The 144,179-nt window shown below is 39.2% G+C and overlaps 4 protein-coding genes across 6 annotated transcripts; 2 read left to right on the forward strand and 2 right to left on the reverse strand.

Annotated features, from left to right (window-relative positions):
* Positions 1 to 7,258: 7,258 nt before the first annotated feature.
* snx29 (sorting nexin 29) lies at positions 7,259 to 118,334 on the reverse strand. Its single transcript, XM_041229152.1, has 21 exons — positions 117,860 to 118,334; positions 115,226 to 115,290; positions 114,609 to 114,661; positions 114,378 to 114,502; positions 110,597 to 110,777; positions 110,107 to 110,177; positions 109,752 to 109,988; positions 109,147 to 109,456; positions 108,644 to 108,762; positions 108,207 to 108,300; positions 107,717 to 107,799; positions 100,755 to 100,818; positions 100,182 to 100,310; positions 97,161 to 97,246; positions 77,812 to 77,918; positions 63,562 to 63,678; positions 60,464 to 60,519; positions 58,686 to 58,767; positions 38,279 to 38,419; positions 25,062 to 25,201; positions 7,259 to 13,564 (listed from the first exon to the last, which is right to left on the reverse strand). The coding sequence occupies exons 1-21, from the start codon at positions 117,867 to 117,869 to the stop codon at positions 13,435 to 13,437; spliced, it is 2,400 nt and encodes a 799-aa protein (XP_041085086.1). The 5' UTR covers positions 117,870 to 118,334; the 3' UTR covers positions 7,259 to 13,434.
* A 541-nt stretch (positions 118,335 to 118,875) lies between these two features.
* LOC121301026 (tumor necrosis factor receptor superfamily member 17) lies at positions 118,876 to 121,165 on the reverse strand. Its single transcript, XM_041230111.1, has 3 exons — positions 120,791 to 121,165; positions 119,847 to 120,014; positions 118,876 to 119,548 (listed from the first exon to the last, which is right to left on the reverse strand). Exons 1-3 carry the CDS (start codon positions 120,906 to 120,908, stop codon positions 119,229 to 119,231), a joined length of 606 nt encoding a protein of 201 aa, XP_041086045.1. The 5' UTR covers positions 120,909 to 121,165; the 3' UTR covers positions 118,876 to 119,228.
* Positions 121,166 to 122,257: 1,092 nt separating this feature from the next.
* Positions 122,258 to 134,860, forward strand: gspt1 (G1 to S phase transition 1). The gene is made up of 15 exons (XM_041229847.1): positions 122,258 to 122,650; positions 124,248 to 124,298; positions 124,665 to 124,706; positions 126,080 to 126,313; positions 126,658 to 126,691; positions 126,811 to 126,888; positions 127,140 to 127,320; positions 129,654 to 129,808; positions 129,915 to 130,055; positions 130,256 to 130,349; positions 132,885 to 132,965; positions 133,236 to 133,409; positions 133,691 to 133,780; positions 133,928 to 134,096; positions 134,304 to 134,860. The coding sequence occupies exons 1-15, from the start codon at positions 122,461 to 122,463 to the stop codon at positions 134,354 to 134,356; spliced, it is 1,767 nt and encodes a 588-aa protein (XP_041085781.1). The 5' UTR covers positions 122,258 to 122,460; the 3' UTR covers positions 134,357 to 134,860.
* A 357-nt stretch (positions 134,861 to 135,217) lies between these two features.
* rsl1d1 (ribosomal L1 domain containing 1) lies at positions 135,218 to 142,486 on the forward strand. 3 transcript variants are annotated; one of them, XM_041230171.1, is made up of 9 exons: positions 135,218 to 135,886; positions 137,417 to 137,556; positions 137,976 to 138,114; positions 138,529 to 138,677; positions 139,984 to 140,085; positions 140,355 to 140,448; positions 141,106 to 141,243; positions 141,595 to 141,774; positions 142,042 to 142,486. In XM_041230171.1, exons 3-9 carry the CDS (start codon positions 138,043 to 138,045, stop codon positions 142,387 to 142,389), a joined length of 1,083 nt encoding a protein of 360 aa, XP_041086105.1. In that variant the 5' UTR covers positions 135,218 to 135,886; positions 137,417 to 137,556; positions 137,976 to 138,042; the 3' UTR covers positions 142,390 to 142,486. The 3 variants fall into 3 exon arrangements, with proteins under 3 accessions (XP_041086105.1, XP_041086104.1, XP_041086103.1); XM_041230170.1 differs by lacking the exon at positions 135,218 to 135,886 and adding an exon at positions 136,397 to 136,558 and having other exon boundaries at positions 142,045 to 142,486; XM_041230169.1 differs by lacking the exon at positions 135,218 to 135,886 and adding an exon at positions 136,402 to 136,558.
* The last annotated feature ends 1,693 nt before the right edge of the window (positions 142,487 to 144,179 follow it).

Below are 144,179 nucleotides of genomic sequence, written 5' to 3' on the forward strand. Positions count from 1 at the left end.
AATGGAGCAGAAGACGCTCCCCCACCCCCAGCTAAAAGTGAATTTAATTGGGCATGTACGTCAGTAGGAAGAGCCTCCAACATCACTTTCAACAAAAGAGCAAATGGTAAATAGTAATTGGAAGTACAGGGTTTGACTGCTAACCAAATATAATACAGGACTATAATACAGGGTGACATCAAGGGGGAGGCTGATCAATACATATCTTTAAAGGAAGCGCAGTGGCTCATTGTCTTAATGAAGCATCAGGAGGATTCATTGGGATCTATAGGACTTGGGGATGCAACGCCAAAAAAGGCCCTTTACAAACGTTTGATTGATTGAATACCCAGAGGATATTTTTCATTGCTCAAGTCAAATCTCATCCTAAATGACAAGAGATACAAGTTGTTTTTGTTGTTGTTGTTTTATGGTCCTGTTATCCTCATCACGGATTTAAGGAAGTACCAAATACCAAATTGCAATTAAGTGATGCTAAAATTGCCCAAAACATTAATTATCTTCATCATGCTTTTTGTTTCTTTTTGTCTCAATAGCTGCTACTGTATAAAGATAGCGGCCCCCGTAATTAAAATGTAATCACAGCCTCTGAGCTACTGATTAATATTTTTTATAAACTTGTTCTTTTATTTTGGATAACAATGCCCCTTACACTGACTCTCTAGAGTGATTTGTTTGCCATCTGTATGCATTACAGTTTCACATGTGCTGGCTTTGTCAACAAGGTGGTGATGTCAGACCTCCCTTCCAGCCCACTCCCCTCTTACTGAACCACAACAGTCTCCATGGTGACCAAGATCTTACAAAGGGAAATTACAGTAAGAGATTTATTTATCAGGTCTGTTTACCTTCCTGTCTGAGAGAACACAGAAAAACTGGGAAAATGGCGCTAAAACCACCCACATAATGTTGTTAATCATTTAGTGCTTCTGGTAAGCAACTGTGTACCTTTTTATCATCACCCTAGTTTATTTGATACCATTTATGAACAGGTGTCAAGTTTTCCTCTCTTAGTTGTGACCATTAAAAATCACTGCTCCCTTAGTGGACTCAGTGTGCCAGGGAGTACACAAGACTCTGGTCCTAGTACCTGTCTAATAAGATCACAGACTGTACTACTTTTTATAGGATTATCACATTCAAAATCTTCAACAGCTGTGACTAATACCCCGGACTCCTCTGCATATTACATCCATCATGTTTCACACGAAAGGCTTTGATCATTTTTTACTGTCACTTGCCAAGCTGCTCCCACCAGAAGAGAATTCTCCTAACATGCCACACGTTATAGTATCTCCCAATGTCTAAAATATAAATACTTCTGTACATAAATACATACATACTGTACAGTCACTGGTACTCCTGGGAGAGAAACAGCTTCCATTGCATTGCAGTTTGATCTATTCCTGATTTTACCCTGAGTTTAAGAAGACATACATGAGCTTGTTCCTGGGGCTAATCAAACTCACAGTAAAACCTTGAAAGGTTGAAACTGCTATGCAATAGGGGTCTTATTTCCATCCCTGTACTCATAAGCATAATAATAATAATAATAATAATAATAATAATAATAATAATGTGTTTTAAATGTCCATTCTTGACCTAAAGGAACACTCTAATGAATCAGTGACTGATTGCTATGCAGTCAATGTATGTTATATCAGGGAACTTAAGCATCACTTAAGCCCATGTCTCTCTGACTGCAAACAGCTACTGCAGCCCCTTCCTTCAACACACAATCACAACTAATCTGTCTGCACGCACCACTATTTTCTCCTGGTTTACAGCAGTGAACTTGTGTGTGTGTGCATGGTGAATAAACCCACTGAAACAAAAAGCCAAAGCTAGTCTGATGAAACCTTTAAAATATTAGTTACAGGTTAGTTTGTCTGTTTAACCCTTTAGATAGTAGGATTAACACCGCTTCAATCAAATCTCATTGCTTTGATTGGAAGGCCTGTTTATCTGTTTTAAATACTTTGGATTTTAGTTTCTAATGTAGCACTCATATTGATGCACAAGTTGTTAAATACTGCTTTGCTTGTTTGTAGTTTCCCTATATGCTTGCCACAGTAGACAACAGGATTACATACATCGTAAATGCTATTCAGTTGCAATTATGAGATCCTGCAATTGCTCAAAACAAGATGAAATGTGTATAATCACAATGTTTAATCCTTACTGAAAATAGAACACCGCGGATGGAAGTCACAATTACTGCTGAACTGAAAACTGTTTTCTTAAGGTGACCAAAAAAAAAAAAAAAAAAAAGACACAGATGTAAGCATTTACTTTTCTATGTGCTCTCATGATGTTTTGTATATAGTAGAAACTACATATCAATTACTGTTTGACTAGTAGTAGTGGTGCGATTACAATTGATAATTAAAAGGTGTTTAAATGCAAAAAGAAAACTTTAAAAAGCCTAACAGCATTGCACAATACCTATTCCTTTGGGGAGGGGAAATACAACTGTCTTTTTCCAGGCCACTTTCTCACTGGCATGCACAGAAATGGCAGAGTATCACGTCTGCACTTGTTAGACATCATAAAGAAAACAGGGCAGGAACGAGACAACTCCTTAACCCCAAAGTGTTGAAACAGTGTAACAGAAACTAACATCAAACACGTGTTAGCAGTTTACAGGCAAGCTAGCCTAGTGCTTACAGCTGACAGACTAGGAGGCTGAGTGGACTAGTGGCTACTAAGCAAGTAACTGCAAGAGAAATGAAGCAGTGCTATGTTCGCTGCAAGTGGGATAACAAATTCCACAAAGCCAAAGAATGTGTCAGCCCCTCACAATCCTGTGATTCTTAATCACACTTAAATGAGCTAATCCGCTCTTTTGGGTTGTGAAGAACACATTTGTAACTCGCTGCGCGCCTGCTCTCCCATGGAAAGGCAACGTGTCACTGTTTTTCTAGAAACAGGTGTCAATGTGTGAGTTAAACACATCTTACCCAATAGCTGGTTGGCACAGCCCAGCAGCCTCCTTACCATCTGCACCTTGAGATCACCATCTGCGGAGGCCTGAGTGTTCCACAGAGCGCCCGGATAAGCAAGCTTCTTAACCCCTTCACAGTGCAGTGCATTTTCAAGTGTCTGTTCCTTTAGTAACAATGAATTCAAGCTCCAAAAGCACAAGGTATGGGAACAGCATCCACACGCACCTAAAGTATATTAAATGCACATATTTATCAGGAGCAGAAAATAAAAGCAACTCATCATGACTTGCATTCCTAAATTTACAAATAACAAATTCCTCATACACAGTTTAATCAAAATCAGACAAGCGGATCCTTTAATCAATTAATACAGTGCCTGTGTCCTCCAAGCCCTAAGACAGAGTGATGGCTAACTAAAAAATTCATTTTTTGAACAGGCCTGTTTGAATTCTCTAGTTATTTATTGTTTCTATCTGCCCTCATGTCTCAGAGCAGCCCTACCTATTAAGGGAAACCTAAATCTCTTCTGCATTACTATCCTCCACAAGTTCTCATTTCTGCATAGATTAAAAACAAATTTAAAAAATAATCTAATCTATATTAGAAACGATCATACAAGTCTTTCAATAAGTAGCTTAAACGCATAGAATGGAAGTTTTTTATGCCAAGGTGGCAAACACATAAAACAAAATTCCTTTTAGTATAATAACAGAATGTAAGGCGTTTCAAACCTTTTTTTTCCCTGGTCATAAAAAGTTGGACTTATCACATACTTGCACAGAGGTCTTTGGATAATACCAGGGACTGGGGTCTTGTAAAACAGATTAAAGAGAGGTGCATAGACTGAAAATTTCAACTTCTGTGAGACAAGGGGCATGCTTGCTACTGTAGAAAGTTGGAGGATTTCACCGTAAGTTCTTAGTTAAGGAAAAGGATTGAAGGAATTAGTGGTAAAACTATGTGTCTATTCACAGGGCAGTTGAGCCCGAGAAAGAACTGACAGCAATGGGGAACTATGGCTTATTTCTGTGTTACAGAACAATCGGTCTTAATGTTTTCCAGTCTTTTGTTTAACAAATGCTATGGATTGATTTCAGTGAAGCGAAGATAATGTGCTTCACTCAAAAAAAAAAAAAATGTTTTGTTACATATACTAAATATAGTACATATGGTAAAGAACATTTCTGTTAATTTCCTTTTTCTTACTTAGATGAAGGAAAGATTTGAACAGCCGTGTCTAAGAGTTCATCAAAAGAAAATCATTATCAAATCGCCTACATGTCTTGTACTAGTGAGAAATCACTAAAGCTAAGCAATTTGATTACATGCAGATTAAACATATTATTAATTAATGCTACTTTGAATTAGTGAAAAATGCTTTTCTACATTAGCATAATGGTTTCTACATACCCCGAGAGACTTGACTACAAATATAATGGTTGTTTCTAAATATGTTTAAAAAAAAAACCCCACAAGGGATAGATAGTTCAAAAGACTGCAGCGTTTATGTACGTGCTGAAGCAGGGCAGGTAAAGCACGTGTGAAAGTCAGGGATTGATAGGAAGAACAAAATCTATTTAATGAACTGGTACAGCTTTTACCTAATGATGAATGCTGCTCCTCCAGTCAAGTCGAGTTCAGGACAGATCCGCCAGTGGCAAGTGTAGCAATGATTAATTCATTACTTGCTCACAGCCAGACAGTACTGAAGAAGGGTCTGTCTCCTCAATGGGCAGAGCACAGGAAAACACAAAGAATCTCTAGCAGTTAAAACCAAAGTCCTCTGTTAAATGTACTTTTGAAAGGTGAAATGACAAACTTCATAAACAAGACCATTTAGGAATCAAATTAAAAGCAAATCAATGCGTAGGGCTGGACTGCTCCTTCACACCTTTAGAGAAAGTATGACTCCTCTCCAGTGCAGGCTTGAGGCAAAGAGTCTGATTCTGATGAAAGTTTATCCCTGGGTTTAAAACAGTCATTAATGTTATCCTGTGGTACTTAAAACTATTCAGTCCAATAACTAAACAACACATTGAAATTTGTATAATTATAAAAAGTGTAAGATCCTCACGGTATGATACCTAAATTATTTATTAAAAAACAACCTGCAGGGGACGGCATATTCTGGAATGCCCCACTGAGGGTAAAGAGGAGGACCATCAGGACAAGTAGGTGCAACAAGTTTAATAAAGAAGAATCAGAGCTGTAATGTGCAGCAATTCCCCTGTGGCGAAAGTCTAATTATCACCAGAGATGGGGGGGTGCCTGGGATACTGCAGACGTCCCTGTGGTCAGTCCAATAAGAGGGTGATAATGAGCAGCCTCAAAGCGGGCTTTACCGGCTGTCCTGATTGCCATTTCAATATCAACACTCAGCAGCAGGGGCCCCTGCCACCCTCCCGAGCTGTGTTGACACTCCCCCGTCAGAGATGTTGTAAGATAGTGGAATGTTCTCCTGGGTTTTACTGTTACTAAACCAAACTCCTACTATCAAAATATTGCACTACAATGTGTAACCAATACATCTTTAGACATACTAAAATATTTGTTTTAGCAAAGCAAGAAGGCACAGCATTTCTGAAGTTCTAGCTGTATTTAGTAAAATATGGGGGGCTCTTTATAAGTTTGCTCCAAAATGTATTTTGAAATAACATGTGTCAGCTGCACAAAGGTATATAATATGGGTGTATAAAGGGTTTGAAAAGGGACTGCACCTTGAAAGAGAACTTTTCTTTTTTTTTGGTTTGTGTTTATAAACTTATAAAAATAAGAATCCAACTGTGTTTAATATGCCAAAAAATACAACAAACAAAAAACCCCCCAGCAAATCAAGATATGAGACATTCTTGTACATCAAAACAGATGAAAGAAAAACTTCAAACAGGAGCCCCAACTCCCACACTGACACTGCAGCACACAACTAAACAGCAAAGTCATCTAGCATTCAGAAGCATTTTACAATACAGGATCCTCTGCTGTAAGCAATCCCCTCGAGACCTGGCCCATCTAATCTGGGTACGGCTGCACTCAAATGAACAGTCAATACATTAACAAGACGCCTGTTAAGATTTGCCAGGTCTCTTTATTGAGATCCTCATTAACAGAGCATAATAGTTCTCTTTTTTTTCCTTTTGGTACAATGATTTCAATGTAACTTCAGTCTGTAACAATCCACCTGTCCATCAGCAGGGATTCCTTCTCTTTTTTTTAATAAAAAGGAATGTAGATCCATCAAACTGTGTTGTTTTCCCACACGTTTCCCCTTGGTGAATTCTGTGCTGCATTCCAGCCATCAAAACAGGCAAGGAGGTAACACTAGGTATTTGATTTTAATTTACATTTCAACTAATAAAGCAGGCCAATGTTTAGAATGTGTTGGCATTCAGGATCCAGCTTCGCTCACACCCGTCTATATTTCTGTATCAATGTTTTTTGTTTTATTTTTTCAAGTTCAGGAATTATTAATTCGATTGGTGTTTCAACGAATGTTACTAATTGTAGTTTTCACCTTAAGGTTTTAACTTGTGTCTGTTTAGAGACCTGGCAGGGCTTCTAAATCAAACTTAAATGTATTTGCTTCAATGTAGCTTCTTGAGATACACAAACTGCCCCTCAATCACCACTACAACTTTACAAATAACCCTGATTTCATGGCAGTATATTTGCATAGACTTCTCGTTAAATAGCAACAGAGCCACTAAAGGAAAAACATTTTGTTGAAAACTATCACTGAATACAAATAACACCTGTTGGGAACCATTTGAATCTGCAGATTAGTACCGATTGGGTTCAGACTGCATTATGTTCTTGCACAGCTGAAGCACTATTGGTGAAATAAAAGCCTGTTTTATGTTTCTGCATTATCCTAAAACAAAGGGTCACAAGATGTTCAAAACTCAGCTGGAATAACTATTCTGCAATCCAGTTTGTAAAAGTTCCCATAATGTAGCCTTGCAACCATACCTCTTTGGGTTGTGACCTTATTGGATATCAGAAGTTAAGCTGGATCAAGCCTGAATTATTCTAGGAAGTGGCTTGGTTAGTGTTGTAGGGAATCAATAATACAGAAATGTATCCTGTAATAATTATGATAACACTGTCTTCAGCCAGAAGAGGATTTAAAAAAAACAAACAAACAAAAAAAAACACAGTACCTTTATACCAAACTTCTGCTCAGCATCATGTTAATGTTTGGATGATTTTCAAAGCAAGATAGAATCAATTTGAGACACAGTTAGATTGTTTTTTTGTACAGAAGACGTTTGTTTGTCTGCCTATTTTTGATTTGTCAGTCGCTGTCATGATTTCTGGAAGTGGTGTGCCCGTGTGTTTGAGTGTGTGTCATTAAAGCACAGTTTCTGTCTTGTCTCTCATCTGTAATAACAAAAACGTTCATAAAGCACATGCATTCTGATCAGCAATAAAGAAGGGTTTTAATGTAAAATAAGGGCCGCAAGCAAATTGGATATCTAATGAAATTATTTTTTTACTTAACAGTATGCATCTTCCTTTGTCTGGGACTGACAGCTTCATTTAAACAAGAAGTTGTTTCAATCATAGAAACAGAAAGAGAATGAACTGTTAGAAGCAAGGTCGAGGGTGAACTAATTGTAGCTAACATAGTACTTCCAAAAAACATCTCTGCTATGCACATCAATTTATTACATTGGTCTCAAATGTGCAGTTTTGAAAGAAACACATCTTACAGCAAGTATGTATTTTCAGTATCTGGCATTACACTCTGTTAAAAACAACTCTGCTTGCAAGCCATGCTTTTAGACTGGCTTGTACTTCCTGGGGCATTTCACCTGGAGAGCAAAACTGTCCCCACCTCTTCACTTTTCCGTCGATAACCAGTCAGCTGCTTCCCCATACTGATGGGCATGCTTTCGGCCAGTAACATGCGTTGACCCACTGCTGAGGTGAAATGACCCAGGAAGTGCGAGTGCAACAGATAACCCATGAAGAATAAAGCGTCGAAATCCTGCCGTGTGCCCCGCCTCTGCCCAGTAGCATGCCAATTCTCTAAAGGTAATTTTAACTGCAAGGGTCTTCCCTCCATGAAACATTCTTGGCTAGATTCTCAATGCTTTTTACTCCATATCATAAGTGCAACTATTTAAGCCAGGAAAAAAATACAGGCACAAATATAAAGGCTTGTTAATTTATCTGCTCTTACCTGGTTATGAATATCTGCAAGTTCCATTTCTTCTGGTTTCAGAATAACAGCAGAGTAAAACGTATGCAATATGCAATACTGATAAGCGGAAACAATGCACATTTTCAGAAGCAAGTTCAATAATTGGCATAATTGCAAATACATTTTTTGGATGCATTTTCAACAGTGAGCTCAAAAATAGATCAGTTGGTTCTGGTGAGTTATATTCATAAATGGTTTAAACTCCTCTATTAAAATTGAAGCAGGAAATTAAAAAAAAAACAAAAAAAACACACTAAGTCTGTAACTATGGATACAATTTTATGGTGATTTTTGTTTTATGGTTAAATATATTTTTTTTCCCATAAATCAACCATTTGCATCAGTTAAACAGAAACAGATAAAGCATGGCAAAGAAGAGGAAAGTATTATAAATAAAAAAAAAAATAAGCATAGGTAAACATTGTAAAAACATGGTACACGGTATGGTAAATGTGTAGTCTGGAAAACTGAAATTATTGTGGCACATGTTTCAGGAACAAAAACATGGTAAATGACTATGGGAACATAACAGAAGTATAAAACATCCTTGCGTATGTCAAAAACTTGACAAAAAATAAATATTGACATACAGCACTATGGAGAGAAACACATTTCTATACCAGAGAGCGAGAGAAAGCTTGACAGATACACAAAGTAAATATCTTGACAGAAGCAGCTGTGTAAAAGCAGGTTAATGGAGCCTCCCGGGCAAAACCAAATTGCTTAATTCTCCATCTTACTTCAGGCAGGTATTTAATATAAAAGACCTTGACAAATGAAAGCAGAGTAGCACAACTCCCACAGCAGTCCGGGCACTTCACTCTGGACGAATGTAACTTATTTGTAAATTTCCTGTTAACAAAACGGAGCTACAGCACACAGGAGAATAAGAGAGGCGGGAAACAGAATGAAGAGCTGAGCCTGTCATCATTCTTCAGCTCACAAAAGAGAACCACGAAAGGAGGTGTCATGGTAAGGCAGGCTGGGGAAATTTAGAGCAACAAACAGGCATCCTGAAAGAGGAAAGCCAAGACATATCAATGGCAAGTCCGGGACTTCCATCCACTGCTATGATGCTTTAGTGTCTGTTTACAACATCCTTCCATATATTAGCCATATTGAGCTTTATCAAAAAGGAAGGATACCTCATTGACAGTCCAGTGTAGCTGTAGGGACACAAGCTTCCTTCCCCCTTAAATTCTGATTGCCATTACATACACATGGTATGTTACTTGGGCAAGTATGTAACCACTTTAGATAAAAATGACAGAACCTGTAACCCAGCTATTAGTGACAACATGGTTAGAAAAGTGACAGTGTCTTGTTGGAATGACTGAGGTGCTGTTAAAGAGAGATCCACTCATATTAAAGTGCAAGCTCTCGCCACGCTACAGGTTAACTAACCTAAAGCACGCATCTTTTTTTTTTTTTTTGTTGTATCTCATCCAAGACAGATTCCAAACACAACAGCCAAGCAAAACACAACCTCTTTAGCGAATTATCCAGTCTGAATTAAGCTCTGAATAACTGATCTACAGGCAACAGGTGATACGTCCCCATCTGCTTCATTAGTGCAGTGGAGCTTGGAGTGATCCACGGATACCGCAGGGATCCCCAATCACTCAGCAAGGTCAGATTCAAGCTGGCTTTTAATTACTGTTTAGTTTCCAGTATGGTATGGTGGCCGCACAATACTGTAAGAAACTAATTTCAGACAGAGGTGAGATCGCTTGGGTAGCACTTTCTGTCCCACACATGTCAATCCAAATCTGATCCCCTCTGCCATTCAGACTGTGAGAGCTAGACTGAGACCATAGATATAAACAAATGCACGACCATGCAAATTAGCAACATTACTACCAATATTAATTACAGAGACCACTTGGTGTGTTTATATTTTAATCTTGAAATAATTGTTCATGTTTAAATACAAAGCAAAAACATGCATACGCTTGTAACAAAATAATAAAAAACATCATTTTGTTCAGCCTTCATAGTTTCTTGTGTACAAAAGAAGTACAGTGACAGCTTCAACAAGTTTTTCGATTTTATGAGGGGCTAGTGAATCGCTTGATTAGTGGTATTCTACAACAGTCTTACCAAAAACTGTGGGACAGGGTTTTACTCATCTTCCGATGACAATTTTCCTGCCTCTTATTAGCTTTCTGATTCCAACTAACCATTGGATAGATGCGGTTCTTATTGCAAGTGTGTTTCTAGCTGGCGAAACTGAAAAACATTTCTGGCAATTTGTTCTAGCAATTTTTCAAGCGACAGGTTTTAGCAAACATTTTCCAGCTACAATTTTGACTTGAGACTTGTTGAAGCTAAAGATCTAAGCTCTGACCACTAATCATTAAAAATATTGCTTTTAAACATTTAAATACAGGTTTTACATGATGTGCACTTGCTTCTTAATTTAGATAAGCAGAGTGAATCCCCATGAATTTCGCTATCAATGTTTACATTAAATTTTTTTGCAAATACTATCTGGGGAATACAATCCTTGTTGTGTTACTTGTAGCAGTTTATATAATTGTTCTTACCGGGTTAACTTAAAACTACCTTTAAACATGGCCACTAGTAGGTTATAAATAGAAGATTAAGTCTGAAATGAGAAAAACGAATGAGAAATGAACTACAAAATAAAAAGACCTTTTCCAAATTCGTATCTGTTGAAATTAAATACCACAGTTAATTGTAATAACATAAAAGTATTGCATGCTTTGTATTTTAGACGTATTCTTTAGTCTGACTAACACTAAGCTTGACATTGCAGATATAGAACTTGTTCCACTATGTGCATGCTGTCGAGAAATACAATCTGCCTGGCAGCAGTAGAGGGGAGTGCGGTGGCAGTGTGAGTCATAAGGGGGCGCCGTCATCAGCATTTTTACAGGTGCTCAATTTGCCCACCTTTGTTTCCACAGTAGCTAGCAGCCGATGGGTCACATTACCCAATTGCAAGCACCCACTTTCCCCTGACATAGCCACAGAACGAAGTGACTTTTGAACATTCCAAATTTCCCTTTGTGCACATACTGTACTACACACCATGGCACTGGTCATTGTGTGTATTGTTACATTGCATTTCCAAAACAAATCCATAAGTAATGCAAAAAAAAAAAAAAAAAATCCTATGGAACCATAAAAACGTTAAGGCAGTCAGAAGGAAAGGTGCGGTCTGCTACCACTGAAACATCACTGTGGCATTTCTACAGGTCCATCACCCCCAGGCTCCAGGCTCAAACAATGGTTTTTACAAGAACATTTGGGATTTACATCATATAATACATCCAGTACAGAGTACTGTCAAACAGAGCCAAGGGATTGTTTCCTTTATTCCTGAAAATCATTTTCTGAAGCTAAACAATAAACTCAAAATAATCCACTTTTCTAATCCACTTTTGCAGTTCTTACATGGTACATTAAAGTTTTAAACATTGTTTAGTACCTGATATTGAGATAAATACGATAATTACCAGGCAAAACAATTTAGTTTTACATACCGTAGCACTGTGTTTTTCAAACCCAGTTCTGCTGTACAGTGACAAAGCATCACCTCTGATTTACACCCTGTAAATACACTTGTCTTGTAGAACAGGGGTATCAAACAGCAGACCCCAGGGCAAGCGTTGTCTGGTCTTCCCATAGCATACATACACAATGCGCCTCTCGTTTATTAAAAAGTCACTGAAATTAGGCTGGGTTTTCCAATAGATAAAATATAGTTAGTGACCAAATCTTTTAATATGTTACTCTTTTAGATTCTAGAATACACATGTGCACCTGTCATAGATTCCTAGAGCGTTATCCTTTTCTGTGTACTGCAGTGATTATTGAACTGACTGCAGTAGCTGAATACTCAAGAGTTTTAATTACTGTGCAATATAATTAAGTGTGTAGTTTCAGCAGTAGATTTGCTAAACAACTATTAAAGGGTAGAGAACTTGGGTTCTCTTGGCACTCTGACAGACAGCTCTCCAACTCACACAGGCATGATAAATTCACCCACATTGGCAGGAACATAATTTCCTCAGCTGTTTCAAGTGCTTTCCTTTCTGTGTGGGTTTCCACTTTCATCTGCAGAACTGTGAAGTGAACTAATGTCCATTTAGTGCTGGTCTCGGCCACGTTCATTGTCAAGTTAGCAGAGTATCTCTTGTCAAGCAATGTGCACGACTGTTCATGAAGAACAGAAATCAGGCACAGTTAACTTAATACTTCTGCTAAAAGAAATTCACCGACCATTCTTTTTACTGTAGCCTGTGTCAAATGTATACTCACAGAAAGGAGTATATGCCAAGGTGGTATGAAAACGTATTTGATCAGTAACCAGTCCCAGATAGAGATCAGGGTATTTAAACCACTGCACTGAAACATGCAGTACAGTGGCCCGTTAATGTGGAATACCTCTTTCGAAGAACAAGGCAATTTCTGGTTTAAAACTGGTTGAAATAAAAAAGTGCCATGGAAGCACAACTTGGGAGCAGCATTCAGGGCTGGATCTCTTTTGACAGTGGCAATAGTTGTAAGTCAACTCCCATTTTACCTTTGGAGCCAAGTCTTGGAGTCAATCCATCCTGAGCAAACTCTCACCAGTCCTTAAATATTATCTGCATTTCTATTTGTAAATACTCAAGGCTAGCTGCTTTAAGAGACTCTGTATGCCTGTATTTCTAGAATCATTTCTCCAAAACTACTGGATGATTGTGACTGATGTGATATTTGCCCCTGTCACATGGGACGGACACAAGAACCTGCATCTTACAGCCACATTTTCATGTTGTTGTTTTGTTCCTGTCCAAGTACCAGGTTAATGGACTAAATAAATGTCAGCCTTAAATATTACTCCCTAAATCCGTTTTCTGGCTTTGTTAAATTAATTCATGAGTCAACTGAAGTGGCACATTCTGCACAATTTAGGCAAAATCCATGCCAATCTTTGTGTGAATCAATATCTATCATTCACAACTATAAATACCAAAAGAATCTGACTAATACTTAAAAGAAAAGCTTTGGTCCAGCAGACTAATATTTCTATATCTGCATGTAATATTACTCGTGTGAATCAATATTTGATTTACAAAAAACTAAAAAATGGCATAGTTTGACATCAGTCAACTACGCCATTGCCAAAAAGCTTATCCCCAGCTTTACTCTGAAGCCCATGTGGTGCAGTGCAGATCTGTAAGTGGAAAGGAATGCGGACTCCCCAGTGGTTGAAGCTGGTTGGCTGTCGAGCGGTTTCAGGGATTCTGGAGGTCACCTGGTGGGGTTCGGAGGTCAGAGGTCTCCACTCTGTGGTTCCAGGTTGCGAGTCTCTTTTTGTTGACTGCGAGACAGTTTAGGGAATCTGGAGGCCACACGTGATCGGCTGGGCTTGTTGCCACTGTCCGTCAAAGGTGGGGTGTCCCTAAATAAACAAGATGACAAGTTAGAGGTGGAAAGAACTCTTTCTGTATGGAAATAGTTTGAAGACTGACAGGCTGTGATTGTAATTAGGTACCATAAGTATAGCTTGCAAGGGTTTAAACTTTGATGCATCAAACATCACTTCTGTGCTTTTATAACTTAAAATGACATGCAATTGCATAGAAGGCTCTAAATGTTGACTGAATGGGGGTTCCCTGGAAATAGTTATCCTCATACAAACACAATCCCTTTTTCAATTTAGATTTTGCTGCCTATAACAGTAAAACTGATGGACACTAACCACTGTGGCACTGTGAGATGGACTGCTGTCCACGGAATACAAAATTGAGGCCATCTATTCATTTCACTTAATTCAGTTTCAAACCTAGTTCTTCAGAGCTGAACAGCTCATGCATTCACCCACTGCCACAAAAGCCCATTATTCACGCAGAGAATAGTAAATGTGCCCAATAATTTGCTGGCCGATATTCTATCAGATAAAAAAAAAAGCTGGGGTCATTCAGACGCTGACCTGAGGCTAATGCTGTGCTGGCAAGACTCAATGTGCCCAACAGTCTCGCCTCATCCCCTGCACTTTCTAAAAAAAAAAAAAAAAAATCAAAAAAATCACCTAGCCTATTGTATATTGATGTTACAAGCTTGTTCGCAAGGTCTAATTGATTTAATGACCAAGACATGTGGAAATTGCATTTGAAGTGCTTTTTGTCAAAGCCCTTGCTGTTTTGTAGTATTTACAAATCGAGTGTTTTTGTTTTAGGCTGTTTTCTTGTTATTTTCCTTTGCTCTTTCTCAGCAAATCTTACTTGCTCTCTAGATCTGCCATCTCTCCATTCTAAAGGCACTGTGTGACTTGCTCCTCTGTGGACCCTGGCAGTATGGAATCGGTTAATCGTACCAATCAAGGGAACTTTCATGTAGTTCAAGTTAACAGGAATACAGTTAGATTGTGAACACTTTGGATCATGGGTGTTAATGCGGTCTTTGTGATTTCATTTTTTTTCCTGTTGTATTATCTTCTTATTAACAGGCACCCCATAGATCCTGGCATTAGTGAACACATAAGGCTGTTTGATATTCAAAACCTGTGAGTCTACTGTACCTAAACATCTCAATACAGCAAGCTATTCTGCTGATGAAGGCAGCAGCCTGATCTTGAAGGACTGTGAAGCTTTTAAACCCCCCCCCTACACCCCTCATCAGTGTCAGCAACCTACTGGCAAAAAACAAATTTAATGAAACATGCGCCTCCGTAACACAGCCTCCCGTCTTCAGCTCTATCTGCTTTACACCTCCCACCCATACGAACGAGAGGGGGCAGCTGTGCTGCCTTGTGACTTCAGAAACTTGAATCACTCTTAATTATTAACAAGTACCTTTCATTTATATCAGGCACAAAAAGAAAAGAAAAAAAACTTTCACATGACAGGATTGACAAACTTTTTACATATATTATTCTTTTCTCCCATGTCAGGTCTCGGAGATCTTGTCCTGTCCCTCTCCGTAAAGTTTCAACCAAAACTTCTATAAAGGTTGTCACTCTGCCTGCATGTAAGCAAATGCAAATGTCTTCATGATAGATAAATAAACTGCACTCATCACGTGTTGGGAAATGTAACTTTTAATGATGGGACTGGCATTTATGTTGATCAGTAGTGTGAACAGGGTATTAGTATGTTTCATTAGGCTATTTAGAGTAACGTCACCCAGTTTGGGGTTAGCAATAAGTGCTAGTCAAGCTGAGGCTCTGTTAGTGAAGGTGGTTTAAGGATTAGAGCAGATTTAAGGGGAAGCAGTTCAATGAGAACAAGTTTTGTATAAAGAAAGGTATTTCTCCACACCGCAGCAATTACCCGAACATTCACGACCAAGCCAGCTTCCTTTTTCACCCAGGAACTCGAGAGCGGATGGAGGACAAAAGGCCAGCCCTGCAGGTGTCAGCTCTCTGCTTACTGGCCGTCTGGCCAGTAGGGTTTGCTGTAGAATGATAAGGAGAAACAGCCCCCGATGGTTTTACCTCCCTAACACACGGGAGTGCCTGAGCCAATGCGACGCTCCCTTCAGAGTCCCCAGCGAAGACCGGCCTACCTCGTGCAGCCAGGACGCAAACCAGCGCTGTGTGACTCACCCTGCGCACCACGCGGCTGCACTTCTACCAGGTCACCCACTCAGACTGAACTTCCTTTTAACAAAAACATTGAGATATACTTCAAGGTCATTGTGCAATTGCAATATTCTGCGTTATAGAGTTAAAGCACACCACACTGATTCTGACATTTTTATAGCTTTCCCTTTTCCCTTATTGCTTTACTATACAGTATGGCTTTCTTTAGCTAAGGCATCTTACTTTTATTTCTTTTGGTGATCAGTATTGGTTTCACAGCCTAAATTATTAATTTCAAACTCAATAAAGACAATCATAAAAAGTTCACACTGCACAGAAAGGGCTGTAGCATGCGTTCTCGTAGTGTACAGCTGGATGTTGTGGATCGCTCACAGCGCAGTGCAATTAAACGCTCTCAACAGGCAGCCAAGGCACTTCTATTACTTTGTATTTTTCTACCATTTTGGGATGGATGCATCTCACCCCTGATGTTTCCACTTCCTTCTTTGATGTGCTTGAAGCTTGAAAGCTCATCCACAACCCAGAAGGCAAAGCTCTGATCCTGCCAGCAGGCTGAACAAATCATCAGGTGCAGTGAACAGGCAGCTCCCACAGGGAGAACTCATCGAGATCTGCATCTCATTTCCAAAGGGTTCCTGGAAGGCAGCAGCAGCACACAATCCCTTTTGGTTTATAGATTGGCAGCTGCATTGCAGAACACTAAAAAATATGATCTCAGCCCAGCACAAATAGTATACACCTGTTTGTACACCAATACAGAGATACACCTTATCTTCAGTATGCAAGCTTCAGGTTGTCCATGTTAATCACCTTTTCTTTCTTAAAGGTTAAGCAACAGTAATCAAACTAAATCGAAAGTGATCGCTGGCTACACCTCAGCTCTGCTCGAGGCCTTAAATAAACAATAACCCATGGGATGCTTCCCATCTAATTGTTTAATATTGCATGGATAAATTATTTAAAAGACTGGACTGCATCCACAGAGTCACATTAGCTTGGCGCTGACCCAACAGTGCATTATCTTTAACCCAGAGGAGAGAAGGAAGCTTCCTGGAAGAACAAGATAGTGAGGGGGCCCATAGCAGAAACAGTCCAGGATATAGGGTGTCCTAAGAGACAAGGCCCGAGAGAGAGAGCGAGAAACAGCGAGAGCGAGAGATTTTTTCTTAATTTTTCAGAAATAAAAGATGAATCATCTCATTTATAAAATGTCTCGAAAGCGAAAGGGCACATTTGTACATTACTAACAGACAAATTATATTTTTATAAGAGATGGACCGTCTATTGAAATACCCGCCAGGGTTTAAAACTGAATGTTTCTTCAGTGCGAGAGGAGGTCATTCCAGGATAAGGCTGCTCTTAAAAGAAAAAAAAAGGACTCAATCTTGTTTTTACTCCAGGACACAGAAATATTCCTTTGATTTGGATACCTAAGTGGACAACTACTTAAGTAGGGCAGCAGCTGTCAGACTAATAGGAGAGGCCATTACAGTTAAAGCAGTTAAAACCCAAGCCATTACTTCTTCACTGCGCAACATGTGCCTATCCAGATTATACTCAATACATTTTACAGGTGACCAGATCTTTCTCTCCTGTGCAATTCATTTGGCTTGGATGCCACTATGGAGGGGTATTTTTCATTAATTTCAGTTAGCCACAGTGTATTAAGGAATCAGTCACTTCAAACGTAATTTTAATTGTTTGTTAAAATGCTAGTTGCAATCCTTCCGAGTGGTTCTGAATCCTGTTGCTTGAGTCACTCAATGTATAATTGTTCTCGAAATGCTTAGCTTTGAGCTTGTCTGAGCAGCTGATCTCATTCTAATCTAATCATGTGACAATATTACCTTTCAACTCAGCCAAGCCTATTCCCCACACTCAAACAAACCAAAAAAACCCAGGGCAGTTCCACCACCATCGAGTGATAACTCTCGTCAGCACAGCATTAGCTTCAGAGCAGCATCTGAATTAATGACCTCAGCTTTTTATATCTGCTAAACTATCACATAGTGAATTATTGGACACAAATTTAAAAAAAATCAGGAAGTCTTAGGATCCAAAATTTAGTTACTGTATGTAATTACCAGTAACAAAGACTTGTGTGAAAAAAAAAGTTAGAAGCATCTCAATTTTAGATCGAGAGAAGGCTTGTGTGACAAATAATACAGTATAATTATAAGCTGCTGAAGCTCATTAAAAAAATGTCCTTTATCTAATATAAGCCCTATTAAAAAGGCACTTATTTTAAATGAGTTTTAGCACTTAAGAAATAAGTTGCTAATTTGTTTTGCAGGAGTGTGGGCATGATCCTCTCTCACACACAATCTGAAGCACCTCCTGTAAGCGATACTCCCGCTTGCCTTTCTGCAGCAGTACACTTTTCTTCACCACTGCTAATATTGGCACACCTTAAAATAGCCACACTGATAGTGAATATGACCCTGATTAGTTTACTAGTGCAACAGTCTGGGAATGTCCAATCTGTCCCAATATGAGTTAGAATTGTATTTAATTTCTCCAATACGTATGTAAGTTGCATGTATTAATTATCTTGTTTAATAATAATGTTTTTTATTTTTAGGAATTAACGTAGTCTTGGATCACCCCTGCTGGCTACTACGCCTAGTCATTTTGCACTGGTAGTAAATAGATAACATTTACACCCCCCCCCCCATTGAATCATGCACTGTTCCACTAGGGATTTAATTTGAATGTGGACTAGATTGCAAATACACAGCCTAAATAATATAAATACTACTCATACCATTGCATGAGGGGGACATAGACGCACCATCAAATTATGTAGCATATAAAAACAGCAAAAGAAAAACAAAGCTTACATTAGGTCATGCACATCACTGTGAAACAGGAACGTTTAAAGGCCATAGGTCTGAAGGTCTATAATCTATAGGTATTATTACGTACCATGGGACTTTGCAGAGTGCAAGGGGTCAAATACTAAAGCAGGGTGATTTAAGTGAAGCGCCAACCTTTATTCTTTCCCTAAATTCCAGGCCAGAGTGCAGGAATCATTATTTAGTTTTGTTATAAGACCCAACTGGGGCAGTTCTAATAGCTAGCAAAGCCTTGCTACAAAGGAAAAAAACAATCCATTATTTAGCAGGCAGGGGAACAGGAGAGGGGAGATGTAAATTAATCGCCAATGTAATTACACTTCAGAGCGTTCAATATTTGTCATAGTTTTATGAAAAAGAGAGAGGCTTTGTTTTTGTTATTATCCCCAGTCCTTAGAGACAGCACTGTTGACTTGGTAGCTAATATTAAAACCAAGGGGCTTGGCGGTATAGTGGCCTAGTGGTTAGAGCTGAGGGACTGGGAAGTAGCGTGTTCTAGTGGTTAGAGCTGAGGGACTGGGAAGTAGCGTGTTCTAGTAGTTAGAGCTCAGGGACAGAGGAAGTGTGGCTTAGTGGTTGGAGTTGGAGGACTGAGAAGTAGCGTGGACTTGTGGTCTGAGCTCGGGGTGCGAGTTAATAAAAGATCCTATATTTTAGCATACCACAAGAGAAAAGACACGGGCACACTGGCAGCAGCGATGATTTAATAATAATAATAATTATAATCTATTTTTTATATAGCTCCTTTCACAGTGGACCACCATCACAAAGCGCTTTACAAGATACAAGACTAGGGTGTGTGAACTATGCAGAGTCACTTAAAACAATGTCACTTGAAAGACGAAGCACAAGGCGATTAAGTGACTTGCTCAGGGTCACACAGTGAGTCAGTAGCAGAGCTGGGATTTGAACCAGGGAACCTCCTGTTTATAAGTCTGTTTCTTTAACCACTGGACCACACAGACTCCTAAAGAAGGAATTAGCAGGATTTGAACACAGTCCTCCAAGGGAGACAGCACACATGCTAGAGAACTAGCCCACTGCACCACCTGGCATAAATGAAGAGCGATCCTCCTGGGCATTGCAGGGCAAGCAGAGTATATGCGGAGCCTGCTGGTGACATATCAAACCCACCTTCTACAAACATCACAGGAGCCATTTTTCAGTTTCATTCAGTCGAACCAGTGCTGATTTTCAATTCAGGCTGAACACAGAGTTATTATGGAAGAGACAGAAAGAGATTGCATTATTTATTTCTCTTTACCCAAGCGTTTCATTTTGATTTGATTCAGGAAACTCTCGATGGGATTGCCTAGGTCGCTGGGAAGCAGATTCATTTATTTATAAATGTATTTCTTTATGTCTTTATTCATATTAAACATGTATTTATCTATCCGGTTTGAAGAGCATAACTTCAAATTAATTATGAGGTGGTTAGGGACACCTCCTCACAGAAGTCCTTTTACATAAGTGTGTGGTAGACACACAGCATTAGAATTGTTTAGTCCAACCCCTATATGAAAGGATCCCAAGAAATAAATGATAAAATGTATTTTGCTCTGTCTATGCACCCTATATAAAAAAACAATGGACCCTTGAGGTCAGTTTTGAAAGCTTGCTCAGTGTTATACTATACTGCTATGATAATTGCATTGAGATGCCCCCCCTGTTACTGACTTCAGGAACTGAAATAGTGCCAATGACAGCCTGTCCATTGCCATGGCAACAGCCCAGTGAGTGCTGTGACCCTGGTTTTTAACAGCTGCCAACAAAACCTTAACTTTAACACACAGTGAGCTTTCATATTGCAGCTATCAGTTTTTAACAAACAAGTTAGGCCTGTCATGTCGTTTAAGGTTTGTAGCTTCAGGACAAAAGTATTCGGTCACCTGATGTGTCCCCAACCTACATCTCAGCTCTCCACTGAACGTCCCCCAAGGCTGGCCAAGTGTGCCCAATTTAAAAACTGAGTCTGTAGAGAAGATGACAGTGTGCTCCTATTAGGGAAACAGAAATATGAAATCCTGGAGAAAGATCACCTTGATAAATCTCACTTAGCAAACTCAGTCTTCCAAATATGTTTAACAGTGAAATAAGGAAGTCAGTGTCGCTCTTGCAACAGAGATCAAATCCTGCTTGGAGAAAACCAGGAGTGGCACTATGGTGTTTAAGTGGGGGGCTTCACTGCTGAAACCTATCGCACAACGACCCTTTCCACATGCATGGTTACACAACTAAAACCATATTTTTTAATGGATATATGATCTCAACAATACCTCTATTGCCCCTTCCTGTACAAGCGCAAAGAATGAAGGACATGGGGGAGCCCTCAAAGGAAATCATTTCAGAACTCTTACACCCCTTTGCCAGGGTCCCGAAGACCTGTAAAACAAGCTGTGAGCGTTCTAACAGAAACCTCTGGAGTACCGAATGGGTACAACTAACCAAATACACTGATGACCTGTACAATAACACTGACCCTTCACACTCATGTTTCATTCTTGGAAGTCATTGATCCCTTAATGCAGAAGCTTCTGTTTTGAATTAGGCCAGCTTTCAAATGCTAAATATTAAACTGAATGTTACTAAGTTCTCTGTATTTACTATACTGGCTCTCGAGGTTCAATTGAATTTAGTTCTGTATTGCTGAACCTAGACCCAATAAAATCTACATTAGATTTGCAAGGCGGTTTTGGAAGGCTGCATCAGCAGAAAAAATCACATTCGGAATTATTGAATTTGCTGTCTGAGATCCCCAGTGATAAATGCTTTTCAATTTCAATCAATTTGCAATAGTTTTTTTTTTTTTTTTCCCCCTAGTACTCTGGGAGTGAAAATGAAAACAAAAGCATGCATACATGAGCCTTTGATTTTCAATTTAGTGGCATCCATCTGTCTCAACATATATTCAAGGGAACACAAGATTCCCTCACTGTGTTTGCTTTTACACAAGTCATTAGTTTGTGTGCAAACATTTGCTTTTTCTTGGAGAGGCTGTCAGTACAGATTACTAGCACAACACCAGAGTAAGTGATTTAAACTATTTTACCACTGCCTTCAGCTGTGATATCTCCAGTCCATGCTCATGCATCTGCTCCTTTGGATACAGCAAAGGTACAGTAATGTGTTTCTCTTAAACACTTATGTAAACCCTACCTAACAAAATCAAATAGAGGGACTAGAAATGATTTTGCACACAATAGCTTTTATTTTACAAAGGAACAGAGCTCGTTCTGTTTACAAATGGTCATTTCCGTGCTTTGTTTGCTGTGTGCCTGATTAGCATAGGGCTGGATATTTTCTTTAAATACTAAATACTGCATTTATACTTCAGTGGAAATATTCCCTGCACTCTGACTTGCTGAGCTAGAAGGAAATAATCCCCAGTATATGCCCTTAATGTTTGCAAACGCATCACAAAAACAAAGCAAACAATATCACTCCGCCTCGACATTGTCTTGGGCCCCATTACCCAAACGGTCCATTCGCCCTAGCAATGCCCTCTGTGTCAGGTCTTATTGCTTCTGTAGAGCACCGAGCAGAATACCAAATTCTTAATGAGCAACCAGTATGCAGAAGATGCATAGCCTCTCACTGATTCAGACATATTCAATCTTTCATTATTTTTCTGCCTGTGTTTCCAGCAGTTATTTGAACTTCACCTTAAAAAAAAAAAAAAAAAAAAACATTCCCCATGAATATTAATACCAGGAGTTTTTAAAAGCTGTATTATTATTATTATTATTATTATTATTATTATTATTAGCATGCACTATGACCACCAGGTGGCACAGTGTGCAGTGCTAGTTGAAAAGCATATTAATTTGATAAAAACGATCCTTCCCTCTCTCACCTCAGCCTGCTCAGTCAGGTGGCTTGCCAGCTCCATAGATTCTACATATTACCAATCTGAATTCCATGCATGGCAGCGAGCTGCGTTCTCACTACCAGATACCATAGGGCCTTGGCGTAGTACCAGAGCCAGACAGGACAGAGGAGCTGCCTGGGGAGGGGGTAGCAGTCCAAGCCAGTCATTGCTAACTAGAGCTGGGGTCACTGAGCAGATGGGGAAAAGGGGAGAGGTGCTGACCTCAAGTCAACAATAAAGACCAGAGGTCCATGTTTTCTTTCCCCTTTACATCTCAATTCAACCTTGTCTCTGAGCCAATGAGTGATATTACATATACCCCCTGTGGCAAGCCTTTAGTCAGCATCATTTAATCCAGTGTTAAACCAACACAAAAACAAACCCCAGTTAACTAATTTCAAGGTCATTTTCTTTCACTATGTGGTAGCTGAAATTATATGTCCAAAAGTTTAGACAATAAATGTGATGTGATATTTAAAAAAAGTATATAATATACTAAAATTTAAAAAAGAATAATGATGATTATATAAAGCCTGTCTAAATACAAAGTGTAGTTTATTGGTTGTCACTGGAATACACAAACCCACAAAAAGAACAAAATGCTGCATTTTTATCATAAACCTGTTGCACTATTTCTATTTCACGTTTGAAGCATCGTCTCGGTCTGAGCTGGGATGCATTGCAGAGTCGCTGTCTTTGATCGGGGTTAACGGGGGCTCAGTGAGGAGACCGATCCCTAAACACCCCCCCCCCCCCCAGGAAAAGGACCTGCACTCTCACAGCCTCACTAGACACAGTCAATATCCTGCCAACACCACTCCTAGATTGAGGAAACAAGCTGCCAGACCCCTGCTGAGCTTTACAGCTATGTTATCAGCATACGAATAACACAGGCCATTTCATATCACCGTTCTCTCTATACAGGGCAATAGCAATAGTGGAATGTCTCAGCTATTTTAGAAGTTGTTTTGTTTTAGGAACTAATACAGACAGTACACCAACACTGCATCTGCAATACAAATATTCAACTCACCTCAATGTCAACAGAGCATATAAAAACAGATATATTCATGACACTAGGGTGCTATACCTTTGTTGTATAGTAATATGTACAGCTATAAAGTAACTCATTCGCTTATGTGTTGTTGTTTGATTGATTGTGTGTATATATAAGAAAGAGTCATTTACTGATAAATAAGGTTTTGGAAGACTGGCATTGGTATATACATCCATTCGCATACAGTACAATGAAAAACAGGTTCAGTCGGTGTATGATTGAATAAAAGAAAATAATACTTTGAGATGAATGTCAGAGTGGATACTGGATTTGCAGTGTCTTCAAGACTGTTAAATGACCCACAGGTTAACCTGACAATACTTAAAGTGATGCTCAATTTAGCAGATTAATCAAAACAGCAGTCCTATACAGCCCAGCCTGTCTCCAGCAATATTCCCGTTCTAACACCGAGAAGCCGAGTCAAGCACAAGACCAGGACTGCTGTTCGTTATTTTGACTTCAGTTAGGACGCTGTGTTTCTAAAGCACTCCTCACACAAACTTACTTATTTTTGCAATGAGGTGCATGAAACAGGCTTTCCAATTTACTGACAGACTGGACCTGGTCATCCGGATTGTCAGTTTTCCTTGTGATACTTGAGTCACTCAAATGCATACTTGCCAACGTTAGGAAACTGTTCAGCGGGACGCTTGTATTCATACGTATGGGAGGAGTCATACGCAAAAAACACCCATCATCATATAATAGACTTATCCCCCCCCCAACTCAACACAACACGACCATCATGACAGTAAAAATAGACATAATGAAGCCTTCTTCCCTTTGTATAAGAACGTGAGCAGCAGATGTGTCAGCCGCATGAAGAGCACAGCGTGGGGTTTTCACTAACTCTACTGTGCAGAATAAATGATTTGTTTTCTATGGTTAAATATTGGGACTTACTTTCTATGCATCGGGATGCGGGACATTTGCTAGGAAATGGGGACTGTCCCAACCATATAGGGAATGCTGGCATGTATGCAAATATATTTTAAGAAGAAACCGTTTGTACAGTGCCTTGTGTACCTTAAGGGGTTAAGTGAGCACTTGCTGAACACAGTCCAATCTTTCATAAACTTCAGCAGCATTTGCGCTCCTTCAGCACAATTACTGTATAAATCACAATACTGTCTGATAACAATCAAACTTGTATGTATTAAATCAGTGCTTTACAAAATAATCCAGCAATAATTAAAAATCAGTCTATTAAGTCAATGTCAGAGTCTTTTGTCTTTTTAGCACTTCAGCATTTTTAAATTATACAGTTTCACAAAGAAACATCACTACATCATCCAATTACAATTTACTGATGTCAACTCAGTTCTCTTTCAACTGTTTTCTAGCACACTGGAAAGACAAGTAAACAAATTATATAATTGAAATGGGGCATATAGAAAAGGATGGTAATTACAACAACTCTTTACAAATTCCCAAAACTGATTTGTAACCTTGACTCAATCACGTAACCCACTGCAGATTGGTCCCCAGTGTTCAGCATCTAGTTGTTATTGTCCTGCATTTGGTATGCTGGAGGATTGTGCGTCAGCGTGATGGAGGTGTTGCACAGAGACTCACATGCAGAAGGGCAGGAGCTGAAGCAGGTTCTCCTTGGTGGGGCTGGCTGTGAACTCGGGCAGGGTCTGGACCACCTTGTTCATCACACTTCGCAGATAGCTCTGCAGCTGCTTCCGCCGACCCTCCACAAACTTTGCATCCTGTGGGACAAAAAAAAAAAATAAATATATTATATATATATATATATATATATATATATATATATATATATATATATATATATATATATATATTTTTTTTTTTTAAAACTCTGAAATGCTACAGTTCAGCTAAGTGAAGCGCTTTTCAGTTTGCAGAAATACACTGTATGCCCAGTTACTTGGTTCAAGTCAAGACAGGTACAGGACATTTTAATATTCCAGGACCAGGTAAAATACACCCATCAGAATATGAGTGAAATGCATGCTAGCAGCAGGATATCTATCAGGGTACTGACTTTGAAATCTCCTTCAGCTAATTTGTTCACAATGTTATTTTTCTCACAGTGCACTGTATTGAGCTATATATCTATCAGGATGTTTGATTTACAATATGTCTTCATAATTGACTATCAGCAGTATTTCAATAACCAACATCAATCTCCCATCATCCTGTTTACGCCACCAGACGTGGTACAGCAAGAATATAACCACAGATTAGAACCACGGGTTTAGAACCTGGCTAATCCACAACAAAACTTCAATTTGGAAGAATTTACAGAGGAAGGCAATTGAAGGAAACGGTATGAATGTTCAAAAGATTAGAGATATCAAACCTACCAGAGAGAGGAAACCATTAGCTGTATCAAAATAGTCAACTATTCCAATTATATTTGTTAAGACTCCTGAAGGCTGGTAGTGGGGAAAGATTTCAGTGTTGCATGGGTTTCACAATGTTTTACTAGGGGTTCTAGTGTAGAGTACAACATTAATATGCTTCCCCAGCTCATTTTCCCCGCAATCAGCCATGATAACTCTTTTTAGAAAGGATTGTTGGATTATTAGTAAGTATGGCAAATCAAGACATAAATAACTAAGGATAATGCAACATTAGGAAAACAGAGACATTATCCCTTTAATATACAAAGACATTTAATGATTTAGTGTTTAAAAGATGGCTTAAAACCATGGTAAAATGTAATGTAGCATGTTCCCACAGTCCTGCATATGGGCATGTGTATGTGTTTGCATGCAGATCAATAAGGATACCCTGGCAGACACCCAGCACCATGCCATGCTCGGACGGGGGTTGGGTTTGCAATATGGCTCTTTTCAAGAGATCTGGGTGCGATCAAACACAGCCCTTTCAAACGAAGGGATGAAACAAGCTGTCAATGATGTACTGTGTCTAAGCTGCCTTGTTTGAAGTGTGATCATTCCAATACCTGACAGAGCTTGAAAGATCACAGGGAAAAGAAGAAAGGTTTGTGAATACAGGGTGCCTGGGTTTGAAACGTTACCGCTTTTATTGCTTTTGTTTTTCAATTTGAATTTTTACTACAGAATCCTGTAAAAAAAAAAAAAAAAAAAGAGAAAATCATACAATCCGGTATTAGGATGCTAGGTTTTATGCTCCAAGTGAGAAAAAAAAACAAAACAAATCAACAACCATCAACAACTTTTTACATGGGGTTTTAAATTTGTATTCATGAACACAAGGCTACTATACAAATATAGAATTAAAGAAAGTTACTGAATGCAAAGCGTGTCAGTCAATAGGGAAAGCAGCTGGTTGGTTAAAGTCGAAGGGGTGGGTATAATTTCACTCTCCAGCAAGTGCAAGACCACCTAAAAGCATGTTTTAAAATTACAACTATTTTGAAGTAGCTTCTGAATGATTGTCATAGCTAGTTTTGGAACAAAGTTTCTTTATTTTGAAAAATACCTTATATACGTTACCCTATTAGTGTGCCAATATCGTCCATATTAGCGCACTGCACTAATTCAGTGTAATACAGTACCAATAAGTAGCTCCTTGACAAGTGCTTCTCAAGAAAGGTATAGCAGAACTCAAAGAACTAACAATTCCTTGCCAGTTCTGAAATACTTGTTAATGTCTCCCGTTGTGTAAATTAATGTAATCCAAAATAGATGTACTTATTTTTTCCATTTCATGTGTAGCTTTTCTTCAATATATCACCTTTAGCCCTTACAATATGGTGATTAATTATCTTGGTGTTTACACTAAATAAAATAAATTACTAACTATACATAACCTGGATTTTTCATTTACAAAATTACACTTAATTTACTTTAAATCATTTAGAAATCGCTTGACTAAATTATGTGTGTTGAAATTACTCAACACAAGTAATTTGATTAGTCATATATACACAGTATCCATTCATTAAATTACTAAGAATATCCCATCAAACAGACATTTGTTTATTGGTTTTTAGGTAATTCCACTTATTCTTTTTATTAGTTTTTTAATCAAGTATACAAAGCAATTTAGAAACAAAAAGTGAAATATTATTTAAATTCATTTCTCAGGCAGAATAAAAAAAAAAACTATTCAAACACCTACAAGGATCTAGAGTTAGACAGTGATCCACGACGCAGCTCACGTATGCCTGTTTGGTTATGAAGTTCTGTTTATGGTTGTTTTCAACTTCACTTCATTTTTTTGATCAACACCTCCACAAGAGAGGCAGTCGGCTAGTTCCCAAGAATAACTTCTCACATCCCTTTGCGCTTTTCTCCTCGTGAGCTTTCTTTCCTTTCTTGAAGCGTTCCTGACAGTCCGCCCGCCCGCCTTCAGCATTGATGAATGATGGGCGATAGTTTGTACAAGGCAGAGCAACTCAAGGGAAGAGGATCAACTGCTGAACTGTCTGACCTTCATTTCTCTCTCATTAAGACATATAGCTCATTGTTTCTAACCCTCCTCCCCAGAACCTAGGTACTGACACAGCCCGCTGACCTGAATTCATCAAGGAAGTAATTCCATTTCATTTCCAAAAGACACAAGGGGGCACTTTGTGGAGTGGCTTCTCAGAATGAAGAAGAGCAGATAATGGTAGGTCTGTGACATTGCCTAAAGTGAGGTTAAAATCCTGCAGCACCATCCTAAAAAAACCATATCTAAATAATGACCATATCTAAATAATGACACTCCAAACTCAACTCTCCAGCATTAGCACCCTGGCCTTCACCTGAACAATGACTACTACTCTACACACACCACTGTCAGATCTCCGGCACTGCCACCCTACACCAAAGGATGGAAATAAGACTCCTACTGCACAGCAGTTTCCCCCTATCCAGGTTTTAATATGGGCTTGATAAACCCCAGTGTATAGGTAACAAGCTCCAGTGTATCTTATTAAACTCAGTTAGACCAGGTATGGACAAAACTGCTATCCAGTCTTATTTCCATCCCTGCACCTGTATAGTGACCATAACCCTATGCATACCATTCTCACATCTCTTGCACTGTCATTGTTACACCTTAAGGAGCAGAGAAAAACAACATTTGCATTAAGAGTTACTGAAGTGTTAGAAATATATTCAGTTCTGATGCAGACCTACCATATCCCTCCTCTAGATGACCTCTCTGAGCACAGTCCCACGGATCAGACCAGCCTTATCTAGTCCCAAGTGAATTAAAAGCTATGAGAACAGCTATTAAGTACAGCTGAGTGCTTGTCTGACAGGACAGGTTGGAATTGCAACAGATAACAGCCTGAAACATCGGCACTGCAGGATTGTTCAATCTACACTCACGATGGCTTATAAGGCTGTGTGACAGAGGAAGCTGGATCAGTGATGAAAACGGGTTGTGGTTAATTAATAAAAGTGGCTATCACGATTTAAGTAAATAAATACTTCCCTTTGTAATCAAACTTAGTCAACCGTTGAACAGAAAATTAATACATAGCTTAATTTGGTGATGTATTTTGATTGAATCCTTCAGTACTAGGCAAATACGTTATTATATATAGGGCTTCTTTTTTTGGTTTTTATTTTCCATCTCTCTCCCTCCTTTTACAACTTAATTAATAGTTGTTAAGCCTTAACTGAATGCCATATTGTTTAAATTAGTGACGCACTACTAGAAACTAATGCAGTGGACATTAATAAGCTGAATTTGGCAATTAGAGCAAGATTGAAATGCAGGTTCAAATAGAATCAGGTGAGATCAATGCACAACGTTTGTGATCTCAATCAAGACATGAGGGTAAAAAGAAACAACTTCCTTTGGTAATTAGTGTTTAATTAAAGCAAATTGGTTCAAAATATGTTTAAAGGGACATCACAAGATAAAAATTAAAACCTGAAAACTAGAAACCCTAATTATATATTATACACTCTGTTTATAAGAATCAGTGTTATAAGAATCAACTGCATATAGGTATGACTTAATAAAAGGACATCTCTTTCTTAATGCAATTCTATCTTGGTTTAAAGTACAGCAGTTAAATCAATTATACCCTATTATTTATCTGAAGAAAAACATAGGCGAGCATTGCTTTACACAGACATAAACAGTAGGACAGCATCTGAACCTGGCAAGAAAAAAAAACATTATTCTGGATGAGAAAAAAAAAAACTCATCTAACTCTTCTAATGAGCCCTGCTTCAATCAATCTTCGGTTGAATGTGGTCTTATTGACCTTCTCTGACCTCTTGTGTGATCTGATCTGCAGGGCGTATGAAGCGTGATGGATTGGTGGTTGCTGCTAGTCGTTTTCCTCCTTGAGATTGCTGGTGTTGATACCTGGAGTTCCACAGCACTCTGTCTTTGTCAGCAGCTGTCTTGGAAATAAAGCCTTTACTGCCAGGTTTTTTGTTGTTTTTTTTTTTTTTTTTTCAGGTATCTATACTAACTTTCTCTCGCCTTGCTTCTATTTCCTTGACTAGGCATATTCGTCAAAATATCAGCTTTTGGTTTTTTTTTCGTTCAGCTGGCATTTCATTATCCTTTAGTTTCTTTAACTGTCTGCTGATGCTCACACAGCATTTTTGTTTCTCTACAGCTAAGTGGAAACCACTGACAAACACAAGAGTCACTCCCAAAGGGATATGTAACATTACTGTCTCAATTAGGAATATAGTTCATGTCAGGTACATGCGGCTGCTTTGAGATCTAATCAGTTTGTTATCACAGTGAAAGCACACTCCATCCTCATCTCACGAGCCCTATCAATCTACTAAACACACCCCATCCCCTGCTCTCCAGCCCTGTCACTTTGTCAGTGAGCCAAGGAGACTTGTTTGAATTGGCCACTGAGATGATGTTATGACAAGGTTACTCACAGAAGACTCTTGCTACCCAGGCACAGTGGTGCACTTGTGTTTCAAATTAAACTCCCTGGCCAAAATGCAGGCAGCCATAATCTGAAAGGAAACTATGTTTAACCTTTGTAAATGTTATTGCTTCTGCTGCAGAGGTCATGTGTTATTCTAATTGCTACAGCTTTGGCGGTAAAACAAACCTTTTAAAAAGGAAATTGTCCAGTACAGCTAGCACAAATGCAAGGGCACATTTTCAGAGAGAAATTAAAGAACTGTTATGGTGTACAACTTGCAAAATAACAACTTCGCTGAAGAAAGAGCAGTTAAAGTAGTTTCAAGCTTTAAATAATTTTCTTCAGAATAGGGCCCAGTGACTGTTACTGGAAATACCTACAGCTCTCGCTCTGTATTCACACTAGCGATCACAAGGTTAAAGTATAGCTTTAACACCAGACATGAACCCATGTTCAAGCTGGTCGGACAGACAGACACAGAGCTGTCGACACCCTGCAAGGGTATATGATGCTTTCTCTCTCTTAGTATACCAGCCTCGGGCTTCCTTTCACACTTAATCTAGCAGAGATTGCTCAGCACTTCTTAATAATGTGAAGAGAACGAATATGTGTCGCCAACAGAGCTGAAAATGACTCTGTGTTAGGAAAACCATATGGAGATGTAAACTTGCACTGACAAACAATTTTTTTTTTCTGTCCTGTAGGCTTTCCTTAAGGAATTCCTGCAGACAATGTGGACACTGACTTAAGACTTAAAAAAAAAAAAAAAAAAACACATTAGCTCATCGCACTTGAAGTAATCATTAATAGCCTTCTACTGCGCAAGTAATACAACAGCACACCTATTTGTAAACTAGATTTCGCGTGGTACTCTATACTGGAGGAGTTGCTAGGATTTTTGCTCTTTACTCTTCCTTATGCTTAATTTCCCCTTTTACGTCAATATCATTATGAATTCTTAATCAGTTCAGTTCTTCTATGCACATCTTTGATGTGTCTGTGATATGCTTGTTAGGTGTATGTGTATCTTATCACATCTATTTAAAGTTTTAATATGCCACTTATTCTTCTCCAGCAGCCTTGGCAAATGCGTATTAAGTCCCATCACAAAGATCCTTATCAGAGTGCTTATTAGAGGCATGGCTTTGCATGGTTTGAATTCTGATCAAACTTTAAATACACTTAGAATATTCAGCGTGTCACAGGATTCTAAATCAGACAGCAATTTACATTCCAAATATGCAGAACTAAATCCTCCGAGAGCAGATGAAATAGGAAAGACACAAACCACTACAAGAACATTTTACAGGGGAGCAATAACAAAGAGTGATGTATCTGATTGATGCCTGATGCACTGGTTGCCACTGCCTGTGTGGGACTGTTCTGTTGACTTGAGCAAATCGCTGAGATGAAGGTGTCAGACTTTATCAGGATCAGAACTATTCCTTTCCCACCCAGCAGAACTTTCCATACTTTCCATGCCTGTCTGTGTGTAACATATTTCAAAGTGCCAGCGGCCTGTACTGGAGTAATAAGGTTTCTTTTCAACTCAGCGTGAGATTGAATTACCTTCATCTCCCCACCTTATTGTCTCTAACAAGTCTACTTCACAGGCCCAGCTCCTTGCACTGCTCTTGACGTGCTTACTGACCTCCTCTTCACTGACGCACACATGATGAAGCCCAGAATTTAGAACCTGCTGCTGCACATGCAAGTATTGTACTGTACAGAGGGGGGAAGGAAGAAAGACAGGATGTGAGGAAGGCAGAAAAAAGTGAGTGGTACAGAACGTCAATGCAATATTTTTTTTTATTTCAGGAGTATGAGAGAGAGTGATATTATAAAGCGAGAATTTTTTCCCTGTGGTTCAGCCCTGCCTTGTGTTTGGGGCAATGTTAGCCCTATTAATTAAAAGACAAACTTGATTCGATAGCACTTGCTTGTGCACTCTGGAGACTCAAGTGCGTATTAAGATTCTGAAGATCAGCGCTTGAGTACGGACAGCAAGCTTTTACTGCTACATAGTATAGTTGTACTCTCATTTTCTAATTAACACTGAATGGCAAAGCGGTAAAGTACATTCTCTCGTACTTCCGAAACTGCAGCGTCTGTGTGACAAACAAAGGTTATCAAACATGCTCAAAATGTATTTTACATACAAATAGAGACAGAAACCAAACCAATGCTGCATGCCCTCAAAATTGCAAACATGGCAAGTCTATGTCATTAAATTCACATTTGCCATTGGAGATTGAGCCCGCCCAAGCTTGCAAGCGTATATGCGTAACAAACTAGTGCAAATGGAAAGGCAGCACATCAATAAAATATTCCTTGCAGTATCTATTTACAGGGGCTAATAGCTGCCTTAGTTACAAAACCTCACTGTCTAAAAAATGCCAACAAAAAACATGTCACTAACATAAGACACAATATAGGATTCCACATACTCCCACAATATACATTTGATACGAAGGCATACCGGATTCCAGTGTGAAAAAGCCAAATGTGTTTTTAGCCATGAATCCCATTTACGTTGCCAACACATAGATACCAGTTAAACAATAACAACACAACAATGCAGGGCAGCTTTAAAACTATAAAAGCTTAATGAGGTAGGCCCTTGTATCCTGAATATGTGTAGTCAGTCAAACTGTTCCATCAAACAATCAAAATGACTGCCCATGAAAAAAAGCATTTTAGTGTATTTAATTAATTTGTGTCTTTCCAAGCCATTGAATATATTGATTATCAATATATTGCATAATCCCAGATTCTATTGATTTTGTCAAAACTGTTATTTTATTGGAATTCTCTATTTTTCCAATAGTCAACCATAAGTTCAAATTCTGTGTAACCTGATCATTTCAATGGCAATTGTTTTTATTTGGGGGGGGGGGGGGGTTGATCAATGTTTAACACACCGTATTAGCATAGGTGCCTATTTGTAGTAAGGGTTTTACAGTACAGTTCAAACACTCAACAGAATTGACCAAACATTAGGTAATACATTATTAAGCAAGTCATTTTCCATCACAGAAATAACAGCATTGTGAAATGGAAAACTAAACTATCATGGCAAGTGTCTGCAGGAATAATTCACCGTTTCAGTGACGAGACCTCAGCTGTCAGTTTTGTAAGCCGGGCAAGTCACCAGTTACACAGATTGCAACCGACAGGATATTATGTCCATGGTGAAAGCCCTTGCCTGCTTGCAAACTGCAGGTGGTATGAAATCTCATAGTAGGTACCTGCATCAGTGGATTAGTGCAGCATGATATAGCACCAGATCGATGAACACAAACACTAACATGATAAAATCTTCCTCATACAAGTTAATCATTGTGTTCTGGATGTCTCATTGTTAGAGACCTGGAATTCTTTTCAAAACGTCGATTGGTTGATTTCTCCTGCATGACTTATACTATCACAATCGAGATCGTGAATGTGTGAACACTACAATGGTGCTCTGCTGTATTGCATCATTAGACAGCCAGTTAGTCATGGAATTGTGACTTTGATCTTTTTAATTGTGTGCTTTTAAATCAGTCCGGTGCAACACCAAACTCTAACCACTGCGCTAGTCAAACCCCACCACCTTCCACACTGCCATCTAGCACCCTGCCCAGCTCTGCTCCTTGTCCTGTGTCAGCGCAGCAGAACCTACTAAGCCTCTCCAGGGAGTTACAAGATGCCTACTGATACTGACTGACTCCCAGATTAGCAGGGCTAAGACTGGTCTCTTTCTATGTTAGTACTCTAAAGAGGGTCGATCTGTAGGAAATCCAGATCAGCTCTAATATTAACTCTGTCCTCCAAGAGCTCTGTTGGGAAACTGCCGAGCAGTGAACAGCAAGTACTGTTCAGAAGGAGCCAAGCAGGGGTCAGCTTGCCGGTGACAACAGCTTCACACACGACATTAACAGTATTGAACCTCTGTGGTCGGACACGCTTCCCTACAGAGCAATTTAAACGGTTTGCAGTCACAGCCAATCAATGATGTCCTGGATGCCCATGGTGGCCCATTTTAATACAAGCTTGATTAGCCATAGTGTATTGGTAACAAGCTCAGGGGTGTCTTAAAGTCATAGCAAAACCATGCTATGCAAAGGAAGCCTTATTTCCATTACTGAAACGGTGGTGTTTTTAATACAGCTGCCTGATTTTTCACTGTATACTTAATTGTCTTCATGTGAATAAGTGAGTCAATAAATCACCCCTGAGGGAAAGCCCAGCTGGGCTAACACCTAGTTAAAATGTAGCGACTATTAAATCGGATACTGTTTAGAGCATTAAAATAGACCTTGTGGTCCAATAGATAAGAATGCGAATGTAATTCTATTAGTTACACAATAACAGCACTCATCAAGGCACAAATACATGTTTGTTGCTCCCAGTAAAATACCTAGTGAAAAAGATGCAGCTGCAAGGAGGATGCATAATGCACCCCCATGTAAATAGTGTGTCACTCTTGTCAAAGCCCCCGTTCTTGACATAGCCTGCCACACCCAATGGAGGTGACAAGTATGGATCTGGTATTTTCTACAGCGCTGACTGCCACATCGTTCATTCGGTTAGTCAGTTCATTTCACACAATCAATCACGCACATGTCCAAAAAATTTATATATATATATTTTTTAGTTTTTTTCCCATAAATCTATCAGAATAAGTCTATTCAATTGATCTACATGGCTGTTGATCTAAGAAAAGCTGTCATTTATATCATTAAAATAGCAGACACTTCACATATTTTTACAAACAGGTTCGCCGTAAAGAGACTCCCATGGACTGTTCAATGACTGATTTCCATTACAATGGTATTTTAATTATCTGTATGGCGGTATCATTTAGATCAGCCACTGCTTAGATCAACTGAAAACACCCTAGAGACAAACGATTTAAAAATATTTTTCCTTCTATGGGCTGAGGCAGTGAGGAAGCCTATAAATCTCCCAGCCCAGCCAAGTGGCAGTCAGCACTACAAAGTGGTGCAGTGTGGAGAATGGAGATTACAAATAATAACAATCAACGAGCAAGCAGGAATAATCATTTATTGAAACGTGGGAAAAGCTTTTACGTAGTGTGTCACACATACCCAGGGGGAGAATAAAATAAACTCTGGACCTTCAAAAAGTAATTCTGATAGAACGGATTACAGAAAAAAACAATAACTGGATTAAAAATGCCATGACAGCTAATCTCGACGGACCGAACGATTATTAACAAAATCCTACTCCTATCAAGTCTGGTGCTGTTTATTTCAGCTTTGAAGAAAAGCTTGCTTTTTTCTTCTTTATTTTGTATTATTGCCTTTCTGGCATTACAAAAAAGAATTTTAATATTAAATTACTGCCAGCACTGTTACAGTATTATGCCTTTTTACCGTTTAAGGAACTGTAGAAAAAAGCAGTATCAAAAATACAAGCATTTTTTTTTTTCTGGACAATATCACACTGCCTCTTCCCAGTTCCTTGACCCTAACCACTAGACCACACTGCCTCCGAGACCTGCCTCCTTGTAGACAGGGCTGCAATCAGTCTACTTCCCAGTTCCCCCTCTCAGGTAAATCTCCTGGTCCGCTGTATCACTTACTTATAAACCCTCCTAGCAGTAAAGTTCATTCTGCCTTCAACAAACACAGCATCAAAACGTCAAGTCTATCTCCTCTGGTGAAGGAGAGTAAAATTGTGACTAGACACTTTTTCCTTTTAAATGCAAAACAGAGGGATTTGGAAAATGGCACCTTTTCATGAGAGAAGTTCTAGCGTTGCTCTTGCAAAAGCTTCACGCAACATCCATCTCCTGCCCTTCGTTCTTTGCCTGCAGCCCTTCCAAACACTCTGCTTTTAGTGACTGACAGCACTGAGGGGCTGTATGAGTTTTGTCAATGATTTACATTTGCAAAAACTTTCCCTTCTCTTGCAATGGTCAATGACAAAAAAAAAGACTTTAGCTACTTTGTTAAAGAAGTCGAAATTTGAATTATATACGGTTATTTTAATGGTCTCTTGTACAGAAGTTTCTTAAAAAAAAAAAATGTTGTTTTAGGAGCCAGTAAAGCTGCCCATTTATACAGTTACACCCATTTGAAACATTTGGTCAAACTATCAATACATTTTGCTATGTGCCTGTCAGTCAAAGGGGCAGAAATAAACAGTGTGTGAAAAATGTGAGACTACCACATCTAAACAGTGAAAGATTTACTGACTTTGAAAGGTGGGATTGAAAAATTCTGCAAATCACCCCATCCCCCTGTATATCTGTCCACAGGGTAGGCACAGCACTGACAGATTTAGTCCCTGTGTTCTTGTGAAGAGGGACAGACTGCCAGCTCTGTGCACCACAGCCCTTGGCCTGTCACGCACAGGGCAGCAGGGTGATTAATTTCTTGTTGATTTGTTGCATTTTATTTGTCGCTGTCTAAGCAGAGAAGACAGAGAACCTGGGTGGTAGAGTTTCACAGATAAACAGCTCACTTGCAATCCTGTTATCACTTTTCATTCTGTCAGCACTACATTTCTTACAAGAAAAAAAAAAAGGAAAGACAATGTCGCTAACTATCCGGAAAAAAAAAAAAAAAAAAAAGTTTCCAACTGAAAACTTTTTTGGATCCTCCTCCCTTGCCAGAACCAGTGTTGGCACACTGTCACGAATCCATTAATGGACTATGATTAAACTGCTGTGATTATGCCAGCAGCCTAAAAGCTTTGTTCTTTGTCATGAGGAAACCTGTTAAGTAGAAGGTCCATTATAGGGGAATCTAACATCTGCCACACTGCGCAGATCTTCACTATCAGACTGTGGGTACCATATTAGTCCCAAAAAAAATAAAAATAAAATGTACCTATGTCAGAGTATAAGCAGTGAATGGCTGAAGACAACATAATAAATTGTGATTGTTGATTAACATTTTAAAAAGTAAACCATACTGAAGTCTTGCAGGTGAATTCTAAGTGATTTGCATTTTTTTACTCTGTCTTCATCTCTACTGAAACATGGGCTTATCCCACCTATAGAAGAATGCCACAGACGTAGACAGTTTGAAGTCATGTATGAGTTTATAGCTGAACGCTTGGAATAAAAAGGTGCAAATTCAAATACTCAACCTGTTCTGTTTATTTACTCTACCTAAAAAATGTAAGCGTGACACACAAGCTTCTCCACTGTATCCCAATGGCCATGGGGTTACAAATCCCACCATAGGGAATTACAAAGAAATGGCTCTTTTTCCATTAAATAGTTAACTTTTTGACTACACTTTCACTAGTTTATCTGTCTTCAGTCAGCTTGATGCGCCTGGTTCCCTGGAGTTTACGATGGAGGATATCTCAATTTAACATTCCTTCAGACTGCTGCACCTCCTCACTCGGAAACCCATTGCCGGTATCTCCTTGAAATTGGGCAGAGTTGTTATCGCCATGGCAATAAAACAGCAGAACTGATAAAAGGAACAGTAAGTGACCCTGTGAGGTGCTGCGAACATTCCAGTGAATTACACACTCCATTATACACCGGCATAGTGCACTGCCAGCATACACTACATTGCAAGAACATGCCACTCTTAGCAGTATGCAGCACACTCCATCTGCCTCTATTAAAAATAGAGCCCACAGGAGAGCATATCAGATTTGAAGAAATTGTTGTTTCAGTTTTCTGATGGAAGCCAAACTCAACCTATTTCAATATAATGACGATGCGGCAAGTGCAATTTTTATATGTAATTTGTAACTGCTTTATAATAGAATGCATTATAATGCAAACATTGTAATTATATCAGGTAACAAGGCCATTGCTATACAATTACATTGTAATTACATGGCTACCCATGATCTGCAACCAATTAGAGTCGAATGTTTTTTTTTTTTTCACTTTTTGTTTTAGTAATTCTTCCCCAGCATGCTCAGTGAGAACAGTTTCCGATTGAGTCTCAGACAGCCAAAGATCCATACTGTGATCAGGAACTCGCGCCAGTCCCCCCTGGTACTTTACCTTGTTTCCAATGGCCTTCTTGGGTGGGAAGTTGAAGGTGTTGACCTGTGGGAATCGGGATCGCAGCCTGTGATGCAGTGTCCGGAAATCCGTGTAGCGCCGATACACGTTCCACTCATTATCCAGGATCCGGATATACACCTAGAGACCAAGGACAAGAAGATGAGAAAGTTACTGATCGCTCCAGAACAGTGTCGTGAATGTCGCACTTTTTTATGCAGAAGACTGACTTAACAAAAAATAAATAAAAAGGTAAAGCTTTGTGAGTAGGCCTGGATAAGACTATATTGTTTGAGAGCCCATCCCTCCTGACCGGAGGTCTCTGGATGCGGAGAGTCGAGGGATCCATCAACACTGACAGCGAGACTCTTATCAAGAATGCCAGAGAACAATCTGTCACATGGCTTTCTGAAACATCCTGGTGACAAACCGGCGAAGACAAGTGCACTCTGCCTACCTGGACACTGGTGACAGTGTCTGTCCATCTACAGAAATTCACTGAGGTGACAAAATTAAACCTGTATTGCACAGGGCTGCTCTACTCTGTAATCAAAATGTAAATTGGAGTAAAGCATTTTTATAAATGCTGCAATTTTTCGCCACACACAAAAATAGGGTTGAAAAACAAAGAGTGAAAGGAGGAAGACGATAGAGTGTGAAAAAAGAGGAAAGGAAGAATGGGGGGAAAGCCTGAGAGGAATGGGGGAAAGAGTAGAGATGGGGAAACAGAACAAGTGCAGGGAGTGAGGGTTCAAAAAAAAAAAAAAGAACAAAACAAGGATGGATACTGGTAAGTAAAAAAAAAAAAAAAGAAAACAGGTTGAAAAAGGAAGAGAAAACGAGAGGTGCAGAGAGAAAGCGGTTCGATTGTCATGGCTAAGTTCTTGCTGTCACCGTGATCAGGGCTATCCGTCGAGCAGCAGTTTGATTAAACGTATTTTTCGAAATTTCGTCATCACATTAACACTAGAGTACGCCCACTGAGATAAGAAAAGGCATTTTCACACAAAGCTCCACTGGCACAGCTCAAATGTTTTGGTCAATTTAATCAGTATGTCACCTGACAAACAGCCTTAATTGAGAGACAAAGCAAGACCACACTGAGGAAAGAACACAAAATGAGACAGACAGTGATTTTTGTGGTGATATGGAAAAACCTATTTCCATGGTCATAAAGTACTGTCATTAGTAGCAGATTCCATGTTTGAATAGCTCAGATACAGAAAACAAAGAAACGCCTGCCATAATACTATCAATAGGATGCAACAGGACCATAATGAGCAGTCAGGATAGTACAGACGTGTGACCATTTATTTAGGATTGCTCAGTCTAATCCTTCAGGGAAGCTGGGGTGTCTGAAGCAAAGTCTGCTTTTGTTGGATAGGAAAGCACCTGCCCAAAGCTTCAACTGTCCAACTAATCATCTGTCAAAGCCTCTATGAAATACATAGCTTGTATTTATTACAGAATATATGCCACAACATAACAAGCCCATCAGTTATGTGAAGGGCAACCCATTTACAGAAGAATACATAACATATACTGCAGTGATTCTGATGTCTGTCCATCCGCTGTAAAACACGGTGCTCTCCAGGCAGCAGGGGGCGCTCTATGGTAAACAGAGGAGTGCCTGGGGGGCAGCAGGGGATAAAAACAGATGAAAGATTTAAACGGCACAATAAAAACAAGAAAAAATACCGTAACCGTGTGATAAGAGTTTGACCCACAGTCCCTGGTGAGGGAGAATGTGATTTCAGCGCAGGCTTGCTGAATTGTTTTGACAGCTGTACAGCTTTAGTGTGATTGGCATTTCACACATGAATATGAGACTTTCATTCTTAATTAGCATTGCTTTCTGGGACATTAATTTCACTGTAATTTCAAACATTGACAGCTGCTTCCGAAGTGCAGGCAGCGATGCAGTCAAAGTAACCCTTTCCCTGTAGAAGAAATCATTCTTAGATCCTCAATACTGAGCTTTGCATAATTAATTCAATGGCTCTCTGATCCCCATTACCACAGTATTGGATTTCCTGCCTCAAGTCTCATCGTAATGTGTTCTCTACACTGTACTGAATTTGCTGGCTCTAAGATTCCCAGCACTGAGTTCTCAAATGCTCTATTGAGTTTGCTGACTTTAGATCCCAAGCACTGAGGTTTCATACACCGTACTGAATTTTCTGGATCTCAGTGTGTTTACACTTGATTATTAACACATCTAAATTCAATCAGCTTTAAAGATTTGTCAGCCCTTAACACAAGACTAAGTCTTTTGCATTTAATTTAATAAACCAACAAACAAAATTAAACAGCCCAATTCCTGCTGCGTTATATTGTTTTCCGGTTTTAAACAAAACTATTCCAAGCTTTCAGCTAGAAATACACACAAGTAATAAGAAACAACAGGGAGAAGGCATGGCGAGTGTGATGTCAAACAAGGAGATAATGGAGCATTAGTGAAAGGGCTAGATTTCATAAGGAGATGGAGAGCAGGCTGACGAATGAATCCCCCGCTTTCAGAGAAGTACAGTCGCCACCGCTTAGAATGGGAGTGTTTGCGTTAACGTGATTCACCCACAGTAAGCGATGGACAGTATAAACTCCCACACAATAACGGGACATTCAAAATGTCCCCCAATCACCACTACAGTAAACAAAAGAAACAAGCATGTATGCGGTTAAATCTTTATTAAGACACTCATTACACTAATAAAAAAAGATAAAACCTATGAATGTAATAAAAAGGGCAAAAAAGTAATGCAAGTGCAGAAATGTACAGTACAGGTCGGCTACATTACTGCAGATTGTTTCCAGCGAAGAACTCTGATACGCAACCGGGCGAACTTTTTTGGATGGCAAACTTTCAGCGTTTTCTAAAAAATCCCAATTCAGCTCTATATCCAGATGCTGCTCCATAGCACGCCGAAGTCTTACAAGCGCAGCGCGCACGCTTACATCATCATGTCTGTTTCAAAACACAGCGTCGTGGTTGCTAAGGTGACGCAGTTGAGAATTCTTACTCCGACATCCCCTCTGGTGTTGTCAGAGTTTCCGTTGTGGTTGTATTTGTCAGCACTCTCCTCCACCACTACAGAAACCCCAGCTTTTTTGCAGCAACGTTGCATTGTTTGCTGACTGACAGCGTTCGAAGCATGCTTTAGCGAACGCACAGCATCTAACAGAGACATCTGATTTACACTGATTTTTCGTGCTGACGCTGATCACTTTCCTCTTGACAGCCACGCTTGCCGACACTGTGTACAGAGATTAAATAACCAAGGTACAGTACAGGGGCAATCGCTCAGTAACAAGGTGCAAACAGCAAGGTGCAAATGAGCGATCCATCAAGCTTTTACTACAGTAAAGTGCTGCCTTTTGTACTGAAATATATGTGAATGGCAAGGTAATGTGAAAGCGGCAGATTGGTGGATTAGTAAGAGCAATTACTAGAGTAAAGCAGTGCCGCATAAACAGAGTAAAAATACAGCATGCTTAACACGGTATAAATGATGCCTTTGCTGAAATCAATGGGAATGGCAAACAGCAAACGCTATCTGTCCTATATAAATGGCTGCCCGAAACAACCCTGTACGGTGTAAGTAGTGAATACTGTAGCAGATTAAAAGGATCAAAGATGTATCTAACTGCATACAATTGGCTTCATTATATCAGACCAAAATTAAGTAAAAGTTGATAAGAAAACCTACATCTTTACATTGTTGAGGCTTTGATGTTCACTTTCTAAAAGTAAGCCAAAAACAAATCCCATTGATTGACAACATGTACCACTCTTTTCCACTGCACAACCTCTTATTACAGGAATTTCAGGGATGGGAATAAATGACAGTTGTTTAATCCACTCCTGGTTCTACTGTGAGTTTAATAAGACACACCGGAGCTTGTTCCTTAATCACCATAGCTACAAGCTCATAATAAAACCTGGAATTGGTGAAACTGTTGTGCAACAGCAGTCTTCCTGCCATCCCTGAATTACACAATTCAGAAACCTTTACAGGTTCCACAGTGGAAATTTTCCATGGTGAAAATAAATAGGTTGTACTTCCAGGGGTGAATTACTAATTTATTAGTATGAAAAATGAGTAGCCAACTTTTCAGCAAAGCGGTAAACAACAATTCCACAGGTTCAATTCATGATTAGCATGAACACAGGATATATTACATTGTCTTCGCCCCTGTACCAAGACAACTTTTTATAGAGATTCATATCTGCACTTGAAATACTGCTCTTGGATGTGTACTGTATTTAATGGAACATCACCACAGGTCATGTTCCTGCTGGACAGTTACACATGACAAACTGAAAAGAGTCCCCGTCCCCCGTCCCCCCCCAATTAAAATATTAAAATAAGCACAGCAGTATATCAGCTCACGAGATGGATAATTAAGGCAAATAACAGCACATCAGTCACACTTCAATAATAGACAAGCAGCAGGGGGGTTAAGTGATGGGAGCTGTGTGCCTGCTGTGTGCATGTTTGGGCGACTGCCTGCATCACATGCACCTTGGTACGCTATGTGTGGACTTTGTCTTTGGGCAGACATCAAGGCTAAAAATATGAATATTTTGTTTATTTTTATTTTCATTATTTCAAAGTATTTTCCATTTACACATAAATGACGTGCACATTAATACATGTCATACAGAAGCGGCAGCACGCCAATAAAGAGCTTCTCATGATGGCTTTTCTGATTGATTACAGAGATTCCCTGGATTTTACGGTTTAAATGAGCCAAGTAATGTCAGATTTCAAAGTATCTTTACCACACAGCATAGCTTGTTTCATTGGATTTTTCCCTGTTGTATTGAGGTCTACCAGCTTACCAGCTGTTTCAATTATTATTTTTTTCAGGGCAATGAAATATGTTCAGGGTCACAGAAAGCTTTTCTCTGCCGAGAGCATTGGTCTTGCTTTGAAACGTGGACGCTTTGCATGAGATTGGCACCTAGGCATACAATTCCAGAGCTCCTTCAAGAAATTTCAACTCAGAATGATGAGGAGATGGGCCTTTGGCTGATTTAAGACAGTAAAAACCTTTTCTCTTTGAATGTCTTTTATACAGAGTGATGTTCTCCTTCAGAAACTGGTAATCTGCATCTTACAAGTGCTGGAAACTTTTCAGAGTTTCTCAGATCTCAAAGGATTTTTTTTTATTTTTTACTGAGGAGCTTTCAAATAGTTAAGTGGAATATATTCGGATTCAATACACACATCTCTGCGGAGTAAAAAATAAACCGATGTGTCCAGAGTCAAACTGCTCCAGGATTCACAATTCCAGCATTAAAGCACATACATTATGTCTTTTTTAATTTTTTTTACCAAGCCTGTAAGATTGCCTTACTACTGAAAAGAAATTGACGTGGATCACAGGGGTATCCATATTCTTTCACGTTCACTGTGCTGGCTGCATGATATATACCACCATGCTTCCAACCCCCCCCACCCCCTTTTGTAAAAACATTAATTAAACTGGGCCCTAACTGTTGCTTGCAGGCAACCATGTTGCTCCATATTGACAGGTCTTACAAAAAGCATAGTACAGGGATAAAATAATTAGAAAGACTGTTCTTCCTGCAAGCTATTAACCTTCTCTGTCTCCCAGGTCTGTACATGAATGGAAATAATGCACCAGATCATCTGCATTCACTGGAAGTAGAGTACACAGATTGCTCAAGAATAAACAAATATAGGCATGACGGCATTGTTGCAAACAAGAAAAGATTACAGCAGTCATTCCATCTGCAAAAACAAAGTTATCAACATGAGACTGACAGCAGGCTCTGCGGGACCATGGGGTTTCTGAAGAATGGAAATCTGGACAAAGGATGCAAGGCTGCTCTAAAGCAAGGCAAGGGTAGAGCCTCGTGTGAACAATGTTTATGCAATTATGAGAAGTCTGGGTACATACTGAAGCTGGTGGTACGTATTAAATTCTAAAGCAGTATGTACCATTAATGAAAGAAACTTCAGAAGACAAAGGACTTCTAGTAAGTTAATATAAGAAGAGGTTTATGTGGGCAAGAGGACGTTAAAATTCATAATAATAATATGTACAAGGTTAACAATTCTGGCATGCTGATCACTGGCAAGGGGTACATACATTTATTATATTCTCAGCACCAGCAAACTATTTTCATTCAGATGTTTAGTGGAAAAAAAAAAAAAAACTACAAGATTAAAAATGTAAATACAAAAATAGAATAATTCTTCAATGATAATTAATATAATTACAACTGAACGCCTGAACATATGCTTGGGTTATTTAAATGGAAATACACAGATTTATCAACGTGCCAGTGGAAGGGGTCAAAGAACAAAAAATGAGTTCCCAAGCGGTTTCCCTTCACAAAGGAATGCAAAACTCAAATGTTAACTCACTGAAACAAGTCATTAGTCACGATGGATGCTATGTTCAACAACAGGCCCAAAAGCTACCTGATCTTTTCCCTTCCTGGGTGAAGGACAGGTCAGACCTTTACAAGGAGACGGAAGATTTCACTGTTTCGCTGTTAACACATAATACATCATGAAAGAAAAAAAAATCTAATTAAAAATGTCTGCAGAAGCAGAGCATAATATACAGCTACTAGATAACCTGTCAAGTACCCAGTTACTAAAATACTATTTTTTCATTCAGAGCCCCATGGCAAAGGGATTGAAACCAATTTGCCATCTGTGCTTTTAACCCTGTGGCTCGCAGCTCAGCCTAAAGCAGAGGAAACCTATACAACAACAAAGATGGCCCCTGCCAACCAACTCTGTTCATCTGTGCTGTTACAGCATGCCGGCTGTGACTTTAACCAGCGCTGCCGTGCTAAAACACTAACAATCAGGAACAGGAACCTGTGCTGGATTACCAATACTTCACAAATCACTAATCCTTATTTACACAGATAGATTGCTTTGGCCTTTTTCCAAATTCCACGGGACACACAGAGAAGGCAATCAGGCTAGCCCGAGGTAGACCTGTGGCAAGGGAGCCATGACGTGGTCACAAAGGCCTTGAAACATCTGCTTTAATTAATGGCAATTCATTTCATCACCTTGTTTTTTTTTTTTTTTTCAGCAAGGACAAAAACTGGCCTAAGAAAAACAAATCTATCTATCCATCTATCCATCCATCCATCTATATATGCCTATATATTGTGCCTATAGAAAGTCTACACTTTCAAAATGTTCATCTTTTGCTGCCTATAGCCTGGAATTATCTACACATCTGACCCCACAACAAAGTGAAAAAAATATTCTGGAAATTTGTAGAAAATGAATTAAAAATAAAACTGAAATAGCTTGGTTAGATAAGTGTCCACCCCCTTGTAATAGCAATCCTAAATTAACTGAGGTGTAATCAATCGCCTTCAAAATCGCACACCAAGTTAAGTGGCCTCCACCAGTATTAAATTGTAGTGATTCACATGATTTCAAGATAAATTCAGCAGTTCCTGTAGATTCTCTCTGCTTGGTAGTGCATTTCAAAGCAAAGACTCAACCATGAGCACCAAGAAGCTTTCAAAAGAACTCTGGGACAAAGTTGTTGAAAGGCACAGATCAGGGGATGGGTATAAAAAAATATCAAAGGCCTTGAATATCCCTTGGAGCACGGTCAAGACGATTATTAAGAAGGCACTACCAAGACCCTGCTTAGATCAGGCTGTCCCTCCAAACTGGATGAACGAGCAAGAAGGAGACCTAGCAGAGAAGCTACCAAAAGGCCAAAGGCAACTTTGCAAAAGCTACAAACTTTTACGGCCAAGACTGGTCAAAGTGTGCATGTGACAACAATATCCCAAGCACTCCACAAATCTGACCTGTATTTTACTCAAGAAAGCCCATCTTGAATCCCTTTTGAAGTAATCAAAAAAACACTCAGGCGATTCTGTAGCCATGTGGCAAAAAGTTTTGTGGTCTAACGAAACTAAATGCAACTTTTTGGCCTAAATGCAAAGTGTTATGTTTGGCGCAAACCCAACACAGCGCACCCCCCCAAAGAACACCATCTCTACTGTAAAGCACGGTGGTGGCAGCATCATGTTATTGGGATGTTTCTCATCAGCAGGGACTGGGGCACTTGTTAGGATAGAAGAGAAAATGAATGAAGAAAAAAGTACAGAAAAGTCCTTGAGGAAAACCTGCTGCCTTCTGCAAGAAAGATGAAACTGGGACAGAAGTTCACCTTTCAGCATGATAATGACCCAAAGCACACAGCCAAAGCTACACTGCAGTGGCTAAGGAACAAAAAGGTAAAATGTCCTTGAGTGGCCCAGTCAGAGCCCCGACCTAAATCCAATCAAAAAGATTTCTGTCCATCAACACTCCAAGGAACTTGACAGAGCTTGGACAGTTCTGAAAAGAAGAATGGTCAAATATTGCAAAATCTAGATGTGCAAAGTGGACCTATCCCAACAGACTCACAGCTGTAATTGCTGCCAAAGGTGCTTTCACCAAGTATTAACTCAGGGGGGTGGAGACTTATCCAATTATGATCTTTCAGTTTTGTATTTAATATATAATCTTTTTCTCAATAAAACCTTTTTCCCCCTTAAGTGTGGGGTATGGTGTGTAGATAAGTGGAAAAAAAATCCTCATTTAAATGCATGAAACTCTGAGGCACTGACACAACAAAATGTGAAAAAAGTTCAACGGGGACTTTCTATAGGCACTGTGTGTGTGTGTGTGTGTGTGTATATTTACCCACCCCCGTGGCGCCCATTGCACAACTGGCAGCTAATCCCAGCTGCCTCTTCCTGGACTCAGACAGCTGGTACAGAACAAGAGCAAGTCAACTGTGTGTATAAAGGGGGATCCAGAGGGTCCAGCACTGCCAGTCCCACGACTCCAAATGCCAATACCACTTCCAATTGGGGGTTTAATGGGCACCCCTGAACAGAAGCCCAGGGGTTAGCTTGGGGGTTCCATAACAAGGTTTTGAAGGGGTATGTTTATTATTTGACCATTCTCAATAGAAGTGTGCAAACCTGTGCTTAAATGTATTTTTCTTGTTGTGTTATTCCTGCTGCTGGCCTTGACCCTCCAGCTACCTTTCTACAGACCAGCTAACCAAGCAAACATTATTGTTACTGCAGAATTGTAAACAAGGATAGGATCAAAACCAATTTAAGTAAACAAATAAACATGCTCTGACTCACTTTGTCTGAAGTGCAAAAAGGGATCCTCAAAACATCCAAAATATACAGCAGGTGTTGTATGCTGCAGTCAAATGTAATTACAGTGAGGTGAATAATAAGTTGAGCCCCGCTCAGCTACCGTTAATTAACAGCCCTGTCACTGAAGTTTTGAATATTTTGTGATACATCCTGGCCAGTGTGCAATCTGTTTGCCTGCAGACTTTAAATTAAATGCTGCATTGCCAAGTGAGATGCGAACACACATCTATTGTCTCAATTCCAGCCCTTCCCTAATTGAGCATGGCAGGTAGACATTTTCAAGATTTCAAAAGTCACAATATAATAATGTTTAATCAATGCCCAAAATCAATTGTAATAAACGATACGAGCTGTGAATAAATGCAATAAAAAAATGCACCTTGATTAAAGTGCTTGAAGGATTTAATGGATATATGAATGAATAATACCCCTAATTGAACTGTGTAAATGTTTTCACAAGGAGAGTAATGGCATTGCATGCTCCTAAAAAGACTTGCTCCACAATAAAAAAAGTGACATATGTATACAGCATTGTACAGTATAAACCCTAATAAAAGTTTACCATAGTAAATTTACAGTGATTTTATTACTATTTGTTTATTTATCCAAGGCAACTTACACAGACTAGGGTGTGTGAATTATGCATCAGCTGCAGAGTCACTTACAACAACGTCTCGCTCGAAAGACGAAGCACAAGAAGGTTAAGTGATTTGCCGGGATCTGAACCAGGGACCTCCTAGTTACAAGCCCTTTTCTTTAACCACTGGACCACACAAATTTTGCTCTTTACAAGGTTTTTCCTATGAATCATATCTGTTTTGCTTTACCATGCTTCACTACGCTTCGTTATGCTTTTACCATGTTATACTGCATTACACTTTGTTAAGGAGAGCCACAGAAATGCACCAACTCCTTTTCAAGGTTGTTTACAAGGATGGAGGATTGAAGACTACAGATCTGTAGTTATATTCTTGCTGTACCATGTCTGGTGGCGTCTACAGGATAATGGGAGATTGATGTTGGTTATTGAAATACTGCTGATAGTCAATTATGAAGACATATTGTAAATCAAATATCCTGATAGATATATAGCTCAATACAGTGCACTGTGGAAAAATAACATGATGAACAAATTAGCTGAAGGAGATTTCGAAGTCAATACCTGGATAAAGATCCTGCAGCTATGAACACTAATTTCACTCAGTCTGGGCGGGGTACAGTGTCTAGTCTTATTATAACAATATGTGGTCTTTCGTTCTTAATAACCATTACTAAAGTCTCCCAATGATGGTATTATTGAAGCAAACAAATATTACATTTGTTGGAACATAAATGTCACTGCCATCATCATACCCAAAAGGATTAAACATCATGACCAAAAGATGGTACACTGCAACCCCTCTACTAACATCACACTGGGAGTTGAGCTGACCTCAGACCTGCTAGTTTTCCTATCAAGCATTTACCAGGACTAACCTCGTCACGAAACCGTTAAAAACTTAGATTTCAGGCCCAGTCATCATAAGGTGATCCTACAAGCCTAGTTATATTGCTCTGCAGCAACACCACTACATTCCCCACAGCTGCAGAGGATACTGTCTTTAGAATTACCCTTTTTACCACAAATTAACCACAGTAAACACTGCAAGATAAAATGACCCTGGAAATTTATTAGAAGGAAGAGCAGTGACTGTTCTGAAGTCTGTATTATTTACTGCAAAAACATTCAAATCACTGAAATTACACCAGACCAGATGTGGGTCAATCATACAAAACCATTTCGCACAGAGTGTGAACAATCAATTTGTATGAATGTGTCAACGTGTTGAAATACAGTGGCTGGCGACCTTTGGTGACAAGCATTAATACTGTAAAGAAGCGGCAAAGTAGGTGGACGAGAGCAGGCATTGAGCAACAAAAGGACACATTTTGAGAAATGTTGCTGGAGATTTGCACCATCACTGTCCTGATTTCTATGCAACACTGATGGTTGCTACTGAAGATCATAGAACAAAGTCTGAAAACAGAAGGCAGGGGGATACCCTGTTATTGGGAGTCTCTCCAGCGCTGCAATCCCCTGTGTGTTTAAATCTCCCTGCAGACCTTTTCATCCTCAGGACTGAACCCCCTGTTCCCTTCTCTCTCTCGGCTTTACAGACTCAGCGTTCTCCCAGGGGCCTGCCAGCATCCGCTGGGTCTTTCTGCTCTGGCAAATATATACGTCTGCTACAACCCAGCTTCCCTCGCGCTGTGTCTGCAGCCTGATAAGACTTTATCAAACTGACCGCACATAATGGCCTCTCACCTGGTGCTGTTGGCGCTTTCGTTCAGTTAGGAATGGAGTAAAATGCTCTACATACAGAATTACCCTCTTGGTAAGATGAATGGGAGTAGGATTAAGCAATATACATCAAAGAAATTGCCCTGGCAAAGTTATGCTGTAACTGAGTCAACAATCAAGCTGCAGTGATATAGGCCTGGTCCTCAAGGGGCATTATACATTTTCAACCAGCCAAGACCTTCATTTTCAACTGAAATCTTTCCTTTCCATTACCCATAAATGGAAGTGCTTTATAAATGGAAGGTTGCCTGTGTTATAACGTTTATAAAACAGCCTGCTTTTATCTTATCTGGAGTTACATGGAGGTATCTGTCACAAGGTAAAATGCTAATTGTAAAACATATTCACTGACTGTGGTTTGTCCATTGGGTTATTAACCAGGTGCTTATTTTTTTTTTTTTTTCTTTTTGTGCATACTGACCCATTTTGCCTTGCGCTCATAAACGTACACAGTGAAAAATGCTTTAAAGCTCTTCTTTCAAACAGCCAGTCGAGTTTAAACACAGAAAATAGGGAATCTATTATTTAAACAGGCACTTTTAACACACTTGCACCCCCTGCTGAGGGGTTAAAGGAGAGCCGAAAGTACTTAAACGCTCGTGAAAGCTTTTTAAATGAGAGGCCAGTTCCCGGGGGAGGGAAGTCCAAGAGGATGAGATTGATTTACGGTGCGCCGAGCAAATGCAAAAAACACGCCAGGGTGGTTCCTGTAAGAGTGATAGCCTGCTGGGGATACCAGTGAAGCAAGCAATGATGGCAGCAGCCCCCTTTAACTGCACTAGGAGGCAGTGTTTTGAATCAGTGCGCTCCAGAGCACTGTAAACTAATACTGTAGTGTGGAAGTCAGGTTACAGTTAATTTTTGTTTGTTGCGATGTCATTTTCAACAAAGCTGCCACTACTGTCAGTGTATTCTCAATGGGAAAAAAAAAATCATAATGCAAATAATCATAACGTTTTTTTATTTGATATTTGGTTGCCATAGCTGTTCAGAACATAGTCCCCAGTGGATCTTTAAAGAATATATTGCTTGGAGTGCTTTTCTTCCCACTAAGTAGTTTAATAATGCTCCAATATTGAGTTTAATAATCTTTTCCCTATATATTTCTCATTCGTTTTCAGCTGCATTCATTGTATCATTGTGAGCATGTAAGAAAATTATTTGCCCAGGCACTATATTGCCTCATTCCGATCACTCCCCATGCTGGGTCATGCTGTAATATAATATACAGCAGGAGGAGCAAAGGGATCTGAAAGGTCAAATGTCTGTCTATTTTATATTAGGGTATATCAGGGAACATTATGTTACACAAGAGCTGTTACTGCACCTCCTTCAGCTTTTTAACAATATCAGTAAGTAATGACAGTCAGACATGCAAGATCTGACTAATTATCCTAAATTAAATACTTGAAATGAGTAAATGCACTTCTATAATAGCAGTTTACATTAGTGTTTCTAATTAGACAGCAAAATCACTGGGCTGCTGAAATAGTATGCTGTCCTTTAAATCGGCAAAAACTATTTTTAATTAAACTACTTAAAACCAGTACAAAGGCTGGCATGCCATTTACTCAATATAAATGAAGGCAGGACAATACCTAACCTTGAGTGACACCTACCGCACTTGTTGCTCTATTCTCTGCTCCCCAGCACTTTCACCTTGCACCTCACTAAGCAGTAACCATTCCCAGCTCTGCTAACCCTAATCATAAGCACTGAAACAACCCATTCTCACCCATCCAGCAGTGTCACCCTTCACATGCTTAATATCATTACACATGACCCCAGATACTTCACTCTCAATTCTCCAGCACAGACACTGATCTGTCCCCAAGAAGAACTGGAACACTTCTATAAATACTTTCTTAGCTCTCCAGCACAGTCACCCTGCATGTCAACAATTAATGAGACATCCATTCCAAACTCTCCAGCACCATCGCCACCAACACTAACACAGTCAGCTCTCCAATGAGCTGTAAAACACTCCCTTCGCAGATTATTAAAATTGAAAAATAGCAGGGAGAACTGAATTGAGTAGTTTAAAAGACAAAGGCTCCAGGCTTCACTGATTACCAAACAGTATTAAATTGACATAAACTGAATTCCTGATGAGGTATTTTTTACCAACAGCAGGCATATTTGACAAAAAACATCAAGTAACTTTTTTCTTCCAGAGAATTATACCTAACTTGCGGAAGAAGAAGCCAGGAGGGAATAGAAGTGACAGGATGCATGATCTGTGCATGTCATTTGGTGCTCTGCCCAGCTAAGCTACTCTTGCCAAAACCAAGAGAGACTGTGATCCATCGCACGACCCTGCCAGGGAACAGGATTACAGGGCAGATTATTATTCATATATTTCTATTTGTCTCGGTAAACACTGGAGAATGAATAAATAAAGCAGTCAAATCATTTGGCTTTGTCAATTTGGATTCAAAATAAGTAAATACAGAAGTATGAACTTGAGGAATCTCAAAAATCAATGTCATTAAATTGCAATTTAAGTGACTGTACGTGTACAGTCAAGGGATTTCATATCTGTGTCTGAGAGCTAAACCAGAGAACTCAACCTTTCAAACATTTGCTGAATGGTAGTGTTAAAGCTGTAGTTCTGTTATAAATAATTTTTCAGTTTCAAAATCTGGCAGACTGGCATCCAAAAGACACAGGTAGCTTCGCATTAACCAACCTGAGCTCTAGCCTTCCAAAATACTTACAACAATTACAGCCACTGAGTGATACCATACAATATGCAAAATCCCATTTCAAGAAACTGTGGTTACAATCTATTTCCAACAGTTGATTAGCAGCAGTACCAAAAAACAAAAAGGTAAATGTTAAAAGGGGCAATGATCATGCACGTTTGCTAGTTCACAGAAATGAGGTTTGCAGATTCAGAGCATCGCTTCTTCACTCCAGTGTAACCCCTAGGTCCAAATACAGCACGTCACTCATGCATGGTGCAGTCTTCCAGTAATGTGTAGCACAACACCAGTAGACATCTGCAGCTGTCCCATGCCAGCCTGAATACAGAGAGATCCTCGTCAATTGCCACATAGCGTTTTCTTAAAAAAGTCAAGGATATCCATAACACTGGTGGCAGCCAGCTAGGCAGTCATGTTTCCTGTGATCAGGAAAAGCTAGAGTTTAACAGAGGCCTCCTGCTTCACTCTTTCCTCAAGCAACAGTACAGCGAACCTGGCAGCTCTCTATCCTCATTCTCTTAAATTGCAGCAAAATAAATTACACAGCCTTTAACCCTCTTATTATAGTCAAAATATCAGGATGTCTCTCATGTTTCGGGTTCTGTTGGTGTAATTTCAAACAAATGTACAGCTCTCTACAGCTTTATCATCAGGTATCAGGCACTGCCAGATTCTCTCAAACTTATTACACAACAAATATGACCATCTGCAAATTAGCAAAAAGATCAAAATTTATTTTTTTATTATTATTATTATTTTAACAAAGAGTTTGTAACTTTCGGTTCTGTGTTGCCTCTGGGGTCTCGGAATCAATAAACCAAGGCAGGTGGGAACAGCACACTGAGTGAAGTCCACCTTCTGAACAGTGGCAATGCCAGCTAAAAACACCACCTATTGGGAGAGGGCATCTGGCGCTGTTAATATCCCCTCCAAGAACTCTCAATAATTTCCTGTTGCTTATTTTCTATTTATAAGTTCGTAACCTCAACCAAGGAAATTTTATAAAATATTATTGGGGAAGAAAAAAAATTACATTTAAAAGGTCAACAGAAACCAGTGTCGGGTTAAAAAGACCCAAAACATAATAGGAGAGTTATGTGACCTGCATTATTTTGAAATCCAATTTTCTAGAGCTAACATAAGGTTGGATTTTTGCTTTTACAGAGGGTTGTTCTGTCTGGGGGTTTATAATAGAAAAATAATAGAAACCAAGTTGGCCTTTTTTTTTTTTTTTTTTTTTTATTCAAATTTAAATAAATAATAAAAAAAATTCTGTATTGAGATTCATTTGAATCATCTCAGTTACTATGGTAACCATTTGCCTATTGTGAAATTGGTGGCATTGCAATAGAACTTCTTACTTGCATGAATGAAGCATTTTTCCAAGCTTCTACTACTTCCAATCTAGCAAAAAGCTACAGAAAACAGGGAACACAAACTGAAGATTTTTTTCTTTTCATTTAAAAAAAATAAATAGATTTAGGATTACAAAAGAATGCCACGGATAGACTTGGGCCCCTGCAACTTGCAAACAATGGCCATCTTGGAATCCGGGTTAGTGCAGGCTGATCAATGTGTTAATTATAAGACTTTCAGATAATTTAATTCCTTTGATATAGAAAAGTCAGTGACGATGTGACCTTTCAACTACAGTGTAGTACAAAGTTGAAAGGTCACTGCATCACTGGAACGAGAGAGTGGCCAGCCACAGGGCATGCTATAAAGCAGAGTATAGAGATGAAGGGCATAACCTCACATGGGAGCGAGGCTTGAATATGCATCCCTAACTGTTCTTTAAAAAGCGAAAAGCATTGGGAGCAGGGCAATTATAGTAGAATAAAAGATTTGCTCCCTGAGGAGGAACCCAATGGTTGGTACTAGACAAGCAAAGCAGATAATATAGCGTTCATTATTATTGGTAATTAAACTTTAGAACGGAATGATGCAGATTGTATATTGTACTCTGATTGATCAATGTTAAGTTCTTTTTCCTAAAAATTGAAGTTAGCTTATCTAAACTCTGCAAAAACGGTATTGATCTAGGTTACCTAAAGGGAGGCTGAAGCAGAAATAAACCGTGGTAAACTATTAGAGAGGGCTTGCTGTTTACACAGATTCTCATCTACTGCATTTACTATCTTAAGACTGGTCTGTATCCTCTTGGATCTCAATATTCTACATGTGTGTGGAATACACTGCGCAAAGGCTAATCGCTAATGGAACAAAATCAGACATTCACAAAAATTTATGTATTTTAAAAGCTTTCAGCTTTCCATCATAGTATATGAGGAACAGAGAAACATTCTGCAATTTCGCACAGATGCATATTTAATATACATCTTATCGCAGACCGGCATTGCTGAAATTGGATGCATTATTATAATTTTTTTTTTTTTTTTTTTTATCATTTCACATTATAAAATGTACTTTGGTCAACTGTGATGTGAAAAGATGCTTATAAAAAAATATAAGTTATTTTGTCGCATCGCTGATAATAATACTGGTTGAGTATTAATAGATTGTCCACAGGCATTGAACAGAATACAACTTATTTCATTAGCTTCTGCCTTTTTATCAAATCAATCTATTTTATATAGTGCCTTTCATAGTGGACCACCATCACAAAGCGCTTTACAAGATGCAGTAACAACAAGATCCATGTGTACAATAATGTCAGGCAAACAAATACAAAAACAGTGATGAGTTTGCTGGTCTTGAGTGCCTAGAAGCAAAACAAACTTACCCATCCAACAATGCCCTTCAAATTCACTTTTAACAGTGCTTCAAGTCTTAATTGCTGAGCAGTAGCTGACAGATCAATCTGCAACTAGGGCCCCCATGAGCCCAGGCAAGGGAAACTAAATTATTTTATAAACATTGAAAGATATATTAACGCAAAAAGGTGATATGTTTATTTGCCATTTACAGAGAGAAAATGTGCCTTGTCTAGCTCCAAATCTCCTGGACGCTGAAGACTGAGTAAATCAGGCTCGCACGCATACATAGAGACACAAAACAAAATTAGGAGGCAGCACAGCCTAGTGGTCATAGTGAAATTATAGAAGCCTGGGCATCTTGGTTTCAAATCCTTGTTCAGGAAGAGACTCACTCGTTCACTACAGACACCAAATGATCTACGTCTGTATAGCTTTCCAGGGTAAAAACAGCTTACAGTACACTTCAAAATACAGGTGCAGAAACAACTGAGACAGTGATAAAAACCTATAGTCAAAACCTTTGTCAAAGAATTTTACTAATCTCATTTAATTCCTGTTTTCTAATATTTACTACTTATCAAGTACTTAGTATGCTGTTCTGTGACAGGAATAATGATCATGCTATGTAATAGATACATTAAAAAAAAAAAAAAAAAAAAAAAGACTATGTTCTGTCAAATCCATGCAATAAATAGCGTGGCTATAGCGTAGCTAAGAAATGTGATTCTGGTGAAGATACCAGATAAATGCTTCTGTTCTCAGAGGACTCTAACTGTTCTTTAATACATATGTTATTGCGGTGCTTTTAGTGTTCTTATAATGAAATTGAATAGTACTCTTATCAGTTTTGCAATGATTATGAGTTGGAAGTTCACAGAAACGTGTACTGCTGTTCACAACTTTAAGTGCTCAAGGCAATTTGTAAATTAATCAACAAAGTCCTGCACTTTCAAACCATCCATTCTCAAAACTGTCACCCTGCACCTTTAATAAGCCCACCAAAACGTGAATACAATAATACATGGATTGTGAAATTGTGAGCTTCTGTATGCTATGCAATTGTAACTTGCTCCTGCCTCCCTCCTGGGATGCCTTTGTAAACGAGCTGTTTGCAGCTCATATAGATGAATACAATTTTAAATGAATAAATTCAATAATAATCCTTTGTAAGAAACTAGTTTCAGTTTTGTGTGTCTTGACAGAGTGCACAACTGCCGGTCAACACAGAGGATAAGCTGAAGCTCCATGATTTATAAGGCTATTCATGCAGTCATGAGAGAATTTATGATAGCACTTATGAAATAGAATCAGAAAGGGATCGTGCTACTGGAGACCTGACGGTAAGCAGTTGAGATTTTCAAACAGTACAGTAATGTGTCAGTTTGGATAATTCTGGAACAAACTGCGTCACCTTACGAGTCTGGACATCGATAAGATTGTGCTGCTGCATGGTAAATCACAGAAGATAATAACAGCAGGGGAGAATCACAACCACAATACACCTGCTACTCATTTTTACGACCCGTTTTAAAACTACATTCCATAGAATCAGATTTTGGATTTATCTGACTGAGACTAAGGTTGGTTGTTGAAATATGTTTCGTTTTATCCTTGACAGCTTTTCTCTCTAAAGTTATAATCTCCAGATATGTGATAACATCCAGTACAAAACCAACACTTGGAAGGTAAATGAATAACCATTAACAAATAAAGCCATCAGTGTGAGCACACATTTTATCAAGCCATCTTCTCTTTCAAGTGGCTAGCGCTAGCAAAAACCATTCGATTCCAATCACAATCACAGAACGACACAACCATTGCAAGAGTTAAAGGACAACTTCTCAGGTTCTTGCTGAAATTGCTTCAAGGTGTAAAGGTTGAAAATAAAACAAATCTCTGAAAACAGGACTGGAATCAAACTACAGAATGTGCCTGAGTGGTCTCATGCAGAAGATCCTACCACTACTAATCTGCAGGTTTGTTAAATTCCTTCTCAAAACTTATTGTAATTCTCCCAATATAAAAACGCATGACTGTTTCTCTTGTATCCCTTGTATAATGAGCATTACAAACCTGCTTGGAAAAATCCTGCTCTCTGATTGGTTAGCTGCTTTCTGTCAGCCATATATTAAATCCCACACACCTTTCAACAGACACATCACCTTTGATTGAAATTCCTCCGCCACTTACATGTCCCAATTCTATAACATTTAATAGCTACTAACTTAAAAGAAATGTTAGACCCAGAACCAAAATTGGTAATCTTTTTAATGGAAAAACTGCTAAGAATGACATGAAGATTCATTTCCTGTGCCAGTATTTCAACATTTTTTAAAAGAAAAACGGCACAGTGAAATAAAGGAACTAGAACTGAATCAACTCGAGCATGAAAAAAATATATAACACACAATAAAGGCTTCTAAATAAGCCAATACATCTCCAAGAAAAGGGTAGGCTTGCATTTAATGTACTTTCTAAGGACGAGTTGAACAGTCTCCTCGGGGAATTTTATGTCCCTTCCGTGAGGAATAAAGAAGGAGAGCAATACAGCATATCAAGCTGTGTAAATCTGCGAGCCAGTGGATTCAATCACTTTTTGAATTTAGAGAAAGACGCAGAATGTAACAATGCTAACATATTCTTAACAATAATTAAAAAACTAAGACAAAGTGGAAAAGAGAAAAAAAGCCACAATACCCTCCAGTAACACCAGGAAAGCTGGGGAAGCTAATGAAAAAAAAAAAAGATTGATACCACTGGCTCAAGGCACAAAGCGAGCATTATGACAGACACTGTTGCTTTCACTTGCTGCTCCCCCTCTGGCAGTTTTTCAAACTGCACATTATCTGGCAATTTTCAAGTGAACATTTATTCCAAAAAAATCACTGCTCTATTATTAAAGTTATATCAGATTTATTTATGTAAATTTACCAATTTTACATATGCATGTCCATTAATGAAACAGTAAATTAGCAAGTAATATGTTCATATAATTCATATACATGAATGCCTTACTTGATAAACGTTTGAATCAGTATTTATTATATTTATGAATAAACTGATTGATTAAAATAAAACACTTTTAAACAAATATTTACTTTTCACTGGAACTATTTTCTTGTGCGTAGTAATATTTGCTGTTATGGGAAAGCTTTTTTAAAAAATTTGCTGTGTTAATTTAAAAGTAAATACATCTAATAATTTTCTAATTTATCACAGCATTATGGCACTCCATGGGGGTAGGGTGACATGCTATAACTACTGCACACTTATGGATTACAGGCACTTCGTTTGCATGGTATAACGCCTCAAGTGTGCGGTTATCCTGATAATTACGGTATTTGCTTTATTACACTTTGCTATGCTTTTACTATGTGAAACTTGTATAAGGGCAGATACGGCTGGTAAGTTTGAACTTGGCTGAGTTTTTGTTGAGCACTCCTCCCTGGCCGGCTCTTACCTGGTACACGTGATATGCGTTGGAAGCTCGTCCACGCATGAACACTGAGGGGATCCACACATTGATGAGGGCTCTGTGAGCACTGTGAGGAAACACAAGGAGAAGACACGTGTATATACTGACACTGCAGGAGCAACATCATCACTCAACCACTGAGACACTGTCAGAGGTCCAACTGGTGGGGATTTAGTAGCGATATCTGACATGAATGGGTGGGGGGCTCCTGGGGCAATAATTACATGGTAACTCTGATTATAATCACTAAATATGATAATTAAATTACTTTAATTATTTGTATTATTCATTTAGAAAGTTAAATATAAAATTGATAAAAGCAGCCTTTCATTAACATTACATTTACCCAGGATAAAACCCCACTTGAGCTGTATAAATCCGACTTCCTTGTAACAATGAATCCAATAACAGGCAACCTGCTCACCGACATAATGTAATAACACATTTAATTATTGAAGCATATCAATAGAAAACGTTTGACGGGGTATCTGAGCTATTCATTTAGTGGGGCTTTGATTACTCCAGGGAGAGGAGACCATTCGACAGACGTTAAATAGGTCACTGTCTACACCTTGCCATTAAAAAAATACTGAAGTCAGATAGATAACAAAAAAAGAATAAAAAAAACAGCTGCAGTATTAAAATGAACCACGACACGTTTAATTAGTACATGCCAGAACAATGTGCATTGCATTCACGCTGCCGATCCTACATGACTGCTCATTTGACAGTGCATGAGTGCATGCCTGCCTGTGTGTTTATAAGTGCTTACAGAATGACAGAGCAGCGATTTAAACAGAGACCTTCAATAACTGCGTATACATCAGCAAGGGACTGACTTTATTGATATTTATATATATATATATAGTAAACAAGCCTTGCGACTCTGGTTCGTTTTGCTCTTTTAGTGTACCGACCCAGACACATATGGAGGTTTTTGAAAGCACTTGCATGCTAAGATTTTTAATAATACAAAATAAACAAAACAGAACACCTACTCTTTTTTCGAGCACTACACACACACACACACACACACACACACACAAAACAGGAACCTAAACTATAAAACAGGAAGCTAAACTGTTTACCTGTTAAAAAAAAAAAAAAAAACACACAAAAAGGCTTTACACAGTACCTTTCTTTCTGTACGCTTGAGCACACTATCAAGCGGGCTTCTTCACACACAGCAGCCCTGAACAGACTGGCTGCACTCCTTTTAAACCATGCACCTGGCTCTAACTTACAATAACGGCCAGGTGCAGGTGATACTGAACTAATAAAACAATTAACAAAACAATTAAATTACACCAAATTTTTTTTTTCTAAAGCAGGGAGGAATTAACCCTCTCCCTGCTCACTATATATATATATATATATATATATATATATATATATATATATATATATATATATATATATATATATATATATATATATATATATATATATATATACATATATATATATATATATATATATATATATATATATATATATTATATATATATATATATATACTATATATATATAATATTATATATATATATATATATATGTATAGATATATAATATATATATAATATATAGATATGCATTATCTATGTGGGTGATGATTGGGGGGGGGGGCCATATATATATATATATATATATATATATATATATATATATATATATATATATATATATATATATATATATATATATATATATATATACACACACACCTAAGCCTACTGCATGAATAACGCATTAAAGCAGCTTACGTTTCAAAATCAGACAAACTGGGATCGTCGGAGGTCTGGCTAAGATCTCCTGGGACCTGGAAAAAACAGGAAGAGCTATTCATAGTAAGAACATAAGAAAGTTTACAAACGAGAGGAGGCCATTCAGCCCACCTTGCTCATTTGGTTGTTAGTAGCTTATTGATCCCAGAATTTCATCAAGCAGCTTCTTGAAGGATCCCAGGGTGTCAGCTTCAACAACATTACTGGGGAGTTGATTCCAGACCCTCACGATTCTCTGTGTAAAAAAGTGCATCCTATTTTCTGTTCTGAATGCCCCTTTGTCTAACCTCCATTTGTGACCCCTGGTCCTTGTTTCTTTTTTTCTGGTCGAAAAAGTCCCTTGGGTCGACATTGTCAATACCTTTTAGAATTTTGAATGCTTGAATTAGGTCGCCGTGTAGTCTTCTTTGTTCAAGATGGAATAGAGTCAATTCTTTTAGCCTGTCTGCATAAGACATGCCTTTTAAACCTGGAATAATTCTGGTCGCTCTTCTTGCACCCTTTCTAGAGCAGCAATCTTCTTTTTGTAGGGAGGTGACCAGAACTGAACACAAAATTCAAGATGAGGTCTTACTAATGCATTGTACAGTTTTAACATTACTTCCCTTGATTTAAATTCAACACTTTTCACAATGTATCCGAGCATCTTGTTGGCCTTTTTTATAGCTTCCCCACATTGTCTAGATGAAGATATTTCTGAGTCAACAAAAACTCCCAGGTCTTTTTCACAGAGTCCTTCTTTAATTTCAGTTTCTCCCATATGATATTTATAATGCACAGTTTTTATTTCCTGCGTGCAGTACCTTACACTTTTCTCTAATAAATGTCATTTGCCATGTGTCTACCCAGTTCAGAATGTTGTCTAGATCATTTTGAATGACCTTTGCTGCTGCAACAGTGTTTGCCACTCCTCCTATTTTTGTGTCGTCTGCGAATTTAACAAGTTTGCTTACTATACCAGAATCTAAATCATTAATGTAGATTAGGAATAGCAGAGGACCTAATACTGATCCCTGTGGTACACTGCTGGTTACCACACTCCATTCTGAGGTTTCTCCTCTAATCAGTATTTTCTGTTTTCTACATGTTAACCACTCCCTAATCCATGTACATGTGTTTCCTTGAATCCCTACTGCGTTCAGTTTGAGAATTAATCTTTTGTGCGGGACTTTGTCAAAAGCTTTCTGGAAATCTAAATAAACCATGTCATATGCTTTGCAATTATCCATTATCAATGTTGCTTTCTCAAAAAAATCAAGCAGGTTAGTTAGACACGATCTCCCTTTCCTAAAACCATGTTGACTGTCTCCCAGGATACTGTTATCATATAGGTAATTTTCCATTTTGGATCTTATTATAGTTTCCATAAGTTTGCATATAATAGAAGTCAGTCTTATTGGTCTGTAGTTACCTGGTTCAGTTTTGTTTCCCTTTTTGTGGATCGGTATTACGTTTGCAATTTTCCAGTCTGTCGGTACAACCCCTGTGTCAAGAGGCTGTTGCATGATCTTGGTTAGCGATTTGTAAATAACTTCTTTCATTTCTTTGAGTACTATTGGGAGGCTCTCACCCATCCCAAGGGATTTGTTTATTTTAAGAGCTCCTAGTCCCTTTAACACTTTTGCCTTTTTTCGCTGAATATTTTTTTTAATTGATTTATTAAACCATTTTGGCAATTTAGTTTTACATTTAGATTTGCCTACTTTATATTAGAATTCCCCTTTAAACCGTTTCTTTTCAGCAGGTACAGGGAGAGTTGGCAAGATGGGATCTGTTTGTTGTGTTGACCTGACCCTCAACGCGTTTACAAACCTGGTTAAAAAACACTCCAGATGGGTCCTAGAAAGCTTTTGCTTTATAGAACAAAATTAACTACTTTGAGCAGCTGTAAATCAAATGATTTTCAGTGATTTATAGTGGTGGAGATGTTAGGGGTAGTAAGCAGGCTTTGAATGTTAAGAAGCTCTTTGAAGATCTGTTGGGGCTTGGGAAGATTATGACATCTATACTTTTAATTTGTATTGTTTTATTCATGGATGCTACAAGAAAAATAAATCATATTACATTTCTAAATGATTGTGTACTGTAATTTAAATATTTCACCTTTCTTTGATACTGTAACGCAGCCTTGCAGGTTTTTTCACTTAGATTGACTGAATTTTTAAATGCTTCTTTTTACTCCCCTCTCAAAAGACCAATAAATATTAAATTACTTTTACATGACCTACAAGGACGTTTTAATATTTGATTCATTATTTACCTTTTTCCATAGTGCAGCTTTAGTGACAGGCCTCAAACACCATGGCAACAGTACATGCAGACCAGTGTTGTTAACACATAAGCAGGCTACTCCAGAACTGCATGTAGTGTTCCAGAAGAACAAAGGGACTATATGGCATGTGAGCTTTTCTTTCAGAGCAGACACCTCCAACATGCTTCACAGGGCCAACAGACACCTAAACCTGGAGTTGTAGCATGCAAAGGAGCATTCTGTATTAGATTTAAGAGAGGAGAGCTATGCTGTCTGAGGTAAATTATGTTTTAAAGCAACTGTCTGTGAGAACTATTAAAAAAATATTAAATATAAGTGTGCTATAAATTTGCCATCACGCCTACAGCTACAATACAAATTTTCAAAATGTTCTTAATACTGACTGGAATGAATGCTGCAGTATGCAGTGCTGTTGCCTATGAGGATCTGTGTGTACAGACTTTTGTATACTACCTTCAAAGCTGGTGATTCAGAGCCTAAAGAGACTCAACCATCCACTCTGTCAGGACCTCCCAAGGTGAGAACATGGTTTAGTTACAGTACAAATGTTATTTGGAATTCTGTCACAACCATCGTTCCGCACAGAGCACACTGCAGAGCTAGTGTTGTTGTAGGGTTAAATGGGAACAGCAGAGAGAAGAATGAGTGGCAAGAAACTGTATTTTAAATCCTAATGGTTTAGTTTGTACAGTACAGTAAACTAGCCGTGGAATTAGTGCCTCTGCACTGGATGGGTTATCAGAGACTGGTTCAGGCACTCCGGTGCCCCCAGCAGAGTCAGCAATGTCTGGGCAGGAGTACTCACTGGGCCCCGCAGGTCAATCAGCTCCTGCCTCATCTGGGCCACCAGATGATCCTTGGCCATGAGGGAGCGGTACAGTCGCTCGTTGAACTCAATCAGCTCGCCATGCATCTCAGCAACCTGCCGGGGGGAAAAGAAAAAAGAGCCATCATGAGAGAGAATGCTATATGGCACAACACAATGTGTCTAAAAAAAAGATCTCTCATGAGGTGTGCATATTGAAATGTTTAAGTGTTGACATTGTAAGATTTGTCATATGAGGCAATCTGCATCCTCTGTGTTACTGGTGCAGGCCACTGATGACAGCTGCTACTTTAGAAGCAATGGACAGATCTCCTGAGTTTTCTATTTTGCTTAGCTGGTAGGATTTCTCAGACAAAATCATACCACTTCTTTTTAATATTGCACGTATAAAAAAAAAAAAAGCAAGCAAACTTTTATTTTGTATATACAATGCAATATAACCCCAGATGAATTTTACTTTGCTAAATCTCTGACTGATCTCAAACCTGCACACTTTAACGCTAATTGAATTATTCTGCATTATTCTTGTCTCTGATGTAATCACTGAAACCCGAATTTCATTTGTAATGAGAGTTCATGCTTCTTTTAAACTAGTTTTCTGTATTTCTGTTTCATACAGTAGTTGCATTACTCTATGCTACAACATACTGCCTCTTGGATTAGTCTTCTCTGAATAACAGTAACCCAGTAAAGAAATGCAATATTCTGCAGCATTAATGAACTTGGACTAAGGGGCTTTTTCCATGTCTAAATTTAATTAAGGTGGTTGAGTAAACAGACAGTCCTACAATGTTATGTAGATGTGCAAAGACGCACAAACAAATTCATTTAGAGTGATTTGCACTTAACAAGTTGGCTGCCGACAAATATTCATATTTATAAAATTAAATTGAGACCAATTACAGTGTGGATTTTGAACTGACAGATGCCAAGTACTTTTGCAGAAACATCTTCCTTTCTCTCAAAGACTGTTCAATGCCAAAAAGCTGCAAGACATGCGACTCTCTTCTCTTGCTTGCTTGCTTTTCTTTAACAGAACTGGCTGTTTCAGCTGATTCACACGCACATCTTCAACTTTGCAACAGTGTTTGTTTGTTTATTTCCGTTGTGCAATATGATGAATTTTGTAAAAGGCAAAGTAAGACTGGAAGACAGAAGGCATTTTAAAAGACTGGCACGTCCACCTAAGCTGTTTCTTGTTACATTGTTGTGTGTTTGCAAAAGGACTAAAATGATAAATGGGTCATATTGGGACCACAGACCATCATGGTACGTTACTATGAAATAGGATTTTTTACATGAGTAATACATACAGTACTGTATACAGTTACTATAGTCACTGTTACAATCTGCTAGTTTTCAGAAATAAATGCGTTTTAAAAACGGTACACAACATACATCAGCTGATACAGTTTCCAATAGTTTTTGTTTAAGGAACTCTAACTATAAAACTACCCTTTCTCTTACTGAACTGTTGAGTTTCTCTCAACCACTCATACCATTTCCAAGTCACTGCAGTCAAAGCAGATCTCTGTCCTTGTAAGGTGCATGCTTCAATTCAGCAGTGTGGATTTTTTTTGTACAGCTGTACCACAGCACCACCTACTGACAGATATTTACTGCGTTGTTGCAGCGGCACAAAAAATAAATAAAAATATTACATTCCGTTAACAGATTCTTGGTGAGTGTATCTCATGGTTAGCCAGTCTTCATTGAGAGTTAAGCGAAGCGCTCTCCTTGTAATAGGATTAAAAAAGAGAGGCTAAATGCAGCAAACGAAGACCCCTGAAAGAGTCTCATCTATAGGTGGAGTTAAGCACCTCTCTTTAAATAAACAAAGAGGGAGAGGGGTGCTGGGTTTGATTGCTATCTGAGTCTTAACGAAATCTGTTGCAGTCAGTACGCCTCAATGGAGTTCTGTGAAGGAGTACCAGTTGCATTTCCTCTCTGCAGACCACTTTATTGTCTTGCCCATTTTAAACCTCTCTCCCCATCTCTAGCCGTTTTCTCTTCCTATTTGGTGCTCCCTTCCTCCCATCAATTCTTTTCTTTGCCTAATCTACCTCATCTCTCCTTCCTTTGGTTTCCTCCTTTCATAACTTGGTACTTTCTTCCCCACTCCCTTTCTTCAGTACACCACAGAAATGAATTGTATTTTAAATCTGCTAAGCCGTTACATAACTAGAGCTGTTACTGATATTCATTAAAGAGCATCGATACAGACGCGTTAAAAAATCTCAAAGAGTTCGCCTACTGCGCTTGTTTAAGGAAGTCTCTCCTTACTCATATTTTGCAATATAGTGTCTAATTTATGGTACACATATTGGCAAAAGATCACCTCATTATTGCATAGTAAGACAAGGCTCAGCCAAAGCCAACAGCGGTTTCGGAGCAGGTGATACAGACTATGCTTTCCTATTGCACTACAAGCCATATTTTGGATTATAATTTTCTTTTTTTAGACACTCCAACAGCTTGTAACTCAAGCACCATTTTTTTGTATTGAACATTTTAATGCTATAGTGTGACTGGATGTTAATTTATTATTTTGTGTTGTTTTCACACTGGACAGTGCGATTTATTACTTGCAGAGATTATGTAAAGCACTTTATTTTAGTGGACCGAAAATGTCACCTGTTTACATATTTCTTAAATGTGATTTTTCATTATGTGTTTTTTCATGATATGGTTTTGCACTAGACACTGCAGCTTTCAAGTTGAATGTTTGTTTTGTGAAAATATTTGAAATGACAAAACAGTGAACATACTGCAGCAGCTCTGAATTGTATCTCACCAGCCACCACCCCCCCCCCCCCCCCCCCCACACACACACTTTTGCCTTAACGACAACTTGATTTGAATCCAGTATATATAATATAATACATAATAAATCTAATATGATGGTGCTGTGTGTGGGTGTTTGTGCAGAATGGATTAGATTCTGTATGTGTTTCAGTCAAGTGTTCAGTTTATAATCAATCCCATCGCGATTGTAATGTGTGGCATTCTGCTCCTAGAATTCTGCCAGTGCTTGTGAACAGAGTCTACTTTAAAAAAGGACACAGTCTTCAAATGTGCAAATACCTCATGGCTCATTTTTATTTCATAGTGTTTCATTTAAAAGGTGTGGGAACTATTGTTTTAAAATCAATTTCTTACCCTTAGCTTCAACATAACCTCTTTATCACTGTTTAGTTCAACAGTTACATTTAGCTACAGTCTCTTAAAGACTAAGTAGTGGGGTTCCAAAAAAATCTATTTCATAGTGTTTCATTTAAAAGGTGTGGGAACTATTGTTTTAAAATCAATTTCTTACCCTTAGCTTCAACATAACCTCTTTATCACTGTTTAGTTCAACAGTTACATTTAGCTACAGTCTCTTAAAGACTAAGTAGTGGGGTTCCAAAAAAGACAGCGTTCCACGTCCCCACGTGTGGCTACAACTGTTTAAATAACGTACCTGTAATTTCTTTTTGTTGGTGACATACTGACAACTTTTTACACATAACTTTAAAATCTGTTTAAAAATGGCCACTATAGATAATAGATTATCTCATAGATAATGGTTTAATACCTGAAGAGATGCTTTTATGACAGTGAGGTTTCAAATCCAAATCCGATTGTTTACAAAAAAATAAAAAATAAAAACATGCAACTATCCCTGGTTACAGAGGGGATGGCTCCCGTCTGAAGTCAATTATTGTTTGTCTGACAAAAAAAAACATGGCTTTCCTTTTTACCATAGCAAAGGATGCGAGCCTCAGGTTCTTCAAATTATCCAAATCAACACCACCGAACTATCACGCCGCGCTGAGCATGCTTTCAATCACAGCACTGTGAGAAAGCGCGACTGTGGATAGATTCCTTTGAACAGATAAAACACCATGCAGTATGAAAAACAAACCATGATAAGACAATTGCCACTGAAGGTAGAGAAACTCCCCTTTGTCATTTACCAAAGCAGGTTAAATGTTACAGATGTTGAGGAAAACATTAGACGACAATAGATTGCTTAACTGAAAACCGTTATGTTGAGACTAAAGCAGGCACATCATGAGGCAATGCGATGCAAAGAGACATCAAGGACTCAGATCAGCATCACAACCAGGATATCAAGGACACAGATCAGCATCTCAACCAGGACATCAAGGACTCAAATCAGCATCACAACCAGGACATCAAGGACTCCGATCAGCATCACAAGCAGGATATCAAGGACACAGATCAGAATCACAACCAGGATATCAAGGACTCAGATCAGCATCACAACCAGGATATCAAGGACTCAGATCAGCATCACAACCAGGATATCAATGACACAGATCAGCATCACAACCAGGATATCAAGGACACAGATCAGCATCTCAACCAGGACATCAAGGACTCAAATCAGCATCACAACCAGGATATCAAGGACTCAGATCAGCATCTCAACCAGGATATCAAGGACACAGATCAGCATCTCAACCAGGACATCAAGGACTCAAATCAGCATCACAACCAGGATATCAAGGACTCAGATCAGCATCACAACCAGGATATCAAGGACACAGATCAGCATCACAACCAGGATATCAAGGACTCAGATCAGCATCACAACCAGGATATCAAGGACTCAGATCAGCATCTCAACCAGGACATCAAGGACACAGATCAGCATCACAACCAGGACATCAAGGACACAGATCAGCATCTCAACCAGGACATCAAGGACTCAGATCAGCATCACAACCAGGATATCAAGGACACAGATCAGCATCACAACCAGGATATCAAGGACTCAGATCAGCATCACAACCAGGATATCAAGGACTCAGATTAGCATCACAACCAGGATATCAAGGACACAGATCAGCATCTCAACCAGGACATCAAGGACTCAAATCAGCATCACAAGCAGGACATCAAGGACTCAGATCAGCATCACAAGCAGGATATCAAGGACACAGATCAGCATCACAACCAGGATATCAAGGACTCAGATCAGCATCACAACCAGGATATCAAGGACACAGATCAGCATCACAACCAGGATATCAAGGACTCAGATCAGCATCACAACCAGGATATCAAGGACTCAAATCAGCATCACAACCAGGATATCAAGGACTCAGATCAGCATCACAACCAGGATATCAATGACATCGAGGAGACAGAGGGTTGGCTGTAGAGGGTTATGAAACCTCATAAAGCAGGAGATTTGTTGATGTGTTTAAAATATACTCAAATCTGCTTTACCCCTCGTCTCTAGTACCTTGTTTCGAATTGGCCTGAATCCTCCCAGAACTCGAGTTGATGGATGGCGTTGCCATGCTTTTCCGAGTTCCCCGAGTTATCACTTGAGCTGGGCAGGATATATTTCCGAGTTAAAGATCAAGATGTGCATTCGCTGCAGACGGTATTACAGTCAAATTGTTAATCACTTAAAAGATAAATCCATCATACTTTTGCATTTGTTTCATGCAGCAAATATACCTCTGGCAGACTGGTATGCAGAACAGGGAAAGAAGCGCTGGACAAGGAAAATAATGTGTCAGATGTCAAAGTTGATATAAGAATGGCAGTGATGAAGCCAATTTGCTTAAAAATATTAAAAGTAGACCAGACATTTCCAACAAGGAGTTAATATATCTAGAATTGATCTGATGCGATCAGAAACCCAGAGGCACTGTAAACTGCGTCCTTTTATACCGTAGTAACAGGTTTTTTATGTTAAGCATTTTTTGTGTTTTTTTTTTTTTTTTTTTTTTTGTGTTTTTTTTTTTTTTTTAATTAAGTAACAGCCAAAATTGTTTATGCCAGAAAGTTTGCAACAAAATGGCTGATTGTTATTGTCGATACATTGTAGATATTACTAAAGACACTAACCGTGCAGGCATCGCAAAGTCCATGAACAAAAAATAGATTAGTTCTGCATCATATAAAACTGAGCTGATTTTCCTAGTGCTTGCTAGTCAACTGATTAGAAGGCCTTTTATTATCTATAAGTTGCTGCAGTGACATTGTAGATGCTAGTATAACAAGTTACTGTAAATGAGAAACTACGCTAATGAAAACCAGCAATTCAAAAACCGTCAAAATCCCCTAAGGTAGCAACTAAGCTGAATTTAATAACAGCCAAAATATCCCTTTATACAGTACGTTCCTGCCCCCTACAACATTTTTGATTGACATTTAGTGATGTAATTTCCCCCAGCCCGAATTCAGGAGAGCCCGAGGAGTGAAATCGGACCAGAGAATCGGGGCTCCCACCCGAATTGGGAGCCAACTGGAGTAATTTAAAAACATGGAAACGGAGGTGTGGGGGGGAGGCAACTCGAGCACGTACCCGGGTTATGTGGTTCATGGAAACGTGGTACAAAGTGACCTCTCTGTTGAATCACTCTGTATATTCTTCATGTTAACTCATCTGTACATAAAGACCACTTTCAGTTGGTCCGATTTAGAGGCTGTTAAAACCAAGTTTGACAGTTTATGTAAAAAAAAACAGATTTTACTGCTAGACGACGTAGTAGAACTAGTGACAAAAAAACAACTTTAATCATATTCTGCTCTAAAGCACTGTTCAAAAGCGCTGCATTTACTGGACAAAGACAATCTCTAAAGCACAGCAAAGAGGACAATGGGGCCCACAGTGTTATGATTCAAATAATAATAATAACAACAACAACAACAACAATGAAAATGCGCAGGGAACGCCCACACTCTCATTAGGAAAGCTCTCCCCAAGTTGCATGCCTCGCTCAAATGCCTTTTCTGTCCCTAATTACAGCAGAACAAAGGCTCCCTCTCCACCCACTGTGTTTCAGGAGTCCTGAAGAGCTGCTAAAAAGTTTCCTTTCTACTGCCCAGAACACAACTCAAAACGCCTCCTTACCCTTTTCAGTCAAGCTAAGCAAATTGGACCAGAAATAACAGCATACAATGCCCTGTCATTATCTGACCGCAATAAAAAAAAAAAACACACAACATTCTGCACCTGAAAAAACATCATTTTAACCTCACACACTACAAGCACAGCTGAGTTTTTTACCAAATACCTTTTGATTTGCTGTTACCAAGACAGTGATTGGGTGGGGATGCTACTTTTGTAGAAAAACTAACACAAAACAACATTTAACGTAAACTGCAATGACAAACTTGTTTCCAGACAAGTACTTTTTTTGTTGTGGGCATTGTTTTGACTCTTTTGCTTCCTGGAGGTGACTAGACAGTATATAACCAAGCAGTCAACAGAAAAAAAAAAAACTGTGAGGAAAATAAGCTTAAAAGAAGAAGATGAAGGATTATTAGCGTGAGATTATTTCCCTGATATTTGCAGAACAAACAACCCGGGCCGTGGAATTAGAATCTGCAGCTGGGCTGTAAGCAGTGCCCTTGAGGCAGCGAGAAAATCAAAATCACCTTTACAAAGTGAAGTGCTTAAGCTAAACCCTAGAGCTTGCACTGGCTTGGAAGAATATTTAACAGTGCTTTTATTGGTCTAAAGGCACAGAGAAAAAAATGAAAGAAAATAAACCCCATCAATTCTGAAAACAATGCTTTCTTTCCACAGCTGCGCTGTCTAAGCACATCAGATTCTCGGCCTTCTTCAAAAGGCTGGTTTTCCTCTTTTTATTTCCCTAAATATTACTGTTTAACTCTTGAAATTCCAGCAAATTTTGAAGATTTATTTTCTACAAATGATGTGTTGGAAGAGACGTTGATCAGAGGTTGCTTTTCTGCTCCTCTTTCAAATTCCTTATATTAGAACTAAGGATGAGCAAATCTTAAAATCTTTCGATTCACTCTGTTGCAATCCTGGGACTTTCTGCTTTTAAATTAAACTAAGATAATATATTCAGACAACATCAATAGACCACCTAAAATGTCCTGATTATTTTTACAAAGCAGTCCCAAATCATACCTGCCCGAGCTCTCAATGGTGTTGAATGACACAAGAGAAAGTAAAATACACGCTCTAAAACTGTTTATCATACTTTAAGTTTTGTGTCATGGATTTGTCGTCTTTATCAAACCAACAACTCAGAACAAAGGATTTTATGCATGTCATGTCCTAAATTTTTTATAGAACAGTGTAGACAAAACGAGATTGCCGCTAATGAATCCTGTTGTGTATTTAATGTTTTATATCAAAATCGTCTCTTCTTCAAATACATTTGAGAGTGACTCAAGTATCATGAATAGGAAACTCCTACCCAGACCAAATCCAACCTGTCCGTACATTTTAAACCCTGTTTCGTGCACCTCAAAGCAAACGATAAGAATATTATTTTATTTGAGGGACACATATGTTCCTTGTACCTTAAAGGGTTAAAAGACAAACTTGAAACCATAGATGAAAACTGATAAAGATGTCACAGTTAACTGAATTTAAAAAAAAAAAAAAAAGTTGCCACATCATACAGGCAAATGGAAATGAGTTCAGATTAATCACAAGTGAATGCTGTAGCAGTGGATGGATGGGTGACTGAGTCACACTCAGTACCAGGATAATTCACAAGCAAACCCCTTCAGATATAAGGTTCTTAAAACAATAAAGTAAATAAAAAAAACATCATTCATGATCAACACAGACCGACTCCTGAAACAATCCCCTCGGATGCAAGGTAAGATTCATCCGTGTCAGTGGAAAAGGGAAAATATATGATTACTAGTTTTGAAATATTACTTTGCTCTGGGAAAAAATGGATTACACTTACATAAGTAGTTACATCTAATAATATACTTTATAACATTTCAGTGAAAACTGATTTCAAAACGCGCATGTAAGTGTTATTCTTAGGTTTTAAAAGCAAACAATATACTGTTAATGCAATTAAAAGAAAAGAAGATAGAGTGAAAGTCTCAGAAAGCCATGGTGGTAGCAAGACGAAAGCGAGAAGCAGAGGCAAGAGGCAGGGGAAGTAAAGGAGAGTATATGAGATACTGTATGAGAAAAAGAGAACTATACTGGCCAGGACCCTCCTGCCAGCTGTTTGTTTGGGAGCAGATATGAGGAAGGGTTAAGAATATGGTTTGCAAGGACTCCTTTAATACTACCAAAAGCTTGTGCAGGGGAACGCTGATGGCATTTTCAGTACATCTAAAATGTTTTATTGCAACACGAAAAGCCTCTGCATGACCCTGTGCACGCCAGGACAGCACATACACCCCACTGCCACTGATTTCAGCACTCCCAGACATCTTTCATCCTGTCCAACCTTTCTAAGAAAAGCAGAAATGCATTTCAGTGTAACAGCTTTGGAAGCAAGTCAAACTTAACTCTGAGCTTAATTGGTTTTCATCTGACATTAACTAGGTACACTCCCAAAGCCACAGATTCAGGTATAACTAACTAAGCTCACAGTAAAGCCTGGTAAGCAATGGGAGTTATCTGTTACAGTGTGGGTGATTTAGGAGTACCCTGTAATGCATGCTGTGAACCTACTTTACAGAAAGACAGAAAAAGACAAGCAGGTTTTGCTCTGTAGAACATTCATAGGATCACTCCCAATAAAAATAAATTATCTTCCATCTCCAGCTACACGAGAAACTCACTTCCATGAGGATAGATTGGCTCAGGCTGCATTCATTTGTTTACAAAAGTGAAAGGATGGAGGCTAGTGACGCGCGGGTCAGACCGTGGGTCAGGCGGGTTTGGGTTAGATACATTTAAAAAAAAAAGTTTGGATCAGGTTGGGTGCGGGTCAACATTAAATTTGCATCTATTTATAATGTCGACTACAAAAAGTGTTGACAATTTTGAAATAACAAACTACACTATATATTTCTAAATATTGTAATAATAATAACAATAGTATTTCAGTCTACTGTCTTAAATTGCTATCCATAGTTCTAGGACTAATGGTGTGTGTACTGGGCATGTGCGGTAACAAGGAAAAGCAATGAGCTAACTTCATGCAGTGTAGTCAGCACAGTTTAACCTTGTTAAGTAAAAAAATAAACAAATAAATATAATAATAATAATAATAATAATAATAATAATAATCTAGCAAATTCCATACTAAAACAATGGCTTCTGAAAAATCTCAAATTGTGGAGCAAATTTGCAGAGGTCATCAATGCGGAAAACGACGAGTACAAAGTCTTGTGTACAAATGTGCTTGCAGCGTGATGCCCTTTACAAGTATAACAGTCGTAAAACTGGGACTTCTAATACGTTTGTGGACATCAAATTAGCCAGTTCACCACAAACAGCAATGGCAGGGCAATCAAAATAGTGCACTTTCACGAACACGAATTCAAGACTAAATGTTGAACCGCATTTTGAGATTCGTTACCTTCATTATGCATCAAAAGACAAGCCTGTGTATTTTTTAAATATATTTGACAAATGTAAATGCATGATTGGCCATAGCTAAATGCAGTGGTTATATATGAGTCCTATAGTTATAAAACGATAGTAATTAAAAAGATAATGACCACAACATAACTTCAACTGGGTCGGGTTCGGTGCGGGTCAAGGCTTAACGGGTTCGGGTCAGAATATGACTGACCCACACATCACTAATGGATGCTACTGCTTTGTTTTTTTTGTTTTTTTGTTACTAAAAAAAAAACATGATACGAGAATATTAAAGCACGGAGAAACCTGGTCATCTCGGATGTGAATTATATGTTCACATCCACAATTTTGTGACATACTTCCACCTTATCCCAATTTGGAATTTGGCCCGTTTTGGGAAAGGGTCAGAAAAAACCTTTAGATTAATCAAAGGAAAAGGTTCCTCCTAGGTTCCAAAATCAAAGAATTGCAATGCTTATGCAGACAAAAGCCTTAAAAAAAAAAAAAAAAGAATTATATAAGTAATTACAAACATAGAAGATAACCTAAGTAACTTGGAAGAAGTTGAACTAGACAACAAAGAAAAAGATTTAAAGAAAGAGGACTAGATACGTAAGACTGAAGCAGAAGAGGATGACTTGCTACCAAGAAGACTTTGTTAGGTATAATTCACAGCTCCAGACTTTATTTGAATATAACAGCAATACAGCATGAATCAATACTGCTAGCATAATACAACAATGAAAATAAAAACAAACTCAACTGAAACATCAGCAAAGGTTAGAACTATGAGCTGCAGCAATGAAAAAAAAGACATTTCAATTAAACAAGAACAAAGAAAAGAGAAAACAGACAGGTTACTGGGGAAGTGGGATTATGATATAAAATCACAGGTATTACTGTGCTGTAAATTTACAAGAAAACAAGAGTGAGGGAAAGCGAGTGAGGAGATGGAGAATGTTTCTCAGTTAATTAGACAGAGCCCTGTGGGGAGCAGACAGTAGGGTTCATTATAATTAGAGGATTATTACCATCTCAACGGTTCCCAGATTCACCGCTTTCATTTGTACTGCCTAAGCAAGGCTCAATAGCATTACATTAATGAGAATGACAAAAATAAAGGTGTATCAGGTAAATGCAAGGTTAAAAATAGAAATGTCTCCCAAGACGTAGGCCTACTGCTCAGAAGCTTAGCTAAAATTGATGTCATTACAATGCAAATACATTCTAAAGCTTTAACCTTCAATATACAGTACTAAAGAATAATTGATTTAAAAAGTTTCCAGCGTTGACAAGAAAATGTTGGTTATGAGCTGGGATGGTCCTTGTGAGACTAAGCAGTCTAATATCCATCAAATGAATGAGGACGTGGTTGGAAGTCTTGGTCTACAATGGTCAGACGCTTGAGATGGAACTGCTTATTAAGTGAATATTTATTACTTGTTATAATACAGATTATTATATTAGAATACAAGAAAACAAGAATAAATGGAACTGATTAAGTGCCTGCTGAATTGCAAGGCCAACATACTTAGGCCTCTTGTATTTCCCACATGCATTAATGAAAATCATTTCATTCCAGCAGGCAGCTCTTTTTAACCAACCTGAGCCATAAAGTAGTGTTAGTTTATTTACTTCTAATTTAACACTTTCTTCCAGCAGTTCTTACTGAGCTGTGCTAATGCGATTACAAGGACAGGTCTCTGTGTGTGGGCAGGTGGGCAGGCAACACCGCGATCTCACGCTAATTACAAACCCACATAACTGCTGAGTTAAGTTTGCTTGCCAACTCACAGTACAGTAGTAGTGGAAACTTGGAGAATGATTTTGAAATTCTGCTGCACTAGCTTCAATCATTCACAGAGAAAGTTAACAGTGATGGGCTCTCTAGCCACCTGGCTACTTCAGATCAAATGAGTATGGGGCGTTGGGGGCGTGGGCTTTACTGGGAAGAGGTTCTCTTGATATATGTTAAGTGTGAGATACAAACAGGCAAAGATGAGATTTGATGACATTACTCAGGGCAGCATGCCACCAAATCTTGTACATTTCCCAGCAGTAAATGAAGCAAACAACTGTAGCGCACCTTAATATGAAACGGATTACAATAATTAAAAGGTCAGGAAAGAACATTATAAATATAGGTGACATGAGATGTGCGTGGGTCATGGTAACATCTCTAATCAACCTAATCTTATTTGGAAACACACAAGGTGTGTTTATTGATAAATGTTAAATATGAGGGAAAAAAAAAAAAGCCACCCAAGTAGGTTTACTTTTCTTAACATTCCTTAAATATTTTAGCACCTATCCGAAGGAGAGCTGAATTCTAGCATAGCACCAGTGGTTAAAGAAACAGGCTTGTAACCAGCAGGTTTCCAGTTCAAATCCCAGCTCAGCCACTACTCATTGTGTGACCCTGAGCAAGTCACTTAACCTCCTTGTGCTCCGTCTTTGGGGTGAGACGTTGTTGTAAGTGACTCTGCAGCTGATGCATAGTTCACACACCCTAGTCTCGTATCTTGCAAAGCGCTTTGTGACGGTGGTCCACTATGAAAGGCACTATGAAAGGCACTATATAAAAAGAAAAATTACATAAAAGGTGTGTGTCTGCATACGTGTGGACGCAATTGCGCTCAGTGGGTGGTATGTAGGTTGCAGATCTGTAAAAAGGAGACAGCACACACTCAGAAGATACTGTATAGCTCTTGTCTGCAAAGGGACACAGACAATGCTTAAGGTTGTACTTTTTATGCTGGCGATGTTAAGTCTCCAACATATTTAATAGGATGCAACTGTTAAAATGGAAGATCTCCACTAGCTGGTATTATGTGCTATGATAAAATCACATTACAATCATGGATAAAAAAAATATATATATTTTTGGGGTGCAGGGTGTAGGCAGTGCACTTTCTTGCACAATACTTATACCAGGCAACTAATGCCGGCTCAACCCACGAGATGATATTGTTCCACCTCCATCCCGAAATCTCAGTGCTGTAGAGACAGGTATGGAAATGCAACTCCAAGGTTCATTTGTCCTCCACTCTGGCCTCAAGCCTCCTGTCTGCAATCCTTTTTGTTGTGACTAATTGCCTCACATCCCGCTGTATGCCAAGCAATTCTGAGCAGAAAAAAAACAAAACTATTTTTTTTTTTTTAATTGGTAGTGTATGTCTCTTTAGTGATCCATCTCGTCTCTATTTACAGAATTTAGAGAAATGAAACCTGTCGCTGGGAGCTACATAGGTAGCTCTATCAATATGAAACAGTACCGTATAAAAAGCAATGGAATATGCCTTGAGACAATATGAACAGTCAGAAGCCACAATATGGAGCACTTGAAGGAGGCATCAGGGTTGTGAGGAATACTGAAGTCAGCTGCTTGATAAATTGCTGTGCATCGTTTTAGGTCTCACCTGGGATGTAGTTGACAGGAAAAAATCTAATAAACTAAAAAGCACCTGCAGCAGCTATTCCGTGACACTGTCAGTAACTGCTGACTAATTCAATACAAAGTATACTACCCATTGTCTATAAGGTCATCTCTACACTTTTCTAAGCTTGTCCATAATCGTGGCAGTGAAACTAGATAAATTCTGTGCTGCCCTTATAAAACCCTTCATCCGAAGGATTTTCCACTTTCTTCCTGTTGTTTTCTGTAAGGCCTTTCTCAGTATCTGATTGCATCTCTAGGACAATCTTACTAACACTGTGCTCTCAGATGAAATGCTGGTGTTATTTGAGGGTAAAGTTAGACTCTCTTCCGGTTTGTATCATGGGAGTGTTTAATAATCTGTTCGATGCACATTTGTGTTCTGGGAGCTGCTCTGGTTCTATGTAGCGATTTGTGGTTCTTGAGTCTATATTAAACTGTTATACACAGAAGCTGGGGGAGGGAGCTGGCAGAGGAGTTGCAGGGCGGTCCAGGGGGCTCTTACCTCAATGAGCTTGCGCTCATAGCTGGCGGCCAACTCCTCCGAGTCCCCGGCCGGTTTAGGCTCAGGGATGGGCGGCTCTCCATCGCAGTTCCTCAGCGTCGGGAGCACTGGGAGGGGGGAAGAGAGGAGAGGTTACAATCAGCTGGCCGTACAGAGAGCAGAGAGGCGGTGGAGGGTGTATGTGTGTATTTACATGGTAAGAGATATGAGAGAGTTCTAATTAACATTATTCCAATGATGAATAATTTTGTTGGTTTAACATCATTCCTGCAGAAAAAAGGGTAACGTCGCCCAACCGTCTGCTGGGTTAAAATTCCCTGTTGGCATTCTAACTGGTATCTAACTGTGATGTAATCATCTGTGAGTTGTTTTTGAATACAGTGTAAAGAAGGCAGAGCCTCAACACTTTAATATGATGAATTGAACAGGGCCCAGCATGTTTTGGGAAGGGACAAAAATGATTAACGCCTTCTCTATCTTGTCAGTAGTATACACAGCTGTGCACCTGATAATCCAGTTCCTACTAGTCAGCCCTCAATCAAAGTCAGCCAGTCCTGGCCATTGTGATTGAAACTGACTTGCAATAGGAAGATGCAGTTTTTTCTATATTACAAAATCGAATTTGCAGTAAAAAATAAATAAACTGATGTGTGTGAGTAGCAGTTGCCTGACTGCGGAGTGCGTACGTGTCTGTGTGTCTTTGTGAGTGTATCCTCGCTCTCCCATTACAGAGCCAGTGGGCCTCCAACACCAATTAGTGCTTTATTAGGTTCCATTCTACATGACTCCAAAGAAAAATCTCCACTGAGAACTTGTGGGTAGACTGCAATAGCATTGCCAAGCTGTTAGGGCAAGAACACAAGCACAAGTTAACCCCAGAACTGACTGGGAAATTGATTCATCTCCCCCTCCTAAAAATCACCATCTAATACCTAACTCTTATTAACAAATGCAAGAGTTGTCTCCCAGCCAGCCTCTATGTTTATTGATGTGGATTCCTGTTCGAAAAAATTCAGCTCCAATAATAAAATAAATGTAAAAGTGGGTTTTATGGGTTTGGTAGGAGAAGAACAGCACACAGTCATTTGCTTAATATATACTTAAGCTTTATTTGTACACGTATTCTTTTTTTTTTTCCTGCTTCGATGCTTCCTTCTCATCAGTCTTGATTCGGATAACGCCAGTACAGCAGACTGATCTCTGGAAACAACACTTGTGTGGGCGAATGGATGCTACAGTCGTTTTCTTTCTAATTTTCTATCAGGTTAGGAATGACAGCTTTCTGATAAACTACTCTGCAACAGTGCTTCTCCTTTTAGTGCCCTCAATTAGGTCAGGTGATAACACTCACACACACACACACACACACACACACACACAGTTTGCTAACACTGAAGTGCGACTTGGATTTGAAAAAATATGCTACAGCTACAAAATTAAAACTAAGAGAATAAAACCACAATTTCAAACTGAGTAAAACGAACAACCCACTAGCACAAAATGCTGACAGATCAATGATTCCTGTTTGTATTTCCCTTCTGCATAATTACAGGCAGACAATACCCGGTGTTTGCCAAATATCAACACACTTGTCCTTAGAAGAGACGCCCCACATACAAAAGTGCATTGCATTCAGTCCACTTGTACAAAAATTCTTAATTCCAAAAATAATATTTAGATGGTGGAAGTAGGATCCTGGCAAAAACACTTGACAGGGTAGACATCAGTGGCCACAATTCTAGACCTCTTGACCTCTTGCACAAAGTTCACAAAAACAGTGTCTTGTTAAATTGAGCAAACAGCAAAACCAAGGTATCAGGGTTAGAGGTTAAGCAACCTTGCCCCTCCTGCTGTCTCAAAGATTAAAGAAGGTCATGGGCCATGGACTTCCTGTGATAACTTGACTCACCCCTGCTTACCAAGGGGCGTGGAACAGCTTTTATAAACAGAAAATCCACAACTGTGTGAGAAAATACTAAGGATTTCTTCCAAACACATAAAGACTCAAGGATGCTGGGAATAGCCAAGTGTTTTTCACAAACACAATCTCTTTCAGTTATTAGAGAGAGAGAGAGAGAGAGAGAGAGAGAGAGAGAGAGAGAGAGCCTACAGACCCCTGGCTATTCTGTATCTCTGAGAATATCTGCCTTCAGGTTATACTGCATAAGGCCAAACCAGAAGCAAACAACAACAAAGACTGATACCTTGACATTTCTCAAAGTAGTAAAATAAAGTTAAAAAAAAAAAATGAAAACAGTAGATCTTGACTCTCTATAAACACAGAACCCTTCAATGCACTTCTGATTGACTGGATTGTAGGTTTGCTATGACATGTAGCATCGGTTCTGAAGACAAGGGCCTGTACTGCCTTATACAGATCCTGATGTCTTGCAACAAGAGGACTGAAAGAACTGAGCAAGAGCCTGAGCAACAGTACACGTTTCAAGTACTTTTGGGTCGCTAGTTGATAAAAAAATAAAAAGCACTCATTTTATAACAATCCAAGCAGCACGCCTTTCACAAACGAACTGGCCAATTGCTTTCCTGCGAGAGAGATAAATCCAGAGAGCCATGTTAAACTGACTGTGGCAAGGCTGTGGCTGTCAGGACCCTGGCTTACCTCCAGGTGCAGCATCGACTAGCGGATGTGACTAAGCTATCATCAACTCCCATCTGCCCTTATTCGAAGTGACCGCCATACCTTTAAATGCCTCATCTTGACTGTAATGAGCCTGGGGCTCCAGTGACAGAAAGGACGCTGCACAGACCTACCTAGGGAGCTCATTACTGTTATGAGTCTGACTATGTCAACGTTCTTCAATTGGCAGCCCTTCCGTCTGGCACGTTGGATTTCAGCTGCAGTGCTGCCAACTGGGCAGTTTATCCGCAAAATTGGGCTGTTTTTAATTATGTTTTGTGGGAGAAAATGATGTTAGGCAGGTTGTCTATTTTTTGGGTATTTTTTTTTCTTTTGACATGAAATCTCTAAGATCCAATCAGAATCAGAGTAAGAGCAGCACACACAGTTTCCATTGTATCTGAAAATAAATAATTTAATAGAGTGCATCTTTAAACAATGAAAGTAAATAACAAAGTCTTGCTTTTTTGGGGGGGGGGGGCTGGCATATTGCTGATCCAGGAGACACAGCCAACGGCTTCTGCAAATACTCCAGCGTCTCAATAACACATGCAAAAACAATGAAACATATTAACAATGCTACCCCACGTTCTACCTTGAATAAAATAACAAACTGCTTCCAAGTAGCACCCGTGTTGCAGGTTAGCGTCAAAAAGAGAAGGGCAGAATTTAAACGCACGTTTCTAGTGGTAAAGCACACCGCTATTTCCAGCTGTGGAGTGCTTGTGTGAGATCTTCAAAGACATTGTGAATGACACAAACTGCACCAAATCTCAAAGACACCCAGCTGTACAGAATAAAGTGCACAGCAGTGATACATTCAGTCCTGGGGCCATGCTTTTAAAAATAAATTTTAAAACATTTTATTACGGTTTCTTTCAGAAGTAGGCAGGTTTTTGTAAAAGTAGCTGTCCTTCATTACATATGCTAGTTGCAGATACGCACAGTTGAAAGGTCACCGCTATCTACAGGGCATTTGTGTCCCCTAACAGGCGATATTTATTCAGATTCCTCTCCTGTCTTTCCTTAAGATTGCTGTTTAAATGCTTGCTGTTCACCCTGGTACACTTCTGACACCGAATTATTGAATGTATTTTATGCATGCCCACACAAAGTGGGGTGTACCCCCCTCAACTTCTTGTTCAGGTCCCCCTTCTACCTCATCATGGAAAGTCTGGCACCGCTGTCATGGCTAATTTGCCATGCCACGTCCGCCACTGATTGGCGCGCTTTCATTACTTAACTTGCATGCTTGGTGCCTAGTAATGCTTCGAAAACAAAGCCAGTGTGAGCGACTGTCCGACTTTTTAGACAGAGAGAAAAGAAATTAGATGGCCATTTTAATTTAAAAGTTTTAAGAAAATTAAGATTAATAGCATGCAGTTTTAGTAGCATTACAGTGATAAATACATTTGCTTTATATTTGTATTATTAAATGGCAATCATAAATCGCCCCACCACCACCACCCACCACACGCACATTATGAGCGCACTGTGGCCCCCTCAAGATTTGGACATTGCCTTATCTGGCCCTCCAGTGAATGTAGCCCAGCCAGAACAGTTTGAGCAAGCTCTTACCAAATTTCAATGACGTAGAGGCATAAACTGGTGCTGAATGAAAGGTAACACACAAATGATATCGTCCGAACATTGGCCTATATGCAATCACAGCTTTGTAAAAGTGATGCATTAGTAAATCTCTTCCACCCTGCATGCATTAGCATCTTGATGACAACAACTCCAGGCTAATTGCAATGCAGTAATCAAGCTAAACTACCGTCATTTCTGAATTATTCACTGACTGTTTCAACTGCATCTCTTTTTATTAAAGCTAGCACCTGATTACTTCAGAGACTGCATCTGCTTTGGTAACTCTACATTACTGATCACTGCTATTATGATCATTTTAAAATGGCTAGGTAATTTCATACAGAGACATAACGATCACACAGGATATATTCGGGATACACGAATAAAAGGAACTCTTTTTAATATAAACAGCAAGCGCTGTAGGTGGCTGCCAGGAAAACAACGAATTCCCTAAACAAGCCGGTGTGGAAACTACGAACCTAGAAAAATTTACTATCTTCACTATCAAAATCAGACACTAGGACACCACTATCCCTATATAAGCTTTCAAAAAGGTACCCAATCCGACAGTTAGGCGATAATGCTGCATACAATTCTAAGTTACCAAGCATCACCATTTTGTGTTTTTTGTTGTTTGATTTTTTTGGTTTTGCTTTAAAAAGTCTGTACTGTATAAAAGATAACAGCAAAGTCACTGGAACTTAATCCTCTCACAGAGGATTTGAATACAAATCATTAAATCATGTTAACCTGTCTTGTTTAACACTAAAACTACCAAGGGTTGCGTTCGAGACATGTAAAGGCAGTGCCAGCGAATTGTCAAATGCAGAAACAGATCGCCAGCACTCCATTTGGGAACTGTACAGTGTATTGGATCAACACTTTGTATTATTTATAAGGAATGCATGGGCAACAAATTATATATTGCACTTAGCCAAAAAACTTTGTCAGAAACATTTTGAACAGGAGACGACTTCGATGCAGCAGCAAGCGACAACGATGCCAGGTAAGACACTCTTTACCGTTGTGCCCAATATGCAAAAGCAGTGTGTGGAAATGGCACTGCATGTGGATTGTGCAAACACATAGGCTTCTTTGAGAACACGATGTGCTGTTGCCATTGTATAGAAAATCCATTTATGTTCAAATGTTTGTTTTTTATGGAAATAGTTTCAGTTATTCCAAACAACTAACCTCATTACAACAACCTCAAAATCTTCCTACAAGAAAAAAGAAGAGCCCATTGGAGATCTTCAGTGGAAAATCAAACAGGTGACTGCTGCTTAGGAACAATTAGAGCTGGCTTGTGTTCTCAACTGCTTACAAAAGAACAAAATCAATAGATTTGGACAGCATGACAGTGATATTGACAGCCACCTCACAGGCTATTAACACTCCCTCTGCCTATCACCGACCCTCATAGAGAACACAGCTCAGCACCAAGCCAGTGAGTGTCTGTCTGTCTGTCTGTCTCTCTGTCTGTCTCTCTCATGGGTCTATTTAAATCCTATACATTTTTTTTTACTAAGTGATTGGATTTTATTTTATTAAAAAAATAAACTACACCATAAAGGTCTCTTCTTCAGATGAGGGGGAATTACAGTTAAAGTAAAAACAAAATATTTTGGGAATCGCTGGGGAAAAAAAACTCAGCAGGAGAATCTCTGATATGCCAGTGTGAATGTAGCCCCTCTACACTGGCATTTGACATAATGTACACCATTTTTGGTACAAGGAAACTGTCAAGGTCACGAAACTAGTGACAGACAACGTTCGGAGCCCATAAAATAGACTTAAATGTTAGCATTCATTTAATTTTTCTTTCGCAAAACGTGGTGCACATTCGCCATGTCAGATGCATGACATTTCATAAATCAAGTGCTTCCTTAAAGCATGGGACTTGTCTTAAAAGACCATCTCTAGGAACCAGCCACTGGAAATTCATTAGCCAACTGTGTTTATTATCTCTGGTGAATGGGTTTGTGAGACAAGTAATTTTCAGCCTAGGTATTTACCATAATACAGTGTCAGATTGCTTTATGGAAATCAAGTATGTATAGCTTCCTCTGTTAGAAATCAGGGACACTGATTTGAAGATTGTCGAACATACAGTGTTTTTCTAAACAGACATACAAAGTGATTATAAAGTAATTTCTCCATGTTGTGCTGCTGTTGTGGGAAAACTAACAGGTGGCTGCACCAAACGACTGATGAGCACACAACACTGCCTGCACTGGATATCATGGAGTGTCCCTTTTACCCGGTTTTAAAGTGGCTTCATAATCATTCCACATTTTAACATCAGACCTTTAGTTTTGAAAACCCAACCTTCAACTCAACAGCACATTGATGCAGACAACTCTTCATTTTCTGTCACCTGATCGCCATTACGGTCTCACCATTGTGATTGAATATAAAAGCAAAGGAAAACAGCCGGTCGCTATTGAAATACATTAGCAAGTGTAATCTGCCGGTTTTTGCATACATTGATGATTTTGACAGACACAGTGATATTTCTGCTGGTGCGATAGTCAATGGCATTATGTCCTTATCATCCTCTATCAGAGGTCTATTAGAATAGCAAATGAGATTAAATAGTGGTGAATGGGATTTATTATTGTCACTCACATTTATCATCTTTGTAATAGAATAGAGGTGCCAATACATGTCAACGAACACCCCATGGAAATGCACAACGCAATCTGCTTGAGTTTTTTATTCCTTTGTCTGAAAGACACGATATTTGGAGAGGACATCAAAGTAAATACAACGCATTTCAGCACAAAGACAGTGTCATTAAATTCCACAGAGTCTGACAAGTTCTAGCTAGCATAAGAGCATTCAAATAAAAATCAAGAGGTACAAAATTCACAGAAGCCCTGATACGATACACATCACAATACACAAGTCATGTTCCAAAATGTTAACTGATCACCCTTGCTTGCAAACTCTCCTACTAACTAGCAACTAACTTGTCTGTTTTCTCTACAGATCTGCACAGCGGAAGGCCTGAAGGGTAATGAATAATTTTAAAACTGTTCTTTTTCTGATCTACAGGCTGAATCATCTCTCATTACTCCTTTTGTTTCCAGGACAGTAATAAAGTATATCCCCCGACATATTGCTTTTCAGGTCTTAAAATGCTGCTATCTACCTGCACTGTACGTTCACTGTGTCCACAGCCCAAATGTATTTGCTATGCAGTTTCTGTCCCTGCCTAAATAGTTAGCTGCTTGAGAACCTCTATTCATGAACTGGAGAGACAGGAAACCCATTCTCTACCTCGAGGATCCAAGGGACTGAGGGACACACCACGCACTTTGTGTAAAAGATGAGCACAGCTAAACATAACTGTAATGTTTAAATATTCAACACCCAAGTATCTTTCTGGTTTTAGAGTACAAAATAACCTTGCTTGTATCTCAACAGATTAGAAAAAAAAAATGTCTGCAGAGGAAAAAAGCTTTTCCTGAGCTTTAGTTTCTCTCTCTCTTACTTAATCCCTTTCTTTGATGGTGTGATCTTTTTTCTTTTTTTTTTTTTTTTTTTTTTTTTTTACAAACTGCACTTTATAAAAAAAAAATTAGTAAAAGAATACAAAAAGAACCGAGATGAATGTAAAATCGAAAAACAGTTAGTAACCCTAAACGTTTAACTACACTAATGGCTCAACATCCTGTTGAATTGTGTTAAAAATGTTTGATTCAAGAATCCTTTTAAGATGCTATCTGCTCTGTCCTATACAATTGTAAAACCTTCTTCATACAAAGGAAAACCTCTGGGTGCTTGGCAGTAATAACATGTAAAGCCACATTCTGTAATGAAGATATACAGCACTTTGTGTAACGCAGGAAAAAATCTTGCATTGCCATGTTGAATTTGCTTTGCTGGAAGGAGATACAATAATATAATAAGGGAAGATTAAGAGCCTGTTCGGTAGCTTTTATGTGTGTAGTATTCATGGGTCACTTCACAAGCCCAGCCCATTCAGTTTGTCTCATAGTATACTTTCTAGAATATAAACCCCAGATCTAAGTCCTTAAAACCAATCGAAACCAATACTTTAAGAGCTGTACAGAAACCAGGACCAGAGGACAGAGTAGGAAGTTAAGAAATGATCAAAACACATTCCCCAGGCACAAATGAAACCCACACAGGCACAGGTGCTGTTGAGATTCAGCCAAACTCCTATAATTGCGAGTGAAGATAAATCAACCTCAACTTTTCTTGCCGACTTAACTTCTGCTGACAGATTTTGTGTAGCTGAAAGTGAAGTTAACAAGCAGAGGCGTGTCAAAACATCAAAGACGAAGCAACTTAATTACTAACCAGCCGTGGCCAGCCGCTTTCGTTTCCTACCGAACACTTCGCAAAAGTGTTTCTGCGATTTAATTATTGATAACTACTTATCACAAATTGCCATCCCAACAGTGTTCAGCCTCCAGCCATGATTCATATTTTACTGCATATTGAGTATCGTTGCCTCGTTACACCCTTCAGTGTGGGACCACAGGATTCACAGCTCCAAGGCTACACTGCAAGCTAAATCTCAAGGGGTGTGCACAGGCAGTCCACTGACAAAGGCTACAGAAAGGACCAGCTCACTGTGGTCAATGTCATGTGGCTGGTTACTCTCCAGCTGCCTACCCTTATCTCCCATGCTTGTTTTATATCTCAACGAGTTTCCTTCTGGTTTTAAACTTGTGTTCAGTGCCTTGATTCCCAGCATCAAATATTGTGTATGAATTTCAAAACCATTGAAAGACCGTGCAAGCTGCTTCAATAATAATCTTGTTACAATGTGCATATGTTTGAGCATGTAAGTACTGGCAAGCCATTGCTACCATTACTCAAAAATACAGATTAATATATTTATAAACCTATGAGCACCACTATATGTGTGTTGCAGAAAGATGAAATTGAAACAGCCTCCACTATCTGGTTTTGCATACAATTTTGAAATTCTCCTGAAAACACACCAAACCATATCTCCCAACGCACCACTCTGGAGTGCTATTAGATAAAGCTGTTCCAGAAAAGCCCACAAACACAACACACTCCCCACAACACGCTGAGGAGCTGGAGAAGCAGAGTATGACCACGTTTGTTCATGAAACCCTAACTAGCAGCCTGTCTGCTGAGCTTCCAGCCTCGTCATTAACATGCTGAATCCCTCTCTCCTTGCCATACGCTGCCATGTTCTAGTCTGCTAGAGAAATGCCTGGATCGCCTCCAGATTTGGGTTGCTGCTTAGCAGCTGTTTCAGTTTTCAGTTCCTCAAGTTAGTAAAAGAAATTACAGTAACCTGATTAACATTCATTTAATCTTATGCAAATATTTAGCTGTCTGTAGGTAAATCCGAGTTTCTAGGCATTCACATCCAATTTTTTTTTTTTTTTTTTTTCTCTTTTTATCAGCCTTTTTTCGTGTTTTCAACACTACAGGCAGTTAGCAGCATAGTGATCACTGTGCCGGTGCTGTATCTTAATCCAGTGAATTTCTCAGACTTTTTTGAAAAAATAACGAATACTTTAACTTGTCCAGCAAGTGCCTGCAATAAACCTTCCATCCTGGTTACTTGCTTATGCAAATCCCTGGTATTTATTCTGTACTACATAAAAACATCATACAAGGACATGGCCCATAACACCCAATGTATCCTATTTAACTGGACCTTAGCAATTTACCAACACTGTTGATACAAATTAAGCGTAACCAGGAAACGTTCCATCTACTGTGTCCATGTAATATCTGGAATGCTGGTCCAGACTATTCAATCAATAAAAGAAAAAGAAAATAAACAACACTGGTTCATTTACAATGATATAATTTACAACTTGAAAAACGAACCCATCAATAAATGGAGTGTACATACAATCAATGCAGATAATGACAAACTCCATTTTTTGATATCACTCAACAGTGATATTACATATCAGTTGGATTGCACAATGACTGTCGTGGGTCTGGTTTTAAATGTCAGTTTGCAGGACCTCCAAAGTTTGACACTGAAATGGACTCCAGTCTTTCTGTCAGCATGTTTAATCAAAAGAGAGCTCCTGAACAGCAAAACATTTTTTGTAAAAACTTCCACGTGCATAATAGATTCGCTTGAAGAAAGGTTATTTTTTTTTTTTTTTTTTTTTTTTTTAAACACAGCCAGTTTCTTTTTCATTGAAAAAACTTCAGCTCACATAAGCAAAAAAAATAAGACAATGGAACTTCACAAGAAACATGGAAGAGAATGAGAAGTAAACAACTCTGCCACCTAGTGGCCCAACGGATGCTAGCCGATCAGAGCACTGTTTTCAATGCAAGTAAGCCTGTAAGTAGAGTAACTAAGGATACAAGAAAGGTTCAAATGAAATCCAGATCCCTGTACAAAACACAAAAGCAGCCTTCCTTAATTTCGAATGTATTTAACGAGAATCCAGTGACAGGTTTAAATTAAAACATTCCAAAGCTCCAGTTGCATCAAGCAGTCACTAGACCTAAATCTAATAGTGTGGTATGTGCTTTACTGGAGAGGGAGAAGATAGAAGCTCTGGGATCAATATGGAAGTACCCCTCTTTCTGTGAAGGCAGTCATTCTCAAGGTAACGGACAGCCAATGTTTTGATTGATACAGTACACGTGCACAACCTTATGAAACGGGAGAATCAAACTATAGTTATTTTTATCCAGACACTGTTTTTCACCTTTTGTTTAGATGTGGGTTGAGGCTACCAGAACTCGTTTCATTTGTTGGTTCCCTGGCTGGATCTGCCCCAGATTTGGATCAAATAAATTTTACTAATCCAGAAACTGTCACATACAATTTTAATTGCAACCACAGTGCACGAGGAAAGAATGATATAGGAGTATAAGATTTTTTTTTTTTTTTAATTACACATTGAGCCAAAAATGTTAATTCAAGCCACAATACGCGCCTGTGCCTTTACAATTTTAATTATGATGCTTTCTTTCAAAAGAAGCCGATGATGAATTGGTCAAAGCGAATAATATTTGCTGGCTCTATAATCAGGGTTCTCTATCTCAACACGTGTCAGCCTAAATTTATAAAAATAACAATAATAAAAAATATAGAAAAGTTCACTGCTTGTCTATTTTTAGGCTAAGAAGTGTCTGTCTCCATGGTAACACTTACAATAGCCTTGCTGAGCTGTAAAACAGCAATTATGTTGAGCAATAAAACCCACTGAAGAGTACATGTAGACTCTTTGATCTCCGTTTCACAGATTGTGGTTTTCTTAAACCACAATCTCACGCTTTACTGCTGCTCCAAAGATGCATAGATGCACATTGAAATGCATCTCATCAAAAATGATCCTATCTTTCACTGGAATCAGATATATTCAACAGCAGTTCCCCGGTTTTTAAAATTGCCTGTTTGCAACACAGGGACATTAGATTCCCACTGCATATCATTTTGGTCCATTCTACATTTTAGTTGCATGTGACCAAATACAGGTGAACGAAGTGTGAATACTTAACTCAATAATTCCTGTTCATGTTGACCTAACATGCATCTTTGCATTGATCTTCCTTTATGTGGTGCCTGGAAGATGAACTGGAAGGGCGGCAGTGAAATATCTTCCAGAAGTGATCAGTAAACTGGGTTCATAAAAAAAATACCATTAAAAAATCATACACACCTGTGCACCTTTTTATACAGGACCTCCTAAATGTAGTTAATATTTGGAAAGATTTACCAGAATCCGCACTGCAATCCAGTTTCAGATAAACTCACACTCTGCATCTACATGCAGGTAACACTTCAGTAACTACATTTAAAAACACAGATACAGTCTTCCTTTTATCTTCCAGTTGGTTCATTCTACATTTCAATTCTTCAAATGAACCACATTCAAGTAATTCACAGTAGCCAGCTGCAACTAATTGCAGGCTTTCGAATTGAAAGCCCAACAATTTGAAGGGTTTCTTTAATAAAATGAATAAAAAGGATTCATTGCAGAATGTTTTTTAAAAAACGTGTTGCAAAGCACGTGGGTTAGTGCCAGCGAAAGCCTGTAACTGTGTAATGCGACCATCCTTGTGTTGACTAACAAGCTTTGAACAACAAATGTCACTTGAACCTTGCAGCTTTGTTATAATGTCCTGCATTTAAAATGAAGCTGTAAGCACTTTTTAAATGAGAAAATAAGCCATTTTTATCTGTGTAACGCTTGGACCACACAGCCACTACTGTTTTCACAGGATAAAGGCCGGTCTTCAAACTCGGTATAAAACCTGCAAGAACACCATTATTCCATCATTGGGTGTCACAAAATAGTATACCATTAACAGTTACTTAGTCATTTTGTTTGGCACTGGCACAGTGGACTGCTAGAGTGGTAACCACATTCAGCTAACTGAAGGTCACCCAGGTTCTGGTTTCAACTTATTTCCTTTTGACTAGAACAGCTGCTTCTCCTCTAACTTGGAGATGAAGGACTGCTACTCTGCCGTTTTACCAGAGGTGTTTTAATAAAGTCACTTTGTATCTGCGTGTTAATTAGATTTTTCTTAATGACTTAACGCACGTAACCAATGCATAGCTCAATATAAGCAAGCGGGCGGTTCCTTGATTTCCCCAAGGAGACTTGCGGATGACTTCGTGTCAATGTGTTTTCCTGATGAAGCATTCTGAATGAGATGCAGAACTGTTCCATTATACCCACATTTAAGAGGATGGGATAGATACTAACCAGAAGATATCCACATACCATTTTATTCCCAGTGGTCTACCTTTGACAGCTGCCAAGTTGCACTGCTCTTAATACTTTTCAAATTAACTCTGGAAACACTGTATGTGGCGGTTTAATGTGTAGCTGGATGAGATTTTGAATTTGGATCCTTCTGAGTTTGAGGATAATAATAGATCCTGTGGTGCAACTGTACTTTAAAATCCTAGGTGTCCCAGATAAACTCCAAGACAAGTTTGGGTTTAAACAACATCTTGCCTGGCTGCATTATTCGTTTTAATTCAAAACGTTCTCACTTCGCTAACCCCCCAGCAAGACGCTGTTGCATCTCAGCATATCAATCTTGTAAAAACATCTTTAAAATATTAAAAACACACTACGGGAGGCATATTAAAATGTTGTTTACTTGCTAGGTATTGATTAAAATACTCACCAGCACTGAAGAGGTCAGGTAACAGGATTCGCAGCTCCGACAATGACAACCACCTGTCCAAATTAGTGTAAACTGACCCACACACAAAAACAAACCCTGACCCACATACAAAGACAAACTCATCCCAGTGCACTGACACACTGCCTCTTCAAGCACCCTGAGTATGTATAAACTAACATGCACACACCGTGTATAACAGGCCTGACTGAGCTGAATTTACCATACCCCATGTTTACTACACTATCAAAAATTTCAGTGTTCTACACACCATGTGTCTGTTGTCATAAAACCGACTTCAAGTTTGAACAACTATTTAGATACGCCAGGTCTGCAGACACTTCTTGACAACTCCCTGCCCTCCAGCACCAGGCCATGGTTGCAGCCGAGTGACAGCTTTCTGCTCGTCAGCTGAAGCTGGCACACGCTGCCACCTTATGTGACCATGTCGTCTAACTAAATGTGTCATTGTTGCAGCCACTCGGTTCAGTGCCTGGACGCACACTGTCCTGCTCTGCGACTGAAGATGATGAAGCTGCTTCAGGCTTCGCAAAGCAGGAACATCCCTTGTTGGGTCTGTGGATGACCTTTGATTCCAACATAGCGTCACTCATTACTTTATTGGATTTATTACTTTACTGGATTGCTACATACATCTAAAATGGTTAGGTTTTCCCAGTGAAGCAAAGCTTACATAAAGTTATTCTTTTCTTTTCTGTACACCAGTAGTCTCACCTAAAAGAGGTCAAACTGCCTGGAAAGGCTGCTCTGGAGAGCTTCCTTTAACATAGCATGGTAACATGTATCATTTTAACTAATAGAAAAAAATCTTTAAACATCGGAGATAGGAGATGTAAGCGAACAACTGGCAACATGACCTTATTTAAATCACAAGCTCTTTAATTTCCAGTTATTTTATTAGGAATAAATACGTTTTTAAGCGAGGGGTGAGACAAAACAGCAAAGAAAGAAAAGCAGACAAAATATGTTTTTCTTCAGAACTCAGTAATCCTCTTAGTAGCTACAGATGCCACCAGGCAGTAAACCAGAGGGCATGCACCAACACTGCCACAGGGATGAGAAAGACAGCCGACAAAGCAGAGAAGAAGCTCGGGGCTGGGATTCACAGTCACTGTGTTTTATCTGAAATTAAATCACATATCGCTGTAATAGGGGAAAGAAAGAAAGAAAGAAAGAAAGAAAGAAGAGAGGAAGTTTTTTTTGGTTTTATTTAAATACAGAATAGATTTTATACAACATTCAGCTGAGTTTCCATAAATAAACAGCCAGGGGCATCGGTTCAGTTTCATTCCTCAGGTTATTGATAGTTAAGAGACGGATACATAATAAAGCCTGTAATAAAGCTATAATGTTGTAGTTACTAGTATACAGGCACACAGCACCTGAGACAGTTATAGTAGCTCATGTGTGTATGGTAGTATTTTCAGTGACAGTGACTGCAGCACATTAACCATGGTTTTTCCAGTCTCCGACAACCCATGTGCTGCTCTGGCAAACATTTCAGACATACCACATCCCCAGGGAGGAATCAAGTTCAAATAGGAAGCCCCAGGACGCCAATTAAGGCAGTTGTGTCCAGCATAGCCACTGTTGCTCAGTTCAAAGGCTCTGCAGCACTGTCAGATCCTGCCATGCTTCAAGCACCGCTGATCATCAAAAGCGTTTGTTTAAAACAACAGTGATGTTGCTTCGGAGTGCCCAGAACAGCTGTTCAAAGTTTTCTCCCTGGGTGGTATTTCTAGTAAATGACACTAGAAGAGCCCACCATTACACCATCATTAGAATAGAAGATACATGGCCATTCTTTAAAAACTGTACTTGATAGGGAAGAATTGGGAGGCACACTTTGAGACTGAAGCTCTGGTCACTCTTTTTTGATGAAAGACACTTGGATTGAAAGATATTTGGTTTGAAAAGGGTGCTGGCTATGAGCTTCCCTCAGTCCAGACCTGAACACTCTTGGCACTTAGGCCTGGGTTTCTTAAGCAGAGAATGACAATGTTACCGAATTACGTGATGGTTTTGTCATGCAGACCAATGGGGGTTAAAGAGTAAGTAGAGGAGTTCCGGAAAATATACCGCTGTCCGTCCCCGTTGCTACAAATGTTTAAAACATTCTGAAAACATTTTACACTTATAACTTTAAAGTCTGTTTCAAAGCTCTTTTCAAAATGTCCGCTCTAGTGCACTGGGGTTTGAGATCTGTCCTCTAAATCACTGCAGGAAAATTGGTCAGGATGTTAACAATCAAAAGGAAAATGACAGGTACTTTATTTAAACAGTTGTAGCAACATGTGGGGATGTGAAACGCTATATTTTTTAGAACCCTGCTACTTATTCTTTGTCGAAATTAATTTACTAATTTCACTTGTGAGTTTAGCTGAATTTTAACCGCAGCCTCCAAAGGTGAAAGACTAAAAAAATAGGAGGCTGTGTGGTCCAGTGGTTAAAGAAAGGGGCTTGTAACCAAGAGGTCCCGGGTTCAAATCCCAGCTCAGCCACTGACTCATTGTGTGATCCTGAGCAAGTCACTGAACATCCTTGTGCTCCGTCTTTGGGGTGAGACGTTGTTGTAAGTGACTCTGCCGCTGATGCATAGTTCGCACACCCTAGTCTCATATCTTGTAAAGTGCTTTGTGATGGTGGTCCACTATGAAAGGTACTATATAAAAATAAAGATTATTATAAAAAAGTGAATTATGCTGCTGTAGAACTACACTGTAGCTTCTGAAGTCTGTCAATCCAGCACCTTCTACAGGACTACATTTTCCACACACAAAAAAATAAATATATAAATACATAAAAAGCCTCTATTCATTTTTTTCCCCCCCAGCCATTACCAGTGATACAGTACATTCATCATCCTGTCTTTCCCTGTCTCGCTATTATCTCGAAACCTTCAATTTGAAGCACATTTTCCTCAAGTTATCAGCTCTGCGCCACTCTCTTTTTCTCCCCACATCCCCAGCCCACGACAGTCTTCTTTTCTTTGCCACTGTCAGGCTTTTCATGCGAAAGCTCATTTACAGCAAGAGCATCATTCATCAGAGTGAACAATGCTCTCTCCGAGCGCTGGGCCTCTGGGAATGGATCAGCTGGTTAGCTGCATACACAGGATATTTGTCAAGGTCTGACCCCAATCTCCATTTTCTGCTCTGCAGACACAACCATCCTGCAGTAAATGAACATTTTCCACACCACTATGTCAAAATAATTTGCCCCCAACAAAAATAATAATAATTGTGTAGCTCGGCTCCATTTTATATGAATTCACGACTGGGACAAAAGGAAAAGAAGTCGGTTTGGGTTAATTAAAAAAGGACCTACGAGCACGGCCGGCACCATTTAGAAAGGTCATTTTGTTTTTAATTTGAGCTTGGTATAGACTTGTATTGCTGTTCCTCTACTGCTGCTTCTATTACAATCTCTCCAACCTTTTCCATCCATCCCCATATTTCATACTCCTTAACCAACTCCAAATCACCCACCACTAACAGAAAAATCACACAGCTCTAACAGGGAGTGGATATCCCTCCATAACTGATATAAAAATGCCACCATGTACAATTACTTAATAGTACACCGTCTACTAGACTTTCTTACAGTCGTACCTCAGAACTGTGTGATGGATTAGACCTTTCAGGGGACTTTCCACCTTCATTGCAGCTGAATATCATTTCCATCTGGCTGCTTGGCTAAATTCTTAAGTGAACAAGGGTCACTGAAATGTGTACTTCACATGCTTTCAAACGAAGCTTTTGATATGTATGGAAATACGTATCACTCATTCGACATGTCATGGTGCTTATAGCTTTTGTTAAAGACGACAAAATGAAATGAAAAGACACCCAGCTGATACGCTTCATTCTTCCATCTTGCACAAGTTATTTACACCCGGTTCACTATTTACAAATCATGCACAAGAGCACCCTTCTCTGGCCACATCACTTTTAATTTTAAACTGACCCACTTTCCTTGCTGAAAACTAGCCCATGTCTGGGAGGTTGCTACATGACCTCTGTTTTTGACCAATTCTAAGGACACTTGACTTCTAGTCCAGTGTGAACCTTGCTATAGAGTCACTTATGCTCTTATGGAATATGCACAATAAATTAACCACACATGAGGGACATTATTTTGCACATGAGAATAGAGTAGGTGTTTCCAAAAACTGCAAGTGCAAATTTACTCAGATAATATTACTTTTTTTTTTTTTTTTAACAAGGAGAACTCAACAAGGAGACAGCAACGGGTTAATTTTTTTAAAGCTAAAAGAATCTATTTTGTTAGCTTGTTAGCACTCCAAGGGCAATATTCAAAGGCTAAAAAAAAAAAACCTCACAAACAAATTATTACTAGTTTGGTGTGAAATGTCTTTGGATAACCTTTAAAATGTTTGACAAGATTACAAAAATTGCTTTTATTATGCACCCAGGTATTAATTCCCTGCCTGGTGACCAATTAACAAACTTCTGATGCCAGAAATGTACTGAAAAACATCAAAGACACAGGCAAAAGGTTTAAAACCTTCACATTGAATGCTTTAAAAGATATATTTGACTCTAATTAGAGAATTTCAAAAGTATACCCATTAGTGAGGCTGAGCTTCTAACAGGTAATTTCACAAGATGTGTATCAGCCCTCGAAACTCTCTTTTGACATCTGGTTTGCCTGTTAGCTCAAAGGATTGAAGACCCTGCTGCTAATCTTAATGTAAGGAATTACTTGAGCCCTGCTTCCCTCCTTACCAAACCATCCACTGGAGCCTACTCTTACTGAAAATAGGAGCTACAAGCACTTGTTAAACTAAATGTGTGTGGGCAGCTACAATTCTCCGTTTGTGTTTCTTGCATTTAGCTGTCTAGAGGTATTTTTTACTTATTTAACTTTCAATAGAGCAATTTTTAATAACAATAAAAAAAAAAAAACTGTTCACCATTAGTTGAAATACTACCAGTTTTGTCCCATCTGCTCTAATTCTGTCTTTGAAAAACCTTGCTATACATGCCAAACTCGTCCAAGTACAGCAAGTACCACTTATATATAATTAACATCTTGACGGATGGAGTCCTTTCATTTTATATTGCAGCAGTGCCAAGTGGTACATTTTACAACCACTATGCAATCCTGGATTCAGCAGCATACAGTGAGAAACAAACTAGAAGAGTGTGGCACACTGTCTGGAAGTAGATCTCCTGACATCCCCAGTCTGTGCGCCGATAGCTGTATTCTAACACACACAACTAATCCCAGGAAAGAAAACCAGGCCAGTGTGTTAACGTACGAATACTGAAGAAAAATAAGGAATGAATTCATTTCAGTCTGCCTTGTTATGTGGTCTTCTTTTGATAAAAATACCTTTACCTAAATAACCTTTAAGCATTAGCAAAATGTCAATACTGTCGCTGGGGTATAGCCTGTATCCTGCTGCAGATACTTCCATCTGTAACACTGACATGTTAAATGCATCTCTGCTGGAGGAGCTGATTAAAACATGCATGCAAAGTATGCCAACCACAGCTATGGCAATGCCATTAAAACTTATACGCTTGTTTTCTCATACGTGGCTGTGGAAGCTGCGAGTATTTTTTTCAGAAATCCACTAGGTGGGCATAAAAAGAAGACTATTGTTTTTGTTTTGTTTTGTTTTGGTGTTTTTTTTTTTTTTTAATTTTATTTTTTAAGGTCCTGTGGTAGGAAATATAATTACAAATGAACACCTGATTTATAAGCAGTCTCTCATATTGAATTTACTAGTGTACAGCATGCCTTCCACACTGCAGCCCAGTACCCCGAGATACTCAAACCCATTATCTTCCAAACTGCAGCCCACTACCCTTCTGAGATACTCAAACCCACTACCTTCCGCACTGAAGCCCGATCCCCATCTCCAGTCTAGCCTTTCATTACATCATGCCTTGTTTTCCAGTGTCAGTAATTACTGTAGTAGAGTCAAGCTTCTTACCGTCGTTGGTCTGCCCCCCTTCTCTCTTCAGCATCTGGACAGCGCCCACATACTTCTTCAGCTGCACTTTCAGAACCTCGTTCTCCCTGGGAGATAAGCAGAGATTCATCTCTTAATACATTATACAAGGCATATACAAGACGAACACACTTGAGATGGGAACAAAGCTGCACAGAAAGCTTCCGTGAATGCAGACTGAAAAAAAAAAAAAAAAAAAAAACATTTTACCATTGCGATTCCGAAAACTTCACAAGAAGAGTCCAAAACTGTATGTGAAATCACAAAGCCCAGTTTCAAAAAGTCTTTGTCAGGATGGCAGCACAAAAAACAGCACGTCCTCTGGAGAACTGTTGCCTGATTAAACAACCACTATCAATATTTACTAATGGCTATTGATGACAGCTTCTATGTGTTGTTACAGGAGCATAGCTAATGAATTGCCAGGCTTCAATACTTCAGTAAGTACACTAAAACATAAAAGAAACACTGCACAATAACATAAGCAAGAATTATACACATGGCCTACTGCAGCATAATGCAATGATGACTTGAGTGCAAGTGCAGACTGGAGTCACAACTAACAGCAGGTGCATGGTTCCAGGCGACAGCTGTCCTACTTCTGAACTTCAAGCAATCCAGACCTCAATGTGCTGTGGAAAGCACTAATCATTTTTCAGATTTAGACCTCGGAGGGTTTCTGCATTCTAATTAAAATCTATATGAACATAGATATGTACCCTAGTACTTATGAACGGGTTGGGAAGCGCCATCTGTTACAAGCACAAACTGAAAAGATTCACTTTACAACATTTTTTTACGGTGGGCATTCAACTTCCTCAGAAGGCACACGTTTACAGGAGGCAGTATGGTCCAGGGCTTGTGACCAGAAGGTCACTGGTTCAAATCCTACCTCTCCCACTGATTGACTGACACACTGCGCGACCCTGAGCAAGTCACTTAACTGCCTTGTGCTCCATCCTGAATGCACAGTTCACAGCCTACCTGTGTAAAGTGCTTTGTGACAGACATTAAATATTATTACCATAATCTTGCTCTGCAGCAATCCAATTGCTCAGAAATCATGACTAAGGAGCACAATTAGCAATTAAGTGCAATGGCAAAATTGAAACAAGCAAGGAAACTGCTTGGAATAATACCTTCTCCTTGCGACAACTGTGCACTCTTGGTAGTGTTCCACCACTTAAATGGTTTACCATTTAAATTCTAATTGGGATGTTTGCAATTTTAAGTCAAACATGTGGAGACGAGGTATTGTGCAAACAAGTAGCAGTCAAACTGTTCTCTGTATCTGCATCAACTAGAGGGATTCTTTAACGGTGCACACAAGGGCTTCATTCATGTGAGTAGTCACCAGTGCTCTCTGCAGGATATTTAAGGTGTCTCATTGTTCATTGCGATGTCTTTTTGCTGCAGGCAGACGCTGTGCTGGAACAGATGGTGAACCACAAACCTCAAAAAAGGATTAAAGAAGATGAAGCAATTCAACTAAATGCATTTCTGTAATTTAGGTCGCTGAGCCTGAAAGCCCATTAATGGCTGTGGAGGAAAGAGTTCCAATCTGATCACACATAAACACATTTTGAGGGGATGCTCCAGTCCCCGAGAGCAATGATACACAGGCAGCACCAAGAAGCATGGTGTTCCATTCCCTCGCCAAGCTCCATAAAACACAAGCACAGCGCTCCACTTGCTGTTTGCTAAAAGCCCCATAATCTGGTGTAGCTGGCAGAAGTAACTGAAGGTGTGCATGTTACTGTCCAATCAGCTTAATTAGGCAACTGTCCTGGGAACATGAAAACAATGCAATGTTCAAGTTTTTGGTTAAGAAAATTCACATGCATGACCTTAAAGACCTCAGAACAACAACACTACAGAAGAATTTAAAAGACCAGTAGTTTAATACAATACGCTCACCCTGCAGCTGCAGTCCAAAATCACTAGAATAATGCATGAATGTAATAATGCAAGTATGATTCATTGAAACGACCAAGTTATTCGCAATTCGCAAGTTATAAATATTTTTAGGCATCATAACGAATGCCCAATTACCAGTTTAAAAAGTTTAATCTATGGTGATCCTCAATTAATATTTATTTTTGAATGCATTAAAACTGGAACCATTCCAAGCAGCCTGTTTAAAAAGCAAGGTAAAGAGATTTCCTGCAGGAGCTGCTCGATATCTAGCTCATTTTACAAATCTGGCTCAACAAAGCCGCAGCTGCTGGGTAATACTCACTGAAACGAGGAAGTTTTAGCTGAACTGTGAAAATACCACCATTACCTAAATCCAAACTAGATATTATATCGTAACCCATGTGCAAAACCAGAGTCCTCAGATTAAATCTAAGTATGTTCAAAAACGAAAGTGTCCATTCAGACAGCCTGATCAAATTCCATTCTATTTCCTAGGCATTTAAACTTTAACCCCTTAAGGTACACAAGGGACTGAGCGGCTGTTTCAGCGGTTTCTTCTTGAAATGCATTTGAGACCAACTCACATAGAATGAGGAAACTGACAAATTTGGATGACCTGATCCAACCCGTCAGTACGTTTTAAACCTGTTTCATGCACCTCATTACAAAAACAATAGTTAGCATCATTTTTCTTTGTGGGATAGATGTCTCTTATACCTCAAGAGGTTATAAAATGGGATGTTATCTGCGAGCTTGGTAAACTCAAGGATTACTAAATGAATGCCTTTATGAATTTCCATTCCAATATTGGACAGTTAGTTCTCTCTAAAAAGAATGACACGCAGTACGTCTATGGTGTGCATTTCCTTTCTTCTCCTTTGGAAACTGGTTTAAAAACCGCCTTGGGGACTAAATCAGTTACAACAACAACTACTACCAGTACTGAAAAAAAAAAAAAATAAACAAATCTATCGGCCTGCAGTTGTTCCCCCATCATATCATATTTTTTTTTTTTTTTAAATGTTACAACCTCCACTGGACAGTCCTCAGATGCGACAGTGTTGTGAAGGTGTGAGGCCTACCTACCTCCCCAGAGCCTGGACCTTGACTGCGTGCCTCTCCACCAGCTCAGCCAGCCTCTTCTTGACAGAATCCAGTTCCTGTCTGATAGCAGCAGAGTGCTCCATCTCCCCGTCCAGCAGGCTGCGCAAAGAGCTGGCAAACAAACCAACACACAATTACAGCTCAATCTGACCAGGGCTTTGCATGAGGCCTGAAACTGGAAGTAACTATCACAAGAAAAAACGCAAATGGGACCTAGATGACCATTCAACACCCTCTGGTTTGTGACCATTACTGATGCAAAACCAAAATCCCCCAATCACTGGTAATTCCTTTTATGCTTATTACTGCTTCCAATACCAGGGATGGAAATAAGACTCTAATTACATAGCCGTTTCAACCATCCCAGGTTTTACTATGATTAGCCGCTGTGTATAGGTAACAAGTTCAGGTGGGTATTATTAAACTCATAGTAAAACCAGGAATGAAGCAAACCGCTATGCAACAGGAGTCTTATTTCCATCTAGCTTGGAAGTCTAGCTTGGAGGGTTAGCTGAAGAACTTGTGAAAAGGGAGTCTCAGCCAGAAACCACTTACCTGTTCTGATCCTCCAGCTCGTTCTTCCTGTTCATCATGGCGACTATGGCCTGTCGAAGCTCAGCTGAAGAGAAGACCAAAATAAATAAATGTAGAGTTAGGATATGACAGAAAGAAGAAACAGGGCATGAACCAGCAAAACACTGGCTAACAAAGCCTTCAACAGAGCCATTGTAGTCTTGCAAAGTTGCTGTGTGTGGCAGTATGAAGCTGCGAATTTGAGATTTTCACTGAAACAGGTGAGTGGTATTGTAGGTTATAGTTAAGTTGAACCAGTCAATTTCTTTTTTTTTTTTTTTTTTAAAGATGAGTGGAAGATTTTAGTTGGCAGCACCAGCAGCTGGTCCTTCAGCAAGAAATCAGAGGCAGAGAGAAGCATCCTGACATCCGACTCTTCAATTAACATGGAAATCAGAAACATTTAAAGCAAACAAATGCATGAAATCAAACCCGCTCTGTTCCAATTGGAGCAGCGACACAACTCTGCCAACTGCAGCAGGACACTCCCGAGGAAGCCTGGAATGACACACCCCATTTCAATTACACTGCTGTCCGCACATACAGTGTGAAGACATGCCTTCTCTCCCAACTTACAGCAAAGTTTACAATAAGTGAGAAGACACACTGATACAATAAGAGAGTGTGTCACCTGTATTGATCACCTTCTGAGACTCTGTTCTTTTTACATTTAAACCACATTTTAGCAAGTACGTACATCTGAACTTTATGGTGTAGGCGGACATTTTACAGTAAAATCACTGGGCTGTGTGTCCAGTTAGTCTGGGAATGGATTCCACAGTTAAAGCCATTACCTCGGATCCCTGCTCAGGTCAAGCCTTTAAGAGTAATGGGAATCACAGTAATTACACAGGGTATCTCCCACTAGAACTGCTTTCTGTGTCTTTGCAGATGTATGGGAGGCATGCTTTTGCACTCAGAGGTGCACGTCTTTGCAATAATTAAAGTAATGGTGTTAATATGGCGCTAATGAAAACCAACTGCACATAATAAGGCTGTCATTTCATCAAGGAGTTCTGGTGACCTGATGACAATGTCACTGCAACCCTGAGATACAAATAGATACAAGCAGACAATATCATGAATAATGATAATGGCACCATAATAATAATACAAGTCTGCACAGTGAATATGATTTTGGTTGCTATGGCTGTTTGGCTTAATGAGAACAGAAAGTTACAATGTAACATCTACCTGAGGCTTAATAGATGAGTATCATTACGGTGGCAATGAAAAACACAGCAAGACGAATAGCCAGATGATGCCAGAGTAGAGTGAGGGTGTTTACACAATGCAATCCATTGCAAGTGGGCATTTACACAGGAATCCCAGTTTCAACCACAGGGTCTCTAATGCCAAGTGAATTTGAAATGTTTTATAATGAGATTTAAAAATAAGGAGAATTTGGTTACACTAACTGAATTTCGGTACTCAAATACAGTGTATATTCTGGTTTTCTGCAATGCTCAAAGTGGTATCAGCCAATTGGAGCACAGATAGCCATTTACGTATTACTAAGCAACAGCACAAATCCGACCCAAACCATGTAAATATATTAAATGAAAAATGACAACCATGGTATCACAATTGAATTATTAGGTATCGGAATTGATAAATGTGTATATGAAAACTTGGTTTTTATGTGGAAAAAATATATAAAATAAAAACCAGTAAAAAAATAATATATATATTTATTTATAAATAAATTTTTAATGTTAATAAATAAAACCCCCCCCCCCCCCCCCCCCCGGAAACAACCCCCCCCCCCCCCCCCCCCTTCCCTTCCCTTTTATAACCTGATCATTACATTAAAGATTACATCAGTGCTGTGGAAAGCATTAATATTACCTGCTAATCACCTAATTAGGCTTCACAGGAGCAGATCAGGGTATATTTATGGAAAAGAAAAGTACATCAGGTCTCACAGAGTTCAAATGAAAGCTACCGTTGAAAAGAAGTTCCTTAAAAAAAAAAAAAAAAAAGTTGAAACAAGAAATACGCTGAAGATATGAATGCGCAGGCTGATCAAAATCAGTGGTCACAGATTTTCAGCAGGCAAAGCACGGGACAGTATATCCTCAGGAAGAACCTGGCTATATACTTGCTTTCCTTTGACAGAATATCCTTGAAGGAGAGATAAAAGTAGTCTTCATATTCCAGGGGTTTGAACACCTAAAACTGACTCTAGCCCTCAATGACCATTCCACAAAATGATCTGAGGTTATCAACTAAACAATTAAGTGATTTATACTTGAATTAATTAATTGAATTAATTATAAATCAAGGATTATTTTGGAAACCGCATTGCACGCAAACCAATGTTCTACCTGCTTAGTCAATTGGTCAATTGCAATGAATCCTTTAGTCCAATGGATACACATGCAGTTTAGGCTGATTGTTAAGGCCCACTTTCTAACAGAGACAGTTTATCCATTGGGCCCTATCTTTGTGTTGGAACCTGAATACATAAATAAATACAATGCAGCACTCCTCTCTTTCCCTGCTGTGCGGTGTGCTGTAGGGGTGTTCATCCCTGTCTCTCCTGCAGGTGTCCGATCTGGATTCCTGACAGAATGCTAGCGGGCTGGCTGACAGGCTGGTTCAGGTGAGGTGGGGCTGTCTGAGTTTTCCAGCAGGCCAGACGCGCTCCCCTTGGCTGTTTCCATCTGGAAAGGGAACACACAGACAGTCCCATCCCAGGCGGCCCGGAAAAAAGGGCAGGAATGATTAATCACTCAAGGCATCTGCACACACAACTTTCTCCTCTTGGTTTTATACTTCACAAACTTTTGTCTGGCCTGGGATTCTCAAATATTGGAAAGTGTTTACTGCCTTAACCCTACATTTGCCAATAGTAGAAGTTACCTTTTTCTGACTTCACTATCACAGGTCGTCCTGTCTGCCGCTTACCTGCTGAAAATCTGTATTCCACGGAGATAGGGTGGCAATGCTTTACCCGTATTAATATTAGTAATGCACACAACTGAAAAGTTAACGAACGAGAACTTTTGTTTAGTGACTGTACGGTACCTGAAGAGTTGTTAAATCTAAACTGAGTGCTGATGAGTGCGATTTAGAATACGGTGCATGAGACGGAGATACTTAAATGACTGCATGGCAACAGAATGATTTATGTGCAATTAAAGTGCTATCAATTAGTGTACAAAGTACAAAGTCATGATTCAATGTCTAAATGACTTCCCCAAAAAAAAAATCTTATCTGTTGAGTTCTAGAAGAGCAAATGAGAAAGGCAATGGATTAACGAGAAAATCACTAATTTTAGAAACCCGACACGAGTCCTAACAAACTGTATGAAAAGATCAAAGATGATGGATGTTGTGGTGCGCATGAAACAAATGTTTGTACAGTAATTGTCTGTTGCCTTCCAGCTCTTTTTGAGTTGGATATTTATTAAAGGGTCCTGAATGTTGAAGTATAAGACACAAGTGTGGTTTAAATTGGATCGAATGTCATGATAGTACTACAATAAATGAGCACTGTGCTTTTTGATTGAATTTGCATCATATGCTTTGAGTGCATGTACCTGCCCAAGAGCGTTCTTATATGAACGTGATTCCCTTAGCATGAGAAATGGAACCAAAACAAACAGCTTTTTCACATTACAGCACTATCGCCACTGAACAGCATTCACTGCAAGTGTATTACAACTGACAGATAGCACACACAATACATCACAGAAGTGCTGCGGGATCATTCACTCCATTAAAGATGATGTTTAGTTTGCCAACACTTTCAAATCCATATATTTGGCTAAAGAGCACATTGCGGTACCTGTTAGGCTGATTTCACAAATTCTTTTTGCAACTGAAACAGGTAAGTATATGCTGACACAATTCAAAATACAGGTACACTGCAGTAATCTGCTCACCTTTTTTAAAGTGCATCCGGATCTGTTAACGTGCTAGCCTATGAAAAGCTCGTACTTCACACGTGCAACAGAAACAGTCGTGTCAAAAATGGCAAAATCGGAATGGCTTTCTGCCAGGATTTGAGAGTCAATCGCAGTTTGAAAGATTAAAAACCTGTCTAATTGTTCCTTTAATTTGAAAGCACTTTGCGATGACCATTTCATTAAAAGGCCCTTCATAAACTCAAGCGGTTGTGGTTGACAGAACATTCATAAATGAATTATTTATGGCTGCTTGTTTGTACAAGACACATAGTGGGGGGAGCTGGCCATTGTGATGAAACCTGGTCATTTATTAGTGCAGTTATCGGTATCTGAACCTAGTGTTGTTGCAAAGACTTTAAGACTGAGGGGACTGAAGAATGGTGTTCATCCTGCGTTCTGCTCTGCTATCAAATTTGCAATTTGATTTTAAAACTTTACGCCTCTTTTACAAAGGTGCAAACCAAAAGGTGCAAACCATTGCAGACAAGAGTAACTAAGAGCTGTATAAAAGCACACACCTGCAGAGACCTGTCATTGGCTTCAGGGTGGCTGCTGTGGTACACTTCCTGATGCGATGACACTTAGCGCTTGTTGAAGAGAGGCAGGAACATGTACAGAGGAGAAGGGCAAGTCGAAGAAGACCCTGCATAGTCAATCCCAGGGTCACTTTGTTTGGGATCCCTGAGGATATGGTGCCAAATCGTTACCGTGTCAGTCCGCAGGTCATCCTAGACCTAAGAGCTGAATTGAGGGATGAGCTCGACCCCAGCACGAATCTAGGGACCGCTATCCCTGCACATGTACTGCGAACTCCATCACCTCTGGGCTGCAAGTGCAGCCACTGAATAGACCGATGCGTTCATAGAGACCCTCGTTATCATAATTGCGGATCAATATTTGTGAGTGTTGTGTAATTTCCATTGCTCTTAAGCTTATATAGGGTGCAGTGCAAAATAATTGCCTGGTCGCAATGGAATTTGAATTTTGCATCTGCAATTATTTGAAGTAAGTATTGTTTGCACTACACTTACATCTACCCCTAAAGGTAGAAAAAGGTCCGTGTAAAACTGGCTGTATGAAAATCGGACACTGTTTATATCATTAAACCAGGCTAGTATTATAAAAAAAACATGAGAAATATTTGTCTTTGGTATTCGGGTACCTATAATGATTCTGTTCGTATTAGTACAATAAGCAGTCCTTTTTAGGGAGACCATAAATGAATACCTAAATTATTTTCAAGCACCATAAAAAATAAAAAATAAATCAGTGGCATTTCCAAAAGCACAGATTCTTGCAGAGAAAATAAATCTGAGGCCTCCTTGGACTGTTCCCATCTTTCCCACTTTAAATTTCAGTTTCAAGTGCCTTGAGTAAAACAATGTTATCTTCTCCCCAGCTCGATCTACTCTATCTGCATGCTCAAGGCCAAAAAAAGTAAAGTCTTTAAATCAACAGTGCCACCTGCTGGCAGTCCCCTTAAACGGCAGTATGTTTGTGTCTGAATTGGAGCTGTAATAGAGTTTGCCAATGTAATTTATAGCTAGCTAATGCTAAGGCCATAGAGTATTTGGCTCAGCAATGTAGGAAACAGATTTTAGTATTCAATTAAACTTGATAGGGGGAGACTGTAAATTTCAATAATAACAGTGTACAATATAAAATAAAGTTGACTATACGTTCAACTGACCATTAAATTTAAATTTAAAATATATATAAAAAAGTAAATTTTATATATATATATATATATATATATATATATATATATATATATATATATATATATATATATATATAGACACACACACACACAGTACTGTGCAAAAGTTTTAGGCATGTGTGAGAAAATGCTGTAAAGTAAGAATACTTTCAAAAATAGACACGTTAATAGTTTATATTTATCAATTAACAAAATTCAAAGTTAGTGAACAGAAAAAAAATCTACATCAAATCAATATTTGGTGTGACCACCCTTTGCCTTCAAAACATCAATTCTTCTAGGTACACTTGCACACAGTTTTTGAAGGAACTCGGCAGGTAGGTTGGCCCAAACATCTTGGAGAACTAACCACAGCTCTTCTGTGGATTTAGGCAGCCTCAGTTGCTTCTCTCTCCATGTAATTCCAGACAGACTCGATGATATTGAGATCAGGGCTCTGTTGGGGCCATACCATCACTTCCAGGACTCCCTTGTTCTTCTTTACGCTGAAGATAGTTCTTAATGACTTTCGCTGAATGTTTGGGGTCGTTGTCATGCTGCAGAATAAATTTGGGGCCAATCAGATGCCTCCGTGATGGTATTGCATGACGGATAAATATCTGCCTGTACTTCTCAGCAGTGAGGAGACCATTAATTCTGACCAAATTCCCAACTCCATTTGCAGAAATGCAGCCCCAAACATGCAAGGAACCTCCACCATGCTTCACTGTTGCCTGCAGACACTAATGATTGTGTTTCAACCTACATATTGAATTGATGATCATTAGCACCTGTTTGGCATAATTGTTAATCATACACCTGACTATATGCCTACATAATCCCAGACTTTGTGCAAGTGTACCTAGAAGAACTGATGCTGTTCTGAAGGCAAAGGGTGGTCACACCAAATACAGATTTGATTTAGATTTTTCTGTTCACTCACTTTGCATTTAGTTAATTGATAAATATAAACTATTAACGTGTCTATTTTTGAAAGCATTCTTACTTTACAGCATTTTTTCACACCTGCCTAAAACTTTTGCACAGTACTGTATATCAGCAGTTATATAAATATATATAAATCAAAGTTTACAAAATATCAAACTATCTAATCCATGAAACGTTACTCGCTACACTGTGTACACAGAACCTAAAAAAGCTCTTGTTTGTGAACAATGACCTATCATTAATAAGAATACCAAAATCACTAATTTTTACAATGCTCTTATTGTGGAAGGCTTTGTTAAAGCACATGCTGCTTATGATCATTAGCTTGGACTTTTTGTATGATTATTATATAAAATACAGCTCTTCCAGAAAATGCTACTTACTGACTGACATTGATTCTGGCAGGGCAGAGGGAGGCAGTATGCTGATCATAGTGTTGTTTTTCACTGGGGGACTGTCCTCCATGCTGTGTTGAGAGAAAGACACAAGCAGTTTTGCTCACAATGTGGCAAACATGACCAACAGACAGACCTCTCACTTTTCCAGCAGAATAGTTACAATACAGTTTCTATAGTGCTTAACTCTCATGAAAACAACATCAGATTCCTTCACTGTTACAAGCATGAAAAACAAGCAGGTTAAGTTCACATTTATGCAAAGGTAATCTCATGCACTACAGGAGAGAGAAAGAGAGAGATAGGTAAAACGTCTGGATTTATTCCAGCATCGGACAACGAAAAGCAAACGGGTCTTCCAAAAATGTATTTTGTAAATGAACATAGTAGCGTTTTTATTTTTGTGTGGCGATAGTGAAATACAATTAATAGATGAGTGATTTCTTAAGTAGCTGAAGTTCAGTAGGGAGTTCATTACCTGAACTGAAGCTGGGACGCTCTTTCAGCGAGCTCCACAGCCAGGGCAGCATTACCGTGCTCCTCGTGGTACCCCAGGTTCGCCACCACAGCCTCTGAGAGACAGCAACACAAACACACAGGGTATTGAGCATGGGAGTGGCACCATTAATCACTGCGTATTTCTATTAGGTATGTGCCGAATCAGGGGTCAATTATAATTACAGCAGAGTTGTAGCATGATGACCGTATGACAAATAGGTGCGTAACTGAAATGCAATTCATCGATTATATTGTAGAATTACAATTACAATTACATATGTGTTTCAAGGTTTAATTACATTCTCATTGCAATTAATTACAAATTGCACAATTACCACCGTGATTGACCGCTGGTGTGGTAGGTGCCGGATTGCTCAGATTGCTGGCCCCTGCTCATATTTGTTAAAGCAAACATACCAGACTGTGAGTAGGCATCCCCGGTGCTGATGGGGAGCAAGAGGTCAGAACTGTCATTGTCGTTTAGGACTTGCAGGGGGCTGCATGTGGACAAGCTTGACAGGCTTCCCACCAAGGGCCTGAGGTCATCAAAATAAAAGGTCAGTCTCCGAAAATGACAGAAACGGCAAGTAACAATGACTGCTTCAAGATATCATCTACACGAACAAAAATAATTCATGCTGCTTTAGGATTATTGTTTTACAGCAAAATACAAGGAATGCTAAAACTGAGATTCCAAGTTATTCTTAAATAACTTAAGAGGTATGTAAACTATTGTTTTCAAATGTTTATTGGATTACATATAGTTTGGAATCCTGGAAACTTTTCAAGGCAGTTAAAGATGCCAACTGTTTTGTTAGCATCTTACTTTATATAAAAAAAAAAGTGTTTAGGGGTCGGTTATCATCAGTTACAAATATTCTGTATTGCAGAAACGCGAGGTTCTGTCAGGGGACACTCACTCCTCTTCCAGCTCTCCCCCCGAGGCTGCCTTCCCATATAGCTCCTCCTCCTCCTCCTCCTCCTCCTCCTCATTGTCGATGCTCTTAGTGTCGATCCGGTGCCCGTTGTGGGGGTGTCCTCCCCCCAAACCCCCCACCCCATTCAGCATGGGGGAAGGGTCACGTCGCTCCATCTCCTCCGAGCTCACACGCCCCATTCCGCTCTTCCTCACCCCGCACTCCTCTTCGTCGCCCCCCTCGTCGTCATCGTCAAATGAGATTATGTTCGTCACCTTCTTCTTCTTCTTGCGCTCCTTCTTCAGACGGCTTTCTGAGGGCACAAAGAAACAAAACACTGACTATCGGCTGCATTACCACCTCTATGGTCAATGCATTTAGAGCCGAGGTGCCTAACAGCAATCTTCAGGAAAAGGAAGCAAAGGGATGACAAACTTTCCTTCGGGGAATGTTGCAGTTCTTTGAGATGAATCTGTCATGTGGGTGGAGCCAGGGTGTGTAAAGGGAAAGGCAGCTTAGTCTGTGGTTCCAAAAAAAAATAAATATACAAAAACATGCTTTATAGAGGGATAGGTGAATTGCAGGTGGGAGGCAGTGCCCCTCCTTACCTGTGGAGGCGCTGCGGGGCAGCACAGGCAGAGGGTCTGCTTCCTGCTCTGGCCGGGTGTTGGAGGTGGTGGTGATCTCGCGGAGCAGCGTGCTCACGCCCTGCGTCGACTCCTTCCACAGGCTGCTCACCCCCTGGGTCGACTCCTTCAGCAGGTGAGAGACGGAGGGCACTGCCCGGTTCTGTCCATTCAGGTCCGTGTTGTCAATTTGAATGGCAAAGAGGATCGAGTTCAGTCCTGTTTACACACACACACACACACACACACAGAAAAGAGCAGATATTTCATGTGTCTCATTACATTACATATACAGAGCACAGACGCAGGCGGACAGAGATGACAGGCTGGCACCTACCTGCAGCCATAGTGGGAAGCATACTGGCTCTTTCCTCGTCCATTATAAAGGCCCAGTCTTCATAAAAAGCACTGGAATGTGAAATTAAACAGACCATTTGTTATCCGAGCAAATCTGACTACACACCTAAAAAGACTCCTGCAAATTCACGAGATTTAAGTTTTGGAATATGTCAGCTGTATTCTGCATGAGATGCCAAGGGAAATTAAGATATTTATACAGTGTAGCCGTTATAGAAATATGACTAACTGATTGTTAACAGGGATGAAAATAGCAGTTTTACCCACTCCAGGTTTTAGTAGGTTTTACTATAAGCTTGATTAGCCACAGTGTACAGGTAACAAGCTCAGGTGTGCCTTATTAAAGTTATCATAAAACCAGGCATGGATCAAACTGCTTTGCAATGGGAGTCGTACTGTACTTCCATCCCTGTATAATCTGAAGCTAGCTCATTGTTTGCGGAGCCCTGGGTTCAGAAGTGCTGGGTTACCCAAGTCGCGTGCGGTCGGACAGCAGTGTGTGCAGGGAGCGCTCCAGCGAATGCTCGTTGAGTGCACAGCGCAGCCACGCCCGGCCACGCCCCACCTCGGAGGTGATGCTGCGCAGCGTGTAGAAGCGCTGCAGCTCGTGCCTGTTCAGGTGTTCTTTCACGTAGAACCAGAACGACAGCTCTGGAGAGAGGAGAAAAAACAGCAGCACGTATTTAATTGCGGCCAAATGAATTACAGAACATACACAGGCTGACAAACACATACAGGCACTTTTCTGGCACAAGTGTTCAAATAAATATTGGGTAGATGCAAGTAGTTTTAAATTCCATTTCCAATGAGTTCCATTTCCAGCACAGCTGTGTGTGTATGTGTTTTCTATGAGCATGGCACTGCGGGTAATGTATTCCAATCAAACCTTACTAAACGCAAGTGTGCTGAAGCTAAAAAAAAACACTTTTACTATAAAATGACACAGCTTGTCCTAAGGAGGCAGAATCTGCTGGCGAACGTGTTGTACAGTAGTACATCAAGGAAAGGAAGTCAAACCAATTTATTTTTAATACCAATAAATATCCACTTCCTTTTTTTATCTATTTTTGAGATTTTCAGTTTCAACTGCATGCAAATCAGAAAAAAAACACAAAAAAACAATTAGACCTTGTTATTACATAACATACAAGAGACACCTATTTCTGTTGCCCTGCCCGCTTTACATAGGGGGCTGCTGACTTTGTCAATTATATTCACCACCTAAGAGTGCTACAGCGCCACCTTGTGGTATTACTACATAGTTCAACCTGAGAGAGGAAAAGATTGGCAGACAGTGTTCCCCTATGTTAATGCCAGCTTGAATGCCCCTGAACGAGAGGTGGTATCTGTGAAAGAATGTTTCAACAACGTCTGCCAACAGTCTCGACTCTCTTCTCATTACAGCTCTTGTGTGCTCTCTGTCTTCAGCAAGGTGTACTGAACTCCGAATGAGAGATCCTATCACTCTAGCAGCTTAATTGGTGTTCAAAGTTTTTTCAGGGCTGACAGGCACAATCTAAAGCCTGTTGTCTCTCAATGTACATCAGTCCTCAGACACACTTTAACAGTTCCCAGGCAGACAAATCTGCAGGACACAGATAATCCATCAGATTCTCTGACGTTATTTAACCTTCCTCGAAGGGGAATCCTGGCATCAGGAACACTTAAGATGAATGACAATGCAGAAGAACCTAATTACTTATGCATATAAATATTATATTAGCATCCCATCTTCTTCAGAAGAAGAGGGCTACATTGAAACTACTCAGAGCCAGCATATGGAAGAATGTATCCAGATGGAGGTTAGCAACTCACTCCTGTAGAGTGCGACGCGATAACGACTGAAGCCCTCAGTGTGAGTACTCGAGTCCTACTCTTTTTGGAAAGAAAGTTTCTGTGATCGTGACAGCTTCATGAAACTTGCTAAAGATTCAACTTCATGAAATGTCCTCCTACACAAAGTTCTTGCCAGACTTTGATACAGTAGTAACTCCAGATGTCCTGTAATCGCACTGGTGCACTGCTCAGCGCTCCTTTGGTGACAGCAGTAAACGTGTGAACCCATACTTCCACCAATGTAGGGTTTGTATCCGCATTTGAATTGATCCAGGTTTAGGGTGCAAGTGCTCTCAATCTATAAGTGAGCTACTTTATACAGTAGAGAAGACTTCACATTTCTAATGTCTACTATACCCCCCTGGTATGGAAGATGCAGGCATTCAAACACAAGATTTTAGTTATGTGCCCTAATTCTAACAAATCAGTCTAAATTAAGGCTGTTTAATACTGTAAGCTTTTTATACAACATGGCAAACTCCTCTTACAGTGAGGCATGCTCAGTTTTATTAGTTTGCATAGATTGCCTTTGCTGCTCTGTGGCTATTTTTTTTTCCAATTGCCTTGATGTCAAATTCGCCGACAAGCTGGCGTATATCTATTTTAATAACCATTTTCACTAAAGATAATTCAATAAGACCTTGACGTGCCATTTTAAACCTAAATTTAACTGCAGCAACAATCCCCAGGATGAAAAATGAGGCCAATATTATTGGCTGGGAAATTCAAAAGCAACTGGGAGATATCAGTAGCTGTCACTACATTTTAATGGGAAAATTCTAATGAATGCTTCGTATTCAGCATATTAATAATCTGATTAAATATCATGCAAACGTGATCAGAATCCTCTATATGCTGGCAGAAAGTAATAGCCACAATCTGTGTATTTACAGAGTGAAATATTTGAAATATGTGTTTACAAAGATGAGCGATAATGAGAAAGCAGGTTTCTGGAACGCAAGTACTAAAAGTGTTTGTTGTTTTAAAGATAACTTTATAGGACAGGATGTTTATAGTCAAGTACAAATGTAACATCAAATCCAAATCTGGCTTCAGTACTGAATGATCATAAGACAATATATATATAAAGTAATGCTACATTCCCATAAATGCCAACGTTAACTGGTAGTTGTGAAAACCACATAACTGAAAAGCAAAAATACCATCCTTTCTATGGTTATCAAGCAGGAAAAGAGACGCTGAAATCAAAAGAAATCACCGCAAGAAACGGCCACGGCTAATGAAGAGAATCTAGACATCTTACGGCTGCATTACGAGGGAACCTCCCTCTTTCGGGTTTCATTCTCAAACCTGAAACTCAAAACACAGAAACTCCGGAGGTGACTGACTGACCAAACACAGGATTTAATCATCACTAATGTAACTGCGTGTGTGCTCCAAATAAAACCCCCCGACTAACTTCTCCGCCTCTCAGTGTTCATCGCTTAAAAATAATTTTAAAATGTACTTAAAAAAAAAAAAAACTGAATGAAAGAGCACGTATCAAATTTGAAAACGCCCCATGTATGCAAACGTATGTGGTCACCTGACATGTCACCTTTTTTACCCTTTTTAAGATGTGTGAAACTTGTGCGCAACTATTCAGCAACAACCTTTGAAAAGCAGGGGTGTCTCAGTAGCTTCACAAGGGGCATGCTAGTATAGACCGTAAGATATACAGAAGTCCTAACCAACAGCAATAAAAACAGCTCTCGCTTCACTTCAAGATGTGAAACTGATTCATTTGAGTATAAGCGTACACTCACAGGTGTCAACCTTTGACCAGGTTTCTTGACTAAATCTGTAACATTGGTTTTCCGAGACAAGATTAACACCTGGTACTGTTTGTTGTGTCCTTCCTGTTTTGTCGGTTTCCTATCCCTTAGAGAGAAGTCTGCTTTATGCACTCTTTACTCTCACATTATGGATGAGCCATTAGTCATATATTGAACTTCATCACATAATTGTAGAGAACTATCATCTTTCCACATGTTGGCTGGTTTCACAGAGCCTGGTTAGCAGTAATCTTGGACTAGCTATTGTTACCTACGCCAGTGATAATCAAGGTCTGTGAAACACTGTTGTTTGACAAGAACAAATAATGGCTAAGGAAATGGAAACACTACACACAACCTGTATTTCTCTTGGTGTAAAAGTGTTCCATGGATCCCTTTTTTGTGCAAGTCAAGGTGGTGGCAAGCCTACCAGTCTAATTTTGTAATAGATCACACCATCTTTGACAAACTATGAAGCAAGTCACATATCTAATCTTCTAAACTTTGAGACAAAAACCTAAACTGACATGCAATGCTGTAGTCAAAAGGTATTGGCAGAAGATGCGTTACATCATGCATGCATTAGTGCTCTTCTACTCATTTCCCTCAGCATCTTACAGGTACAAACTTCCTGTAATACCTGTTTCTGTTTTGCTGGAGAATCCTGCTACTTGCTTGATAGCGGCAGCAGTGAGTGCTAGCCCTCGACTCCTTCTCAGCCCGTGCAGCAACACAGCTTCGAACTGGGCACAAAGACAGATCACCCTGAGGACAGACACACAACAACAGGTAATGAATCAGACTCAAAGAGGACAAAGTTTATTAAAGATATTAAGCTTATTAGATGACTAAGTTTAGTTTAGATTCTTACCGGCTGTCTGAGTCAGAAGCAATCTCCTTCCTTCCTCCAAAGCGGATTTGGCACTGATTAAACAGACAAACATTTCCATCAGGAAAGATGCGGTGCACCTTGTGCCAGCAATGTTTCAGCTTCCACATCATTCATAAGTGAGTTTGGCATAACATAAGCAGCTATCATCTTTCACGATTTTATTTAACCAAACTTGACCCAGCATGTTCAGAAATAGAGAGCACATGTCAATTGCTTCCACTGCCCTTTACCATCTAGCAATACAGGGCGTTCTGTTCAGAGTCTAAGATGGTTTGCATTTTGCAGGCCTAAGCATTGAATCAATTCTCTTTACAGCAGCGGTCCAGTGGCAAAAGTGGAATAAGAATGTGTTTTAACAGATTACAATTAACGTTTGAGAATAGATAGGCTATTCTATTCGGTACACTACAAAGCAGTAATTTTCTCACCAGTTCTCCTCATTAGAACTCGGTGGGAGGGGGGGTGGGGTTTATAAATGATTCGTAGCTCTGTTGTTGGAGATTCACAATGCAGAAATACTTTTCTGGAGTGCTTTGTGATTTCTTTGGAGTCTTTAACAGTTACAGAAGATGCCATGTTTTATCTGCACATTTTACCTGCTTGACTGCATCCAGTAGCCGCTCAAGCAGATGCTGTCTCTTGGCGTCATTTTGCTGTGTTCCTATAAAAACAGAATTTCACTGAAGTGTCTGCAGGCTCTTGTTGTTTTACATATTGGACACTGGAATACAGGCCCTTGTTACCAAAAAGGTCATGCTTTTCTGTGCAAAATCAAACAGGACGGTGAGGTCATTCCTTTGTTGCTCTGCTTAACCCTGGAACCCTACCTTATTTATTGATCCTATAAACAAACATTAAGTTTATACAGCTCAGGACAGTTTATAATGGGCAACTGTTTTGTGAAAACTGTTTTCCCTGTTTTTTCGTGCAATAGTACTAAGACAGTATAATGCTGAGGACGATCTCCATATAGAACTGGACTAGCCTGTACTCGCCTTAGTATAACAGAACTAAGGACTCATTTCTCAAGTGTGCAGCAATTGACCAAAAGCTGAATCAGCTGGAGGCCAGGGAGCTGTCAGAACACTTGTGATCCACAGCCCACCCTTATCCCTACCATATACTCTTGTTTAATTTTTAATGTATGTTTTGTTTTGTTTAAAGAAAATGCTACTGCCTGCAGCGTGGGTTTAGCGAGCAAGGTGATAAAGAATACTGAACTACCTGCTACAGAAGTACTCACAGTTGTACGCAACTTTCTGGCCATTGTAAAGGATGCTGTTCAGTGGGTAAGATACAAAACTGTGTTTCAATGCTTAGAGATGAGCATGAGCAACATACAAAGTGGTTAAAGTCAGGGAAGCCCGTTAACAGTTAGTGTTAAAACTGCACACTGCATCGTTTCCACACACAACTAGTGTTGCTTGGTTAAAAATAGATTTGTCCACAGCAGCAGAGGGAACAAGCAGAGAACATATTTATAACTACCTTGTACAAATCCAGTAGGTTTCACTTCCCTACCTCAGCCCAGTGCTTCTTTCCAAACAAATTATGCCTAGTCAAAGAGATAAGTGTCTCTGCTTCCTCATCCCAGGGCCATTCTGAGTAAGTGTACAATAAAGCGGGCCACGCATTGTTTTTTTGTTTTGTTTTTTTCTTTGCTCAGTCCCTAATGACCAGGCTATGGACGACAGCGCACGTGTCTGCATGCTCGTGACAGATTAACCTGATAGTCAATATACCAACGCTTTCAAAGAACTGCTGACACCAGCAAACTTTCTTACACTGGTCAGCAACAGCTTGTGTTGCTACAAACCTCTCTACTCTCCCTTTCCACTTATACACAGAGGGATACATGATATTTCATTGCTTTTCCCTCCAACTGCTTAAGTTTGCAATGGAAAACCGATGTTCAAAAGCGCCAGTTTATAGCCTACACCTAAACCCGGGGTTCATTTAAAGGTTTGTTTTTATTTAGATGTATACATGTTTATTCTGACAGACACACGTAAGCTGCACTACACGTTTAAGCATACACAGAGGCAAATAGTTTAATGATACTAGTGTTGACTGCATCAATGACTTGTCCAGTCTTGTCTAGAGCTTGTGAAAGTAATTCAGAAGTTAAAATACAGAAATTGAAAGTATATTTAAAACATGCACTGTACAACTCATTCAGATTGAGATTGAAATATAATGCTTTACATTGTGTCTGTTTAGTACCTGCTTCCTAAGCAGGCCCTATAGAGTGTAGCTTGTTTGCACACCCTTTGAAACATGTTTGCCACTCTCTCACTATCTGATGTTCCTGCAACTTGCAGCAGTTGTGGGTTATTGGTGTCATGGCAATGCAATGATCCCTCCCAACCTGATTCCGTTGGCAGTAGTGATAGCAAAACTAGAACTAGTGTTTTAGACAATCGAAGGAGCAAAACCTGTTCTGCAGTGTTCATTGCACCAGAACTAGAAACTTCACCTTGCTCTAGGTTTCGGTATCAGCAAAACAGAGTTTGCATATCTGCCTTTTCTGTACAAATAATAATAATAATAATAATAATAATAATAATAATAATAATAATAATAATAATAATCTTGCAGTGTCCCATGATCATGCCTAATTATGAACTAAAAACTTTCAGTTAAAGTGTACAGCTTTAGTTAAACCACTTGCTGATAATACCTCCCTCGCATTTCTACTTTTCGATATAGTATGGCTTTCTCAACAGACAACCGCAACGCTGTTGTCTACTTTCGTATTATATGACATTTTGCCAAGTCGTAAAATCACCGTGATCATTAGTTTATTAAAATACCTGCTTCTCTGTACCTGGTGTTCAGCATACATTATTTTAGTTGTGTTTTTCAGGGCGTTGTTTACGTTAGAGGTGTATGTGTGTGTTTGTTTATTATTATTATTATTATTATTATTATTATTATTATTATTATTATTATTATTATTTCAAGTCGATGCAGACCTTGTCCTCCTCCAACGCAACACCAGGCTAGCCTAGTACACTTCCCCACTGTTTGTGTACGTGCAAGAGATCAACACACAACAGCGCTTTAAATAATTCAAAAGGAAAAGTAAAACTACTTGTAAGGAAATGTTCGATCTCAAAACAAACAAAAACAAATAATATCCAAACGAGATGCAAAAACTGACAAATCAATTTACCTTGACAGTTGCATGCAAACAAACACGTATTTTGATATCCTGTTGTATCACTCACCACTCATCATTCCAGTTCAGTTTATTTCAAATGGCGTTAACTTAAACGATAACAACAAACATGTCGGCACACACTTTCGGTTTTCAGTTAATCCCAAAACAGGCAGTCCGCTTTTTAAATGTTACGAGTCCCAGACCCTTCAGCCCTCACGTAGACAGCAGCTAAATAGGCAGTAGTGGAAAGCCAGCCTTCCGATCAAAGGATTTGTCCAGTGGATGCAGGGTACATTTCTTTGGCCCTGGTGGCTCCCAGGCCTGTCCTGTGAGGCAGAAGTAGTGGGTGGGAACGTACTCGTTAAGCTAGGTGGGCGGCAGGGGTATCTCGGGGGTATGGGGCGTTTGTGCCGGGGTGCAGGGAGATGAAACAGGAGGGATATAATCACCGCTTTGGAAAGGAAATTGGCAATCTGTTCGTGCTCGGGAACCAGTAAGGAAGCACAGCCGCTGAGGGTCACGTGACACATTAGTACCTCAACATGACAGCAGAACCCTGTCACATGGAGAGGGAAAAACAAGAACCCGGAGACAACTGAGATGGGTGGTTTGTCAGAAAAGCGTAGAGCAAGTGTAAAATAATTTATCTAGCACAAATGGACGTGCAACGATCCATTATTACTATGTTTATCGGTTTGTAACAGGAAGCCTGCAATCTAACTGTGGTTTCCAATTCTGACTTATTTAGATCAAAATGCAGCCGTGACAGCATTGTCATAGCATTGTGACCTACAGCGTGTAGGTGCAAAGTTTGCAATACTGGACCCAATTAACAAACCTTTAGGACTGTTTTAAGGATTGTTTTGCTAAAGCCTTTTTAAAAGCTCATTTTGATTCATATACACTTTTTTTTTTTTTTTTTTTTTTTTTTTTTTTTTTTTTTAACTATTTTGCGAACATTAGACGGGTTTTCTCATTTTCAAAGAACGGTTCAACCCTAAGAGAAAACGGCCCATGAAACAGTACTTAAAACATTTCCTGAAGCAGTCGATTTTGTGAAGAGGGTGCATTATTTCCAAAGAAAAACGATATACTACATTAGCAACAATGGCAGTTTTTATTTTATTTTAAGCACAACATGTTTCTGAGTTTACAAGTACGAATAACAGTAACAGACCCTATTGTTTCTCCCTGATGCTTTACAAATACTGGATTACTATATAAGAAATACATTTGGATAGAGCTTACCACCGGTAATATAAAAAGCAAGCAAAGGTGAAATTAAAATAAAACATTTTAAACAAATAACCGTGGTTCACTTGTCATTCCTTACATTATTAGTTTATTGTTGTTCTTAGTTTTATTTTCTCTTACTAAAATTGGTGCAAACGGCACTGTCGTGATTTTCTATCAGTCCACAGTTTCACGTTACACACTCAGGCTGTAAAGATGGACCCCCACACACCCAGCACAGTTCCCCCGGTGTTGTCCAGGGCGCAGCTGCAGAATTGGGCTGTTTTCGTGGTCACCAGGATAGTGGCTCCTTCTTCTGTGGCTGGGACTGGCAGGCAAGACGGGTACGGGGCAGTGACGTCACCATCGTGGGGGTTAGCTTCATTATGGGTCACAATGACCTCACCGAGGGCGGAGGCTTCCACTGCACCAAACTTCCTCGCTGGGGGTCCTGTCTCCATTGTGACCCTGAAAAGGTTGTCCCCCTCACTTCCGACAGCAGCCCTCTTTTGGTTCTCCGCTTCTGCAATGATATCATGAACATGGGTACACTATCTATTCGAAGCTATTGACGCGATCAGACGCTGCAAACGTCCACCTAACACATAACTGGGGCTTGTTATGGTATCAAGCAAATTAAAAGCAGGACGATAGACTTTTAAACACCCCATCTGGGATTGCGATGCAAATGATGATTGTTCAATTCTGCATTTAGTACTGCAACAAAATGAGTCAATGTAAAATCGGTATACCGAGGCTGATTATAATACTGAAATATTTAGTGGCATTGCCCATCATTTAAAGTCTCCGACTTGTGTTACCTGTGTTTTTGTAAAAGTCTGGCCTGGATTTCTTTTTCTGTAACACCCGAAGAAGGAGGGTGACGGAGAAAACCATGGCAACTAAAAACAGAGCTACCCAGATCATGATCCACACCCCCTGGCCAAGCTCGTTAGGCGCGGTCTCCAATTCAGATTTCTCTGGATCTGCTGTGAAAATACAGTAAGACGTACACATACTCACGTGTATTTCCTAGCTTTGAAAAAGGCTTTGGGATCTAGTTTACATATAGATTTTTTTTTTGTATGCAAACCAACAACCTTTTACATTTAGAGGAAACAAATTGATATGTGGGCAAACATGTAACTGACGTCCATGTGACACAAAATCACATGTTGGTTCTGTCTTTGTTTTTCTGTATTTTTACATTTTCAGATTTTTTATTTTTTTATACATTTTAAAGACATTTTCAGAAATTAAACAGAAAAATCAGACAAAACTGTATATATATAGATATATATATATATATATTTCTTATATATCTATTTATATATATATATATATATTATATACAGTTTATTAGGCACCGATACAAATACTTGAGATAAAGTCCACTGAGTCTTATTCTGAAAAGTCGCAAATTCAGTTCTGTCTCTGCAGTCTAAGCTACTTGCATTCAAGACTAAATATGTTCTTGAACTGATAACCAAATAGACAAAATAGTCATTTTTCACAATAGAAAATGGATCCATACAAAGGCTAACAGTTCGTTTTAATAATATGTTAATTACAATCGTAGCAGTATATAACGATATTGTGATATCATTATAATCCAGTATATTATACTGTACAAATCCTAGCGGACGTTTCAGTACATCACAGCATTACCAGCAGTACAGTGCTTTAGGAGCAAACGCTACACAGTGTTGGTGAAATTGTAGCACATTGCTTCAGATATTTAAAATGGTTTTTAGATTCTACTCACGTTGGCTGCAGTATGCGCGGCACGCAGGAGGGGGCGCTTTGGAACAGCGCAGAAAACAGTGTTTGCAGGTTTGGAGCAAATTATCTAAGTATTCATTCGGGGAGCAGTTGTTGGCCATTAAAAAAAATAATTTGTAAAACTCAAACCAAGGGGGGAAAAAAAACGATTAAAGAGAACACTTGAAATGCAACTGCCACAGAGTGTGCCTCTTGCAGACTTTGTAGTGCAGGAGACGGGGTTACCCTTTTTATGAAGTGACTGACTTCCTGCCATGCAAATGTTGTGAGCAACAAGAATCCCCCCCCCCCCTCTCTTAGTCCCTACATAATTACGATTTTATATGAAGGATGTGTTTGCCTAAGATTTATGTTTAATTAAGTTTTACACCATAGAATAATAGAACTACTGAGATATTAATAAGTCTATGCAACCTATTGTTATACGCTATTTAAACAAAAAGTGAAAATAGGTTGACCACGAGATGGCGCTAGTTGTACATGAAATGTACGGCGTATACTGCACTACTATTTGGAAAAAAAAAATTACAATAGAAAGAATTTCACTTTTTCATTGTATCAGATACAATCATCTTTATGCATGCATCACCTACAGAACATTTCCATGCTTTTCGTGTCGCTCGCCCCGCTCAAGTAAATAATGTGTAAATAATTAGGAACCTACTTACCTGGACAGAACAAGGTTCTGGACTGGAACAGGGTTAGAGACACAAGTGAGTCCATTCGAGTCCATTTTTTTAACAGTATGCTTATCCTCTTAGGATGTTTCTTATCAGTGAGTTTTCGATTTTCTTTTCCAAGATTGGCTGAATTACTTGTTAAATGCATCAATGTGGATTTAAATATTGTTTGTATTATATACAGAGCTTTATATTTGTAATAATAATTTAATTAAATGTACAAGTGAGCATGACTAGGCTACAGATCCGTGGATACAAAAGTATTTATGGTGTTAGTCAATGATTTTAAAATAAATTTAAAAAAGAATGTTTATAGAGAACACTTAGTGTTGTTTTCCAATAACCTACAAGTATTTGGTTTTTATGTTTGGTATCACTGCAGCAAGCACGATTTATTTTCATAAATGCTCGATATATATATATATATATATATATATATATATATATATATATATATATATATATATATATATTATGGTTAAAGAGCAGCTACTTTATAACGGTGAAAATAGACCGGGTGCACGACATTCCAGTGGTTATTAGTCTATTCCTAGCCAAAACTACATTTCCCAGAATTATCTCGTACGAGGGCTGACGTAAATGTAGCGTCATTATTACAGTGTTCCTCCGGATTTGTAGTTTTTATGTCAATAGTTTTCATAATCTCAGTTTTTAATCACCAGCCTAAACACTACAACTCCCATAACGCAACGGGAAGAAGTTACTCCCCTCTGGTTGGGCAGAGTCATCAGCACACACGAGGGCTCGCGTTGAGTCGGATTTCTCTCTCTCCTTTTCCGGTGTCGCCGTGAGAAACCGGCTGTATATTCTGAAGAAAAAAAAAAAGATTTACTGATAAAGAGAGAAAACTTCAAAAAATACTTTAAGAGGGGAATAACCCAACGCCTTCGAGGTATAAAAATACCTAGTAGTTTGAAGGAACAGTCCGGTAAAATAAAGACGTAAATCCACGATGGACCCGAGAGACACTGCCCCAGATTCATGGGAACAGGAGGATGATGTGGAGGCCCCGACCGACGCGCAACTTCAGGCCGCCTTCAACCGGCTCAACGTGAACGCCAAGCCGTTTGTCCCCAACGTCCACGCCGCCGAGTTCGTGCCGACCTTCGTGAATGAGCTCTGTGAAAACACAGACAGCGGTGGTAAGTCAGCAAGCCTTACCCAGTTACACGATAAAATACCTGACGCAGAAGAGTATACAGTTATAAGAGCCACCACACGCGTTTATAGAAAACCCCAGTTTATAACAAAGTAAATAACTTTGAAATAAGTCATAACGGGCGGCAATGAATCACATCAGTTATCATTATCAATAATAGTAAGAAAACCACTGTGCGTACACACCTGAGTGTTTTACTTACAGAATGTTATATTTGTGTGTGTGTGTGTATATATATATATATGTATGTATATATATATATATATATATATATATATATATATATATATATATATGTGTGTGTGTGTGTTTTAATTACGACTAACCTTAGCCTCTTTGGAGAACCCGTCCCTGATGTGTATTATTATATATTAACACGAGTGGTGACTCTCTGAAAGGCATATGACAGGACTCCAGTGTTGATACCTGGGCCTAGGTTGCACATAAACAAAGACAAATACAGGTCAAGAAATAGTGTATGTTAACTTAACCTCTTAAGGTACACAAGGAATTTAGCGGTTGTTCATTAGAGTGACTCGGGTTTCACGAGGAAACTGACAGTGTGAATGACCAGTCAGTACATTTTTGTTTTTTTTATTTTTTTTTCTGTTAAGTGCACCTCATTGCAAACATAAAAAAACATTTTTAAATAGTTATCATTTATATTTGTCGGACACGTGCCCAGTGTACCCAGTGTTCTTTAACCACTGGACCACACAGGAACCGGTCCCTTCATTGTCATGAAATTGCAGGCAAATGCAGACTGTCCTGTTTTTGTTTCCCTTAATATCTAGTATGGCTCATCAAGTTCTGTTTTCATTTTGGTGAAACTTAATGGCACACACACTCCTTAATTCTTGAAATTCTCAGAATTTCTCTTGTGGATAGACATGCTAAAAAGAGCTTTATCTTGAATGCATGGATTTGATCAAGTTGACATTATGTAGATCACACAAGAGAATAATTCAGCTGTCACTTGGCTTGTTTTTAGACATTGATTTTTACTAAAGAACAATTGGCATGTTACATTTGAATAGCCTAATGGTACCCCTTGAGGGAAAATGGTAATGTGTAACTGGGACATGTACAGACATTCAGAATCGTACAAGGAAGTGAAAGTGGAGATAAAGGATTTGTGCTGGGTCGCTGGTTTGGAGTCTGCACACTTGCTTCAGGCCATTAGTCTGGTGCAGATGTTGGGATTTTTTTTTTATTTGGGTTAAAGTTTAAAGATGTCTATGTTTTTAAGTTTAATCCATGAATATATACTGCTTATCTGCCAAAACATCACTGTAATAAATGTTCACAGGTAGTCTTGGTTTGTCTGCCTGTATGCATCCCCATTACCAGGAGAGTCTAGAGATGAGTTTGTATTATCTTTATCAAAGGGGAAAGGTCCACAGTTTTCTGTTTTGCATTAATAAACAAAATACGTTGTTCCTTCAAGTGTAATTTTCAAAATTTGAAAATTTACTTTAAAATAAATTCATCACACAAGACAAGTGGCCTAGACTGTCATTGATGGTCAATACCAGAAAGTGTTAAATAAAACAGAATTGTGATTTTGCTTTTTCATTCAGATGCACCTGCTACTGAATCCCCATCTCTAGAAGAGCCAGTATCGTGTGGAGGTGAGTCCAAAATGAGACCTCCATGTGTAGATAGTTGAAATTGCAGTGTAGTTTGTGCAGACAATGTAGTGGGGAGAAGGGCGTGTGTCGACTTGGGATTCATCTTCTTTCAGTGGGTGGGATTCCAGTTAGTATCCCCTTTCCCCTCGTCTTATCTGACCGTTTACACTCGCAAGCCAAAGATGGTGGAGCATGTTTAAGTACTGGGAATCAATGCTTCTTGTAAATGGACAGATTAGAAATAGTTACCCCAAACATTTTTCCCCAAAACTACAAAAAGGAAGAAGTTTATTCATGTATGTTAGTAGATTCCTTTCTGTAAATACTGTTGGTTGTAGTATACATGAGTGTTCTCTTTTCCTATAGGTTCTGATGCAGTCATCAGCATGGAAGTTTCAGACGCTGCTGGTATGTATGTGCAGCTTGTGTGCTTACTGAGTTGTTAGTGTTGCATTGTAGCCAGCTCTTCTATAAATGTGGAGGGTTTTGGGTGGCATTAACTTTAAATCAAATGGCTGTTATATTTAGGTAGACATTATTGAGGTAAGAGGTTGTGGTAGAGGATAAAACTATGAATAATGCTGTTTATAACTAGAAAGTGGAGCCTGGTTGTTAAATTGGGAGACTATTCCACACACCTTGAAGTTTAGGTTCATAAAGCCTCCGGTAGACACTAACAATTCAAAATGACATGAAGTGCTGTCAAAACACAAGTCGTGTGACAACTGTAATAAATGAAGTTGTGGAGGCAGCCAAATCTATTGTAAAATGTTCGTGCCCACTGGCCTGTTACACCATTGGGAGATTTATGTTTTGAACAGCAAGCACGCATTCAGGCATTGCTTCAGTTACAGCATACAATAGCACAATATACTACCAAAACTAGAAATGCGATGTGTGATCAGAATGGAATAATTCATCCTATAATTCATATTCATTACTAGGGGGAACAATTGAATCAGTTCCTGCTAAGGATTTAATTTGTCAAGAAATTGGCAGAATGCAATGGATACAACCAGGGAAACACTAAAGGAACTTTGTCAATCACTTTCCCTTTCTGCTTCACTGGCTGCAGTGGGGGGGGATTGACAGAGACAGACTTGCTAGTCATTGAACTTGCATTCAGGTACCTGAATTTTGTAGTGATCCAGTACTCCGATGTTTTAATTTTCACCCCGACAAACAGGAAATTAAATCCGCCTTTACATGGCTAAGGAAGTCATTTTCTGAAAAGGAAATAGTGTTAAAGCTCTGTTGGAGCATGTTGGTATGTTCAGTATTATTGCATAGATAGTTTTGTTGGCCAATATGTATGACATCCAATAATTTGAGATCAGTCCTGTGTAGAGTAGTCCTGTTCTTTCAGCCTTTTTAGTATTGTAAAGAAAATGCTTGTACACTATTTCAGAATATTGCAGTTCATTACAGTAAATATTCCCACTAAATGCTTTGGTTGTTTAGATGTGCATGTGGCCACTGTTTAGAAAAGCTGTTTGTAAATTGCAGCCACTTAGCAAATAGAGAGCATTTTGTCCATGATCAGTGAAGTGCCTAATTAATAAGGCAAAAGATAAAACAGAGTAATTGTTTTCTGTATTTGTGCTTCTCATTAGTGGACAAATAGGTATGGAAAATGTCTGCTAAAACTGGTCAAGATGGATGTTGTAAATGTAGCTTTTTTTAACATACAATCAAAGGCACAGTGTATAATTCTGGAGTTATTGCGGATCAAGTTTGGTGGTATTGTTTAGTTGCTTGATTTCTTTATCTCTTGCTAACAGCACCAGTGGAGAATGGAGAGGCAGAAATGACAGCAGAAGAGTCGTGGGAACAGAAAGAGGAGCCAAATGAAGCAGAGCCAGGAGGCGGCCCTTCGGGGGATGGAGTACCATCCGATGAAGGTTCACAGGAAATGATGGAGGATGAAGAGGAGTTACCAACACCCAAAGTGGCCGTCGTACCTCCAGACGCCCCTAAAAAAGAACATGTGAATGTGGTGTTTATCGGGCATGTGGGTAAGTCAAAGGAAATTATGAGCAGCAGGCTTAGCACATCCAGCTTGTGGTGTTGTTTTACTTGATGTGTTCTGTAATGCTTGTGAAAACAAAATTGAGTTGTTCTAAACCAAAAGCTCTGATTGTTAAAACCAGCAGGTTTAAGAAGCAGCTCATGTGTTTTCAGTGTGCCTATTGTATTTATTTATATTTGCAATGCTTTAGTGTTTATCGTAATGGTTGGCTATTTTGGCATGTGGGTACATCTGTTTTATGATTCATCTTTATAAGTAAACACAGGAAGTACACCGTGGATTCAATATTTTCCTGTAACTGATTCTTGTTTTAAATTTTACACATTTTAGATGCTGGAAAATCTACGATTGGAGGACAGATTATGTAAGTACTGCTTTAAAAAAAAAAAAAAATCTGTAACAATAACCTTTTGTGATTTGACTTTGCAATATCAGTAACTGCAGTCAAGGCGTTCTCTTAATGCATGTTATATCTTTTTCCAGGTACCTTACAGGGATGGTAGATAAAAGGACCCTGGAGAAATATGAAAGAGAAGCAAAAGAAAAGAACAGAGAAACTTGGTCAGTTGAGAAACATTTTTAAGGATTTCTCTACAAAAATAAATCCTTACTAACTTACCTATTTCACATCAGTATTAAGTCATTCTTGTGTTATCTCCAAATCCAATGAATGTCCTGGAGACATTTATAAAAGCTGTCCCTCCCCTAAGGCTATATAAACGTTAGACACCACAGCCATACTTCATTGCCACCATGTGACAGCGTGCATGGTGCAAATGTGTGACACTGCTCTTTGCCTTGCCCCTTTGCAGGTACCTGTCCTGGGCATTGGATACAAACCAGGAAGAGAGAGACAAGGGGAAGACGGTGGAGGTGGGACGCGCCTACTTTGAAACGGAAAAGAAGCACTTTACAATTCTGGATGCTCCAGGCCACAAAAGTTTTGTCCCAAACATGATTGGTGGCGCATCACAGGCTGACCTGGCTGTTTTGGTGAGTACTAGTTCACGAAAATCTTATATACCCCGTATTAAGTTCTGTGTACTGTATTTCTGTATTGGCTGGTTCTTGGTTACTAGTAGCGACTTCTCTGTATGCAATCTGCTGGCTATTGGATGCCTACTTTCAGTTCTCTGTGAATTTACCTCTACTATCTGTATTAATGCTTTTTAACCCCTTATGCCAATAGCATCTCCTCGTAGGGGACAGATTATTTCAGGCTTTAGCTATTAACAAGCTGTTTCGCAAAGCAGAACAAACATCCTGTGAATCTTGTTTTATAACGGGGGGAAAAAATGCACCAAGTAACATAGTCTAGTTTTTTTTTTTTTTTTCCCCAAAATCATATTATAAAGCATTCAGTGTTTATTTGGAGGCAAGTTTAGTTAATATCTGTTTAGAATGGCTAGCATCCCAGTAGTATTTATGAGCTCTTCATCTGAGCACCGATGCATCTTTCTTTAACCGGGGTTCGTACAGGGCTTGGAAACCTTAAAAGCCTCACATGGTAATATGCAAGGCCTTGAAAAGCCTTACAGTTGATTTTTGGTTTTTTGGGGGTTTTTTTTTTGGATTGGCACTGGAAGAGCCTTGAAAATTGTAGAACTGTTGTTCTAGAGTGTTTTAGTTGCGTCTTGCTATGAAAAGTATTCTCTGTATCTGTAGTCTAGAGAAGAGGTGCATGCAGTGTCTCTCCGTGGATTCAGTCAGATTTTCTTTTTGCATGTGAACCTGCTGCTTTACAAAACTGCTGGAAGTATGGTAGTATGTATGTATTTATTTAAATGTTTTCTCTTGCATTGGATTAATAAATCAACAGCTCTTCCCCTGTTGTATAAGGTTCTAAGTGACTTTCTTTCATAAAATGAAATGCAATGTTTTAATCATCTATTTGTACAGTTTTTATTTTAATAGATTTGTTTTACTGAATGCATTGTTTTAATAACCTATTTTAACCTTTAAGCTTTTGTACCGTCTAATTATATTTAGCAAGGTTTGACTGAGTTAGCTCATAGTATATGCGTTGACATGAGTTCATGCATTGGTTATTTAGTTTGGCTCTGGGTTACTTTAACACCGAAACACTGTAAATAAAGTATTTACAATTTATTTTGTACAGCACAAGTTTACTGTTCAGCTCTTATGCAGAATATAACATTACGTACCAGCAGAACTTCCCTCCCGAGCTGGTATTAGTATATTGAAACTTTAGGTACTGTACCCTATCAGACCTTATAGGGACCAATTTTATAAATCAATTGGATACTTGTAAATGTCAGACTTTCAATCACTGTGCTGTGTGTGTAAGAAGACATAAAAAAAGACGCACGTCTGTTTCCGTAACATTTCTGTAGGTTTATTTCTGTCTTTTTAATATCTGTATGCTCAAAATCCCAGCTACCTTTTCTCTGCATTTGAGTCTACTCCATTTTTGGGGATTTTAAAGAAAGGCATTATTTTTTATTTATCTACATGATGCATCAGATGCACATAAATGTGCAGCACTGCGATTTGAATACTATACTCGTGTCAATTTCTTGAGCTTACCTGTGTAGAAACGCAAGCCTCTTTACTGTGGTACCCGGTTGAATATATAAAGATATATCCTCTGTACTACCAGCCATATTTAAGTGTTAAACACACAAAATAGCAATGTCCGGTTGAACTTCTGTGTAACATTTACGTACGAAAGCTTATTGTTTAATACTACAACATCTATAGTTAATGTATATTTTGTACTGCAGTTTAACGTTTTTGGTGTTTGTAGGCCACCGTACTTAAGGCACTGCATTCTCATCAACGGCCAGGACGGAATTGCTTTTTTTGGTTGAGGGGAGTCAGTAGCCTATGGCTTGGAAAAAATGGCAATCTAAACAATAAATATTAATGAATAAAATACATTGTGAATGGTATTGGAGAGCAAAGAAGCCAGCAAGCAAACGAACGTTTGATTTTAATAGTGGAGAATATTTAATATGTAAGTTGTATTGGGTCTGAAATGACTAAAAATGCATTGAATACAACAAATAAAAAATGTATATCAGCTCAGTTTTACTGTTGACACAATATACTTTAACCTTTTTGAGAGAGTTCTTACCTTTTTATATTGCATTGATTTGGGTGGGATGTTTTAATTGGCTTAACCAGAACACACAAACTTCTAATTTGGCAAGTACTGTATTTGGTGTCCATTTATGTGCTATACACAATTTCTTTATGTATTTGCGATTAGTATGGTGGGCCCGAAAAAAGCCTGGAAATGTACACTTGCATAAGGTGTATGAACCCTGCTTTAACTGAATTTATTGTATTGTTTTCCCATGCAGGTAATCTCTGCCAGGAAAGGAGAGTTCGAGACAGGTTTTGAAAAGGGTGGCCAGACGCGAGAACATGCTATGTTGGCAAAGACAGCAGGAGTAAAACATCTGATAGTCCTTGTCAACAAAATGGATGACCCCACAGTGAACTGGAGCCTGGAGAGGTGGGAACATGTCTAGTTCAGCCAGATATATAGATGTAAAAATATAACGCCTGTCTCACCTGAGGTGTAATCATGAGTTACCAGCAGCAGCTCTCTTCTCCCACAGGTATGAAGAATGTAAAGAGAAACTAGTGCCATTTTTGAAGAAGGTTGGGTTTAACCCCAAAAAAGACATCCATTTCATGCCCTGCTCTGGCCTGACAGGGGCCAACCTGAAGGAGCCTGCAGAGTTCTGCACCTGGTATTCGTAAGTAGTGTCAAGTAACATACAAAACCATTAGTTTTGTTTATTTATTATTTACTGAATGCTTGTTAACTTCCCAGAGTTTACCTTTTTTAACCTTGCAAATCTCAGCTAAGCAGATCGAAAAGACCTTGGATGTGTGTCTAACTTTAAGAAAAGCCTAATCTGTGCTAATACTCAGTTTTTCTTGATTTACTTTGCAGAGGGTTACCATTCATTCCACATCTGGACAATCTGCCAAACTTAAACAGATCAAGCGATGGACCAGTCAGACTACCAATAGTAGACAAATACAAGGTAAGCTTAGGAGTTGTCTTGGTTACTTTATTGTGTAAGCTTGTGCCACCCCATTCCAAAAAAATGTATATACTGTTCATTGCAGCTATATGACTAATGGAAATATGGTTGGTATCTGCTTCCATTCTATAGGTATGTCAGTTGTTGCTGGGTATGGTTAAGTGATCGGTAACCAATGTGACTTTCCTGGTAGAAGTGCAGCAACAGGTTCGCGTCTTCTCTGGTGGTCCTGTAGTGAGCATCGCTCTGGCTCTGTCAGGGAGTGTTTCTCCTCATCGCACTACACCGAACCCTGTTGGCTAGTCGCCAAGTGAGTTCAAGGGCGGACACCTGCAGGGCTGGCCTTTGTTGTCCTCCAGAGGTTGGTAGCTCGCTGACATCCGCCCTTGAGTTCCTGGGCCATGTGGGGAAAGCAACCAAATTGGGAGAAAATTGGGGGAGGATAAAGTTGGACACGCACAAAAGAAAAATCTGTTTAAATGATACAGCAAAAAACTGTCCTGCATAAACCCTGTTTCAGACGATAAAGTAATGTGCAATGAATGGATTTGAGTTTTGTGACATAACATATCTTAGCAACTTGACAAATTTAAATTCTCAAGTTAATTGACAAGGACACATTTTGTTCTCTAGTGCGTCGTTGTGTGTCTTTGTTCCTCAAGCATGTCTGCTCATTGGCTTATGTCTGTATGTGTGTTTGAATACAGGCACAGTTTAACCTGGCTTGAACCAGTTGGAAGATAATTATGCTTCCTGGCATCCAGTTCTCTTGTGTGGGTGTGTGTCTGGCACGAGTGTAAAGTTCCAGACCTGATTTTTAAATCAGTGGAAATTCCTCCCTTATCTTCTGGCCTGCATTATTTGAACGTGGTGATGGTATGAGCGTGCTAGATTTGGGATTGATATAGTAGTTTTATTCCTTTTAATGAGATTAACTTCAAGTTAATTGGAGCCTGGTTAGATCTTTAACACTAGAACCGCCATGTGGGTCATTGTGACCCATTTTGCGCTTAATGTTAATTGCTCTTCTGTTGTATATCGTATGTGTGTATCAGTTTTCCTAAATTTGTGAATTAAATGTCCTGATGGCGTTTAGTAGCCAGAATCACAAAAATGATAAAGTTCTACCTAGAACCGCCACCTGGGTCAATGTGACCCATGCATTACAAAACATGTGTTTTTTTTGTTTGTTTTTTTTAATATAACATAAGATATTCTATTTTTGTAAATGCGACAAACAAGACACGTCCCCTCCTCGTAGCGCACGTGTTTTTTTTTTTTTTTTTAAGCCTTTGTTTGTAGACTGACTACAAAGAGATTGGTATGATAGTAGATTTGTCAAGGTGCCAACTCAGTGAAAGCCTAGTTGCTTATTTTTCAATGTACCTGGGAGACGACAATCCTTCGTTTTGTTCCTGGGAATATTCAAGAGGGAGGGAATAATCAGAAGGAAATATTTAAAGTGGTCATTTTGATTGGAATGTGGCAAGCCGAAATGAGATAGGATAACAACTTGTGCCTAATATGAAACATATTTTATATATATTTTTAAATTTAGAAAAAAAAAAACATTTCAGTTTTGCAGGTATGTATGTACCAGTTTACATGTGTTTACACAGTAGTGTTCAATGGAACTGCGTCTGTGTTTATAGCACAGCTCCTGGATGCAGGCACATTTAGCTGGCAGACATGTACGCTCCTTCATAGAGTACAATGGAGCCGTCAAAACAGAAGCAGTGTTATAGTTTATTTTTATGTAGTATTAGAAACAATGATTTCGGTTTTACAGTTGTGTGTACATATACCTGTACATGTTTCTTTTGAACTGTATTTTTTTTTTCACTGTACTCGTGCTGTATATGTGTTCATTATAATAAAAAAAAGCATTTTATGTTTAAATTTTACATTTACATACTGTTTCTATGATGGAAATGTTAGATATGATGTTCATGAATACAACTTTTCAGTTGTATCTGATAGTATGTCTTTCATTTTCATAATGAAGCAGTTTAAAAATGTGTGGGTCACAGTGACCCGCGTGGCGCTTCTAGGTAGTTGAAAATCCAGTGGTTGCAGTGTTACAGAAGCTTGAAGTAAATCTGTTGACACAAAGGGGTTTGGGTTTTTTATTTTTTTTAGTATATAAACTGGTTTTATCTAGGAGGGGACAGTATTAAGAATAATGCAGAAAATCAACTTTTTGCTATACTTTAATACTGACCCCTTGCATGACCTAAAAGCATGGTGCCAGTGTTTACGCTCTATTTGTAGAACCGTTTTCATATAAGTCACTTAATAACAAGTTGGGTATTTAGAATATTGGAATGTTTGGGGTTAAATACTCATGTTAAATTTTAAATAATAAATAAAACTGACTTTGTTATGCAGGTTTCAAATTGTCATTGGTATATGTTTTGCTTAGTTTATTGAGCTTGACAACCTTTGATTTGCATGCCATTCCTAATCATTATAATTTCAGGGCTGCCATCTCTCCATGTAGACTATGAAATTTACCCAATTTGATTTCCTTAACAGGATATGGGCACTGTGGTCCTGGGCAAGTTAGAGTCTGGGTCCATCAGTAAAGCACAACAGCTTGTCATGATGCCAAACAAGGTAAGTTCTTCTGGATGGATCACTAAGAATTTATTTATGATTTTATTTTTTTTTTTTTTTTTTTTTTTTTTTTAATTGCAAGAGTGAAGATCTGTTGATAGAGTATGCCCATTACAAAAAAAGTCCAAAATTGCGGGGCATCCTTGGACAAAAAAAAAAAATGGTTTTATCAAAAAAACAATTTTATCAGTGGGGGATAAGGCTGGGACAGTTTTACTTCAAGAGAAGATACAGTCTGCTAGTACTTTCAAAGTACAATTGTATTTACAGCACACAGTGGAAGTCCTGAGTTTGCTCTCGGATGATGTAGAGACAGATGATGCCAGCCCAGGGGAAAACCTGAAGCTGAGACTGAAAGGAATTGAAGAAGAGGAGATTCTGCCAGGGTTCATTCTGTGTAATGCAGAGAACCTTTGTCACTCCGGACGCACCTTTGACGCCCAGGTGAGCAGGCAGGACTCTAAGAGACTTCTGGGTGGGATGAACACTTTACCACTCAATATTGAGATCTACTTCTTGCATATGCTTCAAAACAAAATTGTCGCGTTATCTGAGCCCTCGCTGTGTAACTTGATGATTTAATCACAAAAAAAAAGTTGTCAGTGTTTCCTGGAACTCTCATCCAAAGCCGGTGTTGCTAGTGGTCCGCTCCTGAGGTATACCGCATTGTATCAGACTATTGATAGTAATGAGGCTGTCAGTTAATGTTTGTATCCTTCTTGCAGATTGTCATCATTGAGCACAAATCCATCATCTGCCCAGGTTACAATGCAGTACTGCACATCCATACATGCATTGAAGAAGTTCAAATTTCAGTAAGTACAGGCAGCAGATTTTATTTTGCTCTTGTCTATGAAATTATGGATCTTTTCTGTTCAGGTTCCTACATTTATAAATATATACTTGTATGTATTTGGGTGGGTTTGAATATGCAAAGTAATTGTTCATTAATCTCTGTCTAGGCCTTAATCTGCCTGGTAGACAAAAAAACAGGCGAGAAGAGCAAGACGCGACCCCGATTTGTGAAACAAGACCAAGTGTGTATCGCTCGCTTAAGGACTGCGGGAACCATCTGCCTTGAGACCTTCAAAGATTTCCCCCAGATGGGGCGCTTTACCTTACGGGATGAAGGTGAGAGTTCTTCCAATCAATACTTTACGTGATCACATTTTTGATAAATGTATAACCAGTTATCTTGCATACCCTAGTATGGAGATGGGCCAACCTTGGAAATCGACGTGCACGTTTATTAGTATAATTCCAAAGTTTTTGATCAACTATTTAGCTTAATCTTCTTTTTTTTGTAATTGTATTTGTTGTATTTGTTTGTTAAATTAGGTAAGACCATCGCCATCGGCAAGGTGTTGAAGCTGGTAGCAGAGAAAGACTAAAGTCACCCAGACACCCAGTAAATTGTGAGGAAAGTGGACTCAGCAACAGCCTGCTTCTCACCACCTTCTTTTAATCCTGTCTCAAAGATTAAGAAATCAGTTTTAAAAAAACTAAATACAGAAATACAGATACTAAAGTCCACATTTGTCGGCTTTCTCATATTGAGAGCTCAGCTATGCCATTGTTAGTTCCCCTTATCCATTTTACTATGAAACAAACAAACAAAAAAGAGAGAATTCTTTTTGCTTCCTTTGGGAGAGAAAGTGGCAGCAGCCACATTTTAACAGATGTGAACAGGATTTCTTGGATTAAAATAAAAAAACAAAAAAAATCCCTAAATATATTGAAGCCAAAATAATGTTAATATCCTGGTTGTACATGTCTCCCTTTGCTTAGATCAAGAGATTGGTTTCTTGACAAAAGATCCGTACAGAGTGTGAAAGCGTGTGTTCACATGTTAAGGCAACTACAGTGACAATAAAATATTACATTTAAAAAAACAATTTTGAATTGTGACCTGTTTCTTTTATTTTGTACTGTGCTAGTTGCCTTTATTCGGTGGACTCCACCTAGTCATGAAGTCTATTTGTGAGAAAGCTGCAGGCTGCCCAAGACTTCCTAGTCCTGATGCCTGTTGTGATTGTATCTTCAGATGGAAATCCATTGTTTATGGTGTTCTTCAGATTTAAGTGTTTCTTAACCAAAATAGAAGGCAAAAACTACGCAAATGAGACCACTCCTATCAAGTGAACTTTTGTCATGTGTGCATATCAGTAGGCTTTGTTTATTTGAGGGGGGAGTGGGGGGGGGGGGGGGTGGAATAGGTGCCTGTTTGAAAACAGTCTTTCTCTTCTCATGCATTTGTAGCAATAGATTGTCACTGGTGGAATAGTGGTTACCCATGTAAGAAGTGTAAAAGTCCTCCTTCTATTGTACATGGGCAGTTTCCCTACCATCCACACAATGGCAACGATTCCCCCTCATGCGCGAGGGGTATACCGAAGCCAGCTCAGTGAAAATCCAGAACCTTTGCACCATCCTGATAATGTTCCGCTTCCTTGCTGGGAGTTGAAAATACAATGCTGTAGTGCAGAGGGTCAAAGCACCGGGACAATAGTACTTTTGAATTGAGCGAGATGCTGAGCCAGCTATCAAACACTGTTTGCTGTGTTTAAAGTATACATTTTATTGCACATTCTGCATTTAAAGTTATAATTTCACAGCCAGGGTTTGAATCTTGATTAAATCTGTTATCCCTTGATACCAAAAGCGGCACTTGGAATTGGCTTCCTATAAAACAGGTTCCAAGAGTGGCATATCACAAAATAAAAAAATGTATACATAATATTAAGGGGGTGGGGATACTGTATAACAACCTGAATAAATACAAAAACTAATCAAATTCTACACCAAATTAATATGTACTGAACCTATGTTTGGTTTTTGTTTTTCAATACAGGACCAATTTGAGTAAAATAATCAACAGGTGGATGATCAGACTGTAAATCGAACACACGCACTTGCAATCCGTATGTTAATCACTGTCTCTACCTTCATTTTTATTAAAGAAAAATTCATCTTTGTTTCTGTTACTCAAGTCTTTCCATATAAATGTTTTTTTTGTTTTTTTTTTAACATGGGAGAAGTTGTTTGAGTGAGTAACACATGGTATTTTTCACTTATTTTGTTCACAATTCTTTCAAAACCAAAGGATACAATCTTCAAACTTCTGGAAGGGATTTTCAATACCAAATCAAACTCCCTCTAACTGAATTTGAATGACCAAGAAAAACACCCTCATGGATGTGAATCCCTACATTTGCTGTTTACCCTTTCTAAACTGAAAGTGAATTGTGATACCTGGTTATTCTTAGTTTTTATGCTTGGGTTACACACCAAACTACAACCCTTCTCTCAAAGCCACATCAGTGTTATTAATCTGGTGAAAAAAATATTTAATGCCAAGGTTTTAAAATATATCCATAAAACTGCAGCAATGCAAAATTATTTCCATGACTGCAATTTCTGTATTTGAATTTCACCAGCAGGTAGTGCTGTTACTTAACATGTGGGCTGCGCGCTTGTTATTTAAATAAAGTTTTGCAGTTGACGTGCGCATGTTCGGGGTTCTGCAGTGAGGCACACGTGTAAGAGATAGCATCTCGTAGCAGGTTGTAATCATGGAGCTTGATCTGTCACAGGTAACGACGCAATCCACGCATATTAAAGCCGATAGCTAAAACTCTATTGTAAATCACTGTATGTTTAAATGGAACGGGGTATTATTGTACAGTGGAAGGAACGTGATGTTAAATCGGTGTACTCAGACTGTGTGAAATGTAAATTACAACACATCGAACCACACTTAACTACTGGGAAATGCTTAACTAACCACATTTCAGACTGGTCGTTTTTCATAAGTGACTGCTAATTAAACACGTTTGATACCTACGTTGCGTGTAATTGTTTTGTGTAATATAAGTTGTTTTTTCTTAAATCACCGCTAGATGCTGTAATAATGTTCAGGATATAACTATGCCGATTTTACGTAGTATTCGTTGACCCACGGGAATCAGTTTCCCTGCTTATTGTGCTACATGCAATCAGGTGGTCAGGCGATTCGTCTTACGCACTTAAGCCAAGATTTGTTTTGGCCGAATCTCGAATTGACCACTTTCTGAGGGTTAGATTACGCGATAAAAATAAATCCAGACGAAATGTGGTAAATTACTGGCAGGGGAAACCGATTTCCATGGGGAACAGAATTATTCGTAACAGCGGTACTGTGATGAGATGTAAAATAAGAAAGGTATTTTGCTTTATATCATCTAATATATGGCACGCTGCATTTATGATGTAAAATAAAAAGCTTACAACGTGGGCGAGTCTCAAATGCTTTTGAATGGGTTCACATGACAGAGTGCTGAACAGGATACATAGCCGAGTCTACAGTGGAAAGTGTTCAAACGGTTTAGACTTTGAATGTAGTAGATTTCCAGCCTGGGCGAGGGTTGTAGGATTGTGAGACGAAGCCCTGAGTGGTGCCGCTGTGTTTGCAGGTGAGGAAGGCGGTGCAGGCTTTGTTTGCTTATCTGAAGAGCATCCAGGGGTCCCAGTCCCCGCTGTTGAAGGAGCACCAGCACATCTCTCTGTTGGTCACTTTGTGGAAGATCCCACACAAGGAGCAAACCATCCACATGTGAGTGACCAACCCTACTCCCTGCACTAAAATAGAGACATGCATAATCGGGTGGAGTCAATTCCAGTTTTTCAATTCCAGTTCCTTCAGAGCAATTCATATTTTAGAGACATTGTAATGTGATTGTTCAACTGCTTTAATTTGAAGCCAATTTTAAATTGTAATGTGCTGCTGCTGTGAGAAGCTAATTTTAACAGAACCCTGCCAACTGCAAGTTTGATCAGTGATGTGTTGAATTGATTAAAAGGGCATTGGAATTTGGATTTTGTTTTAAAAGGGAATTGGAGTTGAAGAACAGGAATTGCCCCCAAGCCTGTATATAATGTTACCCATTTAAACTGATGTCGCCCAGCATGATTGAGATGAGGACGGTCTGTTGTGGTGGTTCTAGTTTTAGATCCTGTTCCCTTTCCCCACAGCCCCCTCCCTCACGGGATCCGATTCGACAGTGCTGAGGTCTGCCTCTTCACCAGGGATGAGCCCCAGATGACCAGCGAGCAGACTGAGAGGTTGTACAAGAAACTGCTGGCTGAACACGGGGTGAACAGCGTCACACAGGTACTACCCAGCACCACAGCAGTGCTGTCTTCAGAAACGGCACCTGAGAGATTTTGATTGCTTCATTAAAGATTTGAAACTTGCCAGGGGAAACACAATACGAACTTATTTAAATAACGTAATGTTACAACCGATGCATTTTTAACAAGAGCTTGTTTTCACTCATCCCCAAAATCCTCGCCCTTCCTCCCTCAGTGCTGGGCTGGGCTGGGGTCTGCTGAGGTGCCAGAGAGATGCAAATTATGTCCAGACGGCATTTTCTGCTTCCACTGGGGCTTATCTCTACAGCTTTGCAACAAAGCCCTGCCTCTGCTGTAGAGGGCGCTGTACTGGTTCCCAGACTTTCCAGTCTTTTTCCAGGAATTACACATTGTGGCACCCCTCTGACTGCGCTTCCTTTCTCCCGGGTCCCAGGTTATTCCCTACCAGGCTCTAAAAAAGAAGTACAAGCCGTTTGAGGTCAAACGGAAGCTGCTCGAGAATTTTGACCTCTTCCTGGCTGATGTCCGGATTCGCCGTCTCCTGCCCTCCCAGATCGGGAAGCACTTCTACAGGAGCAAGAAGTAAGAATGTCTGAGGGATGGGATTGGTTAAGGTGGATTTTGGAGAAATGCAACAGAAGGGAAGAACAGACTGATTTGCACTGGGGATGGGAAATACAGGGTCCTCTTGATTGTTCTATAATTCTGGGTAGAGGTCGGCTAGAGGTCTTGAGACCTTTCAAATATTTGCATACCTGACCAACTCTGCAAATAATTCCAAACATCCACTATTGCAACGAAGTACCTTACATGTAGAGTCTGTTTGAGATTTCCAGTTAAAACGTAAACAAAGAAAGACAAAACCCCTCTCAATCATTTCTCATTGACTTCCTTTCCTAATACTCCAACACTGCATGATTTAAAAGAAGACAATAACAGGCTTCTTTGAAACTTTGTTACCGTACCTAGACCGCATTAAGATGCTCTTGCAAATTCGCATACTCATTTTTGACAAAAGTCATGACATGTATGACTCTTGGACCAGCTACAGGACAAATACATCCCTTTTCAATGTGCCGCTGCAGAGATGAATTTCCTGTCTTTTTACTGTCATTTCAATAATATTTTACAAGATTTGCGTTTTACAAAGCCACATGGACTTTTATTATTACTGAATACAACAGTGTCGTAATAAATGTATACGTACCCTTTCCAGCAAAGGAACTACGCGTTTTTCTGCTACACGTTCTGTTAAGTTTTATTTATTTATTATTTATTTTATTTTTACTCCATCAGCCTTTAAGGTGAGTTACTCCATAGTACAAATTTTTGGCTAACTGACGTGCACACTAGAAGTCCTCGCCGCTCGCGCGATTTTTTAGGCAGGCAAAAAAGGAAGCATGAACTGAATTTGAGAGCGCTGAAAATTGTATTTTACTCGCTTAAAATTAAAAATGCAATAATCCACTCGCTGATAACACACTGACCTTACCCTAACCCAACCAAACTCGAACTGTAATATACAAATTACACCCGACACCCAAGGCTCTAATTCTGGGGGTGTTAAATGTATACACTGTCTTGTACTGTGTAATGTGCGCTCCCTAACCTAAAATCTAGCGAGACTGGATTACAATAATTTTTATGTATTGGAATTATTTTTGCTGTACACTAGAGCTGAACAGCCTTTGGAATTGAAGGACTGTAGGATGTGAAGTCTGAACTGTGTCAAGCTGTTGATTAACTTTTTCATTATCTCTTGTACGTTTAGAAAGTTGTAACGGAACTACTGCCAACTATTTGGACCGGTCCATTTTACTAAGTATTAGAAACGCAGCAGAACCTCTAGTTAAATAAAGGGTGTAATTAATCCTTTGGTTCTTTGCAGGGCACCTATCTCTGTAAACTTGAAAGTGAAGCAGCTGGCCAAGGAACTGGAAAGGGTGATTCAGGGAAGTACCCTGCCTGTCAACCACAAAGGCTGCTGCTGGTAAGTAGTGCATCGCAGCACTTGAACATGATACTGGAGAGATGAAGTGTAAATAATGTAAATTGAGCCAAAGTGAAACGACTGGCACCTGCCATAACACTGTCAATCAAGTGTTGCACCGCTCAAGATTCAGTGTGTGTTCAGAAGCACTAGTCAGCCCCCTGTTGGCACTGCTGTCCATTGTAACTGAATGTTTAAGTAAGGCAGGAAGTCCCTGGCAGCCTCCCTTGCTGGGGGACCCCCAGTTAACGTGAGTGTCTGTGTTGCAGCATTGCACGTGTGGCTCACTCCGGGATGATGGTGGATGAGGTGGTGGAGAACATCTCTGCTGCTGTCAGTACCATAGCTAAGAAACTAAACCAGGTGAGTCCAATGCTCCCCTTTCAGCATTGCATATTTATTTTCACATACAGGTTTTATTAACCCTTTGTGGCCCTATGTTGGATCAGGTCCGACATTACAACTTTCCCTTTCCAGTCCGATTTCGGACCCTGTCTGACATCATTAAAAAGACGTAAAGCATAGGTGTCTGGTCATTTTTTCTCCAGAAAAAGCTGAGAAAACCTTTCAATGGCCGAGTGCGACCAATAGGAGCCGAATGAAGCTGAAAAATGGGGGCGTATCTGATAGCCCCATGCACCAGAGATAACACAGACATAAACAAAGGAGGTAGCTGCTTCTGCATCAACGCTCAAAGAATATCACTGACATTTGCAGAGCTTTTTGAGATGTTAGAGTAATAAAATAATGACTTGGATCATATTATTGAGGAGTTCGGTGATAAAACGAGTGATTGGAAGAGGATTTATCAGTACGCATGTCTATAAAGAGGTATGTGAAAAATACAGCGAACAAGGGGTGGGGCTTGGCTGGAGATGTAGTACTAATTGTTCTTTTTCCATTCAGTGCCTTTTAAACCTGTTTTACTCTGGGGGGAGTTGCGTATAGGCTTTGCATTGTGATGCAGTGTATCTGAATTGGTGCCTGCCTGTATAAAGGATTTGTTTTCCCATGTTGCAGAAACGGAATAATATTAAAGTCCTCCACTTGAAGACCCAGAAGTCGGTGGCTCTGCCCATCTACTCCTCGAACCTGCGCAGTCTGAGCGAGCCGGACAAAGAAGCAAACGCCCCACCAGACACAACGCAGAACCCTGGGGTAAGACTCAGGGCATAGAGGGGCTCTCCTTGCAACTGCTTCAGTACTGTACTTCTACTACAGGGTAATGACAGCAGACTGGTTCCTCAAAGGTCCTGTCTTTAGATCATTCTTAACTTCTTTAACTCGAGGAAACCTGGCCTGCTGCTTGTCATTTATCCTGTTTAAAACATTGAGTGCATTTAAACAAGATGCAGGAAATCTGGAACACTAATGAAATGTCCAGTATTTTAGGGTTATTTCGAACCTGGGGTTTTAGAAAGGCAATATTCTATATAGTGTATTTAGTGCATTTTATAAACTTTGTGGCTGAATTCTCAAAAAGGATTCCATTTGTTTTGTGTGTTGTAGAAAAAGGGGATGGAGAAGAAGAAGAAAAAAGCAGGGAAGCCAAGAGACCAGGCTGAGGAGGGAGTGAACAGATCAAAAGCTGTGGAGCCAGGGGAGAAGACTGAGGAACCCAAAGAAGTAGTGGAGGTGATTCCTGAGCTGGTTCCCATGGAGACCCCAGCCAAGAAAGCAACCGTGCAGGTGCGTTAGTCTGAGCTTTAGTATGATCAGGGAGAAAGCAGTACCATGCTTTACGGGGCAAGTGAGGGGCATGCAGGTTGCAGAAAGAAAGAGTTTAACTGCCTCAGTATAGCCTAGCAGTGTGCCAGCAATACAGGCTTTATGAAGTATAATTGCAAAGTTCAGGTTACAAAGGGGCGTTGATGTAATTGAGAATGAAGTGAAGTCGACAGTGACTTGTTTTAGCTTGCTCAGTGTTCTAACCTGCGTCTCTCGCTGCTTACACAGAAGACCCCTACAAGTAGGAAGGTCCCAGCTAAGGAGACAGTGGAAAAATCAACAGAGACCCCAGATGTCAGAGAAACTCGGCTGAGAAAAAAGCAACCGCAATCACCTGTAGCAGCATTGGTTCTTCCAGAGACTCCAAAAGCCACGAAAGAGACCCCCGGCAGGAAGGCTAAAGCACCGAAGACCCCAAAACCAGCAGTAACTGAAAACGGGTCAGCCCCAGAGAAGCAGCAGAAAACCCCCAGGAAGAGAGCGGCGCCAGCAGGGAGCAAGCTGGCTAAATCTGCCACAAAAGCACCGAGAACCCCCAAACAGAAACAGGAGTCGGATGTACCCCAGTCTTGTTAAATAAAGAATTTGTATACACTGTAACGAAGGGTACATTTTGACCTTCAAAGGTTTGGAACACATTACCGAAGGAAAGTTGGAACCTTCAGTGATACTAATTTGCATAATTTACTGGCGACGTCACCAAAGTTACTTGTTTATATTTGATTGAAAATCCTGTTTCTTTTACAGGTAATCCATATAAATGGAGTAAAACATTCATAACATTCAGTACATTTCTTTCAATACAGCTTATGCTATACAACGCTTTGCTATCGAGATGGAGAATGAAGAACTTAAAGGTTTGCATCTGGATAACATGAACTCGAGGGGGGTGGGGTGAACGGTACTCAATTTCTTAAATTAGAATTGTTAGTGTTGGCGTATATTTTGTATGTTTCAAACATATGCTACCATAGTACTTCTTTTACACTGTCTTGTACACTATTCAGTATCTGTTTTAGGGAAGCAATGCAACAGCTGTAGGCAAACCACCCCCCCCAGTATAGAGTTGCTACATATTTGATTTAGTAGTGGATTTTAATACAACTTTTGTTTAAGTAATATGCATTATTCAAAATTATCAAAAGATCGAACTTTGCATTTATGACATTTAATGTATGGTTAATGCTACTAACACATTGTCAGACGGTTTCAGCTAACAGCTAAAGGAAAAAAAAAACTGAATGGTCCTGCTGAACCTTCAAAGGGTTAAAACTACCTTTGAATTCCTGGCTAGAGAACGAACCTTTGAACCTTATAGCCCAGTTAAGCACAAACCTTTCTCCCTGTGCCTTTTAGATAGGGTGCTGATTTCCTAGTCTGTGTAAATAGCAGAATCAGTTGATAGCAGTACTATGGCGTGTCTCCTGGTTCATACGCACCACCATACAGACCCAAACGCCCATAGCATCAGACTGGTAACAGATTTATTTTGGCAGGTTCAATATAGATCAGTGTCTCCGAATGTTCTAGACATTAGGCTGATGCACATGTGTTAGTGATTGGTGTAAGTATCAGTACATCGAAGGGTTGTCCTGTTTAAATAGAAACTGAACCCTGTCTACCTTCATTACACACCTGGGCTGCTGTGAATGTTCCCCAAGAAACCTACCATACAATTGGAAAAGCTGTATTCCCGAAGCGCAGTGTGTGTGTGACATGTCATTTTTAACTTGTTAAGTGCAGCGTACATTTGCAGGTTTTAATGAATATTTGACTGTTTGCTGCTGTAATATGTGCTTGTGGAGTACAGCATTGACTTCTCCTGGGACACTTGAAAACAAGAAGTGAGTCTCGGGAAGCTTTTCCTATTTAAAATTGCATTGTTTTTGTTTTTGTGTGTGTTCTGTTTTTAAAAGTATGGCCTTGGTGCCCATACATAAATAGTATATGTATTTCTCTTAAGCTTGCAGGCAAAGCAAACGTAATATTTTCTAATAAGTTAAACGTATTTGAATTTCTATACAATTAGACATCAATATAGTAAATGGAAAGATGGTGCTGTGAGAAATCTTTAAAATAGTAGATTGCAGATAGACAAAAGCGACCACAAACCCACGTCTCTGGATCAACCAGATGCCAAGTGGTCTTCTAACCCCAGTTTGTTTTGGATTGTCCTCTGCAGCCCTTCTACTAGGAGCTTCTGTTCATCGTCTCTAATTTGTTTAAATTTCTCTACCTCCTGTTTGATACAAACCAGCTCCAGCCAGCTCAAAGAGCCTTAGGTGTCAGTGAAATGCTTTTAATAAATCACTGCAATCACAGAAGAGGCCAGAGTGGCTCACTGGTTGAAACCCCTGATGTTCTCT

The sequence above is a fragment of the Polyodon spathula genome, chromosome 26 (genome assembly GCF_017654505.1).
Source record: "Polyodon spathula isolate WHYD16114869_AA chromosome 26, ASM1765450v1, whole genome shotgun sequence".
Classification (NCBI taxonomy): Eukaryota; Metazoa; Chordata; class Actinopteri; order Acipenseriformes; family Polyodontidae; genus Polyodon; species Polyodon spathula.

Excerpts from the sequence above, each read along its gene's own strand:
- snx29 (XM_041229152.1), bottom strand. Across the intron at positions 25,202-38,278 it reads AGAAGGCCATTGGAAACAAG|GATGCAAAGTTTGTGGAGGG; the intron begins GTAAAGTACCAG and ends TTTGTCCCACAG. Across the intron at positions 13,565-25,061 it reads CAGCTCCTGCCCTTCTGCAT|GGACACCCCACCTTTGACGG; the intron begins GTGAGTCTCTGT and ends TTGTTTATTTAG.
- LOC121301026 (XM_041230111.1), bottom strand. The coding sequence starts at position 120,908 with ATGGCCAACAACTGCTCCCCGAATGAATACTTAGATAATTTGCTCCAA. Across the intron at positions 120,015-120,790 it reads CCGCGCATACTGCAGCCAAC|CAGATCCAGAGAAATCTGAA; the intron begins GTGAGTAGAATC and ends GTATTTTCACAG. Across the intron at positions 119,549-119,846 it reads AGACTTTTACAAAAACACAG|AAGCGGAGAACCAAAAGAGG; the intron begins GTAACACAAGTC and ends ATATCATTGCAG.
- gspt1 (XM_041229847.1), top strand. The coding sequence starts at position 122,461 with ATGGACCCGAGAGACACTGCCCCAGATTCATGGGAACAGGAGGATGAT. Across the intron at positions 126,692-126,810 it reads ACGATTGGAGGACAGATTAT|GTACCTTACAGGGATGGTAG; the intron begins GTAAGTACTGCT and ends ATCTTTTTCCAG. Across the intron at positions 133,410-133,690 it reads GACGCACCTTTGACGCCCAG|ATTGTCATCATTGAGCACAA; the intron begins GTGAGCAGGCAG and ends TCCTTCTTGCAG.
- rsl1d1 (XM_041230169.1), top strand. The coding sequence starts at position 136,538 with ATGGAGCTTGATCTGTCACAG. Across the intron at positions 136,559-137,416 it reads TGGAGCTTGATCTGTCACAG|GTGAGGAAGGCGGTGCAGGC; the intron begins GTAACGACGCAA and ends CTGTGTTTGCAG. Across the intron at positions 141,244-141,594 it reads ACACAACGCAGAACCCTGGG|AAAAAGGGGATGGAGAAGAA; the intron begins GTAAGACTCAGG and ends TGTGTGTTGTAG.